This window comes from Coffea eugenioides, chromosome 5 (assembly GCF_003713205.1).
Source record: "Coffea eugenioides isolate CCC68of chromosome 5, Ceug_1.0, whole genome shotgun sequence".
NCBI lineage: Eukaryota > Viridiplantae > Streptophyta > Magnoliopsida > Gentianales > Rubiaceae > Coffea > Coffea eugenioides.
The window spans coordinates 41,558,663-41,702,841 of record NC_040039.1 but is presented as its reverse complement, the minus strand read 5'-3'; the positions used below and the strand labels follow the sequence as shown (position 1 = coordinate 41,702,841).

The window sequence follows — 144,179 nt, the reverse complement described above, 5'->3', positions numbered from 1 at the left end:
AATTCAAGACTTGACTTGACTTGTTGCTGCCCCACCCTACAAGGTCATCAATTCCTTGGTTGCTGCCCCACTTAGTTGACCCAAGTCAAGTTAACGTGAAGCTGGACAAGATCAGAGCGAGTAGAAGTACAAGTAGTAGCATTTATACGAGGCCTTACACGTTCAGCTACAACCTCCCAATCCCAATCCATACTACAGTGCATTTCTTGAAGGAGTAATCATCAGATTTTAGCTTGCTTTCCTCTTTGAGCAGAGAAATCAAAGCAAAAGGCAAATCAGTGAGAGATGGACAAGGCAATAGAACTTGGAGTAGGATTTATCTTTACAAATGTGCTGCAGTTGATTGATGACAACCGCAAATTGATGAGCGGTACCGATGCCAAAATCAAGGAGCTTACGGACAACCTCGTTCTACTGAAGAAATTCATGGAGTTGTACACTGAAGAGTACTACAAAGACGACATCCTGAGGGGGCTGGCGAACGAGATCAGGAATCTGGTGCATGAAGTTGAAGATGTCCTGGAAACCCACATCGTCGAGGAGTCACGGTTCAAAAACAAGAATTTCGTTAGGAAAGTGGTGGGCTTCTGGGATCGCCTAGAAAACACACGGAACTTGGGCAAAGCCATTCGTGAGCTGACTGAAAAGGTGAAGAAGGCGTGCAATGACAACAAGGACATTGGCGTCCGCATCATAACAAGCGGAATATGTGATCCTATTACCGCAGACAATTATACGGTACAATTCCATCCTCTTTCTATCAAAATTTTTATGTCCATCTTGAAGAAAAGCTCATATTTTGTCCGTAGAGGGGATATTTCTTGTTTCGACCATTTGTAGTTTTTTTTTTTAAATTTTGTTTTGTATTTAATTCTTTTCCTCTGTGCCTAGAAAATTTTGCAAGGAACAAAGTAGGATATATTGCCGATTTGTGATTTGATCGATTGAACCAGCCAATTCAGTTTGATTTTTGAAACAATGATTGTAGAGGAAAGTAGATTACATCCATTTTATTTAAATTATATATAAAAATAATACAAAGCAAACACTGGATGTGTTGTTTGGATCGAGGAAGGAAAGCAAAAAAGAGGAAAAATTCCAGTGTCAGTTGACTAAAATAAATGAAAAAAAAAGTTTATTTAGAAAAGTTTAATTTATTTCATTTAATTTGCAGTTGCTCTAGAGGAAGGGGGAAAAGAAAGAAGGGCAGCTGGGGAAGGAGGGGAGGGTAAAACTGCTGGGAGTAGGGGAAGGAAGGGGGAGGGTAGCATGGGAGGGCGAGGCTGGCAGCAGAGAGGGGACGGGTTGAAAAGTTTCACCACTTTTTTTTTTTCTTATTTTTGGGTGGAAATTTGCTGTCAATAAAAACACGCATGAACATTCTAGTTAGTTAATTATATAAAAGGGTGTTATGAAAAAAAATTCTAAACTACTAAATTAAACTCCCAAAGGTAATGTGATTTTCAAAATGAAAGAAGGAAAACAGGTTAACCTTGGGTAGATATTAAGACTCTCACTAGCTTCATTATTTATCATCTTTTTGGTTCTTTACTGGGTATGTTTTAAAAGATTTTGTTTTCTATTCTTGTATCCATATGAAAAATGTGCTCGGCGTTATTTTATTTGCACAAAATGCAAATATTAATGCTAAAATATTCGAGTATTAATAGTAGGTCCACCTCTTGTGAATCATACTGTTAAGAATCTCATAAAACACCTATTTTTTTTATATATATATATATATAAAAGACACAACCCTTAATTAATTAATGTGCTTATCTTGTTGTTTGGGGGCACAAAATAGAAGAAAACCATTTGAAATATAAAAAGGGTTAACTCTTACCTACGAAATATGGACTTACTAGTTTTACTCACAAAGAGCAGCAAGGTGCAATTCACTATAGTAATTGAGGAAATCAGTTTCATACTCTTGGATGTCTTGTGACTCTCTTCTGTTTGCGAGTAATAATCGGTTATTGTGCCAATGCAAATTGCGCCTGCCATCTTCACAATTGAATTGTTGATACATTTATCTGGATCCATCCTGTCGTCTGCATTTTAAGCTTGCCTCTTATTCCTTTAAATTTGTCTCTGATTCCTTTACTAAATTTAAGGTGTAGAGCTTCAAAGTTTCAGCCCTTAATATCTTCTGGTTCAACTGTTTCAATCCGTCATTGATTCCTTTACTTTCATGCAAATAGCCTGCAAGCAATCAATGGGGAGACAGAATCATTGGGTTTGAGGATGCAGCTGACATAGTACTGGACCTTCTTGGCATACCAAAACTAGACCTAGGCAGGTCCGACGCAAAGGAGCAGAGCACATCGGAGGCAGAGCAACATAGTGACGAAAACCCGCTTGAAATAGTGTCAATTCATGGCATGCTTGGACTCGGGAAGACAACGCTTGCAAGAAAGGTGCTGAATGACCCTCAAGTCGAATATCATTTTTTCACTCGCATATTTGTCAGTGTTTCGAAAGATTACAACAAGAAAGAAGTGCTTCTTAGTATACTAAGTGCCTTCATCAAGGACATTAGGGATCGTAACATGTCGGTGCAAGAATTAGTTGCGGAGGTCCGAAAGACACTGAAGTACAAGTATTTGATTGTCATGGACGATGTTTGGGATACAAAAGCATGGGAAGATCTCAAGGATGCTTTTCCAGATTATAACAAGGGCAGTAGGGTGTTGATAACTACTCGACAAGAGTCTATGGCCAAGCGTGCTGCAACAAAGACTGATCCCTACCTGTTGCGATTTATGACTATAGAAGAAGCTGAAGAATTACTAAGGACGAAGGTTTTCAATGAAAATGAATGTCCAGAGAAGCTGCAACCTGCTGAATCAAGAATTCTGAAAAAATGTGGCGGGCTACCATTAGCAATAGTGGTAACAGCAGGTATTCTGAGGAATGATCCAGAAAACGAGAAGTGGTGGGAGAGCGTGGCTCAAAAATCACTTAGCATGGATGAGTTAGACAGTGACAGCCAGAAACAATTAGTGGATGATTTAATAAGACGGAGTTATGATAACTTGCGTCATGTATACAAGTCATGTTTTCTCTACCTTGGTGTCTTCCCTGAAGACTTGGAGATCCAAGTTTCAAAATTGTTCCAGTTGTGGATAGCGGAAGGCTTCATTCCCCAGATTGAGAGAGAGAGCATGGAGGAAACAGCTGAGAGATGTTTGCGGGAATTGGTTGACAGGAACTTAGTGATGGTGAGGCAGAGAACCTTAAGTGGTCGGATTAAGACGTGTTTAGTCCATGATACGCTGCGTGACTTCTGCAAAAGGACAGCCAAAGCTGAAAATCTTTTCCAAGAATGTGACACGGGGACGGTTTCATCTTCCAGCCGTCGCCTTTTCTGCATTAACTCTCAATTCTCGAACTACATTTCCAGTCTACTGCCTGCTCAGAATGTCCGTTCATTCTTGAGCTTTGGCCAGGAAGAAACTACACTGAACCAAGATCTCTGCCCAAATGTATTTAAGCAGTTCAATCTACTCCGAGTGTTGGATATTCTGTCCATCAAGCTCCCTGGACCTCGTTTTCCAGTCCAACTGCCTAACCTTGTTCTCCTAAAGTTCATTGCCATCTGTTGTGAGCTCAAGATCCTTCCCAGAAAAATGTCTAGCCTGCTTAACTTGCAAACTCTTGTAGTTCGCACCACATCCCCTACCCTTGCAATAGAAGCAGACATTTGGGCAATGACAAAGCTAAGGCATCTACATACTAATACCTCCACAACCTTGCCTAAATGTCCAGATCAATCTCCTGGCGGTGAAAACCTACAAACTCTATCTACCGTTTCACCTGAAAGTCTTACAAAAGAAGTGTTTAAAAGGGCTAAAAACCTTAAGAAGCTTGGCATACGTGGGAAGTTGCACGATCTTGTGGAGGGCCATGGCGAGTCTAGTTTGTTTGACAGTCTTTGCGAACTGGACTCGCTTGAAAATTTGAAGCTATATGGTGATGATGTAAACTCCAAGCTACTTGCCCTTCCTCAGGCACACAAATTCCCGCCAAGGCTGACAAGGCTGAGTCTGCATAATACAAGTCTAGATTGGAATTACATGTCTATACTCGGAAACCTTAGGTATCTTGAGGTGCTCAAGTTGAAGGACTATGCCTTTAAGGGAGATTATTGGAAGACAAAACAAGGGGGTTTTCCTTCTCTGAAAGTTTTCTTCATTGGAGCTACAGATTTAACGCGTTGGGACGCTAAAGCCAATGACTTCCCAGAACTCAAATGCCTTATTCTCAAGCAGTGCAAAACACTTGAGCGGATCCCAGCTGACTTTGTTCACATGAAGAAGCTCGAGATGATCAAAGTTGAACATACCAAGGATTCGGTAGTTTCATCTGCCAGGAGAATTGTGCAACTACAATTGGAAGTGCTTTTGCAGCAAAAGAGTAAAAAGGCTAGCCCTGTTAAGCTCATTGTTTATCCTCCAGAGTATTGAACGCCAAGCAAACTGCTCTATAAGTGCTTCTTTAACAGGTTAGTAAACTTGTTCTGACTTCCACTCCTGAATCTTAATCCATCATCTTTTGCAAACTTGAAACAATGAATTTTGCTGGATTTCATGCTTGCTAGTTTTTGTCTTCTGCTCGCCCAAACGAATTCACAACGTGGAGGCACTGAAGCTTCTATTTCGATCTTTCGTGTTTCTTCTCCATTCTGCTGTAATAAAGGCCTGGTACCTATCTCCGGGCAACGACATTCTGCTGCTATGATCTCTTTGCATTGTTTTTCTTTCCCAGTATCTTTGAAAATGTCAAATTTTGTTTTGAGCAATTGTTGTGATAGAAATAATGCCATAGATCTTCTGGCAAATTCAGTGATTGAAATAGATATTCTCTTTCCACCAGGAAACTCTTGCTGCATTGAATCTAGAGTCTTGTACTTTTCTTCCTGTTAGAGGTTTGGTTTTAACCTCATCTTGTTTCTCTTGCTGTATTGTTAAGTTTATGTTGAATCTTGCTCTGATGTATTTTACCCTTCATTGTGTTAATTGATGAAATTGCTATAGTTTTTCTTTGGAAACTACGGAAGAACTACGACCTAGTAAAGTTGCTGTCACTTTGTATTACATTGAAGACTAGTATAAAGGAGTCATGGTGATGAGAATTTAGGGAACAGCTTTTATTTAGTACTATTGATCGGTTGCAACTTGCAATGAACCACCAATGGTTATGTTTATACCAATATCCATACCTCTGTACTTAATTCTATTGATCAGACTTATATTGCTTCCCATTTCTTAGTTCCTCATTATTAAGTTAAACTACTAGCTTACCAAAAACCATAGTACAATTTATCAGTACTCGCGGTCCAAGTCATTAGTGCACTAAGGGTGTGAATTTAGATTGTAGGAGTATGGGTTTAACGACCCATCCCAAAGAATAACTTGTGTCACTAAATTGTAGGCAATAAGATCACAATTTATTTGCATTCTATATTTTTTTGAGCTTTTTGTCTTTTCTATTGGATCCAAGAGTTTTTTTAAAAAAAAAATTTGTATGTTGGATCTTGATTTCTTGGATCATTTCATCAAATCTCAGCATCGAATTTAAGCTTGAACCAATTGAATAGTAAATCTAGTGTTGACATGTACAAATATTTATTGGATTGCTGGTGATTTATTTAAATTCAAAATTTGTTAGAGTTTCATAATATAATCTTCATTATTTTTTAGATCAGCAAATCTAGTGATTCTTCAAATTTACTGTATATGTGACATGTATGATTAGAGCAGATTTCATGGAATAAATTTGTGTTTTTTAACTAAAAAAGATTATCAAATCTTACACAAATGGATAGATAGGGTTTGAATAACAACTGCACATTAATCAGTTTGTTCCTGTTTTTTTTATGTTACATATATGTCTTAAAACACAAAGAGAGAAAAAAACTAAAAGTATTATTATTATTATTTTTTTTTTTTTTTGTAAAAGAAAGATACTCCCAATTTACTTCCATAGCCCAAAACGAAGAAATATAAAGTATTCATCGCTAGATCAACAATTTGACATCAAATTTTAGGTTCTCTACGAATTGGAGAGCATGCATGACAGGATTAAGGTTTGTGGAAATTGGAAAGCTACCTAATGAAATTAAAATTTCAGCTTGATGGCCTTGAAATTCGGTAAAGGGAATCTACTGGTTAACAAATGAACTTGCAATTTCGAAGAGTTGCTGATAAATCACGTTATAACGTAATAATCTTGTTTTCTTTCTCTTTTATTTATTAGTCAACGGTGTTTCTATTAATTAACACGCGCCGTTTCATCTCTCCACACTTATAAAAGATGTCCGGTAAATAAAAAAGATGACAATAATGTAAGTTGCTAGTGTCCAGCAAAAGTACTACAATCTTGAAAGATTTATGGTCTTGCATTAATTAAAAATACTCTTAGTTGAGGAACTTGCTCTGTTTTGTGCATGATCGGTGCTTTCATAAGATTCTTTTCTCCAATTATTTCTAATAAGAAATATCTATTAAATAAACTACTTATTCATCGTCAAAAGTGCTTCCATTGTTTGTTCCCTTTTCCTTTCTAATAGACATTGTAGAATAGATTTCCCAATTTATTCCTGATATGATAATTTTATCATTCGATGTCATCTTTTTTGCTGTCAAACTGTTGATGAAGTACCCGAAGATTACTGTAGTGTTATGAGAAAATTAACTGAAAGAATTAATGCATAAAAATTTGCTCTACCTTTAAGTGGTCGTACTATAGGGTGCATAGTTCTACAGTTTACGCATCAATTCGCCGTTAGATGTATAAAAAGAGATACCATTCCTTAGATGGTTTTAAGAGTTTAAATTGTTGAATGATGTGGCAAGAGTTTATTGAATTATAATCACGATATGATATTCAAAACGGATGGTAGAATTTTCCTTTATTAATTTACAAGATTTTGTTGACAATTCTAATTGTTGAAATTACTAACAAGCAGGAAGCACTATTTTCTATAAAATGTAGTTTAATTTCTTGAAGGGTAAATTACACCTTACTTCCCTGTGGTTTAGTGCTTTTATACATAACTCCTCTATGGTTTCAAAAACAATACATAACCCTCTCATAATTTGGATTAAAGTGTCAAAGTGACGAAATTTACATTCCATAATGGAGTCAAATAAAATATCAAAAATACCCCTATATAAAGTTGAAAATTATTTATTAACCATAGGGAGTTATATATATATTTTGAAAATCATAAGGGAATTATATGATAAAACATTAATCCATAAGGGAGTTATATGGTCAAACAAAAACCAATAGTGTCGTGTATATTATGTTTATATATTTTTGTTACTTCAATCATTTTAGTTTTTAAATAAGGGTAATTTAGACATTTTTATAAGTTTCGTTACGAATGATCATTTCCGGCACTTTGACACTTTAATCCAAATTATAAGAGGGTTGTATATAACTTTTAAAATTATAGGGAGGTTATGTGAAAAATAGCTATACCACAGGGGAAGTAAAGTGTATTGTGCTTCTTAACACTCCTTCAAGAATCGATTTTCCTAGGTGTTCTTGATCAAGCTTTAAAACCTAATCCTCTCATTCTTCAAAAATGTTTACTTAACCTCCAATGGATTCACGTCAAGTAGAAACCAGATAGAAAGCACCTCCAATAATGACGTAATTGAAAATCCCAGTTATGTTCTTGTTCAAAGAGTAAATTACATATAATTCCGTTGTAGTTTTACATAATTTCATATGACTTCTTTAAAGTTTCAAGATAACCATATAACCTCTCAATGGATTTACGTACTGTTGAAAATGAATGGAATGCACCATCGACTATGACAATTAAATCAGACGCTCTCCAAAAGTATGTGTGGTGGAATTGAAATATCCACTTAATTCCCTATGAGTGTCCCCTTTTTCCCCTTTAGTTTTTCATTCCTCTGCATAATCATTATGTAAGGTAATTAAGTCGTTGTTCGATGCAGTGTTTAAATAAGGACACTAATTGATATATCAATTAACAACATTACATATTAACAACATTACATAGGCTATCTTCCGCCAAGTTTCCACCTTGCATGAAATTATAAGGGGATGAAGGGGATATTTTAAATATGATAATAGGTGAAACTATAAGAGAATATGTGTAATTTACACTTATTTAAATAATGCACATCTTAAGTGCCGGACCACTTTACATAAAACTATAGATAAATTACAAAGGGTCGAATGTGAAACCTTGGGAGATTCACCGATATATAATTTTCAAGACATTCCTTCTTTCATGATTCACATGTTTCTAGAGCGTGTTTGAATCAACCGTAGTGCAACTGATGATATTTTACGTCCATTTTTCACTTTATATAAAATAACAAGTGGTTAAGTCGATATTAGTGGACAATAAGGTGTGATAAATGCAAAACCACAGGATATTATACTTTTTGACCTTTTTAGGAGTTAAACGGTTGATGAAGAACCTCAAGATTATTCATTATTGTAGCATCATGACAACATTCAATCGGAAGAAATAATCATAAAATTGCTTTAATAAAGTGGTGGGACTGTCCAGCGCTCTTATTGCTTTGAAAGGCTGTATTGATAAAATAATCATGTTTCTTGAAGGGTAGATTGGTGCAATCCCTTTCGTAGTAAATTCCTTAGATTGAGAATGGCAAGCCACAGGAAAGACCCAAGGCATGCCCGGATCAAGACTTTGTTGATCCATTATTCATTAGTCAATAGCAGAAGACAAACACAGTAAATCAAAGGGAGTTGGAGAAAATTCACACCCAAGTACTACTGACTTTCGTTTGTAATGAAAGTACATTTGTTGGTATCTGCTGTGTCTTACCAACTGCAGAAAGCAAGACTTTGACGGAGTCTTGCAAAACAATATTTTTTTTTTATAATCAATTACCAAATAAATAAACTGATAGCAAATACATCATATAGCTTCAAATTTTTACACAAACTTAGAATAAGAGTAACTGACAAATTCTCATTCCAAAACACAAGCTTAGAATTAGAATAATTTTTTAGATAATTAAAAACTAAAATTTAAAATGCAATAAAAAATTCAGCGGAATACATATATAGATTGCAATTAAAAAAATATTGAGTGCAATAAGTAAAGAAAAAATACACACACAAACACACGCATACATGTGCATACATATATTTTGTTGGAGTTGGAGGAAAGGTCTCTAGATGAATTCGATGGAGTTGGAGAAGAGTCGATGCTTGAAAGATTAATAGGAGTTATTTGCTGTTTCTTTTACATAATGTTTCTACTTTTCTGTAATTCAAGTCAATCTAATATAAATAGAGTTATAGCAGTACTTGAATTTTCTTTTCTTTGTCTCTGTTTCCTATGTAAATAAACGTCTTTTTTTGGGGGGTGGAGTTGAAAAAAAAACGTCTTTTTTTGGGGAAGGGGCTATAGTTTAATTAAAAGCTAGGAGTTCTAGAGTATTTCCTGCGCCTTCCTACTGGTTTCTTCCCAGAATCCAACAACCCTGTATTTGGATTTTTGTGTTATAACTCTATCGGCCAATTAACAAAAACCAATAGAAGTGGTCAAAATGCATTGGGAATAAGAAAATTTTACGGTTTGATTCGTTTAGATGTAATCATGATGTGCAAAAAATGAGTGACAAAGACGAGTAGTACACATATGCCAATATTTCAGATAGACGAGGTATATTAGATGAGTTGGTCTAAAAGATGGATCAGAAAGATGCTTATGGTAAATTCGGGTTGACGCTAATTCTTTTTGGCAAATCAAGAAAATTCAGAATGTAAATATGTAACAAACCCATTAGAATTGGTAAACTTTGTTTTTTAAAAATAAAAAATTATACTAAATGTAGTGGGAGTAAAAAGAAGGGATGAGTTGAATAGTACGAGAGAATGAAATGCAAATAAGAAGTTTCGAGTTTAAAACCTTTCACTTACATTCTTATATATATAGATATATACACACATATAGTGGGATTGGCTTAAAAAATGTACTTTCATCTTTTGTTAGGATTTTACAAATTTTTCTTTCTTCCTTTCACCAAACATTACAAGAAAATTGATTTTTAATACAATATTTCTCAGTAACGAGTACCTTAGTGATATAACTTCTTGCATGCATAATTTGGCAATTTCCCATCCCAAGTTGTGTAATTCAAATAGAACCGTCTTTTGGACCAAAATAAAATTTCTCAACATATACTACCACTAGGGAAGGCCGGCTTATGAAATTTGCCCTTGGTTATATAAATATATATATCTAAACTACTTAAAGCCGCGAAGCCTGATGAACAGTTGATTGTGCCGGTTTTGCTGTGGTTTCGCAGCTGATTTCGTTCTTTTTGGTCCTTTCCAAGCTTCCGTGCAGCCCCTTTGGCTGCTGGTGCCTTTTTGCTCATTTCTGCTTTTGTTCCCTTCTTCCAATTGTGCCCTTGTTCTGGTTTCTTTGTAATTTTATGCTCAATTTTGTCCTTTTGTTTGCTGTCCATCCTTCGGCTGCTGCAATTGTTAGCTAACAGTTTTGTCCTTTTGTTTCTTGTGCATCTTCGGCTGCTGCAATTGTTATCTAACTTTATTGACAAAAATATATTAATTTATCGATTTGATTTATTAACTTCCTTCAACATATAACTTCCTTCTTTAACTTTCTCCTTCTTCAAAATATAATTTCCTCTGCTCTTTTATATTTATTAACTTTCTCCAAAATATATATATTAGCAAAGATATTGATTTTCTAAAAAATATACAAATCAATAAAAATTCTGTGTGCATCTAATATATGCAGAACAATATAAATTTTATGTGTTACATTATCTATTCGTTGATTTTGAATGAGATATTAATTCATCAATAAATAAATTGCTTCATGATTAAATAAATATTTATTCATATATGCTATTCAATCAAACATTATTAATTTTCGATATCAATGAACTAACGAACTCTTCAAAATTGTGTTATCTTTAAATTTTAGAATCTTATTAATTCCCAAAAAAATTGAGTAAGTTATTGATTGATCAATAAATAAATTGCTTCATGATTAAATAAATATTTTTTCATATATGCTATTCAATCAAGCATTATTAATTTTCGATATCAATAAACTAACGGACTCTTTGAAATTGTGTTATCTTTAAATTTTAGAATCTTATTAATTCCCAAAAAATTAATGCAAGTACTATTCTTTCCAGCAACATTTATTTACAAATTAATCAATCTAATACTCATAGAATACAAAAATGATTATTCGATTAATAAATACAAATATATGATTTCTTAATTTTTAATATCACATTGTTAAAAATCTTTAATTTATATATGTTGCTTCGATATCACATTGTTAATTTATATACAAGAAACAAGATACACACATTGAATAATAAAGATGATGCTTCGATGACTCTTTGAAATTGTGTTATCTTTAAATTTTAGAATCTTATTAATTCCCAAAAAATTAATGCAAGTACTATTCTTTCCAGCAACATTTATTTACAAATTAATCAATCTAATACTCATAGAATACAAAAATGATTATTCGATTAATAAATACAAATATATGATTTCTTAATTTTTAATATCACATTGTTAAAAATCTTTAATTTATATATGTTGCTTCGATATCACATTGTTAATTTATATACAAGAAACAAGATACACACATTGAATAATAAAGATGATGCTTCGATGATATTCTCTCTTAATTATTGTTTCTTTACTTTTGTTTGTTGCAGCTGTGCAGCCGCTACCTTCCATTCCTTAATGCAGACGCGAATTTTTTGGGCTATCCAAATCTATATATATTCTTGCATCCTATTTGTATGCCTTTATATATATATATATATATATATATATATATCTTCATTTTCTCCAAAATATATATGTCGACAAAAATAATGATTTTTTAGAAAATATATATATCGACAGAAATTTTGTGTGTATCTAATAAATATAAATCAATTGTGCCACTTTGTATTAGCTTCCATTAATACGACCAATTGTTTTTAAAAATATAGGATAATTTCCCTCTATTTCAAAAATGTAACTTCCATAATATTTGTTAACTACTAAATTATTAATTTAAAGCTTTTGCATTTTCGAGACTATTTTTCGAGACTAAAAAAATATTAAATATCAAAAAATTACGCAGGTCACTAAAAATCCTGTGTATATCTAATACATACTAACGAATAAAAATTCTATATGTATCTAATCAATATATATAAATCGATTATGTTGTTTTGTATTAATGCAGATCAATGAAAATCATATATGATTAGCATGCATCTAATATATATAATTAATAATACTACTTTGTATTAACATATAATAAGTGTTATTTATGTGAAACAATTATAATTTCGACACTATTTCTATGTTTATAATTTTCCGTCCTTCTTTATATTTATCCGCTCATTTTTTAACTCACTCATTTATTAACTTTGTCAAAAGTGTGTGTATTGAAAAAAATATTAAATATCAAAAAATTACGCAGGTCACTAAAAATCCTTTGTATATCTAATACATACTAACGAATAAAAATTCTATATGTATCTAATCAATATATATAAATCGATTATGCTGTTTTGTATTAATGCAGATCAATGAAAATTATATGTGTTTAACCTATATCTAATATATATAAATTAATAATACTGCCTTGTATTAACATATAATAAGTGTTATTTATATCAAATAATTATAATTTCGAGACTATTTCTATATTTATAATTTTCTCTCCTTCTTTATATTTATCCGCTTATTTATTAACTCGCTTATTAATTAATTTTGTTGAAATGTGTATATTGACAAAAATATTAACTATTAAAAAATACGCAAATCACTAAAAATGCTATGCACATCTAATACATAAAATAGCATTCTTTTTATGTTTATTCGCTTATTTATTATTTTCTCCAAATATATATTAGCAAAAATATTAAATATAAAAAATACAAATTCTTAAAAATCCTACGTACATCTAATATATGCAAATGAATAAAAATTCTTTGTGTATCCAATCAGTATATATAAATCAATTATGCTGTTTCGTATTAAATATAAAAAAAATATGCAGGTTGCTATATACACAAACATATTAAATATAAAAAAAATATGCAAGTCGCTAAAAATCCTATGTATATCTAATACATACAAATGAATAAAAATTCTATATGTATCTAATCAATATATATAAATCGATTATGGTGTTTTGTATTAATGCAGATCAATGAAAATCATATATGATTGGCATGCATCTAATATATATAATTTATAATACTACTTTGTATTAACATATAATAAGTGTTATTTATGTGAAATAATTATAATTTCGACACTATTTCTATGTTTATAATTTTCCGTCCTTCTTTATATTTATCCGCTTATTTTTTAACTCACTTATTTATTAACTTTGTCAAAAGTGTGTGTATTGAAAAAAATATTAAATATCAAAAAACTACGCAGGTCAGTAAAAATCCTTTGTATATCTAATACATACTAACGAATAAAAATTCTATATGTATCTAATCAATATATATAAATCGATTATGCTGTTTTGTATTAATACAGATCAATGAAAATTATATGTGTTTAGCCTATATCTAATATATATAAATTAATAATATTGCCTTGTATTAACATATAATAAGTGTTATTTATATCAAATAATTATAATTTCAAGACTATTTCTATATTTATAATTTTCTCTCCTTCTTTATATTTATCTGCTTATTTATTAACTCGCTTATTTATTAATTTTGTCGAAAGTGTGTATATTGACAAAAATATTAACTATTAAAAAAATACACAAATCGCTAAAAATGCTATGCACATATAATACATAAAATAGCTTTTTTTATTTTGTTGCTTATTTATTAATTTTCTCCAAAATATATATTAGCAAAAATATTAAATATGAAAAAAATGCAAATTCCTAAAAATCCTACGTACATCTAATATATGCAAATGGATAAAAATTCTTTGTGTATCCAATCAGTATATATAAATCAATTATGCTGTTTCGTATTAATTCAAATCAATGAAAATCATATGTACTTAACATGTATCTAATGTATATAAATTTAATTAGTTTTCTCCAAAATGTATATATTAGCAAAAATATTAAATATAAAAAAATATACAAATCACTAAAAATCCTACGTGCATCTAATATATGCAAATGAATACAAATTCTATGTGTATCCAGTCAAATATATAAATTGATTATGCTATTTCGTATTAATACAAATGAATGAAAATCATATGTACTTGACATGTATCTAATATATATAAACTTAAAAATAAATCAATCCAATATTTATTGATTCAAAAAACAATTATTTGATCAATAAATACAAATATATGATTCTAAATTTATAATTTCAAATTGTTAAAAATCCTTAATTTGTATATATTATATTTATGAATTTATATTCTTCACTATATTTCTTTTCTTTTAGTTTTCTAATACTAAACTCTTCCATTATCTAACACACGATTTTGAATCTTTCGTGAGTTTCATACAAATTATATTCCAATCAATATAATTCATACACTACCTTGCTACTCTCATTTCATAATGCAACTACATTTTTTCCCTATTTTTTATCTCAGGTACTCATTGGTGATATACCATCGCATATACAAACAAACAACATAGGAGTCATCAATTGCTATCATGCTAAAACTCGATGGATCTTTCAGCTAGAATGAATAGAAATAACAGAAGGTTGGCCAATATTTACACAAAAACACTTCTTACATGAAGGAAGTGTCATCTTGTTCACCCTGCTCAATGAAAACAATTATCATCTGCAACTCATCAGCAGAGACTTTATCCAACAATCATAATTAAACATGTCCACTACAGCTTCTTACACATAGCAATTATCTATTCCCTAAATTTTCTTTATTCTACTTCCACGTATATTTAACAATATAAAAATAAACACATCGAAATTATTTCAAATTATTAATTTATCTCAACTCTTAAAAAATGATTTACATTCCATTAATTTAAATAATATTTACATCCTGTTACTCTTAAAAAATTAAATACAAATCACAACAATATTACTATATCTATTTATAAATATATTAATCCAATATATTGTTCCTCTATTTATTATTCCAACCCTACTATCATATAAAACACTCTAAATATTAATTATTAAATAAATCTTACATTACTCTTAAACAGTCAATAATGGGCACCCCGCGAAACTCGCGGGGCACAATGCCTAGTATATATATATGTGTGTGGAAAGACTTGACTGACTTGCATTGGTTTCTGCCCCACCCCCACAAAGTAGTCATCGAGTCATCGGTTGCTTTTTTTTTTTTTTGTCAATATAATAATTCTTATTCTATATCTACTTTTACTATAGGCGACTAGGAAATAAAAGTGAATCCAAGAGGGTTAATAAAAAATTTGAAAGAGATTGAACCATGTACCGGTTGATGAAATTTCTACGAAATCTCGGATAAGAGTGCAAACCAATAATGGATTTTCGGAGAATTTCTATTCTACATCAAGTCGTTGGTTGCTGCCCCACCTTGAGCTGATGACTTTGTGGGGATAGGGCAAGCATCCAAGTCAAGTCAACGTACCGCAGGGGAAAATCCGACCTAGTAATAATGATCAGATTTTAGCTTGCTTTCCTCTTTCAACAGAGAAATCAAAGCAAGAAACAAATCAGTGAGAGATGGACAAGGCAATAGAACTTGGAGTAGAAGCCATCTTTACAAATGTGCTGCAGTTTTTGAACATCTCAGCTTTAAATTCATCCACTAGCTTCTCATTACTTCCTGTAACAAGCAGATCATCAACATAAACAGACACTATAATTAAGTTGGCATTTGATTTCTTCACATATAAAATGGCTTCACTTGGACTTTTAACAAACTCAAGACTTTGAAGATAATTGTCAACTCTACTATACCAGGCCCTAGGAGCCTGCTTAAGGCCATATAAAGCCTTTCTCAATATGTAAACTTTCTCCTCCTGTCCTTTGACATGAAATCCTTCTGGTCGTTCAACATAGATTTCTTCTTGAAGATGACCATTTAAAAAGGCTGACTTTACATCCAACTAATAAAGTTTCCAACCTTTTTGTGCAGCCAAGGCCAACAACATCCTGATAGTGTCTAAACGTGCAACATGAGCAAAAGTTTCTGAAAAATCTACCCCAAAAATTTAACTATACCCCTTCACAACTAACCTACCTTTGAGTTTGTTAACAGAACCATCAGCATTGAATTTGGTTCTGTAAACCCATTTCACTCCAATGATCTTTCTATTTTGAGGTTTGTTTACCAATTCCCAAGTGCCATTCTTCTCGATCATACGAAGCTCCTCTCTCATGGCTTCAATCCAGTTGTCATCTTTCCCTGCTTCCTTAAATTCTGCAGGTTCAAAAACAGTAACATTGCTTCTTTCATAGATATCAGATAGAGGTCTTGTGCCACGAGTTGGGACATCATCGATATTGTCATCAAGATAATGTGAATCCACTAGCACCTGTTTTTCTAATGATTCCTCTCAACTCCATTGTTTATCTTCCATAAACTTGACATCTCGACTTACAATAATTTTCCCATTTTGTGGTTGGAAAATTCTGTAAGCTTTGGAAGTGCTGCTATAACCAACAAAAATACCTTCTTCTGCCTTCTTATCAAGTTTGTCTCGTTTCACCTGTGGCACATAAGAAAAAGAGAGGCAACAAAAAATTCTTAGATTTTGTAAATCTGGTTTGTAGCCAAACTAAGCCTCAAATGGTGTTTTTCCTTGTACAGTTCTAGTTGGCAGCCTGTTTAACAGGAAAACTGTTGTGCTTGCAGCTTCTGCCCAAAGATTCTTTGGTAACTCCTTTTCATATAGCATACACCTCGCCATCTCCATGATGCTCCGATTTTTCCTTTCACTCACACCATTCTGTTGTGAGGTGTAAGATGCTGTGAGTTGGTGTTCAATGCCGGTTTCCTCACAAAACTTGTCAAAAACTTCATTTGTGTACTCTTTCCCATTGTTAGACCTTATTATGCGCAGCTTGCAATTACTTTGATTCTCCACAAAAGCTTTAAACTTCCAAAAAGTGTTAGCAACCTCAGCTTTGGATTTGAGAAAATAAATCCAGCAAAATCTAGTATAATCATCTATAAAGATAATATAGTATTTACTACCATTCAAGGATGGAGTTGCTTGAGATCCTCCAACATCTGTGTGTACAAGTTCCAGCTTGTGTGATGCTCTCCAGGCTGATTGAGAAAATGGTTTTCTTACTTGCTTTTCATATTGACAAGCCACACAATCTGCTAGTTTATTCTCCAACAATGCTACACCTTTCACAAAGTTATTTTTCTGCATATATAAAAGTCCAGCATGATGGAAATGCCCAAGTCTTTTATGCCACAATTCTGCATTGCTTATATGACTTGCAAGTGCTGCGTGCTCATCCTCCATCAAATTTAAGGCAAAGCTCTTGGCTCTCATCTTCACTTTAAACATATCTTTGCCCCTTGCATCCTTGATTAAGCACCACTTGTCTTCAAAAATATCTTTAAAGCCTTTTTCAACAAGCTGTCCAACACTAAGCAAGTTTTGATCAATATCAGGCACATATAAAACATCAGTGATGTGTTTCAAACTTGTCAAGCTTTCAATAGCCACAGTCCCTTTCCCTTGACTGAGATAAACTCACCATTTCCAATTTTTACTTTGGAAATGAGAGTCTTATCAATTTTTGTAAAAAGAGCTTGATCATTGGTCATGTGGTTGGTGCAGCCACTATCTATCAATCAGGAATCACTTGAGCTGTTATTGGTAGCAAAGCACGTAGCCACGAAGAGTTGTTCTTCCTCTTGTTGTTCTGTGGACACTCCTGCTGTTTTGAACTGTTGCGATTTGCAGACCTTGTCTATGTGTCCCATATTGCCACACTTTCTACACTTGATATCAGGTCTCCACCAACACCTTTTTGGCATATGGTTCAACTTCTTGCAATATGGGCAAGGTGAACTTGCATCATTTTTGTTGGCTTTGCTAAACTTGCTGCTCTTCTCCATAATTTTCTTGTCTTTTTCTCCTCTGGAATTTTCTGATTTGGTTTTGAAAGCACCATCTACAATTTCTTCTTTCCTTATCATTAGGGGTGGGCAAAAAAATCCGAAAATCCGAAAACCCGATCGACCCGCCCCGAAAATTAGGGTATCCGACCCTATTTTTATCAGCGGAGCAGATAGGGTCGGGTACCCATAAAATTCGGATACGGATACGGATCACAAAATCTATAACCCGCGGGTACCCGACCCGGGGGTATATTTTACAAATATTAAAAAATATAGGGGCAAATTTATAATATTTTAAAGTTATTAACCCTAAGTTCCTAACATATCTCAGTCGACAATCGACACTCCAGCCTTCAGTCTTCACTTCAGCGCCGTCGCAACTTCTTCACCTTCATTATCAACAGCCTTAATCAAACTAAACCAGAGACCTCAGCTTCCATTTTGCACCTTCCCTTAAACTTCACCCACAAAAATCTATAGACCATTTCCATCTTTTCAATCTTTATCTAATCCAACCTCCAAAAGTCCTTCAATCTTAGCTTTAAACTCTTATATTCCATCCAAATTCAAAAAGGAAAAATCAAGAAAAGAAAAACTAGGAAAAAAAGCCAAAATAAAAAAAGGACGAGAGGAAAAGGAAGAGCTGAAGTGCAAGAGTTGCCGCTGGTCGTCGTTGGAATCCACCACTATCTGCCGAACCATTATCAGAGATTCAGAATAGCCCTATAAAGGTCTTTCTGCCTTCTATCCCAAATTTCCTTTTAATAATTTCAAATGTTTATATGAATCACATGCCAATTGCTTTTCGTTGCTTTTGATTAGCATGCTTATTTGCTTTTATCATTTTGTCATTATGAATGGTTAAAATTTTGTTTCATCTGTTGAAAATTTTTGGGTCAACCATGACTCAAATTGAACTTGGACCTGCTAATCTTTTTTATGCTCTCAAATTGTTTGAAGAAATGACCAAAAGTAAATTTTAGTAAAAATTTTGGGAAGTAATTTTTATTTTGGGAAGTGTTAACATGATTGCACCTACATTTGTCACGGAAAAGCTTCATATCATCACTATTACATAATTTACATTCACTAATAAAAGGAAACTAGTGTTAAAGAGATACCAAAAAACAGACACTGGAAATGCAAAACAAAAATTAAGACTCAGATACTTAAAAGTGAAAATGTTGCTTGATTCTCATGCTTTGAATTTCACGATTGCCCTTTCTGCAACTCATGCGATGGCTCTGAGGAAGTGATCTGGAGCTGTTAACTCATGTTTTGATAGGTTTCTGATTTTGGCAACGATGTGGAGTTGGAATTTTTCTTGAGGAATGTGTGGATATTGATTAGGAACAACTTTTATTTTGAATAAATTTGTTTGGTTAAAAGCTAAAGCAGCTGGTGGACATCTAATATATGTATCAGTGCCTCCTCTGTATTTGATTGGGTGCGAAAAGAAAGGATCCCTGCACTCAAATAGGGAGTAAATTACTGCCTTCAAAATGCCATTCTTTATAGAGTAGTGATATCATTTTTACTTGATTCTCTACTGTCATGCTTTCTTAATTCTTTAGAACTAGCACAAGAAAATTGGAATTGGAATTGGAATTGGTTTTTTGCGTTGAATGGCTACAATTTAATGGAGCATCAGTGCTGATATGCACTAAACAAATGTAGGAGTATTATTATTATGGAGCATCAGTGCAAATTTTCTTATTCATTTGAGTTTCAACTTGTGCTAATATATTTCTTGGTTGCTTTTATTCTTGGAAATTTTTTTTTCAGGTTTGACAATGGAGCATTCTATTATTAATAGGGGTGAGCATCGAATTCGAATTCGGTAATTCGGTAGGTTGAAATCGGTAATTTTCGGTAAATGGTGTTGGGATATTTCGACCTAATTCGTATTCGAATTACCAAATTTCGAATTCGAATTCAATTCGGATTGAATTCGGTAAACACGAATTGACCGAATTGTCCGAATTCCTGAAGCAATTGCAGCCTGTTTTGCTTTGTATAATAAAATAATTTCTAGCAATAAAATAAGTGCTGTTCACAATTATCATTCATAAAGCTGCACCAAAATAATCAAAAAATAGAAGTAGTAATCACGTCCATAGGCACAATAGCCAGATGATTGCACTACCAAATCACAACATATAAAACCTCTTCCCAGTAGCTACGCCTACCAGTTCAAAACAGCATTACTTAAGAAATCACAAATCCAAACAGAATCTAGAAAACTTCAAAATTACTAACTATCCCAAACTTCATACATATCCAGAAATGACAAATCCACAAATCCAGAAATCATAAATCCACAATCAGAAATTACAGAAATCAATCCAGAAATCATAAAGGTCAATTATCTAGAAACAATCCACAATCCACAAGAACAAACAATTATAGGTGGTTCAACTCTCAAACTTCAGCATTTGTGACCTCTCAAAGGTCAATTACAGTTGATTCAGTTCCGGTCTTCAGCAACTCTGCAAGAACAAACAAAATTCATGAAGTATCATAAAGGCAATTATTAGAAATAAAGAAATACTTCAAATTTTGCAATAAAAATTTTGATAGCATACCAGATTCGAAGGCTTCAAGTTCTTCCAGATTTTCTTCTACATTTAATTCTGTCTTGGAGGACCGAAACCAATCTTGAGCACATATTAAACTTTGCACAATTCTAGGAGTCAAAGAACTCCTAAATGTATCAAGAACACGACCTCCGGTACTAAAAGCAGATTCGGAGGCCACAGTAGAAATTGGGACTGCTAACACATCACGAGCAAGTTTTGAAAGGATTGGGAATCTAAGGCTATTGGCCTTCCACCATAACAAGATATCAAATCTCTCATCATCTTCCTCACAATCCTCATTCAAATATTTCTCTAATTCAGATTTTGCATCCCTACCCCCAAGTTCCATTTTTCTCTTCTTAAACTCCAACTTGTACCGATCAGTGATTGTTTTAGAGGCATTCCCATGTCCATAAAATGTAGTTTTACTCCTTTGAGATTCACTTGAAAGTGAAGAAACATGAGACACAGAATTTGAGGCAGGTGTGTTGAGCATCTTGTATTCATTAAACAGCTCAAACATTGCATCTTTTGCAAGGCCAGCTATTGTTGTACCATCGGACTCACCATACATTTGGCAAACCACAAATTCAAGGTATTCAAGTTTAGTTCGAGGATCAAGCATGGAGGAAATAAAAATCAGCATATTCATCTTTTCAATCTTTCCCCAATACTTATCATATTTCTCCTTCATTGATCTTGCCATTGAACTTAATTCTTCATTATCACTTGCTGCCATTTCAATTAAAATGCCATGTATGTGACTAATATCAGTGAAAAAATTATTTGAAATCACATATTTGGAACCAGAAACCTTCACAGTTAGCTGATAAAAGTTCTCCAAAAAAATTACCAAGAATCTAGCTTTTGTCCAATCAGATTTTGTTGGCAGATTTTCTAACTCTTGAAGCATGTAAGGATCCTGCTCCTCGAACCTCTCAAAAGCCCGCTCAAACCTTTGAGCCGTGTCTAGCATTAGATATGTAGAATTCCACCTAGTAGAGACATCTAAACAGAGCAATCTTTTGCATTCAATTTTTTCAATTTCCACACATTCCTTGAATTTTTTCAATCTAGAAGGTGACTGTCTAACATATCTAACTGCTGCCCTGATACAATCAACTGATTCCCCCAGTTTTTTGATGCCATCATTAACAATTAGATTCACTATGTGAGCTACACATCTCACATGAGTCCATTTCCCCCCTAACACAGCTTTCCCCCAATTTTGAAGTTTTCCTCGTAAATAGCTGACAGCTACATCATTGGAACTTGCATTGTCAACTGTAACAGTTAGGATATCATCAACTCCCCATTCTAGTAGACACTTTTCTATGGCCTTACCAACTTCAGTTCCCTTGTGACTAGCAATAGGACAGAAATTTAGGATCTTTTTGTTCAGTTTCCAATCATTATCTATGAAATGGGCAGTGAGGCACATATAGTTTATCCTTTGAATGGATGTCCAAGAATCTGTGGTTAGACAAATTTTGCCACTGTTATTCTTCAAGAGATGTTTCAACTTAATTTTTTCATCTAAATACAGCTGATAGCAATCTCTAGAAATAGTCCACCTCGAAGGAATTCTAAATGATGGACAAGCAGTCCGCATCATGTATTGAAAACCTCTACCCTCTACATGTTTAAATGGCAATTCATCAACAATTACCATATAAGCTATGCTTTTTCTAATGGCTTCCGCATCAAATTTCCAACTTATGAGTGCCCCTTTAACCTCTCCCTCTAATGTTTCAGTTTCACCCAAACACAAAGTAGCCTGGCCAGTGTGCTTATTTTTAGGATTTAGAGGACATTTAGCTACATGAGTATTAAGGGGAGTCGTACCATGACTTTTGGGATCCGCGGCTATGTCCTTCTCACAGTATTTGCAAATTGCATGACGAACTCCATTCACATGCTTTACATGAAAATGATCCCAAGCTTTGGACCTCTTCTTGTACTCTCCTCTTTTCTTGCCAAAACCAGATTCTTCACAGCTTTGTGTTGTAGGACTAGGAAGAAGACCTCTAGATGATCCTTCTTGTTCTAACTCATTGTGACTTGGATTACTCTCACCCTCATTAGTAGTAGACATACCTTAAGTTTTGCGAGAATCTGAGCAAATAAATTATACAATTTAGTGCAACAATCATTTAGCAATAAAATTGAAATAAAAGACTAGATGAAATTGAAGAACCAACTCAGGACAACATTCAATGAACGCTGAGAAAATCAACTAGAGACACAATGAGTGCTGTCTGGGAATGTTTTTACTAAGACCACAAAGTCCCACGCACAAACAAAAGCATTAGTAATTAATCTAACATCGAAATTCCAATTATATGATAAAGCTGCATAATTACAAGGTCACTCCCATACAAGCAACAGTATGCTCTTGACTCCTAGTCATTTAAGTGGGCATCAATCATCTTCATCCTAAGCAGCATTGCAATCGTAAGCAGTAACATCAGTTGCTACTGGTAAATTTGAAGCTTAATGATAGCCTAGAATAATGTTTACTTTTCTCCTTTCAGATAATCGAAGACAATGGGTATTGGAGTATGTATTCTAGTGGCCAGATAATTGGCACATGTGATAATCTGTACAAAAGACTTCCCACTAATGCCATGACAAAACAGAGGCCAAAACCTCAAAAAAAATATATGGAACAGATCTAAAGCTTTAAATGAAGAAATGAACCAATTTCGACATTGACTTGAGTTCAACAGTCTATCCATTTTGGCAATTCACACGAATAAAACGTCCACGGTCACTTAATACCAGGCAATGTTTCCATTAACAATAATACCTGACAGGACAAAAAATCCAGGAATCAACATTAGATGATTTGTAAATGCAAAGATTAAGAAGAAGAGAGGGAGAACCGGCTCAAGTTTGCTGCACTAGAAGAAGAATGAAACTGATCCAAGTTTGCTCAAGTTTGTACCGGCTCAACTACTCTTATCCAATTCAAAAACTCATAACTTTTATCAAGATTCAATCAGGAAGGAAATTGAGCATCAAACATCATACAAGTTCCACTGAAATTAAATTAGCCCATATAAAAAAACTAGCAAATTAAACAACGACATCCAGAATCAAATACCAAAAGAAAAAAAAAACACCAAATGAAAATCCAATTATTGAGTCTTTTTCATAAACCCATTTACCTGATAGGCTTATCCAAGGCTTCACTGGAATCAGCACTAGCGAACTGTGGTCCTGGACCTCCTGGTGATAGTGGATGCTCCGCTCGGTCAGCAATGGTGAAACCTCGGTCAGAATGGGAAACGGAGAAAGAGTGGACTGAGCAGAGGGGAGGAAAGGACAGAGGACTGACTGAGGAGAGGACTGAGCAGAATGAGGAGAGGAGAAGAAACGAGAGAAAGAGGGGAACTGAGGAAGATGGGACTGCGCCGCGGGCCGCGGCAGTGCAGAGGAGCGAGAGGAAGAGGGGACGAAGAGCGGAATTAGGGCACCACGTCTGAAAATCTGAAATTGGACCAATATGAATATCGGACATAATGAACTATTTCCTATGTAACTTAATTCGGGAATTTCGAAATTGAAAACGGTATATTATTACCGCTTTACCGAAATGAATTCGAATTCGGTATATCCGAATTCAAAAACTATAAAATCGTTTTCGAACCTAATTCGATTTCAACTTGTACTATATCCCCGATTTACCGACCGAATTACCGAATTACCAAATTCGATTTACCAAATTGAAATCGATTTCGGTCGGTAAATCGGTATTTACCGTAATTGCTCACCCCTAATTATTAATATTGAAGATTGATGATTCTTGAAGATTGTGCTCCTTCATGTGTTGTAGAAGGTTGAGGTTGTTGAAACATTTGAGGTTGTTGAAACTGTCATGGCATGGCTAGGGGAGGAAAATGAAGACAGCTTCTTGATTTATGCCTAGTCAATGCATTATGCCATGTTTGCTGGATTTGAGAATGTCTATATAGTGTACATTTTTCTCATTTATATGCCCTTTTTGGAAGTTATGTATCAGAGTAGATATTTCTAACTTTATGATTTAGTGTGGAACTACTGCTACTGATCATTTTTGAGATTTGAATATGCTTTGTCTTTGTCTAGTTTGAATGATGTTGTTGCCTTTTTTTTTTGTTGAATGATGCTATCGTCCAGCAGGTTCATCTTATGTCTTATGAGTTTGCAAAATTTGCATTCTTTAAATAGGGGCGGGTACCCTATGACCCGCCCCTATTTTTCGGGTATCCGAGGATCGGGTACCCGAGGAAGTTCGGAGCGGATTAGGGTCAAAAAAATAGTGACCCGATATGTTAGGGTCGGGTCAGCCAATTAGCGTTCGGGGCGGGTACCCGACCCGTGGCCACCCCTACTTATCATTCTTATTTGCTCTAGAGCCTGTAAAGCATTAACTAACTCTGCCAAGGATATGCTTGACAGATCTTTAGACTCTTCCAAAGAAGAAATTTTAGACTCATATTTCTCAGGCAAAGTGACAAGAATTTTTTGGACGATCCTCTCATCAGAAAAGTCCTTACCGAGCAGTCTCACCTTGTTAACAATGCCTAGCAGCTTGTCAGAGTAGTCTTTAATCGTTTCTGACTCCTTCATCTTCACCATCTCGAACTCTCTGATTAGGTTGAGCACTTGCATATTCTTCATTCTTTCATTGCCCTGGTACTCTTTCTTGAGATAGTCCCATATGTCTTTGGCTGATTCCAGATTCATGATCCTGGTAAATATGTTGCTTGAAACGGCAGAGAAAAGATATGCTTTAGCCTTTGACTTCCTTGTTTTTTTATCCTTATGATTCTTCATTTGTGCCACCGTTGGATTTGCTGGTAGCAGTGGAACATCATAATCTTCTTCTATAGCCTCCCAAAGATCTAATGCCTCAAGGTGGACTGTCATCCTAACAGCCCATGCTTGATAATTTTGGCCATCAAAAACTGGTGGATTAACATGATTGAAGAGTGATTGTGTATCAGCCTCCATTCTGAAAGTTTTTGTTTATATCACTCAATCTTATAGGTCCCTCAAAATAAAAGCTCTGATACCAATTTGTAGTTCAGCTTTTGGGAAGCACAAAACTACTTCTTTATTGCTGAATATATATAGGGAAAAATATAACAACCATGTTCCCATGACTTCTAAGCATAACCCACTACATAATAACAACTCCTAAACATATGCAACTGATTTCCTAAAACAAGCAACAAATAAAACATTCCTAAAGACTCGTTCTGCAGACTAAGGCACATGTGCACATCTCTAACAGTTTCAAATTCTTGGATGTCTTGTGACTCTCTGCTGTTTGCAAGTAATAATCGGTTATTGTGCTAACGTAAATTGTGGCTACCACCTTCACAATATTGAATGTTTGGTAATTTATCTGGATCCATCCTGTCCTCCTGCATTTTATACCTGTCTCAGATTCCTTCATTACATTCAAGAGTAGAGCTTTAAACTTTCAGGCCCTTATTATCTCCTAGCTCAACTGTTTCAATCCGTCATTGATTCCTTTACTTTCATGCAAATAGCTTGCAAGCAATCAATGGGAGGACAGAATCATTGAGTTTGAGGATGCAGCTGAGACAGTACTGGGCCTTCTTGGCGTACCAAACCTAGACCCAGGCAGGTCCGACAGAAAGAGAAAGAGGCAGAGCAACATGGTGACGAAAACCCACTTGAAATAGTGTCGATTCATGGAATTCTTGGACTCGGGAAGACAACGCTTGCTAGAAAGGTTCTGAATAACCCTCAAGTTGAATATCATTTTGTCACTCGCATATTTGTTAGTGTTTCGAAGGATTACAACAAGAAAGAAGTGCTTCTTAGTATACTAAGTACCTTCATCAAGGACATTAGGGATCGTAACATGTCGGTGCAAGAATTAGTTGCTGAGGTCCGAGAGACACTGAAGTACAAGTATTTGATTGTCATGGACGATGTTTGGAATACAAAAGCATGGGAAGATCTCAAGGATGCTTTTCCAGATCATAACAAGGGCAGTAGGGTGTTGATAACTACTCGACAAGAGTCTGTGGCCAAGCGTGTTGCAACAAAGACTGATCCCTATCCATGGCAATTATGCAGCAAGAAGAAGCTGAAGAATTACTGAGGACGAAGGTTTTCAATGAAAATGAATGTCCAGATAAGCTGCGACCTGCTGAATCAAGAATTTTGAAAAAATGTGGCGGGCTACCATTAGCAATATTGGTAACAACAGGAATTCTGAGGAATGATCCAGAAAACGAGAAGTGGTGGGAGAATATGGCTCAAAAATCACTTAGTATGGATGAGTTATATAGTGATAGCTAGAAACAATTAGTGGATGATTTAATAAGGCGGAGTTATGATAACTTGCTTCACGTGTACAAGTCATGTTTTCTCTACCTTGGTGTCTTCCCTGAAGACTTGGAGATCCAAGTTTCAAAATTGTTTCAATTGTTCGATAGCGGAAGGCTTCATTCCCCAAATTGATCGAGAAAGCATGGAGGAAACTGCAGAGCGATATTTGCGGGAATTGGTTGATAGGAACTTAGGGCTTGTTTGGAACCTGAGTTTTTTGGGAGTTTGATTAAAACTTTACCGTAGTGCACTGTAGAAGTTTTTGAAAAAATTTTGTAGAAGTTTTTGTAAGGTGAAAAACTTTTTTGTAGAAGTTTTTGTAAGATAAAAAATTTTGTAAAAGTTTTTGTAAGGTGAATTTTTTTTCCTTTTCTTTTTTTTTTTCTTTTTTTTTCTTTTTTTTTCTTTTCAATTTTCTTTCTTTTCTTTCCTCTCTTTCTTCTTCTTTTTCTTCCTTCCCTCCCGCCACCTTCTCCTCCTTTCCCCTTCTCCTCTCCTCTGCATTTCCCCGTCACCCCTTCCCCCGCAACCCTGCCCCTTCCCCCTCCTCTCTGCGAGCAACCCCCTCCCCCTGATAGGGTATAATTTGTTAGTAATTTTATTATTAATTTCCCCTTTTATCCCTGATAAATATTGTGTTAATTGCTGATATCTACTCATATTTGGTATCTGGACTTAATTTCAGGAATGAAACAGAAAACTACCAAAAAGGAGGGATTTTATGAAGAATATGGAGACTTCTAAGGGTTTCAATCCTTGGGCCCTTGGATTGGTAGGGACCACAAAGCTATAAGTCATTTGGGCTCTTCAAAGAAAGCTACGAAAAAGAGACTTGGAACAAGAAGTATTTTGGAGGCTTTGTCCACATGTGTGGGGACCACCTAGATAACTTTAGTCTATCTTTCTTTTGTTTCTTAAATAGGGAGAACATCGGGCCCTTGACATCCAATTAACAAAATAATCCCATGAAAATTAAATCAGACAACATGCAAATATTAATAGATAAAGGAACACGTGAAAACTAATTAGATCTCACAGATTTGCAGGACTGCGCCGTCGAGTTGACCCTTGACTAGATGGAAGACTTAGCCACGCCGCATAATTAAATCACCATACGGATTAATAGATTGCAAAGGCATTGCGTTTTCTATTAAGAAGCAAGGAATAAAATGTGGTTTTCCCGTTGGGGAATATCGTCGAACACCTGGCGTGTGTCAGAGGCCAGTCAGGAGAAAGAAAAACTAAAACTAAACTAAAAGACTAAAAACTAGAGATGTCTTCTTTCCCTACGTTCTCCCTATTTAAGAAACAAAAGAAAGATAGACTAAAGCTATCTAGGTGGTCCCCACACATGTGGACAAGTTGTAAGGTGAAAAACTTTTTTGTAGAAGTTTTTGTAAGATAAAAAATTTTGTAAAAGTTTTTGTAAGGTGAATTTTTTTTTCCTTTTTTTTTTTCTTTTTTTCAATTTTCTTTTTTTTTTTTTCTCTTCTCTTTTTCTTCCTTCCCCCTCCCGCCACCCTTCTCCTCCCTTCCCTTCCCCTTCCCCTTCCCCCGTTGCCTTGCCACCCCCTCTCCCGCCACCTCCTCTGCCCCTTCCCCCTCCCCTGTGCACGCCACCCCCCTCCCGTTTCCCCCTCCCCTGTTCCCCTTCCCGTTTCCCGTTTCCCGCTACCCCCTTCCCTGTTCCCCTGTTCCCCCGTCAGCCGTAGCGTTGGCGTGACTGGAGGGAGAAAGAAAAACCAGAGCAGGAGGAAAGTAACTGTTGCTGCTGCATAGGTCGGGGGAGTTTGGCCAAGGAGGGGAGGGGGAGAGGGGAGGGAGTAAGGAAGAAAAACAATTTTGGGAACGCCGGCGCCGGAATAGGTGGCCGGTGTCGGAAACGGCGGTGGAGGTGGTGGCCGGCGATGAAGGTATGATGGATGGGGTGGGGGAGAAAGAAGAAGAAAGATAGAAGTTTTTTGTGTATTAGATATTTTGAAGTGTGTAAATTAAAAAATTTGATAATTTTTTTGAGTTCCTGTAACTAAAATTGTTAAAAAACTTGTAACTAAAAAACTTGGCCAAAAAACTCACTTCCAAACAGGCCCTTAGTGATGGTGAGGCAGAGAACCTTAAGTGGTCGGATTAAGACGTGTTTAGTCCATGATACGCTGCGTGACTTCTGCAAAAGGACAGCCAAAGCTGAAAATCTTTTCCAAGAATGTGACGTGGGGACGGTTTCATCTTCCAACCGTCGCCTTTGCTGCATTAACTCACACTTCGCGAGCTACGTTTCCAATCAACAGCCTGCTCAGAAAGTCCGTTCATTCTTGAGCTTTGGCCTGGAAGAAACAACATTGAACCGCATCTCTGCTCAGATGTATTTAAGCAGTTCAAACTACTCCGAGTGTTGGATATCTTGTCCACCAAGCTCCCTGGAACTCGTTTTCCCACCCAACTGCTTAACCTTGTTCTGCTAAAGTTTATTGCCATCTGTTACGAGCTAACAGTCCTTCCCAGAAAAATATCTAGCTTGCTTAACTTGCAAACTCTTGTAGTTCACATCACATCCTCCACTCTTGACAAAGCTAAGGTGTCTATATACTAATACCTCCACAATCTTGCCTAAATGTCTGGAGCAATCTCCTGGCGATGAAAGCCTACAAACTCTATCTATCGTTTCACCTGAAAGTCTTACAAAAGATGTGTTTAAAAGGGCTAGAAACCTTAAGAAGCTTGGAATATGTGGGAAGTTAAACAATCTTATGGAAGCCAATGGTGAGTCTAGTTTGTTTGATTGTCTTTGCGAACTGAACTCTCTTGAAAATTTGAAGCTATACTGTGATGATGTGAGCTCCAAGCTGCTTGCCCTTCCTCAGGCACACAAGTTCCCACCAAGGCTGACAAGGCTGAGCCTGCATAACACAAGTCTAAATTGGGACTACATGTCTATACTCGGAAATCTTTGGTATCTTGAGGTTCTCAAGCTGAAGGACTATGCCTTCAAGGGAGATTATTGGAAGACAAAACAAGGGGGTTTTTCCTTCTCTGAAAGTTTTCTCCATTGGAGCCACAGATTTAAACGCGTTGGGATGCTAAATCCAATGACTTCCCAGAACTCAGATGCCTTATTCTCAAGCAGTGCAAAACACTTGAGCGGATCCTATCTGACTTTGTGCACATGAAAAGCCTCGAGATGATCAAAGTTGAGCATACCAAGGATTCGGCATTTTCATCTGCAAGGAGAATTGTGCAACTACAATTGGAAGTGCTTTTGCATCAAAAGAGTAAAAAGACTAGCCCAGTTAAGCTCATAGTTTATCCACCAGAGTATTGAACACCAAGCAAACTGCAATATAAGTGCTTCTTTAACAGGTTAGTAAACTTGTTTCTGACTCCCACTTCTGAATCTTAATCCATCATCTTTTACAAACTTGAGACAATGTATTTTGCAAGATTTCATGCTTGCTAGTTTTCGTCTTCTGCTCCCCCGAATGAATTCGTAATGTGGAGACGCTGAAGCTTCTATCTCGATCTTTCGTTTTTCTTCTCTATTCTGCAGTATTAAAGGCCTAGTACCTGGCTCTGGGCAACAACATTCAGCTGCTATGATTTCTTTGCATTGTTTTTTGTTTCAGTATCTTTGAAAATGTCAAATTTTCTTTTGAGCAATTGTTGTGATAGAAATAAGGCCTTAAAGCTTCTGGCAAATTCAATAATAGAAAAATAAGGTATAAGATATTCTCTTTCTGCCAGGAAACTCTATCTGCATTAAATCAAGAGTCTTGTACATTTCTTCCTGTTAGAGGTTAGTTTTTTACCTCCTCATCTTGTTTCCTTGTATTGTTAAGTTTATGTGAATCTTGCTCTGATGTATTGTACCCTTCCTTGTGTTAATTGATGAAATTGGTATAGTTTTTCTTTGGAAACGAAGGAAGGACCACGACCTAGTAAAGTTGCTTTCCAGCTTCAAGTTTCCCTTGTCTTGCTCCTCAGGCTGAAACGTGTTGCCTTCAATTTGTATTACTTTGAAGCCTAGTATAAAGGAGTCATGGTGATGAGAATTTTGTTAAAAGCTTTTATTTAGTACTATTGATCAGTTGCAATGAATCACCAATGGCTACGTCTATACCAATATCCATAGCTCTGTACTTAATTCTATTGATCAGACTTATATTGCTTATCATTTCTTTTTTTATTTATGTAAATTCCTAATCTTTTATTGATTCAGAGAAGAATGTACACTGTAGAAAGGATTGCCCCTTAATCGAATACATCAAATCAAGAAAATCTAAAGAAACCGAGAACAAGCCTATGTTTTGTTAGGGAAACCGTAATCTTGTACTTTGTTCCTCCTAGATGGTTTCTATAACTGCCTTTGTGATCAGTCATATTTTCATGATAGCGTCCAGCAAAGGTACTACAATATTGAAAAATGTATTGACATCTATTGATTCTTTTAGACAGACTGTAAAGTAAGTTCGTTCATAAATTCTTTGGGCAATAAAAAGGGTGCAACATTAGTAAACGAGATCAAGGAAGAATGGGAGCTGATTTAGGGCCCATTTGCTCTACCAATTTTTTATGTGATATTTGAGGAATTTTGGACAAATAATTTCAGTGAACTATCTTTCAAGTATTTCACGTTTGCCTTTTTTCAAGAATAGAGAAGTCTGCTGTGTTTGCTTAATATTGTTTGGAAAAGTACTCGATCATACTAGACATGGAAACATAGCAGACTGTGTTAATTGGAAAAAAAGTTTCCAGTATAAATTTGAGTCTAAAATCTAAACATCTCAATTGAGTTGATAAAAACAGTAACTTAATTAACAGAGATGTCAAGTTTGAATACCCACACAGATTTATAGCAAATGCTAAAGAGCCAACAACATTTTTCTGATTCATCTTAAGATAGCATTTCAATAAACTGTACAACATCTTGGGTGCAACATTGAATTTGGACCAATTCAATGGAAAGGGGCATCTTGCTGCTATTTGGATAAGGATCAAAGAGACGACGTCTAGCAGTCACCTCTTTGGATCATCAAGTTTTCTATTCCACAAAGATGGCCATTGTGTCTTTCAAGAAATTCACATGGTTACTTGCTAATATGGGCTCAATCGCCACACAAATTTGGAAACCAAGCTACGTCCGAGTTACTTGCAGTTCAACTTTCCAGTTCTACTTGGGCAAAATACTAATTTCCGGCAGCTGCATAACTAGGGGGGAGAAGATAGCCAGCTTTAATTTTATATACCCTGTATCTTTTAACTTAGACAAGTCATTTTCCAACACAAATGAACAAGAGTTGTCGAAAACATAGAATTGTAAAAGGGGAGGAGTAATCAATCAAAAACCAGGAGGAATCTAATGATAGTTGATAACCGAACTTGAAACCACAAAGTATCCAAATGTACTACTTTCAAACCCAAGAATTTATAAATGTTATTACTTTCAGAAGAACTCGAAACCTGAATTGACAAAATAGGAACCAAATTGTTTCCATAGCTAGACCAAAACTAAGAATTATAAAGCTTCAGGATTAATCAACTTGATATTCAAAAATATTATGCCTTGGTTATGCGTCAACCTAAAACTCAAAAGATTATGCCTTAATATCAAAAGATATTTACTTGTTCTGCATAGCATCCATCACCAATTTAGTATGCTTCTTCATCAAATCCAACTTCAACAAAACTTTTGCTTCAGCATTGTGCAATTCCTTTCACTTGCCATCCAATTCCCTTGCCTTGGCATCCCCAATCAAACTGATGTTCCTTTTCAAGAAATTCCTTTCACCTGCAAACATCATTGACATCCAGATATGAACACCAAACAATTGGCTCAAATGTGGGTAGCTGGACTCAAAATATCCGCCATCATCGTCTCTAAACAACACTCTCTCTCCAAGTTCTTCTTCTTCTTATCTTCTTTCACTACATCCACATCAAAACTAACCATTTTGCCACTCTTTTTTGCTTTTCCTTCATTATTGCTATTACTCTTATCATTTCCATTCTTATCAACTCCATTGGCAATCATGCCATTACCAGATTCACCACCCCCTTTTATTGTCAAGTTGGATTGTAAAAAACTGCATTTGTAATCAATCATATCTTCATGATAGTAATGTACTGTAGGAAAACTTATTGACATATATTGTTCATAGAAGAGACCCTTCAAAGGTATCGCTAGTTTCGACCGAGAGAACATAGTGGCATGGGTGGCAAACATTAGAGCAGCTTATTGTCATTATCCTGTAATGAAATTGTTGGTTGGGTTGATAATGCAAATTTTATTGGGGTTGAAAATTTGTTTGAAGAATGTGGTAGTCATGAAACTAAAGATTTGATTGCTAGAGTGAATGAATTTTTCAAGAGTTCTGATAGATAGGCTTTTGAATTATTTGATTATGGCTTACTGTTTTGGCAATTATGTGATGATTTCTTGAGAACAACTATGGTGATATTAATAATGAGGTGACATTATACAGTGGCGGATTCAAGGTGGGGGAACGGCGTCCACTACCCCGTTAAATTTCTATAGTATTCCATAGAATTTTGATATAATTCCAAATGTGTCTCCGGAGTTTTCTTATGAAGAAAGTGAAAGAATTACGTGGTCCTCTAAATTAGTTCACAAACTAATATTATAAAAGGATATGTGAGTCATAAAATTTTATTTGAAATAAGTTAAATAAAAGCTTTTCATTTTAACTGGTTGGTGAATATTTTTTTGCTTAAAAAACTAGAAAAAAAATAGGTAAAAAATTTTAGTGTTACTTTTGCTCTCACCGAAAATTTTTTTGCCTCCTCCACTATATTAATAACGAATGAGTGTAAGTAGAGGTATGTTTTTGGAAGGCTTCAAGACTTAGAGGTTGTGAATTTTAATTTCCTTTTTAATTCCACCCTTCACTTGCTAACAAAAATCTTAAAAAAAAAAAGGAAGTATGTTTTCGGAAAGGTCCGGAGAGTTTTGAGAGTTTACGGCTACTCTTCTTTGCCTTTGTCATGGTGAGAATTTCTTCAATGCTTGGGATATTAATGTCTTGATTTTGTTACCCTTTCTCCCACATAAATTTCGTTGACTGATTAGTTTACCCTTCAATCCTATAATCTTGCAACTTTATGCTAGAGAACTCTGCAAAGTAGTGTTTTATTAATAATAATAGTTTGAAAATCTTTCGTACTAGTTTTTAGAATATTTTTGGTACTTATTTATTTAGTGGTTTGGTTTCAAATTCCCATTCCTTCTTCTAGTTTCTCAAATCCCACCCATCTCTTGCTTTTATTTTTTACTAGAGGTTTGGATACTTTAGTGAGTAATTTGTTATGTTACATGTTTCATATTCGGTCTGAGGGGTGTGATTGGGTGGTAAGATGGGAAAAATTGTAACTTAAAAAAAAAGAAGTCTCATATTCACCAGCTTTTGTATATTTTAAAGAATTAATCTTATATACACTGATAGCGTATATACTTTCACCATTGGATGCACGACACATAATCCAAATTTGAATTTGAAACCTAAATTTTACATGTGTGTTGTCGTATATCCAACTATGATAGTATATATACTATCAATGTTTTACTCTATTATAAATAAGGAAATTGTTGGATTTTTTTGAAGATAATCTGGAGAATTTACTGAAAGGGTGCAAGACTAATCTTGGATTTTAATTCTTGGGTGATTCTTCACTATTTCACTGTTTGAGATGATACATGTTGTGAGTTTTTTGAAGTCTTCTCCAGATACCTCGGTATGTGAGTATTTGTTTTCTTTCAAATTTATAATACGAGTACTCCTAAAATTAGGATTCTTCACGTACTAGCTTTAAAACTTAGTCACTATTAGTTTAAATGATTTAGTTGCTGCTGGATTTTAGTCCGTGACCTAAAATGCTGCGTTTGGTAGTGAGATTGTACTTTTTTGCACACAGAAACTCAAGATTAATAAACTAAATTCATCACGTTCTGCAATTACTAGTAGAATATTGAAGAAAGCAGTGTAACGTTGGCGATAGAACGAAAGAACTAAAAATTGCTAGAATTAATCCATTGATAGAGCAATTATTGGGCACATTTTGCACTGTTATTTTGTCATAATTTTGGCTATTTACGGTGCTAAAAATTGAAATTTTGCTCATACTTGATATTTGTGCGAATTATAAGTGGTTGGTATTAAAAGTAATCTCCAGAGGGCAAATTCCAGAAGACTAGGTATTATCTGGCGTGCCCACGCCAGACAACATGAAGTTGCGTGAAAAAGCCGGACACGAGGGATTGGTAGCAGCAAAAATGTGGGCAATTAAGAAGTTAGGCCTGCGTGGACCAGAGGCATGGGATTAAAACCCCAAAAAGAAAAGGTTTGATGAGGACCCTTTGAGTGAAATTCTCCTGGCGGCGCTACGAGGAGAATAAGAAGCCAGATTCACGTGAAAATATGGGATTAGCTTTAGTTTTCTTTTTCCCTAGCCATCAGACGTTGTATACTCTTCTCTTGCATTTTGGCTTTCACGTTTTTGACTCTTTTGCTTTGGCTTTAGCTCTGTACAATTTTCGTTGGCTTTTGCGTTGTACTTCGGCTTCAGTACGAACATTAACGCAGAGACAAGGAAGACGTTTTCTTTTCTTTCTTTCGTCATTACTCCACCGTTCCAATTTCGTTGATGACTGTACGGATGAAATCAACCAACCCACGCAAAATTGATACGATGAGGAGCGGCTAGGTTTCTCCTCTACCTAAAGGTTAACGCGAAGGCGCGGTCCATAACATCTGTGAGATCTAATCGAATCTTCATTATTTCTTCCAATTTGTTGCTATTCGTGCGTTTCCTGAATTAATTGTTCATGGGTATTTTATTAATTGAATATCAACGGCCGGGTATTTAATTTAATTGAATAGCCTACTGTCTCATTAACTAAATTGAATCCGTAATTGTTCGTTTAGTTGATAATTAGTAAAAACCACCATAATTGGCTTTATGTTGGGGAAGCGCAGGATCTAATTTAAATAAACCCTCTTAGCGTGTTTATTGATTAGGGTTGGATTTTTCTAGCTTTAATGCAACTGGATAATTAAATTCCTATGGTCGTACCTAGGATTGTTTTCTGGTTAGAGAAGCAGTCAACGGTCGTACCTTGACTGTCGAAAAGGTAAGGAAAAATTGGCTGTCAGAGTTTGTTGATAGTTATAACCAACCTAGTGATAAATGGATGAAATATCTTTGCATCGATGAGCATTTAATTGAACCGTGCCTAAGCAGTTGATCTTTTGGGTAGAACTTTTATTAATTGCTATTTTTAGTAAATTGTGCTTTGTGAGTTAGTTTTGAATTTTGTTTGTTTTATTTTTATTTTTATTTTCCTCCCATAAAAAACCCCCCATACTCTGACCTCTAAAAGAAACGAATTATTTCCAATTCCTGTGGATTCGACCCTACTCACCGCTATATACAAAATTGTAATTTTCTTGAATAGGTAATTATTATTGCACAGGCTCGACACCTGTCAATTTTTGGCGCCGTTGCCGGGGAGCTGGCGTTTGGATTATTTGTTTCTTTTCAAATTCAGTTTTTATTTTATTTATTCTATTCTTCTTGGTATTTTTGTTAGTTTATGCCCCGTTCTCTTTGCACAGGTGAATTGATATACGACCCCGAGGTTGAGAAGGCAGCGCGTAGGTGATAGGGTATATTTTGTTAGTAATTTTATTATTAATTTCCCCTTTTATCCATGACAAATATTGTGTTAATTGCTGATATTTACTTATATTTGGTATTTGGAATCAATTTTAGGAGTGAAGCCGAAAATTACCAAATGGTCCTACTAGCAATAGGAGACAAGAGTCAATTCGGCAGGGCCTATCCTTGGTAATTCATCTTCTCAATTCGGTGGAGGCCCATGGAATAGAATTAGTCATTTGGCTCTTAAGGAGAAAGTAACGTACAGAGATGAAGAGGGAAGAAGTAAAATCAGCAGGCCTTCTTTTCGGGTAGCTTTGACTACCAATTGGGTGGGGACCACTGGAGAGAAGATTATGTTCTTTCTTTTAGCTTTTAAGTAGACAAGAAAAAACCGTACAGACGGCGAGAGTTTCAGCTTTTAGTTTTAGTTCTATTTTTCTTTCTTTCGACTGGCCTCTGACACACGCCAGGTGTTCGACAATATTCTCCAACGGGAAAAACACCTTTTATCCTTTGCTTTCTAGTAGAAAACGCAATACCTTTGCAATCTATTAATTCGTGTGGTGATTTAATTATGCGACGTGGCTAAGCCTTCCATCTAGTCAAGGGTCAACTCGACGGCGCAGTCCCGAAAATCTGTGAGATCTAATTAGTTTTCACGCGTTCCTCAATTTATTAATATTTGCACGTTATCTGCTTGAATTTTCATGAGATTATTTTATTATTTGAATGTCAAGGGCCCGGTGTTCAATGTGATTTATTAATCTCGTGCCAATTTAGTTAATTAAATCCGTAATTGTTTGATTGATTAATATTAGTGGCAACTGGTATGTTTACACATTAGGGAAACGTGCAATCTAATTTAAATAACCCTCGTAGCGTGTTATTGATTAGGGCTAAGTTTTTCTAGTGATTAATGCAATTGAAAAATTAATTCCTACGGTCGTACCTAAGAGTATTTTCTGGTTAGAAGTAATCAATGGTCGTACCTTGGTTATCAATAAATTAAGGAAAAATTGGTCGTTAGAATTCGTCGGCGACTATAACTAGTCTATTAATAAATTAAGTGAACCTTTCTTGCATCAATGATCGGGTAAATGGACTGTGTTTGAGTAGTTGTATCCTTGGCTAGAATTTATTTATTCCTGATTTACTTCCTGCTATATTTGTGCTAGTTAATTATTTATTTTTAGTTGGATTGTTTAATTATTTTTAGTTGCCTATCCGTGAAATCCCCCTCTTACCAATTGGACTTTAAAAGAGACAAATATCTCCAGTCCCTGAGGAGACGACCCTATTTGCCACTGTCTACTATTTAGTAAATTTCGTCAATTAATTAATTTTGGTATATCGGATTCAGCAAACTCTTCGAGAACAGGGTGAATCAAGTAACCCATTGCACACCTAGAGTCCCTGCTCCAGTACCTAAGATTAATTTTTGACTGCTTTTAGTGGTATTTAGGTTTTTACTATTATTATTGCACAGGTTCGGCACCTGTCAATTTTTGGCGCCGTTGCCGGGGATTGGCGTTATTATTTGTTTCTTTTTAAATTCATTTTTGTTCTAATTTTCTGGTATTTTTCTAGTGTATGCCTCGGTCTTCTGGTACAGGTGATTTGATTTTTGACCCTGAAGTAGAGAAGACCGCGCGTAGAACGAGAAAGGAAACCAGACAACTCAGAAAGGAGCACTCCAGTGCTACGTCTCAGAGACTTGAGTCAGAAGTTGAACCAACAGATTCATTTGGTGACACTTCAAGTGAATCGGAGCAGGAAGAAATCTCCATGGCTAATGCACGAACATTAAGGGAGTTGGCTGCTCCTGATTTAAATCAGCAGCCTTTATGCATTACTTTCCCGAGTTTGAGTGAAAACACTTCATTTGAATTGAAATCGGGTCTAATTCACCTTTTACCCTCTTTTCATGGTTTACCAGGTGAAGAGCCATATAAGCATCTGCAGGAGTTTGATGTCGTGTGCAATAGTATGAAGCCCCCGGGAATTACAGAAGAGCAGATAAAAATGAGGGCATTCCCCTTTTCCTTGAAGGATTCTGCAAAGGACTGGTTGTACTACCTGCCACCAGGTAGCACCATCACGTGAGACCAATTGAAGAAAAAATTTTTAGACAAATATTTTCCGGCGTCCAGGGCTGCAAGCCTAAGGAAAGAAATTTGCGGGATCAAGCAACATCCAGGGGAGTCACTCTATGAGTATTGGGAACGGTTCAAGAACTTGTTGCACAAGTGTCCCCATCACCAGATAAGTGAGCAGTTGCTCATTCAGTATTTTTATGAGAGGCTCCTTTTCAGAGATAGGAGCATAATTGATGCTGCAAGTGGAGGGCACTAGTGAACAAAATCCCTCGGGAAGTAAGGGAGCTAATAGAAGGGATGACAGAGAATTCACAACAGTTCGGTACGAGGGAGGATGTCCCAGTACGCAAGGTGAATGAGGTTCAGACATCCTCTATCCAGCAGCAGCTAACTGAGTTGACCTCGTTCGTTAGGCAACTGGCTGTGAAAAATGCATCACAAGCCAGGGTATGTGGGGTTTGCACTGGTATGGGACATTCTGCAGACATGTGCCCAACGATTCAGGAAGAAACTGCAGAACAGGTGAACATGACTGACCACGCGTCCGTGCCAAGAAAGCAGTACGACCCTTACTTAAGCACCTACAATCCCGGGTGGAGAGATCATCCCAACCTCAGTTATGGAAGAAATAGGCAGCCCAACTTTGCTCCGAACAGGCAGTCTAATTTTGTGCCAAATAAGCGACCAGGGTACCAGCAGCAATACCAACCCCGACCACTTCCGCCCCCAAACTCTGGTCCATCTTTGGAGGAGATGATGAAACAAATGATGGCAACCATTACGTAAAATCAGCAAAGGACGGACTCCGAAATACAGGACACAAGAAATCAGATAAGTCAAATGGCCACAACAATCAACCGGTTGGATTCCCAGAACCAAGTTAAATTACCGTCTCAGCCTGAATTAAATCCGAAGAACGTGAGCGCAATGACCCTAAGGAGCGGGAAGGAAATTCAGGGGCCCGAGCCTGTGACTCCTAAGGACAAGGACGAGGAACGAATCGAGAAAGAGTTGGAAGAGGTGGGCGGAGACACCAAAAATCCAAAGGTAACCTCAGATCCAATCATTGCAGTTAGGAGTAATCCACCTCCTCCCTTTCCTAGCAAGTTAGAAAAATCAAAGAAGCAGGACAAGGAGAAAGAAGTCCTGGAGATCTTTCGCAAGGTGGAGATCAACATTCCCCTACTGGATGCGATCAAACAAGTACCTCGATATGCAAAGTTTATGAGAGACTTGTGTGTCAACCGAAGGTGGTTGAAGGGAGATGAGAGAGTGGTAGTGGGGGAAAATGTGTCAACAATCCTGCAACGAAAGCTTCCACCGAAATACGGGGACCCAGGTATGTTCACTATTCCTTGTAGAAAAGGCAATACCTTGATTGGAAAGGCTATGTTAGATTTAGGAGCCTCAATTAATGTCATGCCGAAATCTATATATGCTTCTCTGAAATTAGGATCTCTGAAAGACACTGAAATAATAATCCAACTGGCTGACCGAACCAATGCATACCCTGACGGATTGATTGAAGATGTTTTAGTGAAAATTAATGAATTGGTTTTTCCTGCTGATTTTTACGTGCTTGATATGGATGATGAACACTCTCACGACCCATCACCTTTACTGTTAGGAAGACCCTTCTTGAGCACAGCTCGAACTAAAATTGATGTAAATAAGGGCACCCTATCTATGGAATTTGATGGTGAGATTGTTCATTTTAATATTTTCGAGTCCATGAAATATCCTTCAAAATCACATGCTGGCTCTGTTTTCTCTATAAATGTTATTGACCCTGCTGTACGAGAAGTTTTTGAAATTGAAGGCAGGGATGAGTTGGAAGTCGCCTTGACCAGACACTTCGAGTCAGAGATGGCGTCTGGAGTAGAGTTGAGTGAAGAGCTCAAATGTGTGATTGGAGCGTTGCAAACGTTGCCAACCACAAAAATAAGATATGGTCTCGCACCCGTTTTTACACCTGAATCTCACCAAAGGTTACTTCCATCTGTGGTGCAGGCACCTATTCTAGAGTTGAAACCCCTACCGACACACCTCAAGTATGCATACTTGGTGAGGGGGAGACACTCCCGGTAATCATCTTTGCGAGTTTATCAAAAGTCCAAGAAGACAAATTGATTCGAGTTTTGAGGGACCATAAGCAGGCGATAGGGTGGACCATCGCCGATATCAAAGGAATTAGCCCCGCGGTATGTATGCATCGAATTCGACTCGAGGAAGATGCTAAACCTATCCGACAAGCTCAAAGGAGATTGAATCCCCTTATGATGGAGGTAGTGAAGAAAGAGATCCTGAAACTGCTGGATGTGGGGATAATCTTTGCTATATCAGATAGCCCCTGGGTGAGTCCAGTACAGGTGGTCCCGAAGAAGGCAGGGGTGACGGAAGAGTCAAATCAAAAGGGCGAACTCGTACCGGTTCGAAAGCCCACCGGGTGGCGGCAGTGCATAGATTATAGGAAGATGAATGCCGTCATGAAAAAAGATCACTTTTCCCTTCCTTTCATTGATCAAATGGTAGAGCGATTAGCGGGTCGAGCTTACTATTGTTTTCTGGATGGTTTTTCAGGTTATTTCCAGATTGCTATCGCACCCGAGGACCAGGAGAAAACAACCTTCACGTGCCCGTTTGGAACATTTGCATACCGGAGGATGCCATTTGGGTTATGCAATGTACCTGCTACCTTCCAACGATGCATGGTAAGTATCTTTTCAGAGTATGTTGATAAGATTATTGAGGTTTTTATGAATGATTTCAGTGTATATGGGGAAAGTTTCGATAATTGTCTAGATAACCTGAAATTAATATTGGTTAAGTGTATAGAAACTAATCTTGTGCTCAATTGGGAAAAATGCCATTTTATAGTCGAGCACGGGATAGTTTTGGGTCATATAGTGTCATCTAAGGGTATTGAGGTTGATAAAGCGAAAATAGATGTTATATCTACTTTACCTTACCCTGCGAGTGTGCGGGAAGTGCGTTCTTTCTTGGAACATGCAGGTTTTTACAGGAGGTTCATAAAGGATTTCTCCAAAATTGGAGCGCCCCTGTTCCAATTTTTGCAAAATGAGGTGCCCTTTGAATTCAATGAAGCATGTAAGAAGGCGTTTGATAGGTTGAAGGAGTTATTAATCTCCTCACCTATTATCCAACCGCCCGACTGAAACCTGCAATTCGAAATCATGTGTGACGCCAGCGATTATGCAGTGGGCGCGGTGCTGGGTCAAAGAGTGGGAAAGGCAGCCCATGCTATCTACTACGCATCTCGAGCCTTGAACGGAGCTCAGTTGAACTATTCGACCACCGAAAAGGAGCTTTTAGCTGTGTTTTTTGCTTTAGAGAAATTTCGATCCTATTTACTTGGTGCTAAAGTTATTATCTTCTCTGATCATGCAGCTTTGCGGTATTTGTTGACCAAAAAAGAGGCAAAACCACGACTTATAAGGTGGATACTATTGCTACAAGAGTTTGACCTGGAGATCAGAGACAAAAAAGGAGCCGAAAATTTGGTAGCAGATTACTTGAGTCGAGTACAAGTCACCGAGGACGACCTCCCACTGAGAGAAACATTCCCCGATGAGCATTTATTTTCTGCTAATTTATCTTTGCCTTGGTATGCAGATATTGTTAATTTCCTAGTTACTGACAAGTTTCCTGCAGGATGGCTTAAGGCAAAACGGGACAAGTTAAGGAGTGACGCAAAGTCTTACATCTGGGATGACCCTTACCTCTGGAAGCGTGGTGCCGATCAAATCATTAGTAGATGTGTAAGTGAAAATGAATTCCAATCTATTTTAGCTTATTGTCACTCTTTTGCATGTGGAGGTCACTTTGGACCAAAAAGGACGGCTCGTAAGGTTCTAGAGAGTGAATTTTATTGGCCGACCCTCTTTAAGGATGCCTACTTATTTTGTAAGTCATATGATAGGTGCCAACGAGTAGGTAATATTTCTCGTAGGGATCAAATGACCCAAACCCCAATAATTTTTGTGGAGATTTTTGACGTTTGGGGTATTGATTTTATGGGCCCTTTTCCTTCGTCTTATGATTTTCTATATATATTGCTGGCCGTAGACTATGTTTCGAAATGGGTGGAAGCAAAGTCCACCATACTAATAACTCCAAAGTGGTTGCAGAATTTGTCAAATCTAATATTGTTGTCCGCTTTGGGATGCCGCGAGCAATTGTAAGTGATAGGGATACCCATTTCTGCAACAAGACGATTGCTGCACTTTTCAGGAGGTACGGTGTCTTGCACAAAGTCTCCACTTCTTACCATCCTCAGACAAACGGTCAGGCGAAAACATCAAATCGGGAGATCAAGTCAATTTTGGAGAAAATGGTTCGCCCCGATAGGAAGGATTGGAGCATGCGACTTGAAGATGCCTTATGGGCGTATAGAACGGCGTACAAGACGCCAATCGGCATGTCCCCTTATCGTTTGGTATTTGGGAAGCCATGTCACCTCTCTGTCGAGTTCGAACATAGAGCATTTTGGGCGGTTAAACAATGCAATATGGACATCGAAGAGGGCTGAATTCAAAGGAAGTTGCAATTACAAGAATTGAAGGAAATTCGCAATGAGGCCTATGAGAATGCTGTGATTTATAAGGAAAAAAATAAGATATTTCATGACCAGCAGGTGTCTAGGAAAACGTTTGAATGTGGGCAAAAAGTTCTACTGTACCACTCGAAGTTGAAGTTATTTCCAGGTAAGTTACGTTCTCGTTGGATAGGTCCCTTTGTTGTAACTAATGTCTTTGATTATGGTGCAGTGGAGATCCAGAGTCTAAGGACGGAGAAGAAATTTGTGGTGAATGGTTATCGTCTCAAGCCATATTATGATGGGGCTCCAATTGAACGGGTAGAGACGATGCGTTTAGAGGACCCGATTTGCTTGGTTTAAGCGAATTACGGGCTGTGTCTAGCCAAAGACACTAAAGAAAGGCGCTTGTTTAGGAGGCAACCCGAATATAGATTTTATTGTTTTTAATTGTTTAGGAGGCAAATAGTTTTGTCGTTTCTCCATTGGGTAGTATCAATGCTAATATCTCCTCCACTGTGACCAGGAAGTGAAATCTTGGCGTGCCCGCGCGGTGTTTGTGTTTTCTGAGACCAGAGGACGAAAACTAATCTTGGCGTGCCCACGCGGTGTTGGACGACCCAAACCAGGTTTTTGCAATCAAAAAAAAATATTATTATTATTATTATTATTACTTACATTAAAAGAAAAAGAAAAGATTATTTTCTATCTAAACCCTAAAAGAAAAAAAAATAATAATAAATAAACAAAAAAATAAATAATAGAAAAATAAACAAAAAAATAATAATAATAATATAAATAAACAAAAATTTTTTTTTTTCCAATTTGGACAATTTACATTAGAGTAATGTTTGAAAAAAATATATATATATTTTCCTTTTTCTCTTTTCTTTTTTTTTTCTTTTCTTTCTTTCTTCTTCTTTCTTTCTTTCTTCTTCCCCGCTGCCCCTATTTCCCTTTTCCTTCTTTTCTTGTTTCGGCCGCCGCCCCTTTCACCCAAATCACCAGAGCTCCACCACCACACCAGCTCTCCTCAGCCTCGTCCGCCTCAGCTCGCCACGCCGCAGCAGACCGCCGTCGCAACTCCACCCCTCGCCGCGCCCAGCTAACCCCAGCCGCGGCCGACGGCGCACCATCACGCCCTCGCGCGCGCCCGAGCTCAACGCTATCGCGGCCTGGCGCGCTGCCTACGCCGCCTATTTTCCGTCAAGCCGCACTCACCTGGCCGCTGACAGCCCGCGGGCGCAACCAGCAATCGGGCGCGCGCTCCTTCTCCCTCGCGTGCGGTTCCTCCTCAGCTCGTCCGCTACCCGCGTGCGACACCAGACTCGCGGCCACCATCAGCTCTTCCCTCTCTCACCTCACTCTGCCACAGCTGCCGCCACCTCCAAGCTCGCCGCGCCTCACCTCCAATTCGCTTCCACCCCAGCACCAGCTCCAACCCTCTCGCGGCCGTCCATCCCAGCACGTTACCACCTGTCAATTTTTGGCAGGTGGAGGTATTGCAATTCCTGCCTCAATTAGTCTTATTCTGAACCCTGAATTGCAAAATTTTGTACCTTTCTTGGGCTTCTTGTTGGAATACACCAGGCAGTGATTTTGGCCATTTTCTGGAGTTAATTTTGGGTAGAGTTGAGTTAAACTGCTGCGATATTTGGGGGTACTTTGGGAGTAAGTTGCCAATTAATTCTGGCTTTAAGTTTGGCTCATTTTTGGCGCTGCTTGGGTGTTCGAATCTATTTTGTTCATTGGGTTGGTTATTTGCTTTAATTCTCCCTATACACTCACTAGTGGTACTGGTAATGGTAGTTGTTTAGCATCTGATAATCGGTGTTATTTGGATAAAGCAGGGGGTGATTTCGGCATTTTCTGGGGAACTTGTTGGACAGAATAGGTGTTTAATTGTTGCCATAGTGAGGTTCTTTTTTGCTATTTGTTGAAAAGCTTGCCTTTTGATTACTTTTTCCCTGCGACTCACCAGTGGTACTGGTTGTGATCTTTTGCCTATCGTTGTGGTTTATATTTGAAGATACTTGCTTATTTTGAAGTTAAAGTTCTTGCATTTGAGTTGCTGCTATTGAATTTAATTCTTTCCTGTCTGTGCACCAGTGGTACTGGTTGTAGGGTTGCTTTTCATTTCTTAATCATTCCTACTGTGGCACTTCCATTGCTTATTGTGGTTGGGCTGTATTGTTTATGCCTTTGATTAAATTGGACCCCCAGTGCTTGTTGGTTGCTTGTGCTGTTTTGTTGAGGTAATTTTTATAGCCTGTAGGTGCTTGAATTGTGCTTTCTATTGATTGGGTCACTTGCTAGCTACCATGGTCAGACCACGGTCTTCCTCTTCTAGGTCTAGGACCTCTAGAACCCCTCAGCCCCCTCCACCCCAGCACTCCATTCCCGCCTCTGACCCCTCGCACGATCCTTCCTCCTCTGGGAGGCGGGCTCGTCTTGGGCGACAAAGAGGCATCCATATCTCTGACCCTGCACAGTTTGGGGGTCATTTGGACTTCACCAGGGCAGCCGACAAGCGGCGATATACTGAGGCTTGTGAACGGCGGATTATTCCATGCCGTTATCGGGACGCCACCACGCTGGGCCTCCTAAATATTCGAGTTCGTTTTGACGATTTGATTGAGGCCATTGGGTGGCTCCTCTATTCTCGTATTACTGACCTCCCAGCCTTCGTTGAGTTAGTTAGGGAGTTCTATGCCACATTTGAATTCGACCTTCCCACTGGTTACACAGTTTCTACCCCTGATGTCATTCGTTTCCGTTTAATTGGTCAGGAGTTCCACCATTCCATAACCGACTTCAATCTGGCCCTTGGTTTTATTGATCCTACATATGCCGAGTCTTGGGAGTATGCTGAGAGTGCATGTGACTATGTCCAACCGTTTTTCTCCCGTTATCGCTATATTTGGGATGAGATGTCCGTAGACAGGGATAACTATGACCCTCGTCTATCTAAGGATTCTTATCTGAAGGACCCGGCCTCTCGCTATATCCACCGTTTTTTGGCCTATAGTTTCTCGGGTAGGCGAGATAGTTCGGGCATTCTGTCTAAGTCCGAATTTTTCTTTATATGGTGCATGCATAACAAGATTAAGGTTAATCTGGGGTGCTGGCTCGCGTCTCAGTTCAAGTCCATTTTGCCTAAAAAGAAGCGCCCCTTGATTCTTGGGTCTTGCATTACTCACTTGCCTATTAATTTGCATGTATTTGATATTTCTAACCATAACTTGCATATAGCCTGTCAAATGGAGCCTTTGGATATCCCGTGCTTAGAGAAAATGGGCTTAGTTCGGGAGGGCGACAATGGTTGGGAGGTAGTTCCCCCGGGGCCGCTACGCCCTCCCCCTCGGTCATCTTTTGCCCGAACTTCCACTGAGGGCGGCGACTCTGGCCCGTCTTCCTCCGCTCCGCCACCTACCATCCCATCGGCCGACGATTGGATCCAACTCCGGAACACCGTTGAGAGACTGGAGACTCGCGTGACTCACATTGGCATCAACTTGCATAACATGGCGCAAAATCTGGCTGCATTTATGCAACAAGCGGGAATTGCTCCTCAGTTCGCGCCCGATCCACCCCTGTTTTGACGACTACAGGGAAGTACCGTTGCCCCTCTCCTTGCTTTTTGCTGTTACGTTATCACATTGAGGGCAATGTGTGACTTAGGTGTGGGGGGGGTCAGTTTGTGCTAGATATTTCCAGTTTTCATTTTTGGGGTGTTTTTCCTATGTTTTTAGTTTGAGTGTTTTCTGTTTAGGTGTCATTCCTTTATTCCTTTTGGGTGTTTTCTCTTGCTTTTATCTTGGTGAGTATGTTGGCAGCTCACTTTTTTTTTATTGTTAGTTGTAGTTTATACTATGAGTTGAGTTTCGGTGGCAAGTAAGAGTATGCGGTCTTGGTGAATATTTTGAGTTTAACGACTTGGTGCAATTTATGGCTGACTTGTTTAGGCAATATAAATATTTTGCTGGCATTGTTGTGTAGATTGGTCTCCTGTTTACCTTAGTTCTCCGTATTTAGGACATGACGCAGGGTATGATCTGTAATTACTTGGTATTTTGGTGTTTATTGGTGAATAACGTATGGCTATACTCCGCTGGTGTCGTCACCCAGTAACCGGGAGTCTTCACCACAAGTGTCGGCTCTCGCGTCAAAAAGTGGCGATGTCTATGAGTAAGTAGTCCTGGAGCTGTGAAAAGTTGAGCAACTGGGCTCTTTCATCTAAAAATGTCAGAGTTCACGTCGAAAGACTTGAATAGCTTGGGACTAAGCATTATTCGTGCAATCCAAAAAAAAAAAAATCAAAAAAAAGAAAAAAAAAAAGAAAAAGGAAACGAAAAAAAAGAAAAAAATCAGATGTGGAAAATATGTTAGTTTATGATCATGTTGGCCTGCCGATCCTTGGTTTGTAATGTTGAGATTTTGGTTGCCAGTTGACTTAATTACTGACTGTTGCTAGTTAATATTTGAATTTCCTAAGTGAGTTAGCCATGAATTGGACAGATCTATGAACTTAGGAGCTAACCGGAGAGATATGTCTTGACACTTAGCCACTAAATCTTAATTTTGGGTATAAGCACAATTGGCAATGATAATGTGAAAGCTAGCCATTGTTGAGTTGAATTGTCCCCATGCTTGAGAGCAAGCATGATTCAGGTGTGGGGGGAATTGATGTATAGGGTATATTTTGTTAGTAATTTTATTATTAATTTTCCCTTTTATCCTTGACAAATATTGTGTTAATTGCTGATATTTACTTATATTTGGTATTTGGAATCAATTTCAGGAGTGAAGCCGAAAATTACCAAATGGTCCTACTAGCAATAGGAGACAAGAGTCAATTCGGCAGGGCCTATCCTTGGTAATTCATCTTCTCAATTCGGTGGAGGCCCACGAAATAGAATTAGTCATTTGGCTCTTAAGGAGAAAGTAACGTACATAGATGAAGAGGGAAGAAGTAAAATCGGCAGGCCTTCTTTTCGGGTAGCTTTGACTACCAATTGGGTGGGGACCACTGGAGAGAAGATTTGGTTCTTTCTTTTAGCTTTTAAGTAGACAAGAAAAAACCGTACAGACGGCGAGAGTTTCAGCTTTTAGTTTTAGTTCTAGTTTTCTTTCTTTCGACTGGCCTCTGACACACGCCAGGTGTTCGACAATATTTCCCAACGGGAAAAACACCTTTTATCCTTTGCTTTCTAGTAGAAAACGCAATGCCTTTGCAATCTATTAATTCGTGTGGTGATTTAATTATGCGGCGTGGCTAAGCCTTCCATCTAGTCAAGAGTCAACTCGATGGCGCAGTCCCAAAAATCTGTGAGATCTAATTAGTTTTCACGCGTTCCTCAATTTATTAATATTTGCACGTTATCTGCTTGAATTTTCATGAGATTATTTTATTATTTGAATGTCAAGGGCCCGATGTTCAATGTGATTTATTAATCTCATGCCAATTTATTCAATTAAATCCGTAATTGTTTGATTGATTAATATTAGTGGCAACTGGTGTGTTTACACATTAGAGGAACATGCAATCTAATTTAAATAACCCTCGTAGCGTGTTATTAATTAGGGCTAGATTTTTCTAGTGATTAATGCAATTGAAAAATTAATTCCTACGGTCGTACCTAGGAGTATTTTCTGGTTAGGAGTAATCAATGGTCGTACCTTGGTTGTCAATAAATTAAGAAAAAATTGGTCGTTAGAATTTGTCGGCGACTATAACTAGTCTATTAATAAATTAAGTGAACCTCTCTTGCATCAATGATCGGGTAAATGGACTGTGTCTGAGTAGTTGTATCCTTGGCTAGAATTTATTTATTCCTGATTTACTTCCTACTATATTTGTGCTAGTTAATTATTTATTTTTAGTTGAATTGTTTAATTATTTTTAGTTGCCCATCCGTGAAATCCCCCTCTTACCAATTGGACTTTAAAAGAGACAAATATCTCCAGTCCCTGAGGAGACGACCCTATTTGTCACTGTCTACTATTTAGTAAATTTCGTCAATTAATTAATTCTGGTATATCGGATTCAGCAAATTCTTCGGGAACAGGGTGAATCAAGTAACCCATTGCACACTTAGAGTCCCTGCTCCAATACCTAGGATTAATTTTTGACTGCTTTTAGTGGTATTTAGGTTTTTACTATTATTATTGCACAGGTTCGGCACCTGTCAGTAGGCGGAGGCAAGAGACCAAGAGACGAAAAAAAGGGCATTTATTTATTGCAAACGAGTCAGTAGAAAACGAAGTAAGCATGGCCAACACCCAAACATTAAGGGAGCTAACTGCCCCGGAACTGACTCACCAGCCCTTATGCATCACATTCCCCACTTTGGCTAAGAATACTGCTTTCGAATTGAAGTTGGGGTTGATTCACCTCTTACCTTCTTTCCATGATCTCTCTGGTGAAAAACCCCACAAACACGTTACGGAGTTCGAGGTGGTTTGCTCTAGTATAAAATCTCCTGGGGTCACTGAAGAGCAAATTAGACTGAGAGCCTTTTCGTTCTCTCTCAAGGATGCAGCTAAAGATTGGCTGTACTACCTACCAGCAGGCTGTACTACCTACCAGCAGGTAGTATTACCACATGGGCACAGTTGAAAAAGAAGTTTTTGGAAAAATTTTTCCCTGCATCCCGGGTTGCAAGTCTAAGAAAAGAGATATGCAGTATTAAGCAGTATCCTGAAGAATCTCTATATGATTACTGGGAAAGGTTCAATAAGTTGTGCACTAGATGCCCACAACATCAAATTAGTGAACAACTATTGATCCAATATTTCTATGAGGGACTCCAGTCGTCCGACAGGGGTATCATTGATGCTGCAAGTGGGGGAGCATTAGCGAACAAGACACCAAGGGAAGCATGGCTACTCATTGAATCGATGGCAGAGAATTCTCAACAGTTTGGCTTCTGTGAGAGTAACCCTACCCGTAGGGTCAACGAGGTAGAGACGTCGTCCATTCAGCAGCAGATATCGGAGCTGACATCTTTTGTACGACAATTAGCTGTGGGAAACATGCATCAAGCAAAGGCCTGTGGAATTTGCACAAATGTGGGCCATCTCACTGACTCGTGCCCTTTGCTGCAAGAGGATGTGGCTGAACCAGTGAACATGGCTGGAGGTGTGTCCGCGCCTCGAAGACCGTACGACCCATACTCCAACACGTACAATCCGGGTTGGAGAGATCACCCCAATTTCAGCTATGGGAATAGGCCACAGAATTCATTCTCCAATCGTCCACCAGGATTCCAACAACCGTGGCAACAAAAGTCTCAACCCTCGTCCTCTAGCTCAGAAAGTTCTTTGGAGGAAATTGTCAAGAGTTTGGCCATGACCACTGCTCAACTCCAGCAAGAGACTAGATCCTTGGTCGCGAGCGCTACTCAGTTCCAACAGGACACCAAAGCAGGCATGAAAGACATGGAGACTTGAATAAATCAAATGGCAACTGCCATTAATCTCCTGGAGTCCCACGTTTATGGGAAACTGCCATCACAACCCGAGACAAATCCCAAGAATGTAAGCGCCCTGACATTAAGAAGTGGCAAAGAGGTGGAGGGACCTAAGTTGGTAAATTCGAAAAGCAAAAGTGAGGAGGAGATATAAAAGGAGATTGAAGAGGAAGGGCGCATTCGCGAAGACCCTAAGGTAACATCTATTCCTTCGATCCCTATTAAATCTAATCCAGCTCCTTTTCCTTGCAGGTTGGAAAAGACAAAGAGGGCAGAAAAGGAAAAAGAAATCCTGGATGTGTTCCGCAAAGTTCAAGTAAACATCCCCTATTGGACGTGATCAAGCAGGTACCCAAATACGCAAAGTTCTTGAAAGACTTGTGCGTTAACAAAAGAAAGCTAAGGGGTGATGAAAGAGTGATGGTAGGAGAGAATGTATCAGCTGTACTTCAAAGGAAACTTTCACCCAAATGCGGGGATCCAGGTATGTTTTACTATTCCCTGTAAGATTGGACATTCTAGTATCAAAAATGCCATGATAGATTTAGGGGTTTCTATTAATGTGATGCCTAAGTCAATCTATGATTCCCTAAATTTAGGACCATTAAAAGAAACAGGGATAATAATTCAATTGGCTGATCGTACATGTGCTTATCCGGATGGGATAGTTGAGGATGTTTTAGTGCAAGTAGATGGATTAATTTTTCCTGCTGATTTTTATGTGCTTTACATGGATGATAGAAGTGCCCCAAATCCATCACCCATTATATTAGGAAGACCATTTTTGAGTACTGCCCAGACTAAAATTGATGTTAGTAAGGGTACTCTCACGATGGAATTTGATGGAGAAATAGTCCACTTCAATATTTTTGATACAATGAAACATCATGTTAACTCTCATTCTGTGTTTGCTATGTATACCACTAATCCCTCTGTGCAAGAATTTTCTAAGTTTGCTTATAGGGGTAAATTCAAGGTTGCTGCGAACAAGTCCTATAGGATGAAAAAAATTCATGAGATGAAAATGGAGAGAAAATTTAGGAAAAAGGTTGCACTCAATGGCCACGTGGATCTCGGAGGAGGGCCACCAATTACAAGGAAAATTCAATTACATCCAGACTAAAGAGTGGTGCTATGTCTAGCCAAAGACATTAAAGAAAGGCGCTGCTTGGGAGGCAACTCAAGACTTCTTTTGTTTTAGTTTTCTTATATTTTTGAAGTTTTTGTTAAGTGTTAGTGTCATTTAGTGAGTTGTTATTTTGTGGCAGGAAGCTGGCAGTTAGACATCCCCACGCTAGGTCGTCACACCTAAGGAATGAAGTTTTGGAATTGACGTCTTCTCCTTCCTGTTCGTGTTGCGTCCGTCGCCGCCACTCCACCTTGCATCCGCCGCTACCACACCACCTTGTACACTCAGCCGCCTCACCCTCCTCCGCCTTAGTGTCTCGCTTTCCCTCCCCGGTGGTCAAGGAAGTTTCTCTTCTTTTCTCCTAATACTTCATTTGTCTTTTCTACATTGAGGACAATGTAGGTTTTAGGTGTAGGGGAGTGGCTTCCATTATTTCTTTTTGCTTTGTTACTCAGAAAAAACAAAAAAAATGGGAAAAATGAAAAAAGTGAAAACATTGTAGTTAGTCAGCTTTTTGTTTATTTCTATGCTTGTTAATGCTGGAGCATGTTGCTGTGATGAATGACACAATCAAGGTGCATGGGTATGTGGGTAAATATACTAGCTATGCATTTTGTTTTCCCTTGGCAGTGTTGTTGAGTGTTGAATACGTTGGACTTGACCCATTCTTGAAACTTTTGGAAGCTTTTTAGCCTTATATGAGCACATTATTCTTGTTTGCTCTATTTTTGTTTGAATGAGTGGGTATCATGCATGGTATCGGCATTCTAGAACTTGCTATTTTATACATGTCGAGACCACATTTTGTTGAATTGGATGCATTTGAAATGATAAGGGCATTTAGGATTTAACCTTTTTTGACTTTCTAAAAACCATGCCTTCATCTTGTCTCCCCATTGTGAACCTATTTGAGCTTTTATCCTTCGCTATTGTTTGATTAGCCGTACTTGATAATCCATGACCTTTTTAGACTTTCTTGTTTAACCTTGTGTCGTCAAGAGATGTCTGAATTCCGTTGTTTGTGCAAGGCAAATGAATCTAAGGTGGCAAGTGTTGTCGGAATAGAAGTTGTATGGTGCTCTGTGCATCTGAGATAAAAAAAAATGGAAGGGGGAGAAATCGGCAATGAGCTGGTGGGCAGAAGACTCCAGCCTGCAAGACGTGCCCACGCCTTGCAAGACAGCTGCTCCATTAAAAAAAAAAAAGAAAAAAAAAAGCTCATGAGCAGAAAACTCCGGCCTACAAGGCGTGCCCGCGCCTTGCGAGCCGCTTGTTCAAAAAAAAAAAAGAAAAAAAAAAGAGAAAAGGGGAAGAGTTTCGACACTTGCACAGTGGAAATGGCAAATGAAAATGCCTTGCTCGTGAAATTTTTCTGATGAAGCGTTGTGGTGATGTGGTGGATATTAGACATTCTCTTGACACACTATACCCTATTTTTACCTTCTTGTCCCGCTTTTTACCTAAACCCCATTACAACCTTATTAAAGTCCCTTTGATTTGTGTATTTAGTTCACTTGCGAGTGGTGGAGATGTGATAAATGTGCAAGCCTATGGTAATGCCATTCCGTGATGTTGATTTGAGCGTTCCTAGTATTCATTTACTTTCTTTGAATTACCACTTGTCCGGTGTGCTCTAATTTTGGCAGCATTGTCAGGGATCTGAGATGTTTGTGTTAGTACAAATTACTACATGACCTTTGCTCTCTTGGTTGTACTTCTGAGCTCCGAAATGCTTGAGGGCAAGCATTGTCTAGGTGTGAGGGGATTTGATAGAGCAATTATTGGGCACATTTTGCACTGTTATTTTGTCATAATTTTGGCTACTTATGGTGCTAAAAATTAAAATTTTGCTCATATTTGATATTTGTGCGAATTATAAGTGGTTGGTATTAAAAGTAATCTCCAGAGGGCAAATTCCAGAAGACTAGGTATTATCTGGCGTGCCCACGCCAGACAACGTGGAGTTGCGTGAAAAAGCCGAACACGCGGGATTGGTAGCAGCAAAAATGTGGGCAATTAAGAAGTTAGGCCCGCGTGAACTAGAGGCATGGGATTAAAACCCCAAAAAGAAAAGGTTTGGCGGCGCTACGAGGAGAATAAGAAGCCAGATTCACGTGAAAATATGGGATTAGCTTTAGTTTTCTTTTTCCCTAGCCGTCAGACGTTGTAGACTCTTCTCTTGCTTTTTGGCTTTCACGTTTTTGACTCTTTTGCTTTGGCTTTGGCTCTGTACAATTTTCGTTGGCTTTTGCGTTGTACTTCGACTTTAGTACGAACATTAACGCAGAGACAAGGAAGACGTTTTCTTTTCTTTCTTTCGTCATTACTCCATCGTTCCAATTTCGCTGATGATTGTGCGGATGAAATCAACCAACCCACGCAAAATTGATACGATGAGGAGCGGCTAGATTTCTCCTCTACCCAAAGGTTAACGCGAAGGCGCGGTCCATAACATCTGTGAGATCTAATCGAATCTTTATTATTTCTTCCAATTTGTTGCTATTCGTGCGTTTCCTGAATTAATTGTTCATGGGTATTTTATTAATTGAATATCAACGGCCGGATATTTAATTTAATTGAATAGCCTACTATCTCATTAACTAAATTGAATCCGTAATTGTTCGTTTAGTTGATAATTAGTGACAACCACTATAATTGGCTTTATGTTGGGGAAGCACAGGATCTAATTTAAATAAACCCTCTTAGCGTATTTATTGATTAGGGTTGGGTTTTTCTAGCTTTAATGCAACTGGATAATTAAATTCCTATGGTCGTACCTAGGGTTGTTTTCTGGTTAGAGAAGCAGTCAACGGTCGTACCTTGGCTGTCGAAAAGGTAAGAAAAAATTGGCTGTCAGAGCTTGTTGATAGCTATAACCAACCTAGTGATAAATGGATGAAATATCTTTGCATCGATGAGCATTTAATTGAACCGTGCCTGAGCAGTTGATCTTTTGGGTAGAACTTTTATTAATTGTTATTTTTAGTAAATTGTGCTTTGTGAGTTAGTTTTGAATTTTGTTTGTTTTATTTTTATTTTTATTTTCCTCCCATCAAAAACCCCCCATACTCTGACCTCTAGAAGAAACGAATTATTCCCAGTCCCTGTGGATTCGACCCTACTCACCGCTATATACAAAATTTGTAATTTTCTTGAGTAGGTAATTATTATTGCACAGGTTCGACACCTGTCATCCATCATGTTTTGCAATAAATTGTTATGATTATGCCTTCCGTACGTTCTAACTAGATGTAAGAGCTTGTCTTTGTTCTCTTGTTTGTTATTCCTAGAATTAATCCATCATGTAATAGCTTGTCTTTGTTCTCTTGTTTATTATTTTCCACTTGTATTATTCAATATTTGAAGAAAGTCTAGTTTTAATTAAAAATTATTCAAAATGTCCGTCATATATTGTCAAATGAATGTTACCATCTCTTACTATTAAAATGTTGACTTTATGTCTCTTACAAGTCAAATTAGTCTAAATCTTACGTAGCTGGCCTTTTTTTTTTAGCATGTATCCACCATGTAACTTACACATAATCATTTTTTTTTACGTGTAAAAAGTCAAGTTCCACTTTATTAGGGGAAAAATAGATGTGAGTTGAGTACTTTTTTACATGCAAATCTTTTTAGGGGCAAAAACGAATGTAAATTGCGTAATTTTTTAACTACAAATCCGATATGACCTTTTTCACCTTAAAAAATGATTATGTGTAGGTCACATACTATATTTTTAGGCTAAAAAAGTGATAAAAAATATAGGTTATGACCAGATTTGACCGACTTAATTTTTTAAGAAATATAAAACTAGCATTTTAAAATGAGAGATGAAAAATTTTGCAGAATATAAGAGATGTTTTGAACAATTTTCACTTAAAAATTTTTTTGTTGATCAACTTGCTTTTCTTTTTGTGCTCGATGCTATCATCAGATTCTTTTCTCCGATTATATCTGATGTGACTTTCGATTTAGAAAATGACTTGCACGCTGCCAACTGGCAACTAATTCCTTTGTTTCTCTTTCTTCTGCGTTCTTAACACTAGTAGAATCGATTTTCTTCGTTGTTCTTGATCAAGTTTTGTTACACAATCCTCTTATTCTTCAAAATATTTACTTAACCTCCAATGATTTTATGTGAAGTAGAAACTGGACAGAAAGAACCCAAAGTAAAATTCTAGTTATGTTCTTATTCAAAGAGTAAATTACATATAATTCTTCTAAAGTTCTGCAAATTGTTAGATGACCTTCTTAAAGGTTTAAAATAGTTATATAACTCTTCTATGATTTTATGTACAGTAAAAAATGAATAGAATGCACCATTTTTTCCTACGACTAAATTAGAGATGCTCCAAAAGTACGTGCGATTGAATCATAATATCTATTTAAATTCCCTATGATTTGTTTGAGTATCCACTGTATCCTCTTTAGTTTTGTATTTATTCACATAATTCTCTTATGATTTTATGTAAGGTAATTAGGTCGTTGTTTGATTTAGTATTTAAGCAAGGGCAAAACTGTTTTATTAACTAATGACATTACATAGACTATTTCCCATCAAGTTTTCACTTTGCATGTAATTATAAGGGGATGAAGTGGATATTTTAAAATGTTGGTTGAGTCACCTGAAAATAGGTGAAATCAAAAGGCAATTATGTGTAATTTATCGATATGTAAATAACACATAACAGAAGTACACAACCACTTTATATAAAACTATAGATGAATTACGAGTTGTCGAATGTGAGCCCGTTGGAGCTTAGCTGATGTATAATTTTCAACATATTTCTTATTTCATGATTCACATGTACTTCTAGCACGCGTTTCAGTCAACCGCCACAACTGACAATATTTTAGGTCTATTTTTCACTTTATATAAGATCACAAGGGACTAAGTCGATATTAGTGAACAATAAGGGTTTGCGTGATAAATGCAAAACCACAGGGGGTAAAACGATAATGATATTATTATACTTTTTGATCTTTTTAGCAGTGAAACGGTTGATGAAGAACTTCAAGATTATTGTAGCATCGTGAGAGCATTCAATCGGAAGACAAAGTCATAAAGTTTCTTTAATAAAGTAGTGGGACTGCCTGGCGCACTTATTGCTTTGAAAGGCTGCATTGAGAATTCAAAAGGCTGAAATTACTGCAAGGAAGCGCCATAATTAGGTAGTGAAAATTATGTTGAAATGCACCACAAAGTGCCAAACTACAAACTGTTAAAAGCTAATGACCATTCACTCACATTTACTGATACTGATCCTTCACATTGCTCACGTAGTGAATATATTCAAAGTACAAACTACGTAATATACATAAACAAGACCATAAAACAATGTGTTATTAGTTCCTCCTAGGTTCCATATATGGAATCCAACGACAGCTGTGTTTGGAATTCAGTGCTACAACTCGATCAGCCATTGAAAAAAAGCCAATTGAAGTAGTGGAAACGGTGCGAGCAGAAGAATATTTGAAGCAAAGCAAATTTATGCCGATATTAATTTCACGCCATATGCAAGTTTCCGAGATGAGTTGGTCCCAAAGATGGATCAGAATAAATTTGGTTTAATGCCAAGTCTTGGCAAATCAACAGACTTCAAAATGTAACAAATTCAATTGAAGTAGAATCTTTGGTTCCATGAATCTATAATGGTCCAATCCCTTTCGTATTAAATTCCTTAGATTGAGAATGGCAAGCCACGGGAAAGACCTAAAGCATGCCCTGATCAAGACTTTGTCGGTCCATTATTCATTAGTCAATAGCAGAAGACAAACACAGCACAGCAAAGGGAGTAGGAGAAATTTCACACCCACTTACTACTGAATTTCGCTGTAATGAAAGTACTTTTATTAGTATCTGCTCTTTCTTGCCAACTGCAGACAAGAAGACTTTGACGGAGACTTGCAAAACAATTTTTTTTCATAATCAATTACCAAATAAATAAACTGACAAGAAGAGTAACTGACAAATTGTCATTCCAAAACGCAAGCTTAGAATTAGAATAATATTTTAGATAATTAAAAACTAAAATTTAAAATGCAATAAAAAAATTCAATGGAATACATATATGGATTGCAACAAAAAAAATATAGAATGCAATAAAATTTAAAATGCAGTAAAAAAAACACACACACAAATATGCATACATGTATTTTATTGGAATTGTGTAGGAAAGGTCTCGAAATGAGTTGGGGAAGAGTTGATGCTTGGATGATTAAAAAGAGTTATTTGGTGTTTCTTTTACATAATGTTTCTACTTTTCTGTAATTCACGTCAATCTACCATTGTAGAAGTAGTTGATTTTTTTTTTCTTTATCTTTGTTTCCTGTGTAAATGATGCTTCCTTAGTTGCTATTTTGAAGTTGAAGTTGGTTGATTATAAGAGACTTGGATGATGAGAACTTCAAGGGAGCAACAGATATGAAATAACCAGCGATAAATATAAATAAACATGTCTTTTTCTGGGTGTGGGGTTCAAAAAAAAAAGTCTTTTTTTGGGGAGGGGGCTACAGTTTAATTAAAAGCTAGGTGTTCCAGAATATTTCCTGCGCCTTCCTATTGCTTTCTTCCCTGAATCCAACAACCCTGTATTTGGATTTTTGTGGTATAACACTACTGTCGGCCAATTAACAAAAACCAATTGAAGTGGTCGAAATGCGTTGAGAATAAGAAAAATTGAAGGTTTGACTGGTTTAGATGTAATCGTGATGTGTAAAAAATGAGTGACAAAGATGAATACTAGATGCCAATATTTCAGACACACGAGGCACATTGGATGAGTTGGTCCAAAAGATGGATCAGAAAGATGCTCATGATAAAAATTCGGTTTAACGCTAAGTCCTGGCAAATCAGCAAAGTCCGGAATGTGAAATTATCAAGTAACCCAATAGAATTGGTAAAGTTTGCTTTTCAAAAACTGTGAAAAACTGTCATACTAAACGTGGTAGGATTGGCTTAAAAAATGTTTTTTATAACTTTGTCTATAAAAACTCTTTAAAAATACCCCAAAATTTTAAAATAGACACCCCAAAACATTTCAAAACCCCATGAATATTTTTTTGCCTTTCTTCTTGGGATAATTTCAGAAACCTCCCTTGAGGTTTCTAGTAATTTTAGACAGCTCCTCTTATGTTTTAAAAATTACACATATATCCCCTAGAACATAGATTTGGGTTTCACTTTGATGATTTAAGGCTAAAAAAGTCTATGAATGCCCAAAATTGCCTTCTTCTAAATTTTCTTAATATGAATAATCATAAAAAAATTTTAAAAGGCAAAACATCAACAAAAGTGCAAGTTTGGGGTAATAATTTTAATACAATTTATCAAATTAAACATTCTCGTAATCCAGTAACTTTTTTATATTTAATAATATGAACAATTGAGTTGTTGTCAGTGATGATTGCTTCCATCATCATCAATGGCAATAGCATATTTAAGTGATAGAAAGAAGGAGACATTTACTTGATTAGTATATTTGAGTGATAGAAGGTTACAATTTAATGGTTATAACTGAAATAGTTTGGCCACAGTATATGGCCTGGTCACGAATAGGGATGCCAATGGGGCGGGGGGTGGGGCGGGGACGGGGGTTAAAAATTCTCCCCCGCTTAGAAACGAGGCGGGGGGCTGGGGTACACTCCCCGCCCGGCCACCCGCTTTAAAAATATAAATATACAATATATATGTATATAATTATACATATAATATATAATTTAATTAGTTACAAACTTATGATAATAATATTATTAGGTATATGTATTATATAATGTATATTAGTATATATAATATAATTGATATTATATGATTATACTAATAATTATATATATGTACTAATACAAATTATTAACTGGTTATATTAAATTTGCCAATACATTTATACTAAATTCCTGACTATACTTAATATAATATCATTTTTTTCTCAAAAAAAAGCACAAGCACAAGCATAATAATGAATTAGTAATTGTATTTGTGTCAAAAGTGAAAACTTGACTACTTCAGTTGTATTTATTTCATCATGTTGGATTGTATTCAAATAACTTTTGTTTGATTATTTTTATAAGTTTCAATTGTGAAATTACAATAAATAATAATTTGGTGATGTGTTGATATTTTAGTACTTGATTATTTGCTAGAATTTAACTATAATAAAATTATATAACAAAATTTTTATTAATCCCGCGAACAAATTTTTATTAACCCCGCGGGGGCACCTGCGAGGGACGCGGGGTGGGGCAGGGACGGGGTGGGGGGAGCGGGGGACAGGGGACGGGGCAGGGGCGGGGGGAATTTGTAGGCAACGGGGCCGGGGATGGGGGAGGGGTCCCCTGCCCCAACCCTGCCCCGTTGCCATCCCTAGTCACGAAGAATTGTTTTCCTTTTTCCTGTTATCTTTTCCCTTCTTTATCAATGGCTTGTCTTTTGAAAAGTTATGAAGGTTATTATAGTCATTGTCTATCATCAAGAGAGGTAAGTGTAATATTGAAAAACCTCAAAGGAGTTCAGTGAAATTGTTAGAAATCTCTCCCGAGGTTTCTTAAATTATCCCTTATTTTTAGGTGCCAAGTGAATCTTCTAACAACCTTTTTTTAAGGCAAATTATCAAACAGCTTAAGTTCCATAATCAACCATGTTAACTGCTTGGGAAAAGTTAATCTGGTGTCTTTATCTTTTGAGTCCTAGTTTGATCTCTCATAATTCAGTTCAAATACATTTGGTTCTTTAGTTGTCATAGTATATCTCAGTTGTAAAACATTGTCCGCTTAACAATCCTGCATTTATGCATATTACGTGTAGTAATTATTTTTCATTTAATTGATGAGAGACAATTAGCTATTCATAATATCTTACCCGTGTGGCAACTTGTCCTACATAATAATTTGTCATATAATTGATGAGAGAAACAATTAAGTATTCATGGTATCATATCATGTGGCCATGAAAAGCACCATAATAATATTCTAACATAATTTGCAGGCTTATTTACAAACGTAAATCCAACTTTCATCACCTAACCATTGTTTGCATTAATATTCTTTCAACATCGTAGGTTGATAGGGTGATGATGGCTAATCTGAGAGTTGTTATTTCTATTAGTTTATTTAGTGTAATCAATGCATTAAGATGAAAGCCAAAAGAAATTTGATGTAGAAAGGTTTTGCATTGTCATGCTGTGCCACTTGATGTTGATTATTATAACCAGGGGAAAAAAAAAACAACTTGATATTGATTATGGTTCGAGACAGCGGGAAAGCCAGAGATGTTGCCGTTATTTATAAGAAGATCAAGTTTATTTGTTCATTTGGTCCTTCACTATTACCTACCCATCAACTTCCAAATTACTATTAAATAAACATTTATATTTATTCTAATGTTCCTCTTTTACAAAAAAATTTATTATGCAGGCCATTGTATCAACTATAAACGCTACATCAGATACCCAAAAACTTATTTACAATCTCATATCAATATCAGATTTTACTTAATACACAACAATATTCATCAATATTCCTAAATTTTAATTCCATGGCTACCACTTTCTTAATACAAAATAATCTAAACAATCACTAGTAATATCAATATCCATTATATTCCATTAGCACAGAGCTCAAAATTAATTAAACTCTCTCTAGAGGAATAATATCAATAATTGTAAATAAAAAATAGAAACACAATGCAATTATAAATATATACCAAGAACACTTTTTTTTTCATGACAACCATAACAGCATAACCTATATTTAGTTCATTTTCCACTTCTTATCCTTAATTTTTATTTTTGATCACTATCACTATCTTCATCTTGATCTAGATTGATAATGAAATTAGCACTCAATTTATCATTTGACAATTTCAAATTTGCTAATGCCTATCAAAAATTGGAAACAAAAATGGGCGCAAGGAAACCATTTAATAATAATGAAATATCGGGAATTGAGAATAGATACCAAGATATATAAGTATTTGTGGTTTGGTATGTATGGTGATTTATTAGTGGCGAAAGTGCACATTTGGTTGATAATAATAAATAAACGAGTTTAAAAAGAAAATAAATGTAGGAAGAAGAGGATAAATAATTAAATGAAAAAAGCTGTAGTTTGAATTATTGGTTGAAAATAGATGAGAGAGTTTTAATATTTGATAGAGTTTTCAATTAGTTGACAATTAATGAAGGGCATTGTTGTGCTTTTATCAAACCAAGGCAGATCTCCGTAATTATGTAAACCTTAAGAGAGTTGAATGAAATTGTCAAAAACCTAAGGAATTTTTAATAGATAATTTTTTTTTTTTTACAAATTTGTCTATTGAAAATTAATGAAGGGATTGTTGTCCTTTTCTGAAATCAAGGGAGGTCCGTAATTATGTAACCTCAAGAGAGCTGAGTGAAATTGTAAAAAATCTAAGGAATTTTTAATAGATAAATTTTTTTTACAAATTTGTCTATAAAAACTCTTAAAAAATACCCCAAAATTTTAAAATAGACATCCCAAAACATTTCAAAACCCCATGAATATTTTTTTGGCCTTTCTTCTTCTTTCTCTTTCCCCACATTAGTCGGTCGGCACTTCTGCTGCATCTTTTCTGGCGTCGATAATAGCGCAACCTCCCCCTTTTTTTCCTTCTCCTCTCTCCTTCTCTTTCCCTTCTCTTCTCTCCCTCCCTCCTTCTCCTCCTTTACCTCTCTTAAACAAATTCAAGAGTTGACTTGACTTTGCCGCCCCACCCACAAGGTTATCAAGTCCTTGGTTGCTGCCCCACAGTAGACCAAGTCAAGTCAACGCGAAACTGGACAAGATCCGAGCGAGTATAAGTAGTAGTAGCATTTGTACGAGGCCTTACGCCTTCAGCTACAGCCTCCCAATCCCAATCCATACTACAGTGCATTTCTTGGAGGAGTAATAATCAGTTCTAGCTTGCTTTCCTCTGTCAACAGAGAAATCAAAGCAAAAAACAAGTCAATTAGAGATGGACAAGGCAATAGAACTTGGAGTAGGATTTATCTTTACATATGTGCTGCAGTTGATCGATGAGAACCGCAAATTGATGAGCGGTACCGATGCCAAAATCAAGGAGCTTACGGACAACCTCGTTCTACTGAAGAAATTCATGGAGTTGTACACTGACGAGTACTACAAAGACGACATCCTGAGGGGGCTGGCGGACGAGATCAGGAATCGGGTGCATGAAGTTGAAGATGTCCTGGAAACCCACATCGTCGAGGTGTCACGGTTCAAAAACAAGAATTTCGTTGGGAAAGTGGTGGGCTTGTGGGATCGCCTAGAAAACACACGGAACTTGGGCAAAGCCATTCGTGAGCTGACTGAAAAGGTGAAGAAGGCGTGCAATGACAACAAGGACATTGGCGTCCGCATCATAACAAGCGGAATATGTGATCCTATTCCCGCAGACAATTATACGGTACAATTCCATCCTCTTTCTATCAAAATTTTTACGTCCATCTTGAAGAAAAGCTCATATTTTGTCCGTAGAGGGGGTATTTCTTGTTTCGACCATTTGTAGTTTTTTTTTTTTTTTAATTTTGTTTTGTATTTAATTCTTTTCCTCTGTGCCTAGAAATTTTTGCAAGGGACAAAGTAGGATATATTGCCGATTTGTGATTTGATCGATTGAACCACCAATTCAGTCTGATTTTTGAAACGATGATTGTAGAGGAAAGTAGTTCACATCCATTTTATTTAAAGGGATAATTGCAGAAACCTCCCCTGAGATTTCTGACATTTGCACTGACCTCCCCTCTAGGTTTAGAAATTGCATCACCTCCCCTGAACAGTAACAATTCGTTGCAGAAACCTCCTTGACAGCTTTTGTTGAAGTGAGATAAGAATTTTCTTCCAATTTTGCCCTTACTTGCTTGACAATTATTATTTGCTTGACAATTGCTTAACTAATTATCTAATTAGTTAATAGTTAAACTAATTAACTATTAACTAATTAACTAATTATTTAATTAATTAATTAACTAATTATCTAATTAACTATTAACTAATTAACTAATTAATCTAATTAATTAATTAACTAATTATCTAATTAACTAATTAACTAAAGCTGTTGTCTGTCCGAAACTAACAAACTATTTGCATGTTAAACTAATTAACTAATTAGCTGCTTAACTAATTAACTAATTAACTGCTTAACTAATTAACTAATTAACTAACTAACTAATTAACAAACTATTTGCATGTTAAACTATATGCAGTACGCATTACCTATTTAAAGTATCGGCTCTTTATAGGTATTTTACTTTCAAAATTTAATTTATGATAAAAATATCAATGTTTGTAAGTAAAATTCAAAAAGTGTTACAGTAATATTCTTACAAAAAGGGAGGGGCATAGGACCATAAATTAAATGTTTGAAAGTAAAAATATTGATATTACTGTAACACTTTTTGAATTTTACTTACAAACATTGATGTTTTTATCATAAATTAAATGTTTGAAAGTAAAATACCCATAAAGAGCCGATACTTTAAATAGATAATGCGTACTGCATATAGTTTAACATGCAAATAGTTTGTTAATTAGTTAGTTAGTTAATTAGTTAATTAGTTTAACATGCAAATAGTTTGTTAGTTTCGGATAGACAACAGTTTTAGTTAATTAATTAATTAGATAATTAGTTAATTAGATAAACAGAAATTAGTTAATTAGTTAATTAATTAATTAGATAATTAGTTAGTTAATTAATTATTTAGTTTAACATGCAAATAGTTTGTTAGTTTCGAATAGACAACAACTTTAGTTAATTAGTTAATTAGTTAATTAGATAAACAAAAATTAGTTAATTAATTAATTAGATAATTAGGTAGTTAATTAGTTAAGCAGTTAATTAGTTAATTAGTTTAACATGCAAATAGTTTGTTAGTTTCGGACAGACAACAGCTTTAGTTAATTAGTTAATTAGATAATTAGTTAATTAGTTAATTAGATAAATAGAAATTAGTTAATTAATTAATTAGATAATTAGTTAATAGTTAATTAAATAATTAGTTAATAGTTAATTAGTTTAACTATGCAGAAATAGTTTGATTAGTTAATAACTATTAAAAATTAGATAATTTGTTATTTATTAATTAGATTATTAGTTATTTAGTTATTTAGTTAATTAGTTAAACTATGCAGAAATAGTTAATTTAGTGTAATTTTTATTAACAAATGTTTTGTTGGGTTTGATGAAAGTACTCATCACATTCATTTGGTAAAATTAAATCATGTCAGGGGTACTTTAGTAAATTGACCCACTTTTGCTTATTAAATTGCCTCCAACTTTTGATAGGGGAGGTCAGTGCTATTTCAAAATTGATAGGGGAGGTCCATGCTATTACTATAAAAGTCAGGGGAGGTTTCTGCAATTATCCCTTATTTAAATTATATATAAAAATAATACAAAGCAAACACTGGATGTGTTGTTTGGATCGAGGAAGGAAAGCAAAAAAGAGGAAAAATTCCAGTGTCAGTTGACTAAAATAAATGAAAAAAAAAGTTTATTTAGAAAAGTTTAATTTATTTCATTTAATTTGCAGTTGCTCTAGAGGAAGGGGGAAAAGAAAGAAGGGCAGCTGGGGAAGGAGGGGAGGGTAAAACTGCTGGGAGTAGGGGAAGGAAGGGGGAGGGTAGCATGGGAGGGCGAGGCTGGCAGCAGAGAGGGGACGGGTTGAAAAGTTTCACCACTTTTTTTTTTTCTTATTTTTGGGTGGAAATTTGCTGTCAATAAAAACACGCATGAACATTCTAGTTAGTTAATTATATAAAAGGGTGTTATGAAAAAAAATTCTAAACTACTAAATTAAACTCCCAAAGGTAATGTGATTTTCAAAATGAAAGAAGGAAAACAGGTTAACCTTGGGTAGATATTAAGACTCTCACTAGCTTCATTATTTATCATCTTTTTGGTTCTTTACTGGGTATGTTTTAAAAGATTTTGTTTTCTATTCTTGTATCCATATGAAAAATGTGCTCGGCGTTATTTTATTTGCACAAAATGCAAATATTAATGCTAAAATATTCGAGTATTAATAGTAGGTCCACCTCTTGTGAATCATACTGTTAAGAATCTCATAAAACACCTATTTTTTTTATATATATATATATATAAAAGACACAACCCTTAATTAATTAATGTGCTTATCTTGTTGTTTGGGGGCACAAAATAGAAGAAAACCATTTGAAATATAAAAAGGGTTAACTCTTACCTACGAAATATGGACTTACTAGTTTTACTCACAAAGAGCAGCAAGGTGCAATTCACTATAGTAATTGAGGAAATCAGTTTCATACTCTTGGATGTCTTGTGACTCTCTTCTGTTTGCGAGTAATAATCGGTTATTGTGCCAATGCAAATTGCGCCTGCCATCTTCACAATTGAATTGTTGATACATTTATCTGGATCCATCCTGTCGTCTGCATTTTAAGCTTGCCTCTTATTCCTTTAAATTTGTCTCTGATTCCTTTACTAAATTTAAGGTGTAGAGCTTCAAAGTTTCAGCCCTTAATATCTTCTGGTTCAACTGTTTCAATCCGTCATTGATTCCTTTACTTTCATGCAAATAGCCTGCAAGCAATCAATGGGGAGACAGAATCATTGGGTTTGAGGATGCAGCTGACATAGTACTGGACCTTCTTGGCATACCAAAACTAGACCTAGGCAGGTCCGACGCAAAGGAGCAGAGCACATCGGAGGCAGAGCAACATAGTGACGAAAACCCGCTTGAAATAGTGTCAAAGGAGCAGAGCACATCGGAGGCAGAGCAACATAGTGACGAAAACCCGCTTGAAATAGTGTCAATTCATGGCATGCTTGGACTCGGGAAGACAACGCTTGCAAGAAAGGTGCTGAATGACCCTCAAGTCGAATATCATTTTTTCACTCGCATATTTGTCAGTGTTTCGAAAGATTACAACAAGAAAGAAGTGCTTCTTAGTATACTAAGTGCCTTCATCAAGGACATTAGGGATCGTAACATGTCGGTGCAAGAATTAGTTGCGGAGGTCCGAAAGACACTGAAGTACAAGTATTTGATTGTCATGGACGATGTTTGGGATACAAAAGCATGGGAAGATCTCAAGGATGCTTTTCCAGATTATAACAAGGGCAGTAGGGTGTTGATAACTACTCGACAAGAGTCTATGGCCAAGCGTGCTGCAACAAAGACTGATCCCTACCTGTTGCGATTTATGACTATAGAAGAAGCTGAAGAATTACTAAGGACGAAGGTTTTCAATGAAAATGAATGTCCAGAGAAGCTGCAACCTGCTGAATCAAGAATTCTGAAAAAATGTGGCGGGCTACCATTAGCAATAGTGGTAACAGCAGGTATTCTGAGGAATGATCCAGAAAACGAGAAGTGGTGGGAGAGCGTGGCTCAAAAATCACTTAGCATGGATGAGTTAGACAGTGACAGCCAGAAACAATTAGTGGATGATTTAATAAGACGGAGTTATGATAACTTGCGTCATGTATACAAGTCATGTTTTCTCTACCTTGGTGTCTTCCCTGAAGACTTGGAGATCCAAGTTTCAAAATTGTTCCAGTTGTGGATAGCGGAAGGCTTCATTCCCCAGATTGAGAGAGAGAGCATGGAGGAAACAGCTGAGAGATGTTTGCGGGAATTGGTTGACAGGAACTTAGTGATGGTGAGGCAGAGAACCTTAAGTGGTCGGATTAAGACGTGTTTAGTCCATGATACGCTGCGTGACTTCTGCAAAAGGACAGCCAAAGCTGAAAATCTTTTCCAAGAATGTGACACGGGGACGGTTTCATCTTCCAGCCGTCGCCTTTTCTGCATTAACTCTCAATTCTCGAACTACATTTCCAGTCTACTGCCTGCTCAGAATGTCCGTTCATTCTTGAGCTTTGGCCAGGAAGAAACTACACTGAACCAAGATCTCTGCCCAAATGTATTTAAGCAGTTCAATCTACTCCGAGTGTTGGATATTCTGTCCATCAAGCTCCCTGGACCTCGTTTTCCAGTCCAACTGCCTAACCTTGTTCTCCTAAAGTTCATTGCCATCTGTTGTGAGCTCAAGATCCTTCCCAGAAAAATGTCTAGCCTGCTTAACTTGCAAACTCTTGTAGTTCGCACCACATCCCCTACCCTTGCAATAGAAGCAGACATTTGGGCAATGACAAAGCTAAGGCATCTACATACTAATACCTCCACAACCTTGCCTAAATGTCCAGATCAATCTCCTGGCGGTGAAAACCTACAAACTCTATCTACCGTTTCACCTGAAAGTCTTACAAAAGAAGTGTTTAAAAGGGCTAAAAACCTTAAGAAGCTTGGCATACGTGGGAAGTTGCACGATCTTGTGGAGGGCCATGGCGAGTCTAGTTTGTTTGACAGTCTTTGCGAACTGGACTCGCTTGAAAATTTGAAGCTATATGGTGATGATGTAAACTCCAAGCTACTTGCCCTTCCTCAGGCACACAAATTCCCGCCAAGGCTGACAAGGCTGAGTCTGCATAATACAAGTCTAGATTGGAATTACATGTCTATACTCGGAAACCTTAGGTATCTTGAGGTGCTCAAGTTGAAGGACTATGCCTTTAAGGGAGATTATTGGAAGACAAAACAAGGGGGTTTTCCTTCTCTGAAAGTTTTCTTCATTGGAGCTACAGATTTAACGCGTTGGGACGCTAAAGCCAATGACTTCCCAGAACTCAAATGCCTTATTCTCAAGCAGTGCAAAACACTTGAGCGGATCCCAGCTGACTTTGTTCACATGAAGAAGCTCGAGATGATCAAAGTTGAACATACCAAGGATTCGGTAGTTTCATCTGCCAGGAGAATTGTGCAACTACAATTGGAAGTGCTTTTGCAGCAAAAGAGTAAAAAGGCTAGCCCTGTTAAGCTCATTGTTTATCCTCCAGAGTATTGAACGCCAAGCAAACTGCTCTATAAGTGCTTCTTTAACAGGTTAGTAAACTTGTTCTGACTTCCACTCCTGAATCTTAATCCATCATCTTTTGCAAACTTGAAACAATGAATTTTGCTGGATTTCATGCTTGCTAGTTTTTGTCTTCTGCTCGCCCAAACGAATTCACAACGTGGAGGCACTGAAGCTTCTATTTCGATCTTTCGTGTTTCTTCTCCATTCTGCTGTAATAAAGGCCTGGTACCTATCTCCGGGCAACGACATTCTGCTGCTATGATCTCTTTGCATTGTTTTTCTTTCCCAGTATCTTTGAAAATGTCAAATTTTGTTTTGAGCAATTGTTGTGATAGAAATAATGCCATAGATCTTCTGGCAAATTCAGTGATTGAAATAGATATTCTCTTTCCACCAGGAAACTCTTGCTGCATTGAATCTAGAGTCTTGTACTTTTCTTCCTGTTAGAGGTTTGGTTTTAACCTCATCTTGTTTCTCTTGCTGTATTGTTAAGTTTATGTTGAATCTTGCTCTGATGTATTTTACCCTTCCTTGTGTTAATTGATGAAATTGCTATAGTTTTTCCTTGGAAACTACGGAAGAACTACGACATAGTAAAGTTGCTTTCACTTTGTATTACATTGAAGACTAGAGTCATGGTGATGAGAATTTAGGGAACACCAATGGTTATTTAGTACTATTGATCGGTTGCAACTTGAAATGAACCACCAATGGTTATGTTTATACCAATAGCTATAGCTCCGTACTTAATTCTATTGATCAGACTTATATTGCTTCCCATTTCTTAGTTCCTCATTATTAAGTTAAACTGCTAGCTTATCTTATGAGTTATGTCAATTTCCAATTTAATTAACCTACTTTAGTATAGACCGAGTCATTTTCGTAGAGCCAACTTTGGAAGTAAATAGACCAGGTTGGGTATCCTAATTTGGTTGAATAACTGATTCAATCTTCTTTTTTTTTTTTTGTAAAAAAATTAACTGGATTAGAAAATGGTAGAGCAAATATTAAGATAATTCGTCATGCAAGAATTTTTTATCCCAAGAAAGAAAAAAAAATTTTAGTACTGGAGTATCAACTCCTCAAATACAGTTTACACAGAGGGCAAGTACCGCTGTCGTCCCTCGTTCACAATCTGCCTTGCAAGAATGCGAACCCAATTTACCAAGTTGCAAGATTAGGATAGAGTAGAAGTAAGGATGATGATTGACAAAATAATAATAATAATAATAATAATAGGTGCTAAATTAAAAAAATTAGAAAAAATTCTTGGTATGAGAAATATTGACTGGACTTTGGATTTGCTGGTAACAAGTTGGCTTGAAAACCATTTTGTGGTTGAGATCAGTCCCTAACTTTCCTCGAAGTTATGGACTGTGATCCAGTCATTTTACACTCAATTATCAGGTGAAACAATACATTGTCAAATGCACATGAAAAGAACATAGGTGATACTTAATCTACACCCCTATGACCCAAATCTATATTGGGTATAACTTTTAATACTAATAGTACAATTTATCAGTACTCGCAGTCCAAGTCATTAGTGCATTAAGGGTGTGAATTTAGATTGTAGGAGTATGGATTTAACCCATCCCAAAGAATAACTTGTGTCACTAAATTGTAGGCAATAAGATCACAATTTATTTGTATTCTATATTTTTTTTAGCTTTTTGTCTTTTGTATTGGATCTAAGATTTTTTTTTTTAAAAGTATTTGTATGTTGGATCTTGATTTCTTGGATCATTTCATCAAATCTCAGCATCGAATTTAAGCTTGAACCAATTGAATAGTAAATCTAGTGTTGACATGTACAAATTTTATTGGATTGCTGGTGATTTATTTAAATTCAAAATTTGTTAGAGTTTCATAATATAATCTTCATTATTTTTTAGATTAGCAAATCTAGTGATTCTTCAAATTTACTGTATATGTAACATGTATGATTAGAGCAGATTTCATGGAATAAAATTGTGTTTTTTAACTAAAAAGGATTACCAAATCTTACACAAATGGATATGTAGGGTTTGATTAACAGCTGCACATTAATCAGTTTGTTCCTTTTTTTTTTATGTTACATATATGTCTTAAAACACAAAGAGAGAAAAAAACTAAAAGTAGTTTTTTTTTTTTTTTTGTAAAAGAAAGATACTCTCAATTTACTTCCTTAGCCCAAAACGAAGAAATATAAAGTATTCATCGCTAGATCAACAATTTGACATCAAATTTTAGGTTCTCTACGAATTGGAGAGCATGCATGACAGGATTAAGTCTTGTGGAAATTGGAAAGCTACCTAATGAAATTAAAATTTCAACTTGATGGCCTTGTCAAAGCCTGCACAATAATAAAATTAAACCTAATTGCCAGTTAAAATGACCAAAATCCAATTCCAAGTACTGGAGCAGGGACTTTAGGTGTGCAATGGGTTACTTGATTCACCCTGTTCCCGAAGAGTTTGCTTGATCCGATATACCCGAATGGGATGGTTATTTTTTCACAAATAATTATGAATTTATAGACAGAGCAAGTAGGGTTGTATCCTCAGAGACTGAGTATATTTGTCTCTTAAGAAATCCAAGGTAACACAAGGGGTGATTTTGTAGAGACGACGACAATCAAATAAATTCAAATAAGGAAATAAAAATAAATAACTAACTAGAAATTAAACAACAATTCACTGAACTTAGAGTAACAATAATTACAAGCCTAAATCAATTAACACAAGAAAACAATTAAAAATAAAATAAAGTAGACAACTAAAAACCAAATGGCAATTCACTAAAATCAAGATAATATTAATTAAAGATCTAGCCAAGAAATAACTTCAGCAATGGTTCACCTAATTGATCATTGATGCAAAGCCAATTCCAATTATTTACTGATAAATAGGTTATAACTGTCAAACAAGTGATGACAGTCAACCCCCCTCTTACTGTGTCGGTGATCAAGGTACGCCTGTTAATCACTGCTCTAATTAGGAAAATAATCCTAGGTACGCCCGTAAGATTTAATTCCCCAATTGCCTTACGTATTAGAGGAGCCCTATTCTAACCAAATAACGCACTACCAGGATTATTTCAGATTAGCCCGCGTATCCCGCTGACACAAATCTAATCGTGCCAGTTGTCACTAATTTAAGGCAATTAAACAATTACGGATTTAATGCCCTAATTGACAATAGATTATCAAATCAATTAATTATCCGGATCCAAAACAATCAATTAGTTGAATAACCATAAGCATAGTAATCAAGGAATATGCGAATACCAATAAATAAAAGAAAAAGATTAAATTAAATCGATCTCACAATTTTAGGCGACCCAAAGCATCCGTTGTTTCCTGACTAGAGTGAGGAAATTAGTTCATATTTGATGAACTAAGTCCACTGGAAATTTTAGCAAAAGTCACGGCCATTGTCTGCATTTTAGGAAGCTGCAATTCGTCGAACAATTAGAAAGCAAATGAAAGTCACAGGTAACAATTGAATCTCTTTATTGTTCCTAGCATCCGTAGAGCGAAGCCACTCAAAAGGTACAAGGCGGAAAAGTCAAAGAAGAAAGCCTCCAATCTCCTGACATGCGTGGAGATAAAAGCTACAATAAACTACAAAGAAAAGTCGAGAACCAGAGCTCAGATCTCCTGCCATGCGCCCCAGTTCCTAATCCAAAATTTAAAAGGGAATAAAGAAATTCTAAGCTAAGCTAGCCGCCCCTTCTTCTGCACAATTTTCTCTTATATCCTCATGCTCCGTGCGGCGGCTCCAGGCAGAAGAACACTTTAGTCAAAATGACCGAAAAGGGCTCGTGTCCCTTCTTCCAAAAATGCCCCTGCAAGCCTTCTATTTAATTTCTTTCCCGATGATTGTCAAAATAGCAGTAATTGTGGTAGTTTTGATCTACTCCCTGAAATAAGTGCAAATTAAGAAAAATGAGTAGAATCCAGCAATTAATCCATATCAAGTCAGGTAATAGGGAAAATTAATAATAAAATAAATGAATAAATTGCAACCTATCAATTCCCCCCACACCTAAACCATGCTTGTCCTCAAGCATAAGAATAGTAAACAGATACCTAAATTTGATAATGGCCATTGCTCTTTCTATCAAATTGCCAAGACACCAAGAAAATCATAAATCAAGCATCAGTGATAAAACTCCAAAGAACATCACCCCGGTTAGCTTTTAAACTACAAACTCCTTCAATTTCCAAATTAGCTAATTTAAGAAAAAGGAATGGCGCATAACATTTATCAGCAAACAATCCAAATATTAACCAAAGCCTCCATATTCAGTCCATAAATCAACAAGCTGACCTCTAACATACTACAAACCTGCACTTTTCTGTTTTTTTTTTTTTTTGTAACAATTGATAACAATAACACGAAACGACTTAGTCTCTAGCCGTTGGAGCCTTTTGACGCGAACTCCAACATTTTTAGATGAAGGAGCCCGGTTACTCAACTCCTACCACTATACGACCACATACTCATAAAAAGTACTACTTTTTGACGCGAGAATCGACACTTTTAGGTGCAGATCCCCGGTTACTCAGTAGTAACTAATAGCGGAGTACAGTCAAGCTTATTCACAGCCAAACAACGCAAAAACGCGAAATAACAACACTAACAACCAAGCATAGGAGCAGCTCGCCTCATTATTGCCAAACATGGAGAACTGGAGTCAATATTGGACCAGTTCACATTAAAACGCCAACAGTCATTCCCTATACTTAGAAAAGTTAACAAAGAAATCAAGAGAGTCAAGCAGTCCGATATTCACCAAGGAGATGTCTTGGACCCAACCACATTAACTCGATATACATTTATTTTTTTAAAAAAAACTTGGCAAAAGTAGCATTAGAGGCAATAATCCAGCAAATTTTGGCATTCACATGACAGCTCATCACTAGAAAGAAAGGAAATGACTGAATGGAAATAAACAAAGAACAAACTAAAAGTTAAGGAAGCACCTAAAAACTAAAAATTACTAAAAACTAAAACACTGGCACCTCATTGCAAACCCCCCCCCACACCTATAGGACACATTGTCCTCAATATGACAAATAAGCAACAAAAGTGGGAGAGAGGACAGCAAAACTTCCCTGAAGTCCGGTCAAAGTGGTGGGCGAGGCGGAAATGGAGGAGGAAAACCCGCATGATGCAAAAATTGCGCCAAATTCTGCGCTATGCCGGCTACATTGAGGTCAACGTTGAGCATCCGAGCCTCTAAATTCTGAACCTGCTCCCGGAGTTGTTGCCATTCAGGAGCCCCAGGTGGTGGAGGTGGTGGGGCGGAGGCAGACGGTCCAGCAGTGTCCTCGCCCGACCCAGGGAATGAAGAGGGCCCCGCCTGTGTCGAAGGCCGCGTACCCGGAGCTCGAACTGGTCCCGGAGGGGTAAACTGGTGGAAACCATTGGGCAGGCGCTCGACGACTCCCATTTTCTCTAAGCAGTCCACGTCTAGGAGCTCCATCTCGAAAGTCAAATGTAAGTCGTGGTCCTCCAGATTAAGAACTCCCAACTGCGTCGCCAAGTGGGTGATGTAGGACCCAAGAATCAGAGGTTTGTTCTTCTTGGTCAAAACAGTCTTGAACTGAGCCGCCAACCAACACCCCAAGTTGACCTTGATATTGTTCTTCATACTCCAGAGGAAGAAAAACTCAGGTCGAGAGAGTATACCGGAGCTGTCCTTGCGCCCTGAGTAGCTGTAGGCTAAGAATCGCTGAACGTATCGGGCACTAGGATCCTTAAGAAAGGAGCTCCTAGACCTAGAAGGGTCGTAGCGGTGCCGATCGACTGGCATTTCCTCCCACACATCATGGTAGTGGGAGAGAAATGGCTCTATGTAATCACAGGCACTCTCCGCATACTCCCTAGTTTCAGCATACTCTCTCGTGATAAATCCAAATGCCAGATTGAACTGGGTAATGGAGAAATTGAACTCCCTACCCATTAGACGGAAATGAATGACATTCGATGTGTCAACGGTGTATCTCGTAGGCAACTCGAACTCAAAGGTGGAGTAAAACTCCCGAATCAGCTCAACAAAAGCAGGGCAGGAGATATCAAGATACGGGCGCCACCCAATGGCGGTAAACATCTGATCGACCTCCTCCCGTATACCCAAGGCAGTCATAGTGATTTTCTGACAAGATTTGCAGGGTATAATACGCCTCTCACAGACCTTAGCGTATCTCTGCTGATCAGCGGGTCTGGTGAAGGTCAAGTGCCTCCCAAAGTGAGCCGGGGTATCTACCTGAGCACCCCTACCTCTACCCAAACGGGTTCGAGCACTAGAAGAGGAGGGTAGGTTGGTAGGTGAGTTTACAGGAATAGAGGCTTGTGGAGGGGGTTGAGACTGAGAGGCCCTAGACCTAGAGGAGGACTTGGGTCTCACCATTGCTGCCACAGTCAACTCACCCAACAAGATATATAGATTCCAACGATCACAGGGCCCAAATATAGAGTTGCCCGCACACTGAGCAAGCAACAAAGATAGAATACCAGCAAAACAATCACCCCCAAATATATATCCAACCACCAGCAAAATAAAATATGCAATGTCCAACAAAAAGTAATAAGAACCCCAACTCACAGGCAAAAGTAAACGCGGGCCAACTAAGATTTCAACAAATGTCCCCAGGAATTTCACCAAATGCTACAGCAAAGCAAAGCAGTAGTAAAGCCGTAGCCCCAAGTATTAACCCAGGCACCAGAAAGATTCCAAACCTCTAAAGAAAAGCAACAGAGGATTAAAATTCCAAGGAACAAAGCAAGTAAAGGAGCCTTAGGTGGAAACTCAGTTCACTGAAGTTAACAATCAATCCGGGGAGCAAATCAATCCGGACAGGAGGCAGAGACTCGCACAAATAAATAGACCCAAAATCACAGATAAAGCTCTTTCCACATCGATGATTTAAATCAACAGGCAATTAAAATAGACCCCTGTGAAAGCAGAACTGGAATCGATGGACAGAACACCCCAAACAATGGAAATAAATTTGCCCAATTGTGACGAATAGCTCAACTGGCACAAATACCACCCCAGGCAACCCACAACCACAGAAATAGTCCAACTTCGCCACAGAGATCCAGGTTTATCGAAATCCAGACAATTTCCAACAACTTACTTGAATTAAAGCACTAATTGAAGCGACAGATGTGAGCCACGCAGATTCCAAGCCTGTTTGACGGATCGGCGGAGCTGGGGAAAAGGAGAGCCAGAGAGAGAGACGCGAGGGGAAGTGGTTCTAGCAAGAAAGAAAGAAAGAAAAAGCGAATTTAAAAAAAAAAAATCTATTTGAGCTACGGTGAGAAAATTTTATTCTTATTATTTCTTTTTTTGTGTTTTTTTTTTGTTTTGTAAAATCTCTTCTTTTTTTTTTTTTTGAATCCTTACCGTTCCCGCGTACGTGACGTGGGCACGTCAAGAGGGTAGGAACCCCTTCTGTCGATTCTGATCGTGAGTTCTCCATGCGTCATGACGCGGGCGCGTCATAAGGATCGAAACCCTTTCTAACGATTCTGACCGTGAGCGCTCCATACGTTATCACGCAGGCGCGTCATGACAGACGAACACCTACAAATCAGCAAAAATGAAAATTGAAACCCAAAATCAGTCCAATTCAAGGAAAACCTATTTAACTATCGCACAAAATCAAACAAACAATTAAAAGAGATTGGGTTACCTCCCAATAAGCGCCTTTCTTTGATGTCTTTGGCTAGACATGGTAAAGTGTCACTGATTAGGACACGGTGGTGCGTCTAGACTTATTGTCTCCACTTCTCCACTTGAAAAACTTTCGTAATAATGTTTGAGACGGTGTCCATTCACCACAAACTTATTGTCTGATTTAGCACTCTGGATTTCAACTGCACCATAGGGAAAAACGTGAGTCACAGTGAAAGGTCCAATCCAACGGGAACGTAACTTACCTGGGAATAGCTTGAGCCTAGATTGGTACAGGAGGACCTTCTGACCAACTTCAAAGGTTTTTCTTGAAATTTGTTGATCATGAAATGTCCGGCTTCTCTCCTTATAAATTAATGCATTTTCGTAGGTTTCGTTCCGAATCTCCTCCAATTCTTGCAATTTCAACTTTCGTTGGGCACCGGCCTCCTCTAAGTTCATGTTGCATTGCTTAATCGCCCAAAAAGCTTTGTGCTCGAATTCCACTGGAAGGTGACATGGCTTCCCAAATACCAACCTGTACGGCGACATCCCTATTGGAGTCTTGTACGTCGTCCGATAGGCCCAGAGTGCATCTTCCAACCGTTGACTCCAATCTTTCCTATCGGGGCGCACCATTTTTTCCAAGATGGATTTGATTTCCCGGTTCGATACCTCTGCTTGACCATTGGTCTGAGGGTGGTACGACTTTGAGACCCTGTGGAGTACACCATACTTGCGAAACAACGCAGCTATGATTTTGTTGCAGAAGTGCATTTCCCTATCACTGACAATAGCTCTTGGCATTCCAAATCGCACAAAAATATTAGACCTGATAAAATCTGCAACTACTTTCGAGTCATTAGTCCTAGTGGTCTTAGCCTCCACCCATTTAGACACATAATCAACTGCCAGCAAAATATATATAAAACCAAAGGAAGTAGGAAAAGACCCCATGAAATCTATACCCCAAACATAAAAAATTTCAACAAAAATCAACGGGACTTGGGGCATATGATCTCTACGGGCTATATTACCTACCCTTTGACAGCGATCACATGACTTACAGAACACATAGGCATCCTTAAACAATAAAGGCCAATAAAATTCACTTTCTAAAACCTTATGAGCAGTTCTCTTGGGTCCAAAATGACCTCCACATGCAAAAGTATGACAAAAAGCTAAAATCGATTGAAATTCCACTTCACTTTCACATCTCCGTATCACTTGATCTGCACATCTCTTCCACAGGTACAGGTCATCCCAAATGAAGTACTTGGCGTCGCTCTTCAATTTATCCCTCTTCGATTTTGGCTAACCTGCAGGAAAATTACCCGTTACTAGATAATTGACTAAATCAGCATACCAAGGCAATTGAGAATTTAAGGAAAATAAATGCTCTTCAGGGAATGCATTTTTCAACGGCTCGCTCTCCTCCCCAACTGGTATGTGACTCAAATGGTCAGTTACTAGATTCTCTGAGCCTTTTTTATCCCTCATCTCTAAGTCAAATTCCTGCAGTAGCAATATCCACCTGATGAGCCTCGGTTTGGCATCCTTCTTGGTCATTAGGTACCTTAATGCTGCATGATCAGAAAATACAATTACTTTAGCACCTAACAAATATAACCTGAATTTTTCTAAAGCAAAAATTACTGCTAGAAGCTCCTTCTCAGTAGTGGAGTAATTCAGTTGAGCTCCGTTCAATGCTCGGGACGCATAGTAGATGACATGGGCTGCCTTTCCCATTCTTTGCCCCAGCACAGCCCCTACAGCATGATCACTGGCATCGCACATGATCTCAAATGGTAGACTCCAGTCAGGGGGCTGGATGATTGGGGGTGAGGTCAACAACTCTTTCAATTTGACGAAGGCTTTCTCACATTTGTCATTGAATTCGAAGGTCACCTCCTTTTGTAAGAGTTGGAACAACGGGGCCCCAATTTTTGAAAAATTCTTGATGAACCTTCGATAGAAACCTGCATGTCCAAGAAAAGAACGTACATCCCGCACACTCGCTGGGTAAGGCAAAGCAGATATAATATCTATTTTCGCCCTGTCAACTTCAATACCCTTAGACGACACAACATGATCTAAGACTATCCCGTGGTCAACCATAAAATGACATTTTTCTCAATTGAGCACAAGATTAGTCTCTATACACCTTATCAGGATCAATTTCAGATTATCTAGATATGTATCAAAACTATCACCATACACACTGAAATCATCCATGAAAACTTCAATTATTTTCTCCACATATTCAGAAAAAATACTTACCATACACCTCTGGAATGTTGCAGGTGCATTGCACAATCCGAATGGCATTCGTCTATAAACAAAGGTCCCGAACGGGCACGTGAAGGTTGTCTTCTCTTGATCCTCTGGTGCAATCGCTATCTGAAAATATCCTGAAAATCCATCCAAAAAGCAATAATAAGCTCTACAAGCCAATCGTTCAACCATTTGGTCAATGAAAGGGAGAGGAAAATGGTCCTTTTTTTGTGACGGCATTTAGCCTACGATAGTCAATACACTGCCTCCATCCAGTGGATTTGCGCACTGGCACGAGTTCACCCGTTTGGTTGGCTTCCACCGTCACTCCTGCCTTCTTCGGGACTATCTGGACCGGGCTCACCCAAGGACTATCTGATATTGCAAAAATAATCCCCACATATAGTAATTTCAAAATTTCTTTCTTCACCACTTCTATCATAAGGGGATTGAGCCTCCTTTGAGCCTGCCGAACAGGTTTAGCATCCTCTTCCAGTCTAATCCGGTGCATACAGATGGCTGGACTGATCCCCTTAATGTCTACGATTGTCCAACCTATCGCCTCTTTATACTCTCTAAGGACCCGAATCAGTTTCTCCTCCTGGATTTTTGACAGTGCCGATGAGATAATCACCGGGAGTGTCTCGTTGTCATCCAGATATGCATACTTCAGATGCTCTGGTAAGGGTTTCAACTCCAAAATAGGCGCCTGCACCACCGATGGCAATACCCTCTGGTGAGGTTCGGGAATGAACATAGGTGAAACTTCGTACCTTTTTGTGGAGGTTGGCAATGAGTGTAATGCTCCTATCGTGCATTTTAAATCTTCACTCCACTCCACCTCAAGAGCTGTCTCAAACTCGAGGTGCTTGGTCAAAACCACCTCCAACTCATCCCTGCCAACAGTTTCAAATACTTCCTGCACCGCAGGGTCAATAGCACTCACAGAGAAAATTGAGCTAAAGTTGGAGTTTGAGGGATATTTCATAGTATCAAAAATATTAAAGTGCACAATTTCTCCATCAAATTCCATGGATAAGGTACCCTTATTAACATCAATTTTTGTTTGTGCTGTGCTCATAAAGGGTCTACGTAATAATAAAGGTGAGGGATCGGGTGAGTGATCATCATCCATATCAAGTACATAAAAATCAGTTGGAAACACCAAATCATTAACTTTTACCAACACATCTTCAACCAACCCATCAGGATATGCATTGGTTCGGTCAGTTAATTGAATAATTATCCCAGTTTCTTTTAATGGACCTAGTTTTAGAGAAGCATAGATAGATTTAGGCATGACATTAATTGATACTCCCAGATCCAACATGGTTCTTCTAATCACAGTGTTGCCTATCCTACAGGGGATAGTAAACATACCTGGGTCCCCGCACTTGGGTAAACAGGACCGCTGACACATTCTCCCCAACAATGACCCTTTCATCTCCCCTTAACCGCCTTCGGTTGACACACAGGTCTCTTAGGAACTTGACATATTTTGGTACCTGTTTGATTGCGTCTAAGAGGGGGATATTTATCTCTACCTTACGAAACACCTCCAAGATCTCCTTCTCCTTATCCTGATTTTTCGATTTTTCTAACCTGCTAGGAAAAGAAAGCGGATTAGTTTTAACTGTAATTACTGGGTCTGGAAGTACCTTTTGACCTGCACCATTGCTGTCCTCCCTCTTAAGCTCATTTTCGATCTTTTTCTCATCCTTATCCTTAGGGATCACAGGTTCAGGCCCTTGAATTTCCTTCCCGCTCCTTAGGGTCATTACACTCACGTTCTTCGGATTTAATTCAGGCTGAGATGGCAATTTACCTTGGTTCTGGGAATCCAAACGGTTGATTGTTGTGGCCATTTGACTTATTTGATTCCTTATGTCCTACATTTCGGAGTCTGTCCTTTGCTGATTTTGCATAATGGTTGCCATCATTTGTTTCATCATCTCCTCCAAAGATGAACCAGAGCTTGGGGGCGGAGGTGGTCGGGGTTGGTATTGCTGCTGGTACCTTGGTTGCTTATTTGGCACGAAATTAGACTGCCTGTTCGGTGCAAAGTTGGGCTGCCTATTTCCTCCATAACTGAGGTTGGGATGATCTCTCCACTCGGGATTGTAGGTGCTAGAATAAGGGTCGTACTGCTTTCTTGGCGTGGGCACGTGGCCAGCCATGTTCACCTGTTCTGCAGTTTCTTCCTGAATCATTGGACACATGTCTGCAGAGTGACCCATACCAGTGCAAATCCCGCACACCTTGGTCTGAGATGCATTTCGTACAGCCAGTTGCCTAACAAACGAGGTCAACTCAGTTAGCTGCTGCTGGATAGAGGATGTCTCTACCTCATTCACCTTGCGTATTGGGATATCCTCCCTCGTACCGAATTGTTGTGAATTCTCTGTCATCCCCTCTATTAACTCCCGTGCTTCCCGACGGGTTTTGTTCACCAGTGCCCCTCCACTTGCAGCATCAATTATGCTCCTATCTCTGAAAAGGAGCCCCTCATAAAAATACTGTATGAGCAACTGCTTACTTATTTGGTGTTGGGGGCACTTGCTGCACAACTTCTTGAACCGTTCCTAATACTCATAGAGTGACTCCCCTGGATGATGCTTGATCTCGCAAATTTCTTTCCTTAGCCTTGCAACCCTGGACGCAGGAAAATATTTATCTAAAAATTTTTTCTTCAATTGGTCCCACGTGGTGATGCTACCTGGTGGCAGGTAGTACAACCAGTCCTTTGCAGAATCATTCAAGGAAAAGGGGAATGCCCTCATTTTTATCTGCACTTCTGTAATGCCTGGGGGCTTCATACTATTGCACACGACATCAAACTCATGCAGATGCTTATACGGCTCTTCACCTGGTAAACCATGAAAAGAGGGTAAAAGATAAATCAGACCAGATTTTAACTCAAATGGAGTGTTATCATTTAAAGTGGGGAAAGTAATGCATAGAGGCTGCTGATTTAAATCAGGAGCAGCCAACTCCCTTAATGTTCGTGCATTAGTCATGGGGATTTCTTCTTGCTCCGAGTCACTCGAAGTGTCACCAAATGAATCTGTTGGTTCAACTTCTGGCTCAGGTCTCTGAGATGTAGCACTCGAGTGCTCCTCCCTGAGTTGTCTGGTCTCTTTTCTTGTTCTACGTGCAGTCTTCTCTACCTCAAGGTCAAAAATTAATTCACCTGTTCGAGAAAACCGAGGCATACACTAGAAAAATATCAGAAATTTATATCAAAAATGAATTTAAAAAGAAACAAATAATAACGCCAGTCCCCGGCAACGGCACCAAAAATTGACAGGGTGTCGAAGCCTGCACAATAATAAAATTAAACCTAATTGCCAGTTAAAATGACCAAAACCCAATTCCAAGTACTGGAGCAGGAACTTTAGGTGTGCAATGAGTTACTTGATTCACCCTGTTCTCGAAGAGTTTGCTTGATCCGATATACCCGAATGGGATGGTTATTTTTTCACAAATAATTATGAAGTTATAGACAGGGCAAGTAGGGTCGTATCCTCAGGGATTGGGTATATTTGTCTCTTAAGAAATCCAAGATAACACAAGGGGTGATTTTGTAGAGACGACGACAATCAAATAAATTCAAATAAGGAAATAAAAATAAATAACTAACTAGAAATTAAACAACAATTCACTGAACTTAGAGTAACAATAATTAGAAGTCTAAATCAATTAACACAAGAAAATAATTAAAAATAAAATAAAGTAGACAACTAAAAACCAAATGGCAATTCACTAAAATCCAGATAATATTAATTAAAGATCTAGCCAAGAAATAACTTCAGCAATGGTTCACCTAATTGATTATTGATGCAAAGCCAATTCCAATTATTTACTGATAAATAGGTTATAACTGTCAAACAAGCGATGACAGTCAACCCCCCCTTACTGTGTCGGTGATCAAGGTACGCCCGTTAATCACTGCTCTAATTAGGAAAATAATCCTAGGTACGCCCGTAAGATTTAATTCTCCAATTGCCTTACGTATTAGAGGAGCCCTATTCTAACCAAATAACGCACTACCAGGATTATTTCAGATTAGCCCGCGTATCCCGCTGACACAAATCTAATCGTGCCAGTTGTCACTAATTTAAGGCAATTAAACAATTACGGATTTAATGCCCTAATTGACAATAGATTATCAAATCAATTAATTATCCGGATCCAAGACAATCAATTAGTTGAATAACCATAAGCATAGCAATCAAGGAATATGCGAATACCAATAAATAAAAGAAAAAGATTAAATTAAATCGATCTCACAATTTTAGGCGACCCAAAGCATCCGTTGTTTTCTGACTAGAGTGAGGAAATTAGTTCATATTTGATGAACTAAGTCCACTGGAAATTTTAGCAAAAGTCACGACCATTGTCTGCATTTCAGGAAGCCGCAATTCGTCGAACAATTAGAAAGCAAATGAAAGTCACAGGTAACAATTGAATCTCTTTATTGTTCCTAGCATCCGTAGAGCGAAGCCACTCAAAAGGTACAAGGTGGAAAAGTCAAAGAAGAAAGCCTCCAATCTCCTGACATGCGTGGAGACAAAAGCTACAATAAACTACAAAGAAAAGTCGAGAACCAGAGCTCAGATCTCCTGCCATGCGCCCCAGTTCCTAATCCAAAATTTAAAAGGGAATAAAGAAATTCTAAGCTAAGCTAGCCGCCCCTTCTTCTGCACAATTTTCTCTTATATCCTCATGCTCCGTGCGGCGGCTCCAGGCAGAAGAACACTTTAGTCAAAATGACCGAAAAGGGCTCGTGTCCCTTCTTCCAAAAATGCCCCTGCAAGCCTTCTATTTAATTTCTTTCCTGATGACTGTCAAAATAGCAGTAATTGTGGTAGTTTTGATCTACTCCCTGAAATAAGTGCAAATTAAGAAAAATGAGTAGAATCCAGCAGTTAATCCATATCAAGTCAGGTAATAGGGGAAATTAATAATAAATAAATGAATAAATTGCAACCTATCAATAGACATTGTAGAATAGATTTCCCAATTTATTCCTGATATGATAATTTTATCATTCGATGTCATATTGTTTGCTGTCTTGATGAATAGAGTCAACTAAAATGTCAAAAATACTCCTATATAAAGTTGAAAATTATTTATTAATCACAGGGAGTTATGTATATATTTTGAAAATCATAAGGGAATTATATGGTAAAACATTAATCCATAAGAGGGTTATATGGTAAAACATAATACCATAGTGTTATGCATATTATATTAATATATTTTGGTCATTTCAGCCATTTTAGTTTTTAAACAAGGGTAATTTAGACATTTTTATAAGTTCCGTTACGAATGATCATTTCCGGCACTTTGACAATTTAATCCAAATTTCGAGGGGATTATATATAACTTTTAAAATTATAGGGGGATTATGTGAAAAATAACTATACCACATGGGGAGTAAAGTGTATTGTGCTTCTTAACACTCCTTCAAGAATCGATTTTCCTAGGTGTTCTTGATCAAGCTTTATTACCTAATCCTTTCATTCTTCAAAAATGTTTACTTAACCTCCAATGGATTCATGTCAAGTAGAAACCAGATAGAAAGCACCTTCAGTAATGACATAATTGAAAATCCCAGTTATGTTCTTGTTCATAGAGTAAATTACATATAATTTCCTTGTAGTTTTACATAAAGTCATATGACTTCTTTAAAGTTTCAAGATAACCATATAACCTCTCAATGGATTTACGTAAAGTTGAAAATGGATGGAATGCACCATCGACTATGACAATTAAATCAGATGCTCTCCAAAAGTATGTGTGGTGGAATTGAAATATCCACTTAATTCCCTATGAGTGTCCCCTTTATCCCTTCTAGTTTTTCATTCCTCTGCATAATCATTATGTAAGGTAATTAAGTCGTTTGTTCGATTTAGTGTTTAAATAAGGGCATTATTGGTATATCAATTAACAACGCTACATAGGCTATCTTCCGCCAAGTTTCCACCGTGCATGAAATCATACGGGGATGAAGGGGATATTTTAAATATTGATAATAGGTGAAACTATAAGAGGATATGTGTAATTTTCACTTATTTAAATAATGCACATCATAAGTGCCAAACCACTTTACATAAAACTATAGATAAATTACAAAGGGGGTCGAATGTGAAACCTTGGGAGATTCACCAATATATAATTTTCAACACGTACATTCCTTCTTTCATGATTCACATGTTTCTAGAGCGCATTTGAATCAACCACAATGCAACTGATGATATTTTACATCCATTTTTCACTTTATATAAAACCACGAGTGGTTAAGTCGATATTAGTGGACAATAAGGTGTGATAAATGCAAAACCACAGGATAAAACGATAATGATTTTATTATACTTTTTGATCTTTTTAGCAGTTAAACGGTTGATGAAGAACCTCAAGATTATTCATTATTGTAGCATCATGACAATATTCAATCGGAAGAAACAATCATAAAATTGCTTTAATAAAGTGGTGGGACTGTCTAGCGCTCTTATTGCTTTGAAAGGCTGTATTGAGAATTCAAAAAGCTGAAATCACTGCAAGGAAGCGCTATAAAACAGTGAAAAGCTTGTTGAAATGCGCCCCAAAGTGCCAACCACAAATAGAAGGATACAACATGCGCTCCTTTAGATGTTAAAACTTAATGACCGTTCACGTTTACTTATACTGATCGTTCACATTGCTCATGTAGCGAATATATTCAAAGTACAAACCAAGTAATAAAAATACAAAGTTGCCAGGAAGACGTGATCATGATACCCAAACAAGAATATTAAATAATGTGTTATTAGTTACTTCTAGGATCAATGGAACCCAACGACACTATGCGTTATCATCAAACCAGTTTTGTGTCTGTACATCTAGAAATAAATAGGCTATATATGCAGAATTTTGATGAAGCAGAGTTTTTGGTTCCATGAATCTAGATTGGCGCAATCCCTTTCGTAGTAAATTCCTTAGATTGAGAGTAGCAAGCCACGGGAAAGACCCAAGGCATGCCGGGATCAAGACTCTGTTGATCAATTATTCATTAGTCAATAGCAGAAGACAAACACAGTACATCAAAGGGAGTTGGAGAAAATTCACACCCAAGTACTACTGACTTTCGTTTGTAATGAAAGTACTTTTGTTGGTATCTGCTCTGTCTTCCCAACTGCAGAAAGCAAGACTTTGACGGGGTCTTGCGAATCAATTTTTCATAATCAATTACCAAATAAATAAACTAATAGCAAATATATCATATAACTTCAAATTTTTATATAAACTTACAATAAGAGTAACTGAAAAATTCTTATTCCAAAACGCAAGCTTTGAATTAGAATAGTTTTTTAGGTAATTAAAAACTAAAATTTAAAATGCAATAAAAAATTCAGCGGAATACATATATAGATTGCAATTAAAAAAATATTGAGTGCAATAAGTAAAGAAAAAATACACACACAAACACACGCATACATGTGCATACATATATTTGGAGTTGGAGAAGAGTTGATGCTTGAAAGATTAATAGGAGTTATTTGCTGTTTCTTTTACATAATGTTTCTACTTTTCTGTAATTCAAGTCAATCTAATATAAATAGAGTTATAGCAGTACTTGAATTTTCTTTTCTTTGTCTTTGTTTCCGATGTAAATGGTGCTTCCTTAGTCGCTATTTTGAAGCTGAAGTTGGTTGGTTATAAGAGGCTTGGATGATAAGAACATAAAGAGAGTAACAGATATGAAATAACCAGCGATAAATATAAATAAACATGTCTTTTTCGCCGGGGGGGGGGGTGGTGGTGCTGGGGGGTTAAAAAAACGTCTTTTTTTTGGGAGGGGGCTATAGTTTAATTAAAAGCTAGGAGTTCTAGAGTATTTCCTGCGCCTTCCTACTGGTTTCTTCCCAGAATCCAACAACCCTGTATTTGGATTTTTGTGTTATAACTCTGTCGGCCAATTAACAAAAACCAATAGAAGTGGTCGAAATGCATTGGGAATAAGAAAATTTGACGGTTTGATTCGTTGAGATGTAATCATGATGTGCAAAAAATGAGTGACAAAGACGAGTAGTACGTATATGCCAATATATCAGATAGACGAGGTATATTTGGGTTGACGCTAAGTCTTTTTGGCAAATCAAGAAAATTCAGAATGTAAATATGTAACAAACCCATTAGAATTGGTAAACTTTGTTTTTTAAAAATAAAAAATTATACTAAATGTAGTGGGAGTAAAAAGAAGGGATGAGTTGAATGGTACGAGAGAATGAAATGCAAATAAGAAGTTTCGAGTTTAAAAGCTTTCACTTACATTCTTATATGTATAGATATATACACACATATAGTGGGATTGGCTTAAAAAATGTACTTTCATCTTTTGTTAGGATTTTAAAAATTTTTCTTTCTTCCTTTCACCAAACATTACAAGAAAATTGATTTTTAATAACAATATTTCTCAGTAACGAGTACCTTAGTGATATAACTTCTTGCATGCATAATTTGGCAATTTCCCATCCCAAGTTGTGTAATTCAAATAGAACCGTCTTTTGGACCAAAATAAAATTTCTCAACTTGCATTGGTTTCTGCCCCACCCCCACAAAGTAGTCATCGAGTCATCGGTTGCTTTTTTTTTTTTGTCAATATAATAATTCTTATTCTATATCTACTAGGAAATAAAAGTGAATCCAAGAAGGTTAATAAAAAATTCGAAAGAGATTGAAGCATGCACGGTTGATGAAATTTCTACGAAATCTCGGATAAGAGTGCAAACCAATAATGGATTTTCGGAGAATTTCTATTCTACATCAAGTCGTTGGTTGCTGCCCCACCTTGAGCTGATGACTTTGTGGGGATGGGGCAAGCATCCAAGTCAAGTCAACGTACCGCGGGGGAAAATCCGACCTAGTAATAATGATCAGATTTTAGCTTGCTTTCCTCTTTCAACAGAGAAATCAAAGCAAGAAACAAATCAGTGAGAGATGGACAAGGCAATAGAACTAGGAGTAGAAGCCATCTTTACAAATGTGCTGCAGTTGATCGATGACAACCGCAAATTGATGAGCGGTAACGATGCCGTAATCGAGGACCTGACAAAAAGCCTCATTCTAGTGAAGAAATTCATGGAGTTGTACACTGAAGAGTACTACAAAGACGACATCCTGAGGACGCTGGCGAACGAGAGCAGGAGTCTGGTGCATGAAGTTGAAGATGTCCTGGAAACCCACATCGTCGAGGAGTCACGGTTCAAAAACAAGAATTTCGTTGAGAAACTGTTATCGCTTCTGGTATCGCCAGGAAACTCGCGGAACTTCGGCAAAGCCATCCGTGAGCTGAGTGAAAAGGTTAGGAAGGCGTGCGATGAGAACAAGGAGATTGGCCTCCGCATCAAAACGAGTAAAGCGAACGGAATGCTTGGTCCAATTCCCGCAGACAATAATACGGTACAATTCCATCCACTGTCTATCAAAATTTTTACGTCCATCTTGAAGAAAAGCTCATATTTTGTCCACAGAGGGGATATTTCTCTTTTTTCTTTTGTTTGGTTTAATTTTGTATTTAATTCTTTTCCTATGTGCCAAGAAATTTATGCATGGAAAAAAGTAAGATATTTCTTAGAATACGTCCGGAAAAAAATTTCCAGGGTAGTAAACTAATTAATTGTTCTCCATCCTTGTTTTTCTTCCCTAATCATCGGTTTTTTATTGAAAGAAGAAAGGGAAAACAAAGAAAATGACACCAGCAGTAAAGAAAGGAAAGGATTGTAGACAATAATGTTTTTAAACCCAGACCATTTAGTGAACTGGATGAACTTTCGGTTCATGATTCAAACCAGTTCAACTGGTTTAATTCGGTTCAAATGTTTTTTTAATCTTTTATTTATCATGTAAATTGGATGAATTTGAAATTAAAAAAATTTAGTATGAATCAGTTCAAAAGTCCAGTTTTTCACCTGTGTTGATTGGTTCGATCACATTTGACTTATTCAATTGATTTTTTAGATTTATTATTGAATCGGACCGATGCCACGATCAATTCATGATTTGATCAATGGAATCGGCTAATTTGGTTCGATTTGTAAAATAGTGACTGTAGAGGAAAGTAATTTAGATCCCTTTCGTTGGAATTAAGTATAAAAATAAGGGATAATTTCAGAAACCTCCCCTGAGGTTTCTGACAGTCTCAAGGACCTCCCCTGAAGTTTCGAAAATCCCTTATACCTCCCCTGTCAGATTGTTGGGTCCCAAAATGACTTGAAAAACGTTGAATTGACACAAATATCCCTGCTGTTGAAGTAATATATTCTGATAATAATATGAATTAATTAGTGAAATGAGTAATAGAAAGGATTAAGTAACTTAACTGGAATTTGATAATAAAATGAATTGCTAATTTGGGCTAAGAGAAAAGGCGCCAAAAATTGCATCAAACTAGCAAGCTTTTTGGTTGGACTGTATCTTGCATCCGATAAATACGAATTCCTAGAAAATTGCCTAGAAAATTTTCTAGAAATTTATTTATCGGATAAAATAAATTTAAACCCATTGTTGAATAAAAGACCAGCTCTTTATGGCTTTCGTCCATTATACTTACAGAGTACCCATTTTCCTTCAATGCGAGGTCATGTACCTTGCATTTAACAAATGCAAGGTCATGTACCTCAGTTTCCCATCATTGTTTCGTATGATGCTTCCATATTTTGGCATGATTTTTCCTTTTGCTTCAGCTGTAATGCCATGTACTCAATATAAATGATTTAACTGCAAATTATAAAATGATTTACAATTTGCAATGAAAGCGTCTACAAATTTTAGCAGTTAAGGCTCTAAATTCATTAGAACTGGAAAAAAAATTTATTTTAATTCAATAAATTTATTTTATTTTATTTTAATTTCGGCATTCAATGGGTTTAAATTTATTTATCCGATAAATAAATTTCTATTTAAGGCACCTTGGGTATTCTGTGAGTATAATGGACGAAAGGCATAAAGAGCTGGTCTTTTATTCAACAACGAATTTTGGCAGTGAAGAAACCTCAGTCACAACCCAACAACATTCACTGGTTTCTCTTGCAACTTCAGTAGGCAATTATATAGAGCTCCAAAGCAACACTACTGTTTCTTATTACCGTTACAAAGAACTACTTTGAGAGCCGTTGGCATGAACTAGAAGACAATTTCTTGCAAGTCAAAATTGTTTCAACCTGGATGTTTGCCTTTAGTGGCCATTGTGGTGCTCATAACATCATACATTCTGGCACCCATTTTTCTCCATATTCATGAAACCAGAAATTTATATTTTGTAAAACTCCATCACTCCCACATCACCGAAATATACACCACATTTAGAATCCATTGTGGTTCATCTTTTCAAAGAGACTTGTCCAGAATATAGTCCCTTGTGAGAATATAAATATCATGCTCATGATATTGAAATCGAGTTTCTTGGTTGCTATAAATCAGGTTTTCAATTCTTATATTTTTTAGAAAAAAAAAAAATTCTCTCCCATTTTTTCGTAAGCACTAAATAAGAGCCTAAGTTTCTCAGCGACATTAAGCATTCTATCATAATTGAAAGTTCAGACATGTATTGCCAGCCTTCATGCCAAGAACTCAGGATGGAGAGGCTCACTAAAATTTTCCTCTATGAATTTGAGTTTTTGGTAACAAAGCAGTCCAAATCATATTACAAAATTATTTTCATGTGTGGTCTTTTATTCAACAATGGGTTTAAATTTATTTTATCCGATAAATAAATTTCTAAACTGCCCGCTCCTGTTATAGGTGACACTTCTTGTTGTGATCAAAAAATAGATTTTGATTAGAATTTTGCTACTTGTATGAGCACTTTTGCAGAAACCTCAGTCACAACCCAACAACATTCACTGGTTTCTCTTGCAACTTCAGTAGGCAATTATATAGAGCTCCAAAGCAACACTACTGTTTCTTATTACCGTCACAAAGAACTACTTTGAGAGTGAACTAGAAGACAATTTCTTGCAATACAGCCTTACCTTTTTCCATCAGTTTCACATACACCCCCCGCAATTTCAAAGGAACTAGATTCCATTGAAATTTTCAACATAAACATCCTCACTAATGACAATCTTGAGGGCAGAGGTGGAATTTGATTATTTTCTCTCTCCTAAAACACATTTTATATTCATTGTCCACCTCAATTGGGTTGGACCTGAAACTATCTACTTAGTTTTAGGGGAGGTATAAGGGATTTTCGGAACTTCAGGGGAGGTCCTTGAGACTGTCAGAAACCTCAGGGGAGGTTTCTGAAATTATCCCTAAAAATAATACAAAGCAAACATTGGATGTGTTTTTGTTTGCATTGTGGAAGCAAAACAAAAGAAAGGAAAAATTCCAGTGTCAATTATCTAAAATGAAGGGAAAAAAAGTTTAATTTTTTCACTTACTCTGTTTCTGTTTCCTTCAATTTTTATTCATCTTTTAGACAGAAATCATATCTCAACAAAATAACATTTTCTCTTACTCTCCATTTCTTTTCTTTCTTGAAAATCAATCCAAAAAAAAAAATGAATTCCCCCAGGACTCCCAAACAGTCAGCAAGAATATAAACCAGTAGTCAAGAAGAATTCTGGAGGTCTTTATCCCTCCAAAACTAGCGGCCCCAGTATTCAACTCTTTCTTTTATTAATTTAATCTTCATTCACGGTCATCTGCAAAGCACCACTGTCAAAGTTTCTTTCAATTGATTATTGATTTTCCCTTTAGTCTTGCTTGTGTAATTTAAAAGAACTTTAATACTTATATTGGCAAGTAATTACTCTTTAATCTTCTATATAACGTCAAAACTTACTACACAAGTATTTAGACCCTGTTTGATAACCCAATTCACCATTTAAACTTAATAAAATCAGATCTTAACATATTTAGATCATTTGATAATCAAAATTTAAATATCTGAATTAATTAAGTGGCACTGAATTTTTTAGACAAAACTTGCTTTCAAAATTAAGTGATAAAGTTATTTACTTATTGTTGAATGTGACATGAATTCAAATGTATTAGATTTAATACTTAACAATTCAATAAGTTAATGGATTCAGACTTCAGTTTTATTAAATGCACCCTTAATTGAAGTTGCTTTAGCAGTATGAGGGCAAGAAAAGAAGGGTGTTAGGAGACGGAGAGTGAGGGCAGAGCTCCTGGGAGTGGGGGAAAAGAGAGGGAGGTAGCTAGGGAGGGCGAGATTGGTGGAGCTGTTAGGGCCAGTTTGAATTGACTTCATTGATCCAAAAAAAAGGCCACTAAACCTAAACTTTAATGGATCGGACTAGGTGTAAACTAAATGTGAGCCAAATTTGGATCATACTAGCCTCAGACTCAATTAAAACTCAGCTCATATATGAGCATGATTATATATATAATTATTATTATTATTATTATACATACATGTTATATATATAATAATATGTATAATTTATAATTATACATATTATGACATAAAATGTTAATAATTTATACATAAATTTATAGTAATACATAATTATAAAATATATATTATATATAATTACGTATTTAATTATGAGTTTGGATCAAAACTCATATAATAGTGTGAGCTGAACTTGAAACTTTTAATTTGAGCTCGAAGTCCAAAAGTTTGAAATCCAAATTCCGTATGTGTTTGTGAGTTGAATTTGGTTGTGCCCAAAGCCCACCGAAAAATTCCAATTGACACCCCTAGCTGGCAATAGAGAGGGGACTAGTTGAAAAGTATCACCACTTTTTTTTTTTTTTTTTTAACAATTTACTGTCAATAAAGACACCCATAAACATTCTAGTTACTAAATTATATAGTAAGGGTGTATAAAAAATTCTAAATTTAAATTAAACTCCCAAATGTAATGTGATATTCAAAATGAAAGAAGGAAAACAAGTTAATTTTAGGTAGATATTATGGCTCTCACTAACTTCATTTGTCATCTTTTCGGTTCTTTGCTGGGCATATTTTAAAAGATTTTTTTTTCTATTTTTGTACCCTTATGAAAAGTGGGCACGCTGTTATTTTGTTATTTTGGGCACAAAATAGAAGAAAACCATTTTAAAGATAAAAAAGGTTAACTCTTACCCACGAAATATGGACTTACTAGTTTTACTAACATAGAATAGCAAAGGTGCAATTCACTATAGTAATTGAGGAAATCAGTTTCAAATTCTTGGATGTCTTGTGACTCTCTTCTGTTTGCAAGTAATAATCGGTTATTGTGCTAATGTAAATTGCCGCTGCCACCTTCACAATATTGAATGTTTGGTAATTTGTCTGAATCCATCCTGTCTTCTGCATTTTATACTTGTCTCGGATTCCTTCATTAGATTCAGGAGTAGAGCTTCAAACTTTCAGGCCTTTATTATCTCCTGGCTCAACTGTTTCAATCCGTCATTGATTCCTTTACTTTCATGCAAATAGCCTGCAAGTAATCAATGGGGGGACAGAATCATCGGGTTTGAGGATGCAGCTGACACAGTACTGGACCTTCTTGGCGTACCAAATCTAGACCCAGGCAGGTCCGACAGAAAGAGAAAGAGGCAGAGCACGTCGGAGGCAGAGCAACATGGTGACGAAAACCCTCTTGAAATAGTGTCGATTCATGGAATGCTTGGACTCGGGAAGACAACGCTTGCTAGAAAGGTTCTGAATGACCCTCAGGTTGAATATCATTTTTTCACTCGCATATTTGTCAGTGTTTCGAAGGATTACAACAAGAAAGAAGTGCTTCTTAGTATACTGAGTACCTTCATCAAGAACATTAGGGATCGTAACATGTCGGTGCAAGAATTAGTTGCCGAGGTCCGAAAGAGACTGAAGTACAAGTATTTGATTGTCATGGACGATGTTTGGGATACAAAAGCATGGGAAGATCTCAAGGATGCTTTTCCAGATTATAACAAGGGCAGTAGGGTGTTGATAACTACTCGACAAGAGTCTATGGCCAAGCGTGCTGCAACAAAGACTGATCCCTACCAGTTGCGATTTATGACCATAGAAGAAGCTGAAGAATTACTAAGGACGAAGGTTTTCAATGAAAACGAATGTCCAGAGAAGCTGCAACCTGCTGAATCAAGAATTCTGAAAAAATGTGGCGGGCTACCATTAGCAATAGTGGTAACAGCAGGTATTCTGAGGAATGATCCAGAAAACGAGAAGTGGTGGGAGAATGTGGCTCAAAAATCACTTAGTATGGATGAGTTAGATAGTGATAGCCAGAAACAATTAGTGGATGATTTAATAAGACGGAGTTATGATAACTTGCTTCACGTATACAAATCATGTTTTCTCTACCTTGGTGTCTTCCCTGAAGACTTGGAGATCCAAGTTTCAAAATTGTTCCAATTGTGGATAGTAGAAGGCTTCATTCCCCAAATTGAGCGAGAAAGCATGGAGGAAACTGCAGAGCGATGTTTGCGGGAATTGGTTGACAGGAACTTAGTGATGGTGAGGCAGAGAACCTTAAGTGGTCGGATTAAGACGTGTTTAGTCCATGATACGCTGCGTGACTTTTGCAAAAGGACAGCCAAAGCTGAAAATCTTTTCGAAGAATGTGACGTGGGGACGGTTTCATCTTTCAGCCGTCGCCTTTGCTGCATTAACTCACACTTCTCAAGCTACATTTCCAATCAACAGCCTGCTCAGAATGTCCGTTCATTCTTGAGCTTTGGCCTGGAAGAAACAACACTGAACCGGCATCTCTGCTCAGATGTATTCAAGCAGTTCAAACTACTCCGAGTGTTGGATATCTTGTCCATCAGGCTCCCTGGAACTCGTTTTCCGACCCAACTGCTTAACCTTGTTCTGCTAAAGTTTATTGCCATCTGTTGCGAGCTAACAGTCCTTCCCAAAAAAATGTCTAGCTTGCTTAGCTTGCAAACTCTTGTAGTTCACACCACATCCTCCACTCTTGACATACAAGCAGACATCTGGTCGATGACAAAGCTAAGGTATCTACATACTAATACCTCCACAATCTTGCCTAAATGTCTGGAGCAATCTCCTGGTGGTGAAAACCTACAAACTCTATCTACAGTTTCACCTGAAAGTCTTACAAAAGATGTGTTTAAAAGGGCTAGAAACCTTAAGAAGCTTGGAATATGTGGGAAGTTAAACAATCTTGTGGAAGCCAATGGTGAGTCTAGTTTGTTTGATTGTCTTTGCGAACTGAATTCCCTTGAAAATTTGAAGCTATACGGTGATGACGTGAGCTCCAAGCTACTTGCCCTTCCTGAGGCACACAAATTCCCGCCAAGGTTGACAAGGCTGAGCCTGCATAACACAAGTCTAAATTGGGACTACATGTCTATACTCGGAAATCTTCGGTATCTTGAGGTGCTCAAGCTGAAGGACTATGCCTTTAAGGGAGATTATTGGAAGACAAAACAAGGGGGTTTTCCTTCTCTTAAAGTTTTCTTCATTGGAGCTACAGATTTAACGCGTTGGGACGCTAAAGCCAATGACTTCCCAGAACTCAAATGCCTTATTCTCAAGCAGTGCAAAACACTTGAGCGGATCCCATCTGACTTTGTTCACATGAAGAAGCTCGAGATGATCAAAGTTGAACATACCAAGGATTCGGTAGTTTCATCTGCCAGGAGAATTGTGCAACTACAATTGGAAGTGCTTTTGCAGCAAAAGAGTAAAAAGACTAGCCCAGTTAAGCTCATAGTTTATCCTCCAGAGTATTGAACGCCAAGCAAACTGCAATATAAGTGCTTCTTTAACAGGTTAGTAAACTTGTTTCTGACTCCGACTTCTGAATCTTAATCCATCATCTTTTGCAAACTTGAGACAATGTATTTTGCAGGATTTCATGCTTGCTAGTTTTTGTCTTCTGCTCGCCTGAATGAATTCGTAATGTGGAGACGCTGAAGCTTCTATCTCAATCTTTCGTGTTTCTTCTCTATTCTGCAGTAATAAAGGCCCAATACCTGGCTCTGGGCAACAACATTCAGCTGCTATGATTTCTTTGCATTGTTTTTTGTTTCAGTATCTTTGAAAATGTCAAATTTTCTTTTGAGCAATTGTTGTGATAGAAATAAGGCCATGGATCTTCTGGCAAATTCAGTGATTGAAATAGATATTCTCTTTCCACCAGGAAACTCTTGCTGCATTGAATCTAGGGTCTTGTACTTTTCTTCCTGTTAGAGGTTTGGTTTTTACCTCCTCATCTTGTTTCCTTGTATTGTTAAGTTTACGTGGAATCTTGCTCCGATGTATTGTACCCTTCCTTGTGTTAAATGATGAAATTGCTGTAGTTTTTCTTTGGAAACGAAGGAAGGACTACGACCTAGTAAAGTTGCTTTCCAGCTTCAAGTTTCCCTTGTCTTGCTCCTCAGGCTGAAACGTGTTGCTTTCAATTTGTATTACTTTGAAGACTAGTATAAAGGAGTCATGGTGATGAGAATTTAGTGAAAAGCTTTTATTTAGTTCCATTGATCACGCAACGGATCTTCTGTCTCACACCCTGTGCCACTCTCTATCTCACTTTTTATTATATTGCTATTTCTCCTACATAAACATCACGTTTTAGTTCTTTTTTGTTTCCTTAAGATCTAATAACTATTAATTGAGTAAAAAATAAATATAGTAGCTTCAAAAAAGCAATATATAATAGAAAATTAAAAAATACAGCAGAAAATTCATAAAAAATCTCATTTTTTATGCATTTTGGTTTTTTGAGTTTGTTAAATTTTGTGTAGTACTCAATTAATAGTTATTGGATCTTAAGGAAACAAAAAAGAACTAAAACATGGTATTTATGTAGGAGAAATAATAATATAATAAAAAGTGGGACAGAGAGTGGCACAGGGTGTGGGACAGAAGATCCATTGCGCATTGAACAGTTGCAATGAATGACCAATGGCTATGTCTATACCAATATCCATAGCTCTGTACTTAATTCTATTGATCAGATTTATATTGCTTGTCATTTCCTTTTTTTTTTATTTATGTAAATCCTAATCTTTTATTGATTCAGAGAAGAATGTACACTATAGAAAGGATTGTCCCTTAATCGAATACATCAAATCAAGAAAAGAAACCTGTAATCTATACTACAAGTCTATACAGTGTCATCAATGAAGTAAAGGAATATTGAATTTAACGAGATTTTTGATAGAATAACATATCTCAAATAAAAAAACTATAATATTAATTTTTTCTGGTTGACCAGGTATAAGAAGAAGAGATGAGTAGGGAAAAATGAAATGGAGGAGGTTGGGTGTAAGGGATGGAGATTGGGCAGCTATCCAAGGATTTGGGAGAATGGTGAGGAGAAAGGGATAGAAAATTGGGGGCAGGGATAGGAAGTTAAAGGAGAGGGAAAGGAATAATAAAGAGTTAATAAACGGTGAAAAAGTCAAAGAAGGAAGATGAACTATAAAGTTGATAGGAGAGAGGAGGAAAAAAAGAAGGGAATTGTGGGGATATTGCAGAAGTGGCAAAAGATGATAGGAAGGATAGCATTATGGTATGAGGTACCAAAATCATACGAGGCAGCAGATGGTCAGTTGGCAAGTAAAAAGAGGTGGAAAGGGTGATAGTTTTTAATAATTCTAAAATCTAAAAGCATTGCTTGCAAATATGTTTTTTAATCTATATTAAAGTTTATGAAAAACACTATTCTATAAGTACTCAACAATTTTAGGGGTACAGGATGGGAGAAAATTTTTTTTCCTAAAATCATAGAAAATGAATTAGTTATAATTTATGTTTTTTATATTATAAATTTTGATATACTAGTATTTTGATTCGTGCTATGCAGGAGTTTATATTTCAATTCAAAATAATAAATATATATATGTATTGTAGTATAGGATAAAGTATATGAAAAGGTTAAAAAATTTAATACTAATTTTATAATATAGATTAAAATTGATACACATATATCAAAATTTCTAATATAAAAAACATAAATAAGTTATGTTTAATTAGTCGTTGACTTCGTTTTTTTTTTTTAATGTTATTGTAAACTTTAACGCTCCATTTTGTTTTGATCTAAGCATTTGGACCAAGTACAAGATGCATGAGCAAGTGCAATCGAGTCATTATTTGTGACTTTTTTCATTTTCGACCAGAAGTAAGAAGTATCCAGCAAGTGCTTGCCTACTTGGTTGGAAGCGCTTTAAATGAACCTCCAATCTAACTTCTAGGCTCAGAGTTTTCCTAGTTGCTAGTAGTGATTATATACTACTAGTTTCTGGATTAAAGTTTTTTAACTTTTTTCATCTTCCTACCATTATCCCTTGATTTCTTCTCCTTCCTCAGAAATATTGGAGTTGTTTCATTTCATCTCTAAATTGGATTCACTTTTGGTTACCTTATTAATCATCCTTTTACTAGATGGCCTCCAGTAGTCTTACTTGCATTTCTTCCATCTTGGATGATCTGTAGTTGCTGAAGAAGAGATGTGCAGTCCATTCATTTTCTCCAGAGTTCAGTTCCCTGAGAGTGGCCTAGGAATGTTAAAATCATTCCTTATGTGTGCGAGAAAGTGGGGCAACAATGATGATGCAAGTCTAGGAACCCTGCTGGTTGGGCTTGAAGCTGCCATTTCCAAAACCGGACAGGAGATCCATTCCTTGTGTCTTACTCATTCAGAGCTGGAAGATGGTGTTACTGATCACAGTCTGGAAAATCTGGCCTGTTGTTTTATTAAGGAATTTCCTTTTGCAGAAATAAAAGAGTGGTACTTGATTTTCTCGTATCGCTCATTAAGGCAGTCTAGTAATTCCCTGATAAAAACAGATGATCTTATGGGATTCATTCTTTTCTTGAGGCTTTCCGTGAAACTATTCTTTTTGAAGATCTTCCATTCGAAGGTGCAGCAGAACCAACACAAGCCCTTAATGAGAAGCTAACATTCTTGAAAAACTTTATCTGTTTCGTCACACTGCACGGCATTAAAGATGACCGATTGGGACCTTTATTGACTCACACTGAATCTGCCGCTGTCAATGCAGCATGTCTCTATTTCAGATGGATCGTTGATGCGAGTAGAGAACTGGACACCTCAGTCAGGAATGCTACATTGGATTGGCTGCAAAAGATTATTACTGTATCTTGTGCCTTCATGTTTGATGGAAAGGATTAAGTTCATAAAGGCAACAATTGCCGAGAAATATCTGGGAACATCACCATTCAACTTTCCCAGGACTAACGAGTTGGCCTTTACTGATTCTCTTCTAAAGTCTATGATGGATCTGAAAAGTTCTCAGGCTGGCTCAGCTGCTCTTGTCGGTCGTACAGTTCAAATAATGCAGGACAAGCCTGACTTCTTTCCCTCTTTCTTGGGGAAAATTGTGGAGCTGCGCAATGAAGATGAGGAGCTCCAATCACTCTGGGATCGTGTGGTGGACATGGCATACAGGGCAGAGTTTCTCATGGATTCCTTACTAGTTGGAGATTGTGTAGATTGTTTTTCAATGTCGTTTGATTCCATTGCAGGAGAAATTAAAATCATCAAATCTGAGGCCTTAAAGATTTCTGAGACCAAAAGACTTGGTGTCAAGGTTAAGGAAGTTACCAAGACACTCGATCACATGCCGTCACACAGAACTAAGCCAACAATCAATGACGTGGTGGTGGGAATCGACGATGAGGCAACAGCTATAATCAATCGACTCAGAAGGGATCAAACCAGGTGCAAATTGTTCCCATTGTAGGTATGCCAGGACTTCGTAAGACCACTTTAGCTAAAAAGTTTACAATGATTCTATTGTGATGTCCCATTTTTATAAGCGTGCTTGGTGTACTGTTTCTCAAGTGTATCACAACAAAAACCTGCTCCTTGAAATTTTGATTTGTCTTGATTCAAATCTTCCTGACAAAATTTTTAAAAAGAGTGAAGAAGATCTGGAACTAGAAGTCAAACGACGGTTGCAAAATAACAGATATCTCATAGTTTTGGATGATGTATGGGATATTGAAGCATGGAAAGGATTGGAAGCCACATTGCCAGATAATCGAAATGAAAGTAGAGTGATCCTGACAAGTCGAAATCGCAACATTGCTGCTCCGCTGGGTGAACTAGATGCAGGACCTCATTTTATTCGTTCACTCAGGCATGATGAGAGTTGGGATTTGCTAGTGGGAAAGTTATTTCCTGGAAAAAATTCACATCCTCCAGAATTATGTGGACTTCAAGGGCAGATCTTGGAAATGTATCAGGGGCTACCACTTATAATTATTGTTCTTACTGGAATTCTTGCAAATGAGGACAAATGTGGTTGGAAACAAATTGTGGAAAGTTTGAGTTCAAACGTTCTCTTCTGTACAGAACAATGTATTGCTACACTAGATCTGAGTTACAAGAATTTACCAGATCATATAAAGCCATGCTTTCTGTACTTTGGAGCATTTCCAGAAGATTATGAACACAATCCTAAGAGGTTGACTTGGCTATGGGTTGCTGATGGATTAGTGCAAAAAGCAGAATCCAATAGCTCCGAGGATGTAGCAAATGGTTACATGATGGATCTCATAAGCAGAAGCTTAGTCATGGTTTCCAAACAAAGCTCCACTGGTGGGATCAAGGCTTGTCGAATTCATGATTTGGTACATGAGTTTTGTGTGAGAAAAGCCAAAGAAGAAAAATTTATGCAGCTGGCATGTGGGTATGATGAACTGTATACTTTGAACATGCAACACAATCTACGGCGCCTATGCATCCACTCTGAGCCAGAGCACTTTTGCATGTCCAGGTTGTTTGTTCCCACAATACGTAGCCTACTATTCTTCAGCCATGGGAAAAGGTACAACGGACCTATGTTCAATATATCATTCATTTTTGGCATCTTTAAACTTGTTAGAGTGTTAGATTTGAGCCAGGTAGTTCTAGATTCTACTTTTCTTGGAGAACCAAGTTTACTAGTTCTATTGAGGTACTTGGCAGTTCTAGTTGATTCGAATTCCATCGCATCATCCATAGCCAGTTTCCCAAACTTGGAAACTTTTATTGTGGTATAAATTTCTGAAGACATTCACTGCCAAACTGTTGACCAAAGTGCCTCATCCCACATGGGAAGTTTAGGAAGGGCTGAAGGCCTTTCCTAACTATAAATAAGGGCCCTGGCTCTTTATCTTGGAATCATCCCAAAATTGTCCATTCATCTTCTAAGGCAATTTTCTTCTTTCTCTCTCTGTTGTAATATTTTACTTTGTAGATATTCTCAGTGAAATATAATTTGGTAGTGTCTGAGGACATAGGCATTATTGGCCGAACCTCGTTAAATTCTAGTATTTTTTATTTGTTATTTATTTCTTCAATAGCTATTATAGGGTATAGCTGTAGTGTTATATTGTGCTAGTAAATTATATTAGTAGGGTAATTCTGTCTAAGGAGATTGGATTTTAAGCGGGACCGTTTGTGACTCCTTCAATCTTTCCTGGGAATTAACCCTCGTGTAATTTTTAGTACAATACTTCACTCTCTATTCACCTATAAAAGAGTGTAGTTATTATTTGATGCACAACAAGTGGTATCAGAGTTTGAGGTTATTTTGAATATGCTCTGTGGTCGCACTTAAATCTGATCTTTCACATCAGAAAAAATATCCTTGGACTTTGGTCCATCTGTGGGAGCTGCTTGTGGGACTAGTAGGGCCTGTTTGTGGGGCCCGCCTGTGAGACTGATGGGGTCCACTTGTGGGGTTCGCCTGTAGGGCCAGTAGGCCCTGTCTGTGAGGTCAACCTGTAGGGTCCGCTCATTTTGTGGGGTCCACTCATTGTTGTTATTGAAGAATATTTGTAACCGACATGAAAAATAGTACAAAAGTATCGATGTCCACCTCGACAGCAGTTTCATCACCGTCTATTTGGGCAAGAACTGCTGTCACAAATACGAGATTGGCAGTGGAGATTTTCGATGGCACCGGTCACTTCGGCATGTGGCAAAGTGAGGTTCTAGACATTCTCTTCCAACAAGGTCTAGACATTGCTATTGAAGAACAGAAACCAGATGATGTTGAGGAGAAAGATTGGAAGACTATCAATCGATTAGCATGTGTTACAATTCGATCGTGCCTTTCAAGGGAGCAGAGGTATGTATTTTCAAAGGAAACTTCTGCAAATAAATTGTGGATGGCACTAGAAAAAAAGTTTTTGAAGAAAAGCAACAAGCTCCATATGAAAATGAGACTGTTTCGCTTCACCTATGTTCCAGGTACCACAATGAATGATCATATTACCAATTTTAATCAGCTGGTTACTGATCTAATGAACATGGATGAAACATTCAAAGATGAAGATCTAGCTCTGATGTTATTGGGATCACTTCCTGAGGAGTTTGAATTTCTTGAAACCACTCTACTCCACGGGAAGGCTACTATATCTCTCAGTGAAGTTTGTGCAGCTCTGATACCAAAGTGAAATATTACAATAGAGGGAGAAAGAAGAAAATTGCCATAGAAGATGAATAGTGGGATGAGGCACTTTGGTCAACAAATCTCCACTTTGACGAGTCTTCACATCTTCAATTCCAAATCACTCACGAACAACATTTAATAGTGTCTTCAGATTCCATTTTCAAACTTTGACAATCCGAGATTTGTTGCGTCTCAAATGTAAATAAAGTTTTTCGTCAACCTACTCAAAATGCCTGTGGTGTGGTTTCTTGGTTTTTACATAATACCGAGGAATTGTTGACTAGCAGTACTTTGCAATTTTTATTAATTTTACAAGTCTACTTCATTCTTCAATATAACACTATCTATTAAATGTGTAATATCAGTGGCTTTATAATTTTATTATTGTAAGGTAAGTATGCCACGTTAAATCGACCGGCATTTCGGTCAGAAAACTAAAATTATGCTATACAAAAACCTTTAATTTCATCAATCTACCTTTTCCTTCCAAGCCATTGTTGAGCTAGTGCTATTGATCATGAGAAATTTGTCCTTGAAGAAGTCTGGCTGGAGAACAATAAAATAAACTTTACACAGATCTTACAAGCAAGAGACCACCAATTATGCAGGAATATGTTCAACAGCGAAAAACATTAGTACTTACTGGATAAAGATGTTAGTAACTCACGAGCTATATTCATAATCAAGAGCTCTTTTGACCTAAAGAATTTACTGCAAGAAAGTTACTCCTAGAACACAGAGAGGCAAACTAAGCAAAGAATCATGGAAGAAAAAATGTTTCATATTCATTTTGGTCCCAACAATTATTTCCTAAATGGCCTTCCAACCAAAATCCTGCTCCATTTCGGGGTATGCATGACAGCATGAGTGTCACCTTTCGCAGGTATCATGGATACCATCCATTTGAAAGTAATCTCTCAAACTTGCAATCACATGTTCAAAAGCTCATACAAACACAAGCATTTACATCAAATCACAGTCAATTGCAACAATAGGCTACCAATAAATAAGAAAAATAATGAGAAACAGTGAGAAGCTGATAGTAAGCAATATAGATTGTTCAACAATTAGATCGTGTTGACAACACAACGGGACTGAGATTATGGAAGATCAGTACCTCAGACCAAGAAAATCTTGGATCTGCTGTGGACAAGGGTGAGTTTTACCTATCGACAAATTGCACATCTATTGAGTGCAATACAACAGAGAAACATAATTACAATGTTGGTTTCAACTGACACCTAAATAACAGCAGGAATAGTGTGATTTCTTCACATTGCCCCTCTAATGCTTGGATAAAGCCCAATGGCAGAGTCTCATCCTCTTTCTTGAGAAACAATATCCATTTAGAGGACTAAAACAAGATGCTAAGCCTCATGTACTTGATCGACAGATTATTTGAGCACCTGTAAACCAATGATCCGAGAATCTTTTAGAGGAGAGTTGTGACCCGTCAGAACTTGAGGACTCCAGTTAATAAAAGCTTGTATCAGAAGTTCATTTCCACCTGAATTAACCAGGAAATTAAGGACCCTGAGTTGTACTGTGGACAATCAACAAAAGCAACTACTTTACCAGTCAAGTATCTTACGATAGTCCAGCCACAGAATAGGTCACCAGATTATTGACTGTTACAACATCGATTTCATTTTCCTTCTCCTTTAGCAATATGAAACATTAACAGATCAAACATAAAATTACTGCTCTAAAAAAACTGCATATCATAGACTTAAATGTTTTCTTCATATAATCATAGACCCAAGTACCTCAGCTCTCCAAAATGTTCATTGCCAGGCTAAAAATAGTGATGCAGTTTCAATTGACTTTTATTTCGTGACAACCTCAATTAAAGTGATTGCAGTCCTAAGTCCCCAAAATATTTGGTAAAGTAAGCATTATTTTGGATCCCATCCTTGCCACATTATCCCCTTCAATTGAACTCTTAAACACTTGGACTGCCAAAGCAAGAAAGTTGTTAATAACAAGAAGCCCTGAGATACATTATCAAAAGACCTGTTAAGAGGTCTGATTTCCCACAAATGGAGAAGAAAATTTTAATTTGTTCTCTACTTACCCTTTAGCTAAAGTACCTTCTGGGACTGGATACTAAGGAGATTTGTCATCTTCATCTGAACTGGAATCATCCATATGCCTTTCTTTGATTGCAGGAAATAATCGTTGCCGAAAATCTGGCAAAGACTCCCGATTGGATTCTTCAGAAGGTGATGGTGCTAGCGCTTCTTTTCGAGGGGTCTTGGCTGGCAATTTTGTTGAGCTTCTAACATCTCTGCATGCCTTATCCACCATTACCAAGAAATCACGAACAATAAGAAAGAGGCGCAAGCCCTCATTCTTTCCTGCATTTCCATGAAAGTAATCTCCTGTACTCTTCACAAGAGCCATTATCCTTTTCTCTTCCTCCAGCAGCTTTGTGATATCAGCTTCAGCATGCTCCACAAAATTAGTCAGTGTAGTGCGGAACTCACTGTCTTCCTCAACATTCGCCATTTCATTGTTTATGAAATCTTTAAGCTTTACAAACGATTGCCCAAGACTGGAAACTGCTCCAGCTAGGTCGTCACCATCTTTAAGTGCTGCCTTTCGTACATTCTCCAGATCGTTGCTCAGCCCAGATACCACCTGAAGACCAAGGCTGCGATAGTAGTCAGCTGTTTCCTCTGATGATTCCTCCACTAGATCTTCTGTTTTCACACTGGACATGCTGTGGCTTTCTCTTAATCTACGTGCAGCCCTTAGACCCTCAGATCGGATGATTTCCTGAACAACAAAGTGAAGGAGTGTGGTCTTACCATCAGTTCCTTTTACATCTGACAGTTTCAAGAGAGTGTCAAGCTTGAATGCTGTTGCACCACCACGGTAAGTGCCATCATTCATGCGGTTTCCAAGTTTCAGAACTGCTTCTAAGAGTTTCAGGAATAGTCTGCTGTTTCTCAGTTCCTTACAAGCTACCTGCGAATGAAAATCATGATTTTTTGAAAAGAAACAAATGAAAATCATGATTTTTTGAATCATTTAGCAACCACTGAAAATAACAAGATGCTCTGGAGCGTACATTTTCTGCATAAAAGTTAAAAGGCTACTTTGGAGCTGTTCCAGTTAAATATTTCTCAACCAATTGCAAATAGGAAAGTTTCAGATAGACCACAGCTATACATATAATAGCCAACAAATTAAATGCCATCCCAGAATTATTTCCCAAGTGCAAAATAATAAAAACTTGAACACTATAAAGTCTTTGAATCAGTGAGACTTTGACAAGTAAACAAATTGCATTGCACTTCCCTGAATTAATTTTCAGATCTTGGGTAACCTAATACAACAGCAGGGCAGCCAAAAGGTAAACGTCGATCATGTTGCCAACTATTTTAGATTTTAGTACACATCATGTTGGTCGTAAATGGACAAAGCATGATAGTGTGTAATGCATACATGAGGGTATGCTTTATATTATCTAATTTGAAATCTGGTGTATTAGTTTACTTACCAAACACAATTCCTCTTTTTCTCACCATTTTCTGTGATATGTTCTAAACTATTTTATGCAACAATATTTCCAGTTATTCATAAAATTGTTAGTGTATTCTCGGAGTCATTGGACAGAAAGAGCAAGTAGATACAAACTAATTGAGTTACCATACTATTTTCTTTGTAACTTTTTAAGAAGAAAAAAGTTACTTTGTGAACAGTTTATGGACTTTGGGAAATGGAAAGACAGATGACTCATAATTAGTTAGACATCTAAATTTGTAAATCAATTTACACTAACCTCTAAAGTAGCAAAGGATTCCGTGACGGAAGAAGATTCTTCCTGAAAAGAACTCATGAACAACAATGATTCCATCCTTTTGAAGGCAAATGGAATCTCAACCAAGACTTTCAGGAAGCGTTCAGCAGGGCCAAGCTGAGAGACATCCCCACTAAATAACCGCAGTTTTAATTCTTCATCTGTTGTAGGTGCCATCTTCAGTAATGCCTGAACAAGCTCTATTGGCAGCTCATTACCTGATTTGATTAGCAAACACAACGTTGAATTATTTCAGCCAAGACATAAACCCATAACAAAACGTGAATGAGTGCAGAATGTGAATTCATACATGCTCAGGTGATATAATTCGCACATAGGTTAGTCGCCAAGACTGAATCCAAATGATTCACTCAAAATCCATATCTTTCTCTTAATAATTTCTATCAGTAAATATAAGTTGGTTGAGGACAAAGACATCCACACAGTATTCATGAATCTATGGGCAAGAGCAATATCGAAGATGAATATTGCACTAACAAAAACAACTCTATTCATTATACCAAAAACAAGGAAAAAAAATGTAGAAACTGAGTGATGAAAATTCAATTTGTTACTCAATCTGGACTATTGAAATCACAATAAAACCTGGGAAGGTAAAATTAAAAGAACATGAAACAGAAGTTTTTTTCTGGAAACCACAAGGGGAAAGAAAGCAGCAACCTGCTGTTTACAAAAGTTGTTGTGAGCGTAAAGATTACTTTCAGCTAGTGTTTCAGATGGAATCACCACCACCAAGAATTAGCCAATCGACAAAGAATTGAATACCAAGTTATTAATACTAGAAAAAAGTGTCATCAACTTGAAACTTCCATTATCACTATGGAATCTTCAGAATCTAACCGTGGCGAGCATATACTGTTCTATCTTGAAATAAGGCTAGAGCTTCACATTATTTTCCAGAGTTACTTTGAAGTCCAGTCATCATAGAGAACCTAATGATAGTTTAGGAGGAGAAGAGACTTAACCAAAGAGAATAAACTATCAAATATCAAGACTACCTACATGGTATAAGTGTTCAGTTTTTCTTTAAATACAACGTCAGTGCCAAGTGCTGGTCAACAAAGACTTCAAACAAAATCGACACCCTATCGATGCAGATGAGATGCACATTCACAGACACGTCCAAGAGAACAGAGAGAGAGAGAGAGAGAGAGAGAGAGAGACCTTCCTTTAGAGCATCAATCACTTCTTCTGTTGTCACATTCAATGCTTTAAGAAGAATTGCAAGATTTTGTGATTTTTTCGGATCAATTATCTGAACATAGGGGACTGAAGATTCAGAAGATGAATTTCTCTTGTGCTCAAATTTGCCTTTTTCGGCTGGGACATAACCAAATAAGGATTCCATCATCTCCTCATTAACCCTGTAAATTCAAAAAAAAAAAAAAAAAAAATTCTACAGTTCACATGACGCGTCTACTAAAATAAAGATACCCAGAATTAGCCAAAAGTTAACCATATAAACTCTTACTGGAAAGACCCAGCTTTGATATCATGCCAAACCATGGAGTGATCAGGGTTCGCTGGAACCTTCTCCCAGAAAAATGGCTTTAACTTAGCTTTTGGAGCATCAGATTCACCCGACAATTCACTTGTATTGCCTCCAGAAGAACTTCTGGGATTATTGGCTCCAGGAGGAGAAGGCCTTCCCAAGTTACTAGGTTTTGGTGGATTAGGAGGAGGTCGAGCCACTTTTGGAGGAGGAGGAGGGGCAGGAGCTGGAGGTTTAGGGGGAGGAGGTGGTGGTGGTCCAGGCGGTGGAAGTGCTGGTCTTCCTGGAGGAAGCGGCAATAAGGAATTAACATTTTCAGATGTATCATTTGTCACTTTTGTTGACTGAGTTTTAGTTGATGAATCAGCAACATTAACTGCGAAAGGAATATTGCTGACAGTAGATGACATCTTGAGGTTTTGGTTATTAAAGGCTACTATTTTCTGAGACTTCTGAGTAGAACCTGGATAATCAAAGTATACAAGTCATAAAAATGAATACAGAATGATATTTGGAAAAGGATAATTGATTGTTACTGAAAAATACCAGCAGAAAGATCACTGGAGCAGAAGTTTAGAAGAGGCTTTTCATCTCTTTTTTCATTGTTTTGTCCATTTCCAGGGGCAACTTGTTCTTTTCTCTTGTTGATACAGCATATCAAGAACAGTACAATAAGAGCCAAACCTGTCACCGCACTTGCAGCTATGGCTGCAATGACGTAATTTCTGTTCAAGCCATTTCCTGAAGGAGTAGGTGCACCAGTTTGAGGTCTTGGTAGAGGACCAACAATGGATGATGGTGGAGGAGAATGGATGACATTTTGCGGAGGAGATGGTTCTGGTGGAGGTGGCTGTAAAACTGGAGGAGGTGGATGCAAAGTTGGGGAGGGAGAACTAGCAGGCACTGGAGATGGTGCTGGAGCGTGATGTGGCGATGTCACTGCACTTGCAGCTATGGCTGCAATGCCATAAATTCTGTCCAAGCCATTTCCTGAAGGAGTTGGTGCACCAGTTTGGGGTGGTAGAGGACCAACACTGGATGATGGTAGAGGAGAATGGATGACATTTTGTAGAGGAGATGGTTCTGGTGAAGGTGGCTCTAAAACTGGAGAAGGGGAATGAAGAGTTGGGGAGGGAGAACTAGCAGGCACTGGAGATGGTGCTGGAGCGTGATGTGGCGATGCAGCTGGAGAACCGGGGGCTTGAACGAGGCTTAGCACATGATGATTATGATGTCTTAAGAACCTTCTGGGAGCAGAGGACCAACTCGAAAATAGCTCCGGGCACTTATTGAACTGAGTATTGGAACCAAATTCTTTTCCAGATTCATGATTTTGCAATGGCTTCTTTCTTAAGCACTCAAAGAGAAATTGCTTATCTTGGAAAGTTAAATTGGGTATGGTCTGCTGTACAATTCTTTTAGCCAACAAATCAACAGGCAATGTTGGATTTTCATAAGGTTCTGGTATCTGAGAGAGATATAGTTCTAAACTTTCAAGAAACTGAAGGCACTCCTTCAATTCTCTTCTACACTGTATCCATACATCTTCTGCCTGTGAAACAGTCACATCTTAAATGAACAAGACATTGAAATATGTAAAGCTTGGAATTCATCTTGAATATGTTTTAGTAAATGCAATCCTGTTCCTTTTCTTTTTACTAGCTAAAAAGCAGTTGTCCACTTTATGCTATGTCTGAGATTTAAAGGGGTAATCCGAAATTTTCAGCACAACGTATAGACTGGAAGGTAGCATTGATGATTGGTTTAGACAAAAATCATTTCCGGTTAGAAATAGTCCTATAAACTGCACTACCACAATAATCAGTATAATAACCAATATTTTATTTTTCAGTATCGCACGAGATATAACAACACAAAATATACAGCCTGACTGCGTATCCCAAAATTTTCCATCCCTCATCAAAGTTTACAAAAACTTTTGGTTACATTACCCATAGCTTTGGCCAGAATTGCAGAGAGATTCGATTCATCCCAAAGTATTAATCTAGAACTTAGAGACATGAAATCTCATAAATAAGAATGACTGAAATAGGACCGTAGAAGTCCAACTCAAAACATTGCGGACCTAGCAACAATATTGGCAAGTTGCCACAGAAACTTATCCAATTTAACAGTGTCATTTATGAAATACTCCAAAATAATATTCAGTTTATCAAGGTTTTCAAGCATTTACTAGTAATTAGTTGCTAAAAACTTTGGTTAATAAGACCACCACACACAGAATTTTGTTTACTTTAATATGTGGGCTGTAACGGTTCATGTCTTTCTCATTATACATGTTAAAAGAGTCACTCAAATTCAAGATGACACTAACTCTGAAGTCTGGCAAACTGAGCTGTTAATATAAGAGTTACTATTAAGTCTCTAAGAAATAAGAAACTACCAACCCATGAATGGTAATATTCACACACCAAGCATCAAATTCTTGCAACAGAAATCAAATTTACGCTACTAAAAGACTTTTGTCTTGTGTAGTGTGTGTTTTTATGTCCATTTTCGCAGGTATTGAATCAAGATTTACATAAAAAGAAGCTCATACCTTATCATAATCTATCTTTTCAATATCCGAAGAAACTTCATTGCCACTAAAGGCCTCTGCAAAATTCCTAATGCCCTTTAAATTACTAGCTGCAAAAACGCACAAAAAAGCAACAAAAAGAAAGTTTGTACGGGACATTCCAACGTCCATTGATTATCAGGATGACTTTGCCATTCCCACAATTCACTTCTTGTCATTTCATCAAACAAACAAACTCAAGAAACAAAACCCCTTTCAGTTTTGTTGTATTTGTATGCAGAGAAACACAATAATTCGAGGATCAGGCAAGCCAAAAAGGAAAGATTTGTTGGCCTCTTCTTTTTTATTTTTCATCCAACGAGACAAAAAATCCCAACCATGCACATGCAGAAGAAGCCCAAGTACAAACGCAAAAAGTCCTTAAAAACAAGAAAGAATGAGGATCCAGAAATCCCTTTCGGCTGAATTTGAAAACCCACAAATGTTTCAAGATAGTTGGGAGATTGAATATATGAAGCAATCATAAACCAAGCTATCTTTCTCTGATGCAATAAGGGGGCAAAAAGGGGATTTGCAGAAAACGTTTGAAATTTTTTGTGTCAGATTTTCAGTTGGGATTTTTGTTCGTTGGAATGTTTCAGGTTTTTCGGAGGCACAAAGAATCAAATGAAGAGAAGAAAAGAGACCGGAAAATGACAAATACAGATTTATCTTTCAGATAAACGAACACACAAAGGTGCAGAGAACTACGCAGAGGCGAGAGGGAGAGAGCAAAATAGAAAATAATTTTGACCTCTAGCTCTCTAAGCTTTGCTGTAGGTGGCCACTGTAGACTTTGTATACATTTTTTTCCCCTCTTTTTTGGTTTCTGTTAAGATTTGAGAATCCTCCAAAATTAGATATCCATAATTGTTTCTTTTTTGGTCCTATCTCTCTATTTTTTAGTAATTTATAATTTTTCTAGCAAGTAGAAAATAAAATTCTAAAAATACGAACAACAAGTCATGTATCAGGTGTTATATATACACTAATATTAAAGAGAGTTTCCAATCATCTGTCTAATCTAACTCAAAATTAGACAATTTTACTCAAAAAGTGATCATTTCATCTTTTCTGAATCCCTGTCTTTTGGGTTGCATTTGTGTCAGATTACAACTTTTATTTTCATTAAGAAACCCTGTAAACATAGAGGTGCAAAGAAGTTGCGAAAGGCTGAATAGTAGTTTTGTTTTTTGAAAATTTTAATTATGTAGTTTTCTTGAAAAAATAATGAGTTTGTTTGGATAGAGAGTATTTGGTTTGCAAAATTTATTCTCACAAATCTCAATCACCTTTTTATCTTCCCAATCACCTTTTTATCTCACATACATCACATCATAAAAAGTGCTACAGTAACTGGATCAAATAAATCATCCAAATAAATTCTTATCCAAACAAACTCAATGATCAATTCACTTTTTTTTCATCTTTTCTGAATCCTCCCCTGTCTTTTGGATTCCATTTGTGTCTGATTACAACTCTTACTTTCATGAAATAAAAAACCTCTAATCCTAGAGGTGCAAAGATGTTGCAAAAAGGCTGAATATTAGTTTTTGTTTTCTGAGAAGTTAAAGTTAGATATTGTGAAAGATTCAAGTTAGACATGTAAAGTGTCTAAATCTAAGTAGAATAATAATTTTGAGTGTGCATATTTACACACTGAATTAGGCGTAGAATAATATTTTGAGTGTGTATATTTACATACTTTGGCAATTGGAGACTAGCATTGTTCTGTTTCCTATGATGTGCTCATTTTCAAACTTTTTGGTGCCTAGCCTAAACCCCACATGGTAAATACATAGTTGGGATCTTTAGATTTTTTGTACTCTTTCTTGCATGCTATTTTGTTTCATCATCTCTTTTGATTACTTAATTGCTGAAAACCGAAAACTAGTAATCTTTAGAAAATTTTAATACCATATGTTACCCAACGTATACGTCAAAGCAAAATTAGATAACCCTAAACTATAAACAGCATCAATGTCTTACTCAAATTTTCAGAACTCTTTCCTACACCAAAATTTCCTGTATAAAACTGGCTATTTTCTTAACATGGCTGAAAAGAAACGGCACGCAGATGCTGCATGATGCATGCTGTCAATTACAGAAACTGGAAAAAGGCAGCAAGATTATGCTACACTCAAATCCTATTGGGCCAAGGAAAGTTCACTAACTCATCCCAGAACAATCAAGCTGGTCTATATGATTGCTTCCTGGATCTAATAGTTTTGAGAATTCAAGAGAAGGTCACGGCGAGACAAAGTGTTGAGCTAACAAATAAAAAAGATTTTCTAATCATTATTTGAATAAAATTGACAATAAGGACCACATTGTACTATCCAAATATGCAAGCATAAGAATACTAGCTGTATATCAGAACATATGACAACCAAAATAGAAGTATAAATCTAAGTCATAGTGCTACATTAATATTATGCTGGTAAATCAAGAACTCCTTAAAGGTTTAGTACCATAAAAGCTTTGAGTCACAGAACAAAGAACTCAATGATTGCTGCTTTATTTACTTGCATTCGACCTATGGAAATATCGCGCTTAAGCTGTGTAACCTTTTACTCTTTAAGAGCCTGTCTGGCAGCCAGCTGTGCCTTTATGAAATCAATGATCAGATGAGGACCTGTTGATCGGGAAGTCCCTTCACCAGGCTGCCTTTGAAGGAACGTCCTAGTGATAAAATGACCATAGTGCAGAAACCATTAGGTATGAGAAAAAGGAACATGAGTTTCAACGTGGTTAAATGATGAATAGTTCATGATACATGCCTCCTTCAACATGCAAGCTAGAGCAAAGAGGATAATTTCAAACACTAAAAAGAAGAAAAACCTCTTTCTATTTATAACGTAACCACAAGTAATTGACATAGTAGCAATGCAACCTCCCTAAAGGCCAAAGCATGTATTGTAAATTGACTTGCATGCTCCAAGATTTCCCGTCCATAACACAAGGGAAGCATATAGCAGGTGGCATTGATGATTAAATTCTAGACAAAGTTTTTTGACCCTATATCAAGTTTATTTTTCACTCACAAACTTGTCATTCTGTATGCAGCGCAAACGATTTTGCTTTTGGTTCTGGTTTTCTTGCTTAAAGAAGTTAACTTACAAGCAAGGAATGTTCATAGTTTCTGTCTTTCACACTCAATAAAATCATTCTATGTCAGGAATGAAACAGACAAGTAAAGCACATTAAGAGATGGAAAATAATATTAGAACATCAAACCTACATCCAGCGGAACTATTTACGAATTATCCTTACCCTTTGTACATCTACTGGGAGGCACTTAGCAACTAGCTGAAGCCCAGCCTTTATTGCTAGACAGAGGTAAGGGCTCTTTAATTCGATGAGAAATAAGCTGACAAAAAAACTAATGGTAGGCTTAACGCAAGAGTGTTGAACCTCTGTCTGATAATTGGTGACATGCACATAGTGACAAGCATGTATACAGTGGCAATGTAGCAGAAAGGCTTTTTCCCATTCTGGGTTGGGATTATCATTTGGAATAAGAAAATGAAGAATAGAAGGAAAATAGTGATTGCTAAATATCCTGCTTCTAATTCTCATATCTGCGATGAATGAAGAAAAAGTTAAAAAAAAATGATATCTTTGCCACAGGCCATCAGATTGTCGTACCTTCTTTGGCGTATGTTTGCTGCCTGATTGACTGTTGAAGATCCAATGTCCATCCTGACAGAATTTCCCTAATGATAGTACAGAGAAACTACCTGAGTTCAGAATTTTCAATATTGTGGTTTTAGTCCAATTGCTGCTAAGTCCAGAATATATACTACCTGAGCATTTTCAGGATTTTCTGCAGCAACCTGCTTCCCGAGTGGCTTTGCCCGCACAGAAATTTCATTCCTTTTTATGTTATGTTTATCTTCAAAATTGAGTGACCAAAAAACGGGGAGGAGGAAACTCAAATGAAAAAACTAGAGCTTGCAAGTGTTACATCACGCATTAGTGCTCAAAAGACGGTATGGTCGTGTCAGGAGCACCATTTAGTCACCTTTGACAACTGAATGTCTTTAACAGCGCTGTCAAGATAGTCTTCGCAAAGGCCAGCTTGAAGAACCGATTTCATTCCCTCCAATTCTGGATTGTAAAATCTATGGAGAAAATCCAGTACACATTTACCAGGAAATAGGTTGACCTATTGTAACCAATATAATCATGTGACATCTTTAAATGGGTTTTTTAGTGATCAGGAAGCGATTAGTAAGTGAACTAGGATCTAGGATCTGCAAGATTCGACTTTGAGCCACCTCTGAACTTTGGTTCATGCACTACCTATGGCAAATTGCTCTCTGTTTTCCCCAAAGAAAGGAATGAATCAAGTGCCATAGCTCCTCCTTTCCAAGCAATAATATTAACTTGATTAAGCACTTGATTGACTTTTAGTAACTGAAAGTGCTGATAAATTTTCTTATTTTAGTATGAAACTAGGATTCCAACTTAATGGCTTGAAGCCGAATAGCTTGAAGCTTAAGGGCTCTCAGATTTCCCTTTCAAGTTTTCTCGAGTCACCCTAAAGGCTAAGAGAAATTGGCTTACTTCTTACTGAATGCCTACTGAGAGTTACAACCCTTAGGATGAGCTTTTAGCAATTAGTCAGTCTGTGTCCAGCTAGCAGGTACTTTCAGATCAGTACTTCAAACAAACAAAGGCTTAGTAAGCACTGTTATCTATTTGGATTGCAGTTGGCAATGGTAGATTATTCCCCACTCCTCCTACGAGGACGTCAAACAGCATAAGGTCTAAAGCTCAGATGTTTGCATCAATTTCCTCACTAATTATGTAAGGAATCATTTTGGTACTATTGTAGGATAACTCTTTGTCCAAGTTTAATGAGGTAGGAAGTCATTTGGAGATATAGCTCGGAAGGTGCATCCTTTCAGGGGCTATTACCCCAGCTTTTGTGCCCTTTGATTTTGTCGAGTAATATTTGCTTCTTTTTTTTTCCTTTGTTTTTTTTGTTGTGCTGTAACTTGCATTTTACATCAAATCTGATCCATTTCCATACTACAAAAGTCCATAAAAGGTCCCTCCATTCTTATAGTGATCACTATTAGGAACAATAGCCATTAACACTGCTTAAGTGCAACAAAGTCCAAACAATAGCACAACAATGAATGTCAAACCAAAGAAAGAAAAGTAGGTACAAATGAAGCCTTGTAACAGGCAGTACAAAATGAAAGTTCTAGCCTTTCAGACTTGCTATTTTCCCTACTCCAACATCATAAACCTCCCAAACTGCATAGAGAAACCATTGCAACAATTACCATAAACAGCCCTTATAAAGTTTTCTAAGGCTAAATTTTTATATATGGCGCATTTTATAATCAAAACAGTTATCAAATTCAAGAATTGTTTTTTGTTTTTTTGTTCTCTTTTTGTTCCATGATGACAAGGGGTAGCAGGGTTTGCCCTCACACTAAGACAGCTAGAGAATTGTGCTACAATTGTACTCCGTGGTTACTACTCATCAGGATTTCCATAGTCTTTATTCTTATGACAAAAGTTCAATCTACTACAATGTTCACAGTAAAATATGCTAAATGACTATCAATCAGTCAATCACATTAAAATAAATCATCAAAATTCAGCCATACCTCAGACATTTTCATCATCAATAAAACACACTACTCTAAGTGAAAACATGCATGCATGTCAATCGATCAATTACGAAAATTACCGCAAAAAACTACCTTAAAACGTGAAATTGTGCTCGACTTCGGAAGATTTTGAATCTAGTTTTCAGCCATCACAGGCAGACCTTGAACGAAGACTGCACCCAAACAAAAAGTAGACAAGAGACGGAAAAAAAGTAAGAAGTGTGATAAATGCATACAAGTACATAAAATCTTGGAGGAAATTAAAAACAAAAAACAGAAAATATATAATCCTGGAGGTATATATATTCCTTTATCTTCCACTGAGAATTAATTCTAAAAATGTTGAATTGGTTCTTACGTTGAGGAGTTTCTGAGTCTACTAGTTTTGAGCTAGCACAACCAAACCCTGAATGAACTTACCCTGCATTAAAAATAATAATTAACAAGAAGAGGGGAAAAAAAAGTAAGAATTTGTGATAGATGCATTCAAGTAGATAGAATCATGGTGGTAAAAAATGGAGAATAATATTGGAGGAATATTCCCTTCTCTTCTTCTATCGAGAATTAACCCCAAAAAAATTGAATTATTTCTTACACTGGGGAGTTTCTGGGCTTTGCTTTTCCGCTAGCAACCCACACCCTGAATGCACGAACCCTGCACGCAAATAATAAGCAAACAAGAAGATGAAAAAAAAAAAAGAAAAGTAAGAAGTGAAGACAAATGCATTCAAGTGCATAAAATCCCACGGCAAAAACAAACAAGAAGAAGGAGAATAAACTTGAAGGAATATTCCCTTCACTTCCATTGAGAGTGAAGAAGTTGTCAGCAGCACAGGTCCGCATGCCATGCAGCTCAACACCTGCAGCAATAGGAAACAATGACGTGTTTGAAGGATTGGGAGGCCGCAGATTGTAAGCAATAAAAGATATTGTTAAGCATCAAAACTCGCCCGGGGATGTAGCTCAGATGGTAGAGCGCTCGCTTAGCATGCGAGAGGTACGGGGATCGATACCCCGCATCTCCATCTCCTCATTGACATATTTTTCTCCTTTGCAACGAACGTGTGACTTGGGCACAAAAGAGGCCCACAATAAATGAAGCTACATGACAATAGGGTAAATTTGTTTCGCAATTTACACATATCACATTATTGTTATGGGCTGACAATTTCTAATGTACATTGGGTTTTTTTCCTTTAATATTTGATTTCATGTCTAATAAAAGTAGGCGCGATGCTTAGCAAAAGTGTGTGCGTTTTCAGCATGAGTGGTAAATTGACTAAAATTAATTTTCTTGACAACATGACACCCTTGTATTGGCATTTTACACACATCAATTGGTTATGGGCTAATAGCATAGAAATGTAATTTGGGTTTTTAAGCGTTTGAATTTGTACCATAAGGGCGCAAGATTGGAGTAAGCTTGGTGAGTGTGAGCAGTAATTTTTGGATTTTCGTAAATAACTCTTCCATTTTTATGGACCGTAATAAAAATAGTATCATTTTTTTTGTCTAGGTTTGGTATCGAAAATTATATTCTTAATGGAAAAATTGAGGTTGTTTTACAAAATAAACTAGGCAAAGTTTGATTTTTTGAAGAATAAAAAGAAAAGAGAGTGCAATCTTGATGTTTCCTTTTAACATCTAAGGAGAGTCAAGTACGAAATGCAAAGGAAACTAGGTAAAAAAAAAAAAACACAAAATAGTACAGCAGAGAGGCATTTTATAAAATTTGTTCATATACTATCCATCCAACCGTAATAGTGTATACACTAACAGTTGATATAAAATTTACTCTTTTAGAATGCCTCAATAATTAATCTTTCTAAGATTTCTTAGTAGTCTCAAACATGACCCGTCCGACTCTAATCTAGCCATAGGCCGTCAATAGAGATATCAATTACCCCTTGATCGAATAGAAACGTACACAAAAACTAACGACGTGGAATTGTCGTGAAATCGTCATCTCGTCAAGCAAATTTCGACTTCTTACGCCAAAATGCAAGTTGGACTTCAAATGGTAAATTTTATCATTTATTCAATATTGTTTAGAACGTAAAATTTGGACCGTGACAAAACCATTTGAAACGAGAGAACTTGTTAATCAATTTCCAGTCCAAAAAAGGATACTTCTTGCTCTAAATGCTCAAAAGTTTAGGTGGGTTCGGATTCGATCACCACTATGGATCAGAGCATATCTCTGAAAATCATAGATCACTTATAAAAATTCTTACAAATCACCTATCAATACGATTTTCACATCGACAATGAAATTTAAACACGCGATCTTCGTAAAGGAAGTAGCTCGTACTTATCAATTGAATTATCTTGTATTAGCAAGTCTATGCATTATGGACTATATCGTCTATACTTGCTATATCTAAAAAAAATACTTGCTATATCGATTTACATTATGGACAATTTGGAGAGTTCCCTTTTTTCGAATAGTAAATGCAGCTTGATAAAAAGTTGAAAGGTGACAAGAAAATGAAATTAAAATGGAGGTCCCCCAAGTGCAGTTTCAGGAGGTCCAATTAATGCGCTCCGCCAATGAGGGCATCTCGGGCAGCTTTCGCTTTGCTTTCAGTTTCAGTTCGCCATATCTGAAAAATAAATGGACGACTCATAATGGAAGATCAAAACAAAATCTCAAGTCTCCATCTATGCATGATCACATGATAAAATTTAAGCCAAGGGAAAAAAATTTTCGACATTCGTCCATAGAAGAAATCACAATAAGCTGGATGGAAATAACGAATATGCAATAAAACTCCACTGAAAATCATGTACCCAAAAATGCAAAGAAAGAATTTTCTCAAGTTTTTAGATCATGTACCCGAAAACCACTTGGCCCAACATTGTTTGGTAGCCAAAAGCTATTCCCCGTCACTCCTTCGTCCTTTGGTTGGCTGTTCAAGAGAGACTATCAACCCAAGATGATAAGCTTCTTAATTATGGTGTTGTTGCATCAGTTTCATGTGTGGTTTGTCAGGCTAATGTTGAAAGTTGTGATTATCGCGGTATTTATTGCAGAAATGCAATATCATATGGTTTGAAGGTAATTGGCAGGAGACTATCAAGAAAGACAATTTTTTTTTTTGGTGCTAAAATAAGAAATAGTTAAAAAAATAAAAATAAAAATAAAAACAGGTTTTACAAGTAAAGATCTCAATTATCTATTCACCTAGTAGTAGCAAGAGAATGATTTCGAGAAAATTTCTGCATTAAGGGGGAGCTTTCTAGTCCTGGAGAGAGAATATATGAGGTCTGGATAGGGTTGGGGTTTGGCTGAAAAGCTTCCTTTCAATTGAAGGCCCTTTTTTTTTATTATCTTTTTTTGGTTCCATTCTTTTCAGTTTCAAAATTAAGAATTTAGCCTTTCAAGTTAATGATCAACCATTAATGATCCGTTAATCCATTGACTTTTCCTAGTATTTTACCATTAGTAGTAAAGTTCTTTTCTGGTGTCCATTGCTTAGCCTGGTGAATTAATCGCTGAGGATACATTTGGTGCACGGATTGGATAAAGTAGGAATGCTTATTCACAGATTATAAATCATGGGTTAAGTCATCTTAGGATAAATAATCCCTATTTATGAGATGCCTTAGTAAATAATTTCATTCTATGCATTTTGGTTGGAGATGACAAGGTGGGACTACCTTTTTACAAACCCAAACACCTCTAGACCTACTTTAGTTTTTCCTTTATTAATTTAACAGATGAACTTTAAATGATTTTGTAAGTGTGAAAATTGTATGTTAGGGATAAAGTAGAGACATATTAATATTGTTTTTCACCTCCTATATATATGCATCGTGGTTTAATTAATACCACCTTATTAGGATTTCTAGCATCAAAAGTTCTTGGCTTGTTCAACTTCCAAGTTAAAAAGGGAAAATGTTCTCAGCTTCTTCATGACTTCATTTTGGCTTAAAATACATATTTATTAACATTACAGAACAAAACCACAATACAGCAAACAGCATGAAAATGGCAACAACATGGATATTTAACTTCCTTCATACGTACATAGGATTCAGAGGCAGGCACCTCAATCTCTAGCAACTCAAACTTATTTTTCTTGAAGTGCAGAATTATTTTTTATACTAACAAAGAGTGGTGCCTGAATTTATTATTCAAATGATGTTGCTGGTGCTTGATGCCCAATTGCTCAGGAAGACTCAACAGGCAGGTCAGTCTCACTATCCCATGGGAAGGGCTCCAATTTTGGTGTAGCTGCTTCCAGAAGTTTTTCAATTGGAATCTTTGGCTTTGATCGCTCCAATGGAGTTAAGTCAATTATATTTGGGACATAATCCTGAAGAAAACGTAAGAATACAACAGTTAGTATAGCAAAAGCAGTCTGTTGTGTTTCATTTTGTCACTCAAAATCATGATGGAGAGGGGATGATAAAATAAAAGCTGCAGCACTACCAAATCAGCATGCATTTTCTTCACAAATGATGCAAACAGACTGAAGTTTTCCTTTGACAATAAATCCTCTGACAGGCGAAGGTAAGTCAATGCGGACATCTTCGGTTTGCGTTCGCCTTCTTTGCTGACCCCATTTGGCCTAACATTCAGTAGCATTTGATTGTAAGCGGTGGCATCATATCTAGAAAGTGCATTTTCACCTGCAACATCAATGACTTCTCTCCAGCCAGAGCTCAGAACCTGTAAACATCACTGGTTTTGCTTTGTAATATGAAGTGAACAAAATTGTATTAATTTATGCTATGCTATGTAACAATCATGCACGAACCTGTTGAACAAGTTCCTGTGGACCACTTTTAGCAGTTTCTGGTTGTTCAGAGTCCTTCATCTCAAGACAAGTAAAATCTAGAGTACCATAGTGCCTGGTCAACATCCTGGCCAAGGGTCGGTAACCATCTCTATCGTCCAAGTTGTAGTATCCTGCAGTTAACTCAGCAGCATGCGACTGATCTTTGAACCACCAATGGATACCAGAAACCTATTTGAGTAAACAAAAGAAAAAAAAACTTGAGAATAGTTGCATGTGCTCCTCAGCAGATGGCTGAAAGCATGCAGTGGCGGAGCCAAGACCCTAAATCAGCAGGTGTAATTTGCAACTATCTTGTCCGATGTGATAAGACTGTTTGATAGACATATTAGTTATAGAGTAAATCGTTCTTACACTGACGGTGCATACACTATCATCGTTGGATTCATGACGTGTGTGCAAAAGTTGAATTTTAAATTCAAAATTTGTATAGTTGTCAATCATCCAACGCTGATAGTGTATACGCTGTCAGTGTAAGAAAGATTAATCCTTAGTTATATGTACCATTAAATCTAATTTTTTTGACTATAAGATCATTCTACTTATTTGAGTTAGGAACATAAAATATTATTAAAAAATTTAAAAATAAGTATTTCTTATGTGTCTTAAACACACGTTTTCCAATATTTTTTCCATCTCACATATTTCACATAAAAAAAATTTACAATAGTAAAGAAAATTTTTCAAATAACTTTTAATCCAAATGGATCAATCATTCTATAACTTGAAGTAGGTCCATCAATCAAAAGATAATCACTATGATATCTTAATAGTTAAGGGGGTAATGCAACTATAAATGGTAATTGCACAAAATTTTATGATTTTACCAAAGTTGAGAGGGGGCAATTGCCCACCCTCAACTATATGTGGCTTCGCCAGTGGCTGAAAGCAGTAGGCATCAAATTGCAATAATTGGCTACTCACTTTTGCAGCTAGCCTGGTTTTGGTTCCATTGAAAACTTTGTTGGCTTCTTCGAGAATCTGATCTCCGTGTTCTATAAGCTTGTTTGAGTACCATGTCAAGAAGAACCTCCCTTTTTCGGTGCGATAGGTCCCGTTAGTTGCAAAAAACTCTGTATCACCTGGTGTATCATTGTATGTTCCAGCATTATCTGGAAGATCCCATTCAGGGTGCCCCGCTTTTGTTGCAGCAGCTTTAAAATCTGCTTTCAAATACTTGTCATAGCACTGCACACCATCAAATATTGGAGTGAAAAAAAAAAATTAGCTTGAAGGAACTTAATAGATTAAGTGATACAGAATATGATTTGTTTGAATTAGACCCACTTGAAATTCTCCAATTCCAGGGAATTTCCATCCTTGTGTTTCTGGGTATGAAGAATATCTCAGCTCTCCAGCTGGACCAAGCCCTACCTCAACGTCTGTTATGTGTCCAGCCTCGAAAATGCCTGCCATGGCGTTTTTAAAGCTCTTCATATAGTCACTGTAGATCTGAATCCATTGAGCTGGGATAAATCAAAACTCACGACCAAAAGCTGATCCATTATCATATCATGTACTAAATATTAACAGACTATCAGTCTAGAACTGAAGTTGAAAGACACTGAACTAGATATCTCATATCAGTATCGATCATTTCCAGCTTTGAAAGGATCAAGAGCTGATGATTCTGTCCTGCTTTCAAGAAAAAAACTGCTCAAGAATAACACAATTGGCTAATGTGATCAAATTCAAGAAGCTGTCACATGTCTTACCTGCACAGGAGTCCGACCTTGAAAAAGATTCTCATTATCAACACCTATTGAGAGGTACTCCGGATTCCTGGTACCAGATCGGTTAGTGTAGAAGATATCAGGGACTTTGTCTCCAATTGCGAGCACCCATTTGGGAAGTGGGATGGTAACAATATCTCCAACATTGCCACCACATTGGTGGAATGACATGATAGCCTGGATTTTCAGGCCAATTTTCACAACAAGCTCAAACAAGCTTCTGTAAGCAGCCCAGTCATACTGCCTAGGCCCTTTGTTCTCAATGAGTCCCCACCAAACATCTACCATGATGCCATCGACTCCAATTTCTTTCAGCTTCTTCAGCTGCTTCTCAAGAGTCTCCGGGTCTTCAAAAACATTGTTAACATTAACAACTCCCAACTATTGTCACCACCAAAAAAAAGACAAAAAAGACCATTAGTCAGATCACATTCTATATGTTATTGATCGTGATTAACCAAAGTGAAAATGTATATATCAAGCTTTGTAAACCTAAAATATATATATATATATATAAATATATACACACACACACACATCTTTTCTTGATCAGGGTATGTTCATTTTCTATTTGCAAAAGACAATAGAGATGATAAGAGAAGCTATGACTAACCGGGAGCATAACAAAGATTGGAACATAGTTTGACCGTAAAGTTGATGCCATCCTTGGTGATGAGGAAATGCGTGGGTGAAGAATGAGATGCCAGAAGATTTGAAGTTTGTTGCCTCTCAATACCTCACTTGCATTCCCTTTTATAGAAGATTTTGAGTGTAACTTTTTGTTTGTCCTTGGTGTAATTATTGAGAATGTGCCTGGCGACTTTATGTTACTCTAAAAAGAAAAATACAGTTTTGGTATCTAAACTTTGACGTATGAGCAATTTTAACTCCCAAACTTTGGACAAAAGCTAATTTGGTATCCAATCTTTCAACTTTTGAGCACATTTAGCGCCCTTGATAGATTTTTCTCAAATTGCTATCGAAAAGAGTCACGTAATAGTAACATGTCTGGCAACTATTGTAAAAAAAAAAATGCCAAAAAACATAAAATTTAGTTCTTAAACTTAGTGTGAGAAGGATATTTTACTTTTTTTAGTCATTTTTTTATACAATAGTTGCCAGACATGTAACTATCACGTGACTCTTTTCGGTAGCAATTTAGGAAAATCGTCAAGGATACTAAATGTGCTCAAAAGTTGAAAAATTGGGCATCAAATTTGCTTTTATCCAAAGTTTGGGAACTAAAACTGCTCATGTGTCAAAATTTGAATACCAAAATTGCATTTTTCTCTACTCTAAATTACCAAGGTGGCTGTGCATTTTAAACATTAACCGCATCGAATAGTGGAAATCATAGTTCTTTCTTTTTTTTCTATATTGTGCCATAAAGGTACAAGATAAACACACAAAACAAAGAGATGAGTTCACCATAAAATTCTAACGGCATCTACAGCCCATATATATTTTAGCATTCGAAATTTAAATGGGACCCACATTATATCTTGTGTCACAAAGCCACAAAATAGAAGAATTCTATCTATATTTCCCATATGGTGAATTTATTTTGGAATACATCAAATTTAAATAGTCAAAAGGTCTGTCTAACATTAAAATATATCTTAGGTGTCATATTTTTTAAAATATAAAATTAATTAAAAAATTAAATAAATATAAAGAAGGATAGGTAAGATTAAATAGGAAAAGTATATAAAGGTAAATGAAGATAATAATTGTAGTGTATCCAATAGATTAGATGAATTTTAGATGTGTCTCCGGACATTACAAAATCCATAGCACATTTCTGAAGTGTTTGATAATCTGTCTGTCCTTTTGTGGTAATGAATTATCGCTATCAGCTGTCTATCATGAATTGGATTGAAATGTTCAAATGCACGTACACTCCGGAATTTCTCGTATCCATTTATACAATAATGTTTGTAATTTGCAACCTCAGATAGACAATGTGCATTAGGCCAAGTACTAGTAAATGCAATACTCATACAAACCTATGTTTTCAGAATCGGACCGGATATCGACTCGTTCGAGCTCAGGAATCAATGGGTTCAATCGGATTCGATCGGGATTGAACCAGATGATGTCATAAATAAAAATTATTTAAAAATTAAAATATTATATGTAAAATACCTAGTAACATGTTAATATTAATAAAAGTATATTTATATATATTTGATGTTTCAAATATATTTAATAAGAAAATACAAAGAAATTAGAACAATCAAATAGCAATTTATATTATTTAATGAGAATTAACAAGTTTAGAATTAAAATTATGAATTTAATTAAAAAACAATACCAAATTTTAAGATAAAGTATGAAATATTTGAGATATATTAATAATTTTTAATAACCTAGAGATCAAAATATAATATTATAAATATTTTGACCTTTCAAAAAAAAGTAAAAAAAAAAAAAAAAAAGAGTCTATATACATGCATGGAGAGGGGGCAGCAAGAAGATATGGATGTTGTATGAACACGTGCAAGCGAGTTGTGGCCAGGGATGTAGCAGCACTATAGCAGTAATCAACTGTGCATGCATGTCCCACTACAAAAATCGTGTGTTGCGTTTTGGGATTTTCGCTGGGCACATGGAGCCAAGGAGATGCGGGTCCCTCTCTTTCCTTTCCTTGCGTGAGATCTGAGATCATGGTGGAATCCCGGCTCTTATTTTTTCTGGTCAAATTCGGGTTTTGATTTGATTTGACTGAATTTTTAATTTCCCTGTTTTTTAAGTTAACTCGAATCGGATAATTGATCGATTTTTGGTTCAATCGGTCCAGTCCGAGTTTAAAAACAGAGATACAAACCCCAATATAGAAGCCTTTTATACAATTGCTTAGTTAGTCTTTCATGCCTTTTTCTTTTTAAAGCAAATGATATTCGCATTTCCAGAAATGTTTCTAAAACTTATTGGTTACTAAATTATATAGGGTAAAATATATTTTATCCCTGTGTGGTTTAGCAATTTTTTATATAAGCCTCTCGCAATTTTAAAAGTTATACAAAACTTCCTCATAATTTGGACTAAAGTTTCAAAGTGATGAAAATGATTCTATATAATGGAACCCAAAGAAATGTCTAGAATATCCTTATTTAAAAACTAAAATGGCTAAAATAAATAAAATATATAAATGTAATATACATGGCACTTTAACCCCTTATGATTTTGTGTTTTATTGCATAACTCCTTATGGTTTACTAATTTACCACATAATTTCCTTATAATTTTTAAAATATATACATAACCCCTATTTGATTAATTAATAATTTTCAACTTTATAGAAGAGAACTTTTGACATTTTAGTTGATTTCATTATAAAATATAAATTTCGTTACTTTGATATTTTAGACTAAATTATAAGGGGGTTATATATAATTTTTTAAATTCCCAGAAAATTATGTAAAAAAGTACTAAATTATAGGGGTAAAGTGTATTTTACCCCATCATATATATGTTTCAACGGACGAAACCATCTCCACTTTTTTCTTTTGTCTTCGCGCTTTCAGTGGCGCTATTAGCCAGCATCTTCATCATTGTCCATGTCCCATAAACCAACACGTCAAAAATTACGGCAAACGCATCTAAGTTCAGTGACAGGTGGTGACTCTCCTTTTAATATTCAAAATATAATGAATGTGTTTTTGAGATAATTTTTTTAAAAAAATATTATAATATTTTTTTTGATGTGATGTATGTAAAATAAAAAATTAATTAAAAAATATATTAATAATACAATCAAATAAATATTATTGACAACTAATTCACTGTCATTTTACACCACAACTAGATTAACAAACTTGCGATGTTAAGGAGCACCTGAGTACAGGTAATCCAAGATATGGAAGGATAAAGTTAAAAGAAAAAAAAACTCGTTCAATAGTTTGTTTTATTATTGGGTTTTTTTTCTTGTGCAAGTATTTGGAAAAATTGGTTTTTTTCTATTTATTAAAGATTAAAAAAATATTCTATGTACTAAGAGTTAGATTTTGTCAAAATTAGGTGATGATTGTTTGAAGAGGACTGTTACTAATTTACACGCCAATTGGTGGTTATCATTGGTGATACTAGGATGCATTGAGGCTAAACATAAATCTTGGGGCTAGTTTGGGTTATTAAAAAAACGTTGTGACATTGTAAGTTACAATTTGTAACCAAAAAGAAATTATTTGAGGTAGAAAGCTATGTTGAATTACCGTCCATGAGAAAAGTTGATCTTGATTTGAAAGAGCAACAACCATGAGCAGCTGATGGCAAAGATATTTTTGGAACTCAAAAACAATGGTTGAAGTACTAGGAATTTTTTTTAGAGTGCAAATAAGGTTTGCCTTCTTTTTTTTTTGTCGGTGTATTATTCTTTAGACTGTTCTTTTTGATAAAAAGTAAATTTTATTAACAAATTGCTGAAAATTATTTACATCATCGTCCTAATGATAGGTTAAACTTGCACTAAAAATTATAGAGATGGATATAGATCTGAAAAATTATGAATAGATATAAAAAAAAATTCTTTGAGTTTTTGTTCCACTCTAATACTGACTCAACATGAGTGAAGCCATTGAACTTTTTGAATAGATTCCCACTAAATATATTCAAAAAAAAATGACAACCACTCAAATTATGATCTAAAATTCCTCTTTGAACTATAAATCAAAACAAAACTACACTTATGAGTCATTACGCTTGTTTAGATGGATCTTTTCCTTTAATGTCTTAAAAGATCGGTTGGGTTTTCTTTCCGTTAGATTTCGATAATTTCGTTTGCCATTTGTATATACTAATAATTATAACCAAAAAAAAGTAGGATTTAGCCTCATATAAAAAAAAATTTTAAAAAAAAAGGAGAGAAAGATCGGCTATGAAAATTGCACGTGGAGTAGGTCGAGATTTTGTAATCGGGGAGCAATGATGCAGAAAACAGTGTTGAGAAGGACAAAGACGGGGCAAATTGACGTCGAATGTGACATAAATGGACAATGAATCACCTGATGACGAGGAACTAATCAGCCCACGTTTGTACCGTACGTTTGTAACCTTGCTTCTTATTAGTATTATCTAGTTTATTATAACTTCAAAAAAAAAAACAAAGAAAAAATCAGCCACGTTACAAGATTTTTGTCACTTGCATTGCATTTCCAATTCAATCCTGACTCAGCTGTCCCTGCACTTACTTCCATCTTGGTTTGTAGTATAACATCATTCATTAGTCTTTCAATTACCTTAAGAATGTTCAAGAAATATACCAGTTAGTTACAAGGCTAAGTGCATTTTCTATTTTCTATTTTGTAGGTAATAAATGAATAACTAAGAACGGGAATGGTACGAAGTAAGCTTTTTATTCGAGGATTAAGGGTAGAAAAACATGAAAAAGGAACTCAGCCAAGCGTTATAAATAACTTCTGAACCTTATTTTGACTTAGGGTGCGTTTGATAAAATTGAAATCTGAATCTGTCAAACTATTAAATTGTTAAGATATTAAAATCCGAATCTATCAAGTTATTGAATCTTAATATTTGAGTCTGTTCTACATTAAGTGATAAATGAATAATTTATTACTTATTTTTTAGAGGAAAATTTGCCTTGATAATTCAGATTCACTTAATTAATTAAGATGTTCTATTTTTACTTATCAAACAAGTCTAAACATATTAAGATCTGAACCAATTCAATTTAAGTGCTAAATTGAGATATCAAATAGTGCCTTAGACTAAATTATCCTTTCACAAACGGAAGTACTAATTACCAAGAAAAAGAAAAACGCGCAATAATTCACTCTTCAATTGCATGGACTTCATATTACTTGAAGTAATTATGAGCCAATGAACTTTGATCATAACTTGTCAACACAATAATGTACCAAGAAAACTTCTTATGAAAATAGCTAACCCTAAATAGTTATAATTTTTTTCCTATCATGACTAGGCTTGTGACCTAACAACTAAAATCAGCGTATATTACAAACAATACTAATTAAATTGCTATTAAGCTAATGATCAAGGTACTTAAGATACACCTTTCCAAGATGGTAATCAAATTATTGAACATTATAGTTGATCTATGTTACTACTCACTAAAGAAAATTAATTATAAGTGAAAATTAATTATGTTACTACTCACTAAAGAAAATTAATTATAAGTGAAAATTAATTATGTTACTACTCACTAAAGAAAATTAATTATAAGTGAAAATTAATTATGTTACTACTCACTAAAGAAACCAAGCAGTGCCAAATTTTTTTGTTTCAATACAAGCTTAGTAGGTCCCCCTTTCTTTTAAATAGTTCAAGTGGATAAAACGTTGAAAGGTGACAAGAAAAAGAAAGTAAAGTGGAGGTCCCCCAGTCTCAAGAGGTCCAATGTGCTCCTCCGTCAATGGTGTGACATCTGGGATAGCTTTCGTTTTGCAATCAGTACTGGCCATACTTCAACCAAATGTACGGCTAATAATTGAAGATCAAAACAAAAATCTCAAATCTCCATCCGTGCATGACCACGTGATAAAATTTAAGCCAGAGGAAGAAAATTGTCGGCATTGCTCCATTGGTGAAATCGCAAATAAGCTAGATGGAAATGACGAATAAGCAAGCGATAAGAATTCACTGTTACGGAAAATCATGTACCCGAAAATCTAAAGGAAGATTTTACTTGTTGGTATAGCTCTCGATTCTGCGAGAGTAAATATGAAGGATTTGCTAAGAAGTTAGATTGGAAAAAGAATTGCTAGTTTTTTACAGAAATTGTAAACTATGTATTCCATATGAGGAATTGTTGATTAATTAGTAAGCTAAAAAAAATTATTAGAAAGAATAACCAACATGGCTGATGAATAAGAGTTCTCAAAAGGGATTAATTAAACAATTTATTTGCATGAAGTGCATATTTTGAGATGGGAGATTTTTTGGGCTGTCTAGCAAATTGATTGTTACTTTAGAACTGCAAAAAATAATGGATACGACAATTATTTTCAAGGAGTTATTGTCGTACGAGGGAAATGTTTATGTGACTGCATCCCAAATTTCACTTTCAAAAGCCTCTCCAAAATAAATGTCAACCATAAAATATTATTTTTCACCTTTTTTTTGGTTCTTTTTCTTATTTTCAAGCATAAACCATATGCTCATGCCGTGAAATTTTTCAATCTTTCGTATATTTTAGTTAACTTTGATTGAAAACTGAATTATTTTGGTATCTGTTGTTTGTGATTCAAAATTAATAAAAATGAGTATATGTTTCTTTGATGAGAATTGTTTAGGTTTCTGCTTTTTATATTAGATTTTACCAACCAGATCGAACTGAAATGTACCTTGGAACATCAAATAGCACAAGAAAAAATAAAAGAAGGAAAAGAAAAAACAAATTCTTTTTTATATATTTTTCTGGTAGGAAAGAAGGGCAAAGCCCGCTAAACTGCTAAAAATCGGATACTCGCATAATATTCACAACATCAAGAGGATTTGGGAGCAATTTCGCTCCCATTTGCATGCTAAGACTTCAGTGTACATTGCCAATTTCGATCATGACTAAACTTTCCATGCAGTAAATCTCTATCAATTTTCTAGATCATATGACTAAAGTTGCAAATGAATCGAACCGATCACGAGCAACTCGAGTCTGAACTCGATTCGAGATTAATCAACATCGAGTTCGAGTTGACCAAATCGAAATCGACCTTGAACTCGAGGTCAAAAATACTAAACTCGTTAGTTTGCGTGTCGGCTTGAAGTCGATTATATATATAAATATAATAGTAAAATTACATATATATTTCTAATATTTTTTAAGAAAAATTATTATTTTAGACATTTTTAAAAAATAAAATAATTATTTTTTATTTTTTAAGCTGGAGCTCGACTCGAGCTCGAACTTGACATTTTGAGTTCGTCAAACTCGAATTCGAGTTTCGTAAAATTATGTTGAAACTCAACTCAATTAGGCCGTAATTCAACTCAATTCGATTCGTTTGCATCTCTACATATGACAAGTGAATCCAATTCCACCCGGAGGAGTATAGCGGTCAATAAGGCAAGGCCAACCCGAACTCTGCCCATTCAACCCTGAAAAGGCTCATTGAGTCTAGCTTTAATTGGATTGGACAAAATTTGGTCTAAATATTAGATCCAAACTAAATGTGAACTGAGTTTTGGTCATGCTAGACTTAAACCCGTTAAAACCTGACTTGCACATGAGAGTGTGTGTGTGTGACATAAAATGTTAAATAATTTATATATAAATTTATAGTAATTCATAATTATAAAATGTATATTATATATAATTACATATTTAATTATGAGTTTGAGGTGAGCCCCTTTTGAGCCCGAAATTCACGTAACAGTGTGAGTTGAGTTTGAATATTTTAATTTGTACTAAAACCCAAAAATCTAAAACTCAAAAATCCATATAATTTATGAACAAAGCCCGAACTTGCCATAGTTCAGGTCAAAAAGCGAAATTGACATCCTAATGCTACAAAGGGATGGAGCTTTGGCCCAATAATGGTGGCATGTCCAATATCATATAACCACATGCATTGATCGCTGGAACTGGATTGAGTTTCAACCTTTTAATTTGAACTAAAATTCAAAAGCAAGAAACTAAAACCTTATATAAAGGCCTAACCTAGAGATGTTTATTAAAGTTCGGCTCAAAAAGCCGAATTGACACCCCTAACGTAAAGATGTTTATTTTATAATATAACATGCCAACGTCAAGCAGTGTTATAAGGGCCTAGAGTTCTGGCCCAATAATGGTGGCATGTCCAAGATTATATAACCACATGCCTTGATCACTGGAAGTGGATCGAGTAACTACACGGTTCTCATCCAAACAATTGCATGGTGCAATTGATGGTTCAGATGCATTTAATTTGAATTTGGATAGATTTAGTGGCAGAGTCAAAATAAATTTTCAGTGGAGCATAGCTAGAAAAAATTTACTCTGTAACTAGAAGTATGCAAGAGCAATGTTCAATGTTCAATGTTCACATAATGACTAATAGTAAGTATAGGCATACGCATACAGTTATAACTTATAAGATCTAAGAGTAGGGATGGCAATTGAAGTACCCATCCTGCAGAAAGCAAATTGGGGGGGGGGGGGGGGGTGGTTAGGCGAGACTGGGGAAATTTTTTTCCCCCATTTAGAAACAGGGCGGCGGGGGGTGAATGTACACCTAATTTTTAGGAGGCCTGTAACCCGCTAAAGCTCTATAACTCATTGAAGTATAAAATTAGGTGTATATAAAAATTTACTAATCAACTAAATTCCTTGAACCTTGCACTTGTAGTCACTTAAATTAGGTGTATATAAAAATTTACTAATCAACTAAATTCCTTTAACCTTGTGCTTGTAGTCACTATCAAAGTGATGAAATGTGTCAATTATTTGGCTATCTTACTAATAAATATTGTCAATTTATTATTGACATATGCGTATATTTACTTTCTGCAAATTATCTGGAAAATAAATTTTAAAAAGAAAACTCACTAGTTAAAATAAATTTTGCTTTTAGCTAGTTGGGGCACAACTATAAATTAGTAAGTTAAAAATTAAAAATTGTAGAAGTTCTGTCCTATGACCAGACGCTATCTCGGACGAGGACGAAGGGTCAAAAAAAATGTAAGGTCCAAATTTCATCTTGTATATAGCTTTTCACATCACGTGTGGAACTCACAAAAATTTGTTTTATAGTTACACATTATTGAAAGTAAGTTGCATCGTATGTATACAAAGTTATATCTTGTGCATTTTGCACAAAATCGCTCTGAACAATTTTCCTGATGACTGTTGGGTCCCTTGTCCCCAGCTAGCTCCGCCCTGGATGGATTACGCCCTGGTTTCCTACGCTTGCAGCATGGAAACTGAGCCTGCAAAGTTGCACCTTCCTATTAGACTCAGGAAATTGTTAACCCAAGGAAGCCTCTTCCTGTGGCTGGCTGACAATGGACTGCTGGTGCGTTGTATAACTGGCATTTTGAATACTAACAATCATATCTGCATGCCTCTGGATAGTCATCCGAACAACAATTTTCCTAGAACTACCTTTGAAAAAGTTCTTTCCTACCGTCTTATGCCTCTCTAATTTTGAATAAATATGGTATTAATAATTTTACACTTTTATTCATTCTCATCTTTACTACATAAATTGGTTTAGTACATTTTTTCTAAGAAAAATGTTACAATTATGATTTGACTGTATGGTTAATTTTGTAGAAGCTTTTTTTTTATTATTTTTTTGGATTCAAATGGAGGCCAAAACAACCAATTACAATGCACTTAGCAGTGCTGTAGCTGTGCCAACACAAGTTGACTCAATTGATAAGAATGAATTACTTTCTCATAAAAGGTCGGATGTTCAAATTTTATTATCGATATGAGAAATATATTGAATCTTACTATCGATATTAGAATTTTGTTGATAGGCGATATGTGAGAATTCCGGATGATATTATACTATTGCCATTTGAAATGATCGACTTTTTCACTTCTTTATGCATCCTTTCCCCTTTGTGTTGGAAAACAACACTTCCTAGTCTTAAAAATGTGCGACCTTGGCATCCAATTGCAGGAAACATATGGGTGATAACTTCTTCGAGTTTATTCTTTTATTCAAGCTTTCTTTGTCTACTAATGAATCAAATGCAAAACACAAATTTCCCCTCGTCAAATCAAACTTTTTTTGTCATCATTTATCTCTTTTTTAAAGATATACTATATATCTTTTCATTTTGTATAATTTTCATTTTAACTCCATAAAGTAACTTACCTTAGTAAATATTATTATAATTAGTAAATAATCCTCCACAAGGTTACAATAAATTAATTAAATTTACTCGTTTAATACATTTTTGAAAGAAAAATTTTTCATGTTTTGAATATAATACATCTCTTTAAGGGCTTCTAGCTTTAATAAATGTTCAAATTGAGAATGATAATTTTAAATTTTAAATTCAATAAACAAAATGTAAATCCCACTCAACTGGCTGTAGCTGGGCTAGACTCACTACACCGAAACACTCCCCATAGGGTTTAACATGGTCGTCGCCACCGCATCTGCGGCCGCGCGCTCCTTTCTCCGAACAAACGCCGCCCGCAGCGCCGCCGCCAGACTTACCACTAAGTCCAAACCATCTACTTCTCCCTTCCGCTCACCTTCCTCCAAGCCTCTCTCCCGTCGTATTTTTAGGTTTGTTTCTACTCTTATCTGTATTCATTTCTCCGTTCTCGGAGTACATGAGTCTTTTACTGATTAAGCTTTGTTTTGTTCATAATTTGAAGGCGTCCGGTAGAATTGAGTGCATGCTTGGAGTCAATGCAGCCGTACCACAGCGCAACGGCGTCGTCTTTGATGATTTCGAACCTCACCGTCTCTCGCTGCGGTTACGGTTGGCTTTTCGAAGATATGTGAGAGGAAAGTCATGGAAGGATAAAGAAATGATTTTTGCGTCTTAGTCCTCGATTGGAACACAGAATTTTTGGTGAGGAAAATGGATAGGCTTTTTCTTTTATTGTCTTTTTTCCTTCAATTTTTTTTTCTGTATTTTGTGTTAAGAGAAAACTGGAAGGAAGATGGTTAATGCTTGAAGTTAAAGAGGAATCAATCAAAATCTTCCTTCAGTTTTAGATGTAATGCTGCAGCAATTTTAACATAGTGAAATGTGAAAGCAATCATTTTACTAAAATCTCATTTTCCTTGGCAACATCTATGAGGTATAAGAAGCTTTTATTTCTTGATCATTTTACTAAAATCTCATTTTCCTTGGCAACATCTATGAGGTATAAGAAGCTTTTATTTCTTGAAGTTTTTGGAGCTTAGTGATTTAAATTATGTGCCACCTCTAGTCATGCTTCTGAGTTCTAGCATCTGATTTTGAGCCAGTATGCCTTACCTTCTTATGCGGTTGATATTTTCTCATTCATGCTTGTTCAGACGTCTTTTAGCTATTCCTGGATGAAAGGATGTGGTTCAGGGAGAGGAAATGTGGTAATATTGCTATGCTTTTAGTCTTTGTATGAAGCTTGTATCTGAAAAATGACTGATGAGCAGTGATAGTTTAATTTGGTCGAGTTAGATTTTGGTAGTTACTTCCATGTCACCTCTGAGTGAGTTGATGGTTCACCTCAAATAGATGAACTTTTTGGCCCTCCTTTTATGCAATCACCATTACAGAAGCTTCATATGGAAACTGGGTGACATTTTCCTCCTATAGAATTAGTGGATTATGAATGTCAAGAAAGCTTTTCAATGCTCAAAAATAGGTTTTTCAGATTCTAGATTCATAGACACATGGGTATGCAATTAAGCAAAATTTGAAGTGGATAAATGCTGTGGTGCTTACAGTAACAAGCTATGATATTAATGGGGGTGTATGAGAGCTCATGAAGTAGCAAATTGCCTTCGTGTCGTATAATTTTCACCCTTTTTCCTGTTGGTTAGAGAGAGAGAGATCCCTTCACAGGGTTCAAGAAGCTAAATAATTTTCCCTCACTTTAGTATGGAGAACAATGGTGAAAGAGATTGTCCAAGAATTCAAAGAATGAAGCACCCACACTCATATAGGTTTCTTCATCCCAAGGAAATGGTGAAAGAGATTGTCCAAGAAATCAAAGAATGAAGCACCCACATTCATATAGGTTTCTTCGTCCCAAGGAAATGGCTCAATTGGTTTAGTTGCATCGAGAAGTTGGTCAAAAGAAATCTTCGGTTTGGATGCTTTCAGGGCTGGTAAGTTGATGTGATCTGGATCATAATCCTAAAAAAAGATAGTAATGATATTAGACATAGAAATATTAAGAGATCATGGCCATTTTTAATGTTCAAGTATCATATCTTCTTTGTCATCTATGTTCCTTGTGTGCATGTTTGTGGAAAGCCGCTAATCTGGTCAGCATGCATTCTCTTAATGAAAGTTTTGAATATGCTGAAGTTCTTCCGACCTAGTAGTTTATCTGATGGTCGGAGGTAAGTCAATCCTGACAACTTCAGCTTTGGTGAAGTATTTTTGTTGACACAGTTTGGCCTAGAATTAAGGAGGATTTGATTGTAGCCTACACGATCATATCTTGAAAGTGCATTTTCTCCTGCAACATCAATGTTTTCTCTCCACCCAGCACTTAAAACCTGCACAAAAATGTGTAACAAGTGTGACAAATGTCTAGATGTGAGTATCGTTCAGCTAGGAAAGGTCTTAAGTTTTTTTTTTCTTTTTTTTTTTAACAAGATTTGTCTTTTATATCTTACGAACTATATCTGTAACTAGAAAAGGATAGTTTCTTACAAGCTTTAAGACAGGGTGGATAATTTCATGATTAAGAATTGCCTTTTCCTACATAACCAACCTGTCGAACTAGTTCTTGAGGTCCATTCTTCGCTATTGCTGGATGTTCAGAATCTCTCATCTCTAGACATGTAAAGTTTAAGCAAGCATAATGCCTAGAAAACATCCTGGCTATAGGTCTGTACCCATCTCTATTATTTAAGTTATAGTATCCTGCAGTTGACTCTGCAGCATGATTGTCATCCTTGTACCACCAATGGATGCCAGAGACCTGTTAATGCAGTGGGTATAAGAAAATTTTAATAGTATGTCTAGGGAAAGCACTACTTTAGGTGTTATTATTTTTATTGAGCTTTTACTTTAGCTGCCAGCTTGACTTTGCATCCCAAAAAAGTTTTGTTGGCTTCCTCGAGGATGTGATCACCATGTTTCAATAAGTTGTTGGAGTACCAGGTCAAGAAGGAATTCCCGTAGTCTGAGAGGTATATCCTGTCCGGTCCAAAGAAGCCTGTATTTTCTGGTGTGTCATTATACGTTCCTGCATTGTCTGGCACATCCCATTCAGGATATCCTGCTTGTTTTGCAGCCTCTTTAAAATCTGCCCTTAAGTATTTGTCATAGCACTGAAATATGTTATGATTGTGTGTTAGTTTTGAAAGAACATTAGTTAGGAATGACTTTCTTTTGATTTAGGGAGGATAAGATGCAGTCTTACAACAAATAGGCTGAAAATCTAACCTGAAATTCTTCAATCCCTGGAAATTTCCATCCTTGAGTTTTTACGTATGATGGATATCTGAGCTCTCCTGCTGGTCCTAAGCCTACCTCAATGTCTATGATAGTTCCTGCTTCCAAAAAGTCTGACATGTTCTCTCTGAAGCTGTTCATATAGTCACTATACATCTAAAACATTAGGAGATTAATTACAAATCAAAACTGAAATGACAATATGCTAGGCTCAATAGTTCATTAGGTTAATGTTAGGCCTTCAAAAGCACTACGAGGAATAAGAAATTGTATAAGAAAGACAGAGGAACACAGAAATTGTGAGCTGCTTATGTCAAACCTCATCTCCTACATGTGATTGGTATAATTCTTGTGGCCACTGTCAGCTAAAGGGCAGACCAGAGTTTACTACCAACAGTTTGAAGCTCGATACTCTTTCAACTTATAAGAGTGGATTTAGTTTTATTTAATAAAACTCTTGGTCAGGAAGCAGGCTCTATAGTTGGCAGATTAATGAAAACATGGCCACAAACCAAATGATAATTTTAAAGGATTTTACCCAAACACCAGATTTTTAAGTCGACCTTTCTTTTTTGACATCTTTTTAGCTCAAGAAAAGAGCTTCTATAATGGTTAAATACGTGATCTTTGAACAGCATTAGAGAATTTCATGGAAATCATCTACCTGGACAGCTGTGAGAGGCACTCCTTATTCCTAGTACCTGATCGGTTTGTATAGAATATATCAGGATTCTCTTCTCCTATTTCAAGAATCCATTTTGGGAGTGGAATATAAACAGCATCTCCTACATTGCCACCACATTGGTGAAATGACATGATTGCTTGTATTTTAAGGTTACGTTTTTGAACTAATTGGAACAAGTTCCTGTAGGCAGACCAGTAATAGCTTTTAGGACCCTTGGATTCTACAATGCCCCACCAGACATCAACCATGATGCCATCAACTCCAGCTAGTCTGAGTTCGTGCAGCTGCTTCTCAAGCTTTTCTTGGTTTGAGATAGCATTGTTTGTTGAAATAACATCTAGCTGTATCACCAGCAGAAATGTTTAGAATAAACTGAAAAGGAATATGTGATTTTAAGGCAGTTATTGTTTCCCACCACCTAATTGGAATGTAATGTATTTTGTGCTTTAAAGTAGAGATTATGACTCACCTGGAGCATGACATAAACTGGTACATAGTTTACCAATATGCTATGGGAGGGTTTTGGATCTGTACCCTGGGTGGGAAAAAGGGTAAGCTTAAATATTTATCACAGAAAAATGAAAGCACAGTTTCTTCTCTTGCTTGCAGTTATCTGATTATTATTGGTTTGGATAAACTACAAATGTGTTGGTACTGCAAGCTTTGATGTTGTATGCTGTGCTTTTCCTTGTCTTATCCTTGAATTATTTTTCACCTTTTATGCTTGCTGACTTGTGATTGGTTTGGAGAATCACATGTCAAAAAAGGGCAAGTATCACACACACACTTGGTGCATGCATTCTGTGGTTTAGGAACATTTTAGTACTTATTCAATCAGACTATAAAAATAGGTGGGATAATATAGAACTTGGAGAAGGCTGCTAATAGGTTGTTGGCCGTGAAGTCATGTTATCATGGCAGTAACGTGACTTCATGGGAGATTGGGTGCTGAAGGAGTAGAAAATCTCCGCTACTAATTTCCTTTTCATGCTTCGGTAGCTCGTCTGATTTCAACTTAAGAGCTGTTGCTAGGAATAATGACAGCAGGATTGGAACTATACTAGGATTTAGGGTTGCATTCATTTCCCAGACATCTTAACAAGTGCATTTGCATCCAATAGAATTCTGGAAAAAGAGAACATAATTTTGGGTTGGTCTCCCCTCCGGAGAGAGAGAGAGAGAGAGAGAGAGAGAGAGAACCTGCAATGGTTATTATACTTCGCTTCAAGTTACCTCTGCTTGCGTGGTTGAAACGGCTGAAGCTATTGCTTGACGGTTTTGCATCCTTCTGTGAGAGCGAAATGTGAGATTATAATTGAGGCCTAGTCCATTCTTCCATTCAATTTTCTTCGGCAGGCTTGAGAGCAATTGTGCTTTGTGGAATCCTGTTCTTCTCAAGTGTACCAGTTGGTTTTGAGGTTATAATGCTTGTCATGTTTTGCTGGATGAATGTTGCATAGAGGATCTTGATTTTATAGTGTAAGCTCAACATAAAAAATCTAGAATAAGGACATGGAGGTTCCTAAAACAAGCTGGACCCTTGATTCTTTTCATTTCCGGCTTCTTGAAGCATTTCGTGTGGGCTGCATTGATCTAGAAATTGACATGTTTTGGAGTATTGTAGTCCTCTGGTCATTAGTAGTTGCAAGTGTGGTGGGGAAACTAAAAGATGAAACTGACTGCATACTGTAGTCGCTGGTTATGGAAAATCTTCAAACATTTTCATATGCAATTCCTGATTTTTGACAACATTTTCTGTCATTGTCATCCGTTTGTTTCGATTATGCCAGTAAATCCAAGTCATAGTCTACAGAAAGGAGTTCTAGAAATTTACCTTCCCCTCCTCTTTCCAGAGAATGGCCAAGAATTTTTATTAATCGCTGGCCAATGAGTCGGAGCCCCGAAGTGACTTCTGGGAGAGAAGATTCCACAAGTACCCAAAAAAAAGAGGAGAAAATTCTATTCCGTCTTATTTCATGGTGGAACATTTTCTTTGTTAACATTTTAAATGTTAATAAGATTATCCGTTTCACTTGTCTTTATTTTTGTATCGGGACGATAATTTTTAACTACTCCTTGAGAAGGGGAGGATCCAGGAGGGTTGGTATAAGAGTATCGATCGTTTTGTTTTTGGGAGATTAGAATCGCAATCTATGGTTATTAGAGTATTTTCTGATAGTCGAAAGAAAGATTAGAACTGCGACGTATGAAGGGACTGTAACTTAGCTGACTTGAGTTGGTTCCTTTTCAATTGTCAAAGTTCACTAACCCAATTAAATTGTCCTTAATCAAAGGCCATTTTTACTTGTATAGCCTACAAGGATGTTTTATCTTTAAAATTTGATAGGAAGGATAGGTTCCTTAAATTATTATACACATCATGGAGATTCTATCCCTTTAGTTTAGCTGAGTTTTCAGAGAGATATATATATATATATATATATATATAGATATATTATCTGCATATAATATGATAATTAACTTACAGAAGGTGAGACAAATACTAGCCTAATGTGTAGAACTATCGCTCTAATTATGAAATTTAAACAGAATCTCTTCTGAATTTTGACTTTGGTTGTTTATACTGCTAAACCAAGCCTCATTGCAGTGTATGAAATATTCTTAAACTAAAAGAAAAAGTGTATGAAATATTCTAATTACCTAACTACTCCTACTGCAATTAATCCCTTCTGTCCTCGATCAATTGGACAAAATTGAAAGGAAAAAAAATCCACAGTTCGGAGGGAAGTTAAGAGTTATTAATCACACGCTACTGCTAGCGCGTCAAGAATGAATGAGTTAATTGTACTAACCTCGATGGGCGTGCCCACTACTTGAAGAATATTATGAGGTTAAATAGTTGTGCAGTGAAAATGACTGTTGGCCGTTACCATGATCTTAAGACTTTGTGGAATGAAAGATTAAAGATTCAAATTTTTTCTCTCACCACTTATCATTATACGTAACTTGCTATTTTAAGTGGTTTAAATTTATATGAGTATGTAATGTATCCGTCTGATTCGATGGTGATTCAATTGACATCGAATCTTCAATACGATCCAGTGCAGTAGTGCGCGTGGGCGCACTCTCTATTGGGGGATTCAAACTTTTTTGAAAAACAATTTTTTCATCTACAATACTACAGTAATACACAAATAAAAATAATTTCAAAAACACCATATCCATACAATATATCAAAAATAATTTCAAATATACAAAAAAATACACAACTATCCATCACTTTCCACCATCATGGCCACCACCCCCACACCCAAGACCCTCTCTCCTCTCTACTCTCTCTCTCTCCGCCCATCTTTCCTCTCTCTCTCCTCCTCCTTCTCCATTTTTTCTCCTCCTCCCTCTTCTTCTCCTTCCTCCTTTCTTCTTTCCCTTTCCCCACCTCCCAATTTCCTTCCCCTCGAGTGATCGCAACCTTTCTAATCACAATCAAATCTGATCACGAGTAGAAGCCGCGACCAAGACGGTCGTGGTTAGAGTGGTGGCTAAAGTCGCAGCCACCACCCGCTAGTAGGAGAGGGGTTTGGGGTTGGGGGAAAGGAGGGGAGGGTGGAGAAGGGAAAAGGGAGAGAAAAGAGAGAGTAGGAGGGGGAGGAAGAGAAAGGAAAGAGGGAGAGGAAAAGGGAGGGAATAATGGTGGGTCGTATAAAATTTTTAAAAAAAATATCTCAAAAAAATTGTAAATTATAAAAATACTTAAAAATATATTTTAAAAATACCTCTAAATACAATCCAAAAAATATTTACAGTAAAAGTTTTTCATATACACAGTTACGTAAAATTTTTGCAAAATACCTTCAAAAATAGCTAATCCAAACAGAGCCAAGGCTAAAAAAAGCAATCGTGTCAATTTGATAATTTAACTGGAATATTAAGGGCAATTACGGAACCAGGGAGCTGACGAACAGAACTGACGTTTTGCCAGATTAGGTCAAGGGTTGACATGGCACACAAAATATCGGGCTCGTTTTCCAATATATTCCCTTCTACAGGTGCTCAACACATATCCATTTAATATCTGTTCTTATTCAAAATTCACCATTTTAATTCCTTAAACTAAAATAAGAAAATAATGGAAAAGAAGTAGAATGTAAAACTGCAAAAGTAACGAATCCGAAGAAATGCAAGCAAATAAATTTTTGGATAGTAAATTATTTGGGATAATTTTTTAAAAAAATTACTGTAACATTTTTTAATATGATATATGTAAAATAAAAAGGTAATTAAAAAATTTATTGTTGATACAAGCAAATAAATTTTTTTGTGCAAATAATCAACAGTCCAAACAATACCGGAAGAAATGCAATCTTTTGTGTTTTGTCTTGTGAGCAATTCTCTCCAAACAGACTCATTGATTTCTTCTAATGCAGCTTAAACACATTTTAAATCCTTGTGTTTCCTATTCATATTCATTCCTTAATAGTTGGATTTCATTACATTTGATTGTTTGTTCGAAGTTACAACTTTAAAGGCCACCTCATTGTCCACAATTCCTTAACGTTGACAATTTGCCAGATTGGTTTGTTAAAATTGAATTGTTTGTCGTCCAAAGCATAAGAGATGAGATGCATTAAAGTGACATTGGAAGGGCTGAACGTTGACAGTTTGCCAGATTGCTAACAGTCCCAAACATTTTGGAATTTCTAATTTTTAACTATAAAACAAATATCAGTTCATCTCATCACATGGTATTTTAACTCACAACCAACTTGTCTTAAGCAAGTTTAGCTACCAAAAGGGATTTAAAAATTTTTTTTTAGTAGGTTAGAAGTTCAAATTCCGCATTGTGCAGTTAAAAAAATTCAAAGGGTTTGCTAAAGCACCATTTTGATCACGATGGATCTATCTCTCGAATATGTCAGATCACTCTTTTAATCTAAACGAATCTATCTCTTCTCTAGTCCCTCATATAATCCAATTAGATTTTCTGAAAAAAAAAGAAAAAGAAAAATATATTTAAAATAATTATTATGACACTTTTTTGTGACGTGATATATATGAAATAAAAAGAAAAAAAACATATTTGTAATACAAGCAAAATAAGATTTGAAAAAATTGTGATCTACAAACATATCCAAATTTCTAAGAACAAAGAAGAATGCGGATATACATTTTCCGACATTTTCTACCCATTTCAGATGTGACAAGTTCGTCGTTATCAATCTGGTGTTCATCCAGCCCAGTAGTGACTTGGATGAATTTCTTAGCGGGAAGGCTCCAAGGGATAAGGGTAGAATGTCCAACTCATGCCATCCACTGCATTTGGATTAAGTTATTCTAAATAATATTTTGCTTATATAGCAAATATAACTTTCAATCAATTTTTTTTATCTTTTTAACAATTTTTTTTCTCATATATATTATATTTCAAAATATATTACAGTAATTATTTCAAATAATATTCTACTGAACAGATTCTATTAAATAAAAACTTAGGCGACTGTATACTTGCTGAATTCCTGTCTTATTACCCAAAAGGGATTGTTTTGCTGGTCTTCTCATCCCTACCTTTGCTTTTTCAACGCAATGGAGTGAATCAATAATCAAAAGCTGGTGAAAACATATGAGGATAATGTCAAGAAAAATTACTCACATTAAGTCATTAACTCAACAACCAATATGAGGGATCAAAAGTTACTACAGCCAATTTAAAAAGTTCTCAATTCAGGATTCACTATATTCTCAAAACAAAACACTCTCTTCCAAAATCTAATAACTTGTCATTAGCATAATCAAGAAACAGCCAAAAATTACAAGCAAAAAAATACTACTCCACTATTTTTTTTCCCCACCTTCATTGGTTCCATGTGCCAGTCTGCACATTTTCCCCCTCCAACCAACCAAAACCAAGTGAAATGCCCAAATCCAACCCCATCTTTCCCTGCTCATCAAATGCTTACTTGTCCCTCTTCATCTTCACTCTCTACACCATGACAAGAACCAAGAGAAAAAGAAGAAAACAACAACATAAAGAGCACTAGAAATAAATACTAGTATGTCAAAATGTACTGTACTATTACCTCAAATATCACAAAACTCACCACAACTCACCTCACATTTTCTGTCTTTAACAAAGACAACCAAAAACCATCCCTGCCAATCTACCATACCAATTCTGATTCCTGAGCCCATTTCTGAGCGTAAATCAGAGCATAGTACTAAAAGTGAAAGTGCAAAAGAGGAAAGGAAAAGATGTGTTATGTGGGGAAGGCAACCAAGATCTTCATCTTCATTATCACAGTTCTTGTTGTGACTGGACTCATCTTGGGATTTGGGCTTCTTAGGCATGGCAATCACAAGTCCCACAACAGCAAATGTTCTGGTGATGCTTGTTACCAATCTCCAGTGGTGCCTAACCCCAGTCCACCAAGCTCGTCTCTTACAAGTCCTACTCCAAATCCTAATCCTAATCCTAGTCCTAGCGAAAGTTCAGTACCACCACCACCACCACCAGCAGGAGGAGGAGGACTAGCACCGCCTGCGGGTGGTGAAATTTCTAGCCCACAAAATCCCTCTACATCAGTACCACCACCACCACCACCACCACCATTACCAGCACCAACACCTCCAGTACCTCCAGTTCCACCATTATCTTCGCCACCTCCGCCGCCTCCACCGCCATTGGTTTCACAAGCTCCACCACCAGCATTGAGCCCTCCAAGTCCAGCCTTGGTTACACCAGGTCCCAGCCAATCTTTGCTGCATTTGATCCCTGACTGATTCATTCATCTCACTTTGCCAATTTTTCCTTTTATTTTATTATTATTATTTTTTTGTTTCCCATCTGATAGTATCTTAAAATTGGTTATCTTTAGATGTCTTTTCTTTTGTATAGAAAAATTTTGGATGTCACTGCAATTGGTATTTTGCTTCAGTGACAATTTCTTTTTCTTTGACAAATTTAAGCTTCGAATTTGTTAAATAGGAAATTCTGCTATGATCCTTTTTTTTTTCCTCGTGGCATGGTATTCTTTCATTTTAATTGTGGCATGGAAAATTGTAAATTTTATGAGTAAAAAGCTCATATGTTATTCAGCCAAATATTAGACACCTGTCCATAGAATTTGATGCATTTATGATGAAAATGAGCAGAAACCTATATTCTTGTTAATGTCCTGGGGATGTCCATCTGCAAGAATTGTAGGGTTGGTCTGAAAAGCCCTAATGCTTAGCTAGATCGTTACATGTCCAATAATTAGGGCCAT

At 36.5% G+C, this 144,179-nt stretch overlaps 8 protein-coding genes, 1 long non-coding RNA gene, 3 other non-coding genes and 1 pseudogene across 14 annotated transcripts in view; 7 read left to right on the top strand and 6 right to left on the bottom strand.

Annotated features, from left to right (window-relative positions):
* LOC113772589 (putative late blight resistance protein homolog R1A-10) overlaps positions 1 to 5,050 on the top strand; it is a 5,064-nt gene extending 14 nt beyond the window's left edge. Inside the window, exons 1-3 of one of the 2 annotated variants that reach the window (XM_027317221.1) lie at positions 1 to 738; positions 2,202 to 4,504; positions 4,601 to 5,050. The exon at positions 1 to 738 is cut by the window's left edge and continues 14 nt beyond it. In XM_027317221.1, the coding sequence (XP_027173022.1) occupies positions 286 to 738; positions 2,202 to 4,466 (2,718 nt within the window). In that variant the 5' untranslated portion in view covers positions 1 to 285 and the 3' untranslated portion in view covers positions 4,467 to 4,504; positions 4,601 to 5,050. Of the gene's footprint in view, positions 739 to 2,201; positions 4,505 to 4,583 lie in introns of both variants that reach the window. The other variant, XM_027317220.1, reaches the window with a different exon arrangement.
* A 33,781-nt stretch (positions 5,051 to 38,831) lies between these two features.
* On the bottom strand, positions 38,832 to 38,938 carry LOC113772681. Its single transcript, XR_003468642.1, has one exon. It is a non-coding gene; the product is annotated as a small nucleolar RNA R71 (small nucleolar RNA).
* Positions 38,939 to 49,596: 10,658 nt separating this feature from the next.
* Positions 49,597 to 50,777, top strand: LOC113771681. The gene is made up of 2 exons (XM_027316250.1): positions 49,597 to 49,917; positions 50,022 to 50,777. The coding sequence occupies exons 1-2, from the start codon at positions 49,597 to 49,599 to the stop codon at positions 50,775 to 50,777; spliced, it is 1,077 nt and encodes a 358-aa protein (XP_027172051.1).
* LOC113772633 lies at positions 49,989 to 50,095 on the bottom strand. Its single transcript, XR_003468601.1, has one exon. It is a non-coding gene; the product is annotated as a small nucleolar RNA R71 (small nucleolar RNA).
* Positions 50,778 to 62,783: 12,006 nt separating the features above from the next.
* LOC113772590 (putative late blight resistance protein homolog R1A-10) lies at positions 62,784 to 69,412 on the top strand. Of its 2 annotated transcripts, none has more exons than XM_027317223.1 (4): positions 62,784 to 63,348; positions 66,501 to 66,629; positions 66,693 to 68,866; positions 68,963 to 69,412. In XM_027317223.1, exons 1-3 carry the CDS (start codon positions 62,896 to 62,898, stop codon positions 68,826 to 68,828), a joined length of 2,718 nt encoding a protein of 905 aa, XP_027173024.1. In that variant the 5' UTR covers positions 62,784 to 62,895; the 3' UTR covers positions 68,829 to 68,866; positions 68,963 to 69,412. The 2 variants fall into 2 exon arrangements, with proteins under 2 accessions (XP_027173024.1, XP_027173023.1); XM_027317222.1 differs by having other exon boundaries at positions 68,946 to 69,412.
* Positions 69,413 to 87,729: 18,317 nt separating this feature from the next.
* LOC113772588 (putative late blight resistance protein homolog R1A-10) lies at positions 87,730 to 96,123 on the top strand. Its single transcript, XM_027317219.1, has 3 exons — positions 87,730 to 88,226; positions 93,223 to 95,531; positions 95,612 to 96,123. The coding sequence occupies exons 1-2, from the start codon at positions 87,765 to 87,767 to the stop codon at positions 95,491 to 95,493; spliced, it is 2,733 nt and encodes a 910-aa protein (XP_027173020.1). The 5' UTR covers positions 87,730 to 87,764; the 3' UTR covers positions 95,494 to 95,531; positions 95,612 to 96,123.
* A 3,405-nt stretch (positions 96,124 to 99,528) lies between these two features.
* On the top strand, positions 99,529 to 100,773 carry LOC113771680 (putative late blight resistance protein homolog R1B-17). The gene has a single exon (XM_027316249.1). It carries the CDS (start codon positions 99,529 to 99,531, stop codon positions 100,771 to 100,773), a length of 1,245 nt encoding a protein of 414 aa, XP_027172050.1.
* A 2,481-nt stretch (positions 100,774 to 103,254) lies between these two features.
* Positions 103,255 to 110,198, bottom strand: LOC113771679 (formin-like protein 3). The gene is made up of 8 exons (XM_027316248.1): positions 110,049 to 110,198; positions 109,743 to 109,844; positions 108,035 to 109,040; positions 107,468 to 107,951; positions 107,161 to 107,360; positions 105,958 to 106,193; positions 104,245 to 105,140; positions 103,255 to 103,677 (listed from the first exon to the last, which is right to left on the bottom strand). The coding sequence occupies exons 1-7, from the start codon at positions 110,196 to 110,198 to the stop codon at positions 104,277 to 104,279; spliced, it is 3,042 nt and encodes a 1,013-aa protein (XP_027172049.1). The 3' UTR covers positions 103,255 to 103,677; positions 104,245 to 104,276.
* Positions 110,199 to 116,648: 6,450 nt separating this feature from the next.
* TRNAA-AGC lies at positions 116,649 to 116,721 on the top strand. Its single transcript has one exon. It is a non-coding gene; the product is annotated as a tRNA-Ala (tRNA).
* A 2,947-nt stretch (positions 116,722 to 119,668) lies between these two features.
* Positions 119,669 to 122,932, bottom strand: LOC113769980 (beta-amylase). Its single transcript, XM_027314324.1, has 7 exons — positions 122,845 to 122,932; positions 122,214 to 122,612; positions 121,786 to 121,950; positions 121,423 to 121,686; positions 120,460 to 120,669; positions 120,132 to 120,371; positions 119,669 to 120,015 (listed from the first exon to the last, which is right to left on the bottom strand). The coding sequence occupies exons 1-7, from the start codon at positions 122,893 to 122,895 to the stop codon at positions 119,869 to 119,871; spliced, it is 1,476 nt and encodes a 491-aa protein (XP_027170125.1). The 5' UTR covers positions 122,896 to 122,932; the 3' UTR covers positions 119,669 to 119,868.
* Positions 122,933 to 133,218: 10,286 nt separating this feature from the next.
* Positions 133,219 to 133,980, top strand: LOC113770947. Its single transcript, XR_003468442.1, has 2 exons — positions 133,219 to 133,432; positions 133,525 to 133,980. It is a non-coding gene; the product is annotated as an uncharacterized LOC113770947 (long non-coding RNA).
* An 818-nt stretch (positions 133,981 to 134,798) lies between these two features.
* On the bottom strand, positions 134,799 to 137,461 carry LOC113771678 (annotated as a pseudogene).
* Positions 137,462 to 143,306: 5,845 nt separating this feature from the next.
* On the bottom strand, positions 143,307 to 143,699 carry LOC113771677 (putative glycine-rich cell wall structural protein 1). The gene has a single exon (XM_027316247.1). The coding sequence runs from the start codon at positions 143,697 to 143,699 to the stop codon at positions 143,307 to 143,309; it is 393 nt and encodes a 130-aa protein (XP_027172048.1).
* Positions 143,700 to 144,179: the final 480 nt, after the last annotated feature.

Coding starts and splice junctions, on each gene's coding strand:
- LOC113771681 (XM_027316250.1), top strand. CDS start 49,597: ATGGCCAACACCCAAACATTAAGGGAGCTAACTGCCCCGGAACTGACT. Junction 49,918..50,021: donor GCTGTACTACCTACCAGCAG/GTAGTATTACCA, acceptor AGTATTAAGCAG/TATCCTGAAGAATCTCTATA.
- LOC113772590 (XM_027317223.1), top strand. CDS start 62,896: ATGGACAAGGCAATAGAACTTGGAGTAGGATTTATCTTTACATATGTG. Junction 63,349..66,500: donor TTCCCGCAGACAATTATACG/GTACAATTCCAT, acceptor TCATGCAAATAG/CCTGCAAGCAATCAATGGGG. Junction 66,630..66,692: donor AGGAGCAGAGCACATCGGAG/GCAGAGCAACAT, acceptor AGCACATCGGAG/GCAGAGCAACATAGTGACGA.
- LOC113772588 (XM_027317219.1), top strand. CDS start 87,765: ATGGACAAGGCAATAGAACTAGGAGTAGAAGCCATCTTTACAAATGTG. Junction 88,227..93,222: donor TTCCCGCAGACAATAATACG/GTACAATTCCAT, acceptor TCATGCAAATAG/CCTGCAAGTAATCAATGGGG.
- LOC113771680 (XM_027316249.1), top strand. CDS start 99,529: ATGTCCCATTTTTATAAGCGTGCTTGGTGTACTGTTTCTCAAGTGTAT.
- LOC113771679 (XM_027316248.1), bottom strand. CDS start 110,198: ATGGACGTTGGAATGTCCCGTACAAACTTTCTTTTTGTTGCTTTTTTG. Junction 107,952..108,034: donor CTCCAGTGATCTTTCTGCTG/GTATTTTTCAGT, acceptor TTGATTATCCAG/GTTCTACTCAGAAGTCTCAG. Junction 106,194..107,160: donor GATTGATGCTCTAAAGGAAG/GTCTCTCTCTCT, acceptor TAATCAAATCAG/GTAATGAGCTGCCAATAGAG.
- LOC113769980 (XM_027314324.1), bottom strand. CDS start 122,895: ATGGCATCAACTTTACGGTCAAACTATGTTCCAATCTTTGTTATGCTC. Junction 122,613..122,844: donor CAATCTTTGTTATGCTCCCG/GTTAGTCATAGC, acceptor TGGTGACAATAG/TTGGGAGTTGTTAATGTTAA. Junction 120,372..120,459: donor CACAGGAACTTGTTCAACAG/GTTCGTGCATGA, acceptor TGATGTTTACAG/GTTCTGAGCTCTGGCTGGAG.
- LOC113771677 (XM_027316247.1), bottom strand. CDS start 143,699: ATGAATCAGTCAGGGATCAAATGCAGCAAAGATTGGCTGGGACCTGGT.